The 144179-nt window shown below is 39.5% G+C and overlaps 1 non-coding gene across 1 annotated transcript; it reads right to left on the bottom strand.

Moving 5' to 3' along the window:
* Positions 1 to 75895: 75895 nt before the first annotated feature.
* Positions 75896 to 76002, bottom strand: LOC119998037. The gene has a single exon (XR_005468163.1). It is a non-coding gene; the product is annotated as a small nucleolar RNA R71 (small nucleolar RNA).
* Positions 76003 to 144179: the final 68177 nt, after the last annotated feature.

A 144179-nucleotide genomic window follows, 5' to 3' on the forward strand; every position in this document is an offset into this window, starting at 1 on the left:
TGTACTCTATTTAGTGTTCTTAGAAGTCTAACTTTCTTGTTTAGCCCTCGTGCAACGTTTCGTAAGGTAAAGATACGAATATACCAAGTTATGTTTGACATTGCACAAAAATGTGAAAAGCTCGTCTATTGAGAGTGTTGAGCAGTTCCCAAGCATCAATGTGGACCGTTGTTCTCTATTTAGTGTTCTTAGAGGTCTAACTTGCTAGTTTAGCCTTCGTGCAACGTTTCATACGGTAAAGAAGCGAAGAGACCAAGTTATGTTCGAAAATGCAGAAAAATGTGAAAAGCTCGTCTATGGAGAGAGTTGAGCAATTCCAAAAGCGTCAATGTGGACCGTTGCACTCTATTTAGTGTTCTTAGAAGTCTAACTTTCTTGTTTAGCCCTCGTGCAACGTTTCGAAAGGTAAAGATGCAAATAGACCAAGTTATGTTTGACATTGCACAAAAACGTGAAAAGCTCGTCTATGGAGAGAGTTGAGTAATTCCAAAGCATGAAAATGGACTGTTCTACTCTATTTAGTGTTCTTAGAAGTCTAACTTGCTTGCTTAGCGTTCGTGAAACATTTCGTATGGTAAAGACGCGAATAGACCAAGTTATGTTCGAAAGTGCACAAAAACGTGGAAAGCTCATCTATGGAGAGAGTTGAGCAGTTCCCAAGCATCAATGTGGACCGTTCTACTCTATTTAGTGTTCTTAGAAGTCTAACTTGTTAGTTTAGCCTTCGTGCAACGTTTCGTATGGTAAAGATGCGAATAGACCAAGTTATGTTGGAAATTACGCAAAAACGTGAAATGCTCGTCCATGGAGAGAGTTGAGCAATTCCAAAACATCAATGTGGACCATTGTACTCAATTTAGTGTTCTTAGAAGTCTAACTTGGTAGTTTAGCGTTCGTGAAACGTTTCGTTTGGTAAAGACGCGAATAGACCAAGTTATGTTCGAAATTGCACATAAACGTGAAAAGCTCATCTATGGAGAGAGTTGAGCAATTCCAAAGCATCAATGTGGACCGTTGTACTCTATTTAGTGTTCTTAGAAGTCTAACTTGCTAGTTTAGCCTTCGTGCAACGTTTCGTATGGTAAAGATGCGAATAGACCAAGTTATGTTCGAAATTGTAGAAAAACGTGAAAAGCTCGTCTATGGAGAGAGTTGAGCAATTCCAAAGCATCAATGTGGACCGTTGTACTCTATTTAGTGTTCTTAGAAGTCTAACTTGCTAGTTTAGCCTTCGTGCAACATTTAGTAAGTTAAAGATGTGAGTAGACCAAATTCTGTTCGAAATTGCACAAAAACGTGAAAAGCTCATCTATGGAGGGAGTTGAGCAATTCCGAAGCATCAATGTGGACCGTAGTCCTCTATTTAGTGTTCTTAGAAGTCTAACTTGCTAGTTCAGCCTTCGTGCAACGTTTCGTAAGGTAAAGATGCGAATGGACCAAGTTATGTTGGAAATTGCGCAAACACGTGAAATGCTCGTCCATGGAGAGAGTTGAGCAATTCCAAAGCATCAATGTGGACCGTTGTACTCTATTTAGTGTTCTTAGAAGTCTAACTTGCTAGTTTAGCGTTCGTGAAACGTTTCGTATGGTAAAGACGCGAATAGAGCAAGTTATGTTCGAAATTGCACAAAAACGTGAAAAGCGCGTCTATGGACAGAGTTGAGCAATTCCTAAGCATCAATGTGGACCGTTGTACTCTATTTAGTGTTCTTAGAAGTCTAACTTGCTAGTTTAGCTTTCGTGCAACGTTTCGTAAGATAAAGATGTGAATAGACCAAATTATGTTTGAAATTGCACAAAAACGTGAAAAGCTCGTCTAGGAAGAGAGTTGAGCAATTCCAAAGCATCAATGTGGACCGTAGTCCTCTATTTAGTGTTCTTAGAAGTCTAACTTGCTAGTTTAGCCTTCGTGCAACGTTTCGTAAGGTAAAGATGCGAATAGATCAAGTTATGTTTGACATTGCACAAAAACGTGAAAAGCTCTTCTATGGAGAGAGTTGAGTAATTTCAAAGCATCAATATGGACCGTTCTACTCTATTTAGTGTTCTTAGAAGTCTAACTTCCAAGTTTAGCCTTCGTGCAACGTTTCGTAAGATAAAGATGTGAATAGACCAAATTATGTTTGGAATTGCACAAAAACGTGAAAAGCTCGTCTATGAAGAGAGTTGAGCAATTCCAAAGCATCAATCTGGACCGTTGTACTCTATTTAGTGTTCTTAGAAGTCTAACTTGGTAGTTTAGCCTTCGTGCAACGTTTCGTATGGTAAAGATGCGAATAGACCAAGCTATGTTGGAAATTATGCAAGAACGTGAAATGCTCGTCCATGGAGAGAGTTGAGCAATTCCAAAGCATCAATGTGGGCCGTTGTACTCTATTTAGTGTTCTTAGAAGTCTAACTTGCTAGTTTAGCCTTCGTGCAACGTTTCGTCTGGTAAAGACGCGAATTGACCAAGTTATGTTCGAAAATGCTCAAAAACGTGAAAAGCTCGCCTATGGAGAGAGTTGAGCAATTCCAAAGCGTCAATGTGGACCGTTGTACTCTATTTAGTGTTCTTAGAAGTCTAACTTGCTAGTTTAGCCTTCGTGCAACGTTTCGTAAGGTAAAGACGCGAATAGACCAAGTTATGTTGGAAATTGCACAAAAACGTGAAAAGCTCATCTATGGAGTGAGTTGAGCAGTTCCCAAGCATCAATGTGGACCGTTGTACTCTATTTAGTGTTCTTAGAAGTCTAACTTGCTAGTTTAGCGTTCGTGAAATGTTTCGTATGGTAGAGACGCGAATAGACCAAGTTATGTTGGAAATTACGTAAAAACATGAAATGCTCGTCCATGGAGAGAGTTGAGCAATTCCAAAGCATCAATGTGGACCGTTGTACTCTATTTAGTGTTCTTAGAAGTCTAACTTGCTAGTTTAGCCTTCGTGCAACATTTCGTATGGTAAAGAAGCGAATAGACTAAGTTATGTTCGAAAATGCAGAAAAACGTGAAAAGCTCGTCTATGGAGAGAGTTGAGCAATTCCAAAGCATCAATGTGGACCATTGTACTCTATTTAGTGGTCTTAGAAGTCTAACTTTCTTGTTTAGCCCTCGTGCAACGTTTCGTAAGGTAAAGATACGAATACACCAAGTTATGTTTGACATTGCACAAAAATGTGAAAAGCTCGTCTATGGAGAGTGTTGAGCAGTTCCCAAGCATCAATGTGGACCGTTGTCCTCTATTTAGTGTTCTTAGAAGTTTAACTTGCTACTTTAGCGTTCGTGAAACGTTTCGTATAGTAAAGACGCGAATAGACCAAGTTATGTTCGAAATTGCACAAAAACGTTAAAAGCTCGTCTATGGAGAGAGTTGAGAAGTTCCCAAGCATCAATGTGGACCGTTGTACTCTATTTAGTGTTCTTAGAAGTCTAACTTGCTAGTTTAGCCTTCGTGCAACGTTTCGTATGGTAAAGATGCGAATAGACCAAGGTATGTTTGAAATTACACGAAAACGTAAAAAGCTCGTCTATGGAGAGAGTTGAACAATTCCAAAGCATCAATGTGGACCGTTGTACTCTAGTTAGTGTTCTTAGAAGTCTAACTTGCTAGTTTAGCCTTCCTGCATTGTTTCGCAAGGTAAAGATGCGAATGGACCAAGTTATGTTGGAAATTACGCAAACACGTGAAATGCTCGTCCATAGAGAGAGTTGAGCAATTCCAAAGCATCAATGTGGACCGTTGTACTCTATTTAGTGTTCTTAGAAGTCTAACTTGCTAGTTTAGCCTTCGTGAAACGTTTCGTTTGGTAAAGACGCGAATAGACCAAGTTATGTTCGAAATTGCACAAAAACGTGAAAAGCTCGTCTATGGAGAGAGTTGAGCAATTCCAAAGCATCAATCTGGACCATTGTACTCTATTTAGTGTTCTTAAAAATCTAACTTGCTAGTTTAGCCTTCGTGCAACGTTTCTTATGGTAAAGACGCGAATAGACCAAGTTATGTTCAAAATTGCACAAAAACGTGAAAAGCTCGTCTATGGAGAGAGTTGAGCAATTCCAAAATATCAATGTGGACCGTTGTGCTCTATTTAGTGTTCTTAGAAGTCTAACTTGCTAGTTTAGCCTTCGTGTAAAGTTTCGTATGGTAAAGATGCGAATAGACCAAGTTATGCTGGAAATTGCGCAAACACGTGAAATGCTCGTCCATGGAGAGAGTTGAGCAATTCCAAAGCATCAATGTGGACCGTTATACTCTATTTAGTGTTCTTAGAAGTCTAACTTGCTAGTTTAGCGTTCGTGAAACATTTCGTATGGTAAAGACGCGAATAGACCAAATTATGTTCGAAATTGCAAAAAAACGTGAAAAGCTCGTCTATGGAGAGAGTTGAGCAATTCCAAAGCATCAATGGGGACCGTTGTACTCTATTTAGTGTTCTTAGAAGTCTAACTTGCTAGTTTAGCCTTCGTGCAATGTTTCGTATGGTAAAGATGCGAATAGACCAAGTTATGTTCGAAATTGCACAAAAATGTGAAAAGCTCATCTATGGAGTGAGTTGCGCAGTTCCCAAGCATCAATGTGGACCGTTGTACTCTATTTAGTGTTCTTAGAAGTCTAACTTACTAGTTTAGCGTTCGTGAAACTTTTCGTATGGTAGAGACGCGAATAGACCAAGTTATGTTGGAAATTGCGCAAGAACATGAAATGCTCGTCCATGGAGAGAGTTGAGCAATTCCAAAGCATCAATGTGGACCGTTGTACTCTATTTAGTGTTCTTAGAAGTCTAACTTGCTAGTTTAGCCTTCGTGTAACATTTCGTATGGTAAAGAAGCGAATAGACCAAGTTATGTTCGAAAATGCAGAAAAATGTGAAAAGCTCGTCTATGGAGAGAGTTGAGCAATTCCAAAGCGTCAATGTGGACCGTTGTACTCTATTTAGTGTTCTTAGAAGTCTAACTTTCTTGTTTAGCCCTCGTGCAACGTTTCGTAAGGTAAAGATACGAATATACCAAGTTATGTTTGACATTGCACAAAAATGTGAAAAGCTCGTCTATGGAGAGTGTTGAGCAGTTCCCAAGCATCAATGTGGACCGTTGTTCTCTATTTAGTGTTCTTAGAAGTCTAACTTGCTAGTTTAGCATTCGTGAAACGTTTCGTATGGTAAAGACGCGAATAGACCAAGTTATGTTCGAAATTGCACAAAAACGTGGAAAGCTCGTCTATGGAGAGAGTTGAGAAGTTCCCAAGCATCAATGTGGACCATTGTACTCTATTTAGTGTTCTTAGAAGTCTAACTTGCTAGTTTAGCCTTCGTGCAACGTTTCGTATGGTAAAGATGCGAATAGACCAAGGTATGTTTGAAATTACACGAAAACGTACAAAGCTCGTCTATGGAGAGAGTTGAACAATTCCAAAGCATCAATGTGGACCGTTGTACTCTAGTTAGTGTTCTTAGAAGTCTAACTTGCTAGTTTAGCCTTCCTGCAACGTTTCGCAAGGTAAAGATGCGAATGGACCAAGTTATGTTGGAAATTACGCAAACACGTGAAATGCTCGTCCATGGAGAGAGTTGAGCAATTCCAAAGCATCAATGTGGACCGTTGTACTCTATTTAGTGTTCTTAGAAGTCTAACTTGCTAGTTTAGCCTTCGTGAAACGTTTCGTTTGGTAAAGACGCGAATAGACCAAGTTATGTTCGAAATTGCACAAAAACGTGAAAAGCTCGTCTATGGAGAGAGTTGAGCAATTCCAAAGCATCAATCTGGACCATTGTACTCTATTTAGTGTTCTTAAAAATCTAACTTGCAAGTTTAGCCTTCGTGCAACGTTTCTTATGGTAAAGACGCGAATAGACCAAGTTATGTTCAAAATTGCACAAAAACGTGAAAAGCTCGTCTATGGAGAGAGTTGAGCAATTCCAAAATATCAATGTGGACCGTTGTGCTCTATTTAGTGTTCTTAGAAGTCTAACTTGCTAGTTTAGCCTTCGTGTAAAGTTTCGTATGGTAAAGATGCGAATAGACCAAGTTATGCTGGAAATTGCGCAAACACGTGAAATGCTCGTCCATGGAGAGAGTTGAGCAATTCCAAAGCATCAATGTGGACCGTTATACTCTATTTAGTGTTCTTAGAAGTCTAACTTGCTAGTTTAGCGTTCGTGAAACATTTCGTATGGTAAAGACGCGAATAGACCAAATTATGTTCGAAATTGCAAAAAAACGTGAAAAGCTCGTCTATGGAGAGAGTTGAGCAATTCCAAAGCATCAATGTGGACCGTTGTACTCTATTTAGTGTTCTTAGAAGTCTAACTTGCTAGTTTAGCCTTCGTGCAACGTTTCGTATGGTAAAGATGCGAATAGACCAAGTTATGTTCGAAATTGCACAAAAATGTGAAAAGCTCATCTATGGAGTGAGTTGCGCAGTTCCCAAGCATCAATGTGGACCGTTGTACTCTATTTAGTGTTCTTAGAAGTCTAACTTACTAGTTTAGCGTTCGTGAAACTTTTCGTATGGTAGAGACGCGAATAGACCAAGTTATGTTGGAAATTGCGCAAGAACATGAAATGCTCGTCCATGGAGAGAGTTGAGCAATTCCAAAGCATCAATGTGGACCGTTGTACTCTATTTAGTGTTCTTAGAAGTCTAACTTGCTAGTTTAGCCTTCGTGCAACATTTCGTATGGTAAAGAAGCGAATAGACCAAGTTATGTTCGAAAATGCAGAAAAATGTGAAAAGCTCGTCTATGGAGAGAGTTGAGCAATTCCAAAGCGTCAATATGGACCGTTGTACTCTATTTAGTGTTCTTAGAAGTCTAACTTTCTTGTTTAGCCCTCGTGCAACGTTTCGTAAGGTAAAGATACGAATATACCAAGTTATGTTTGACATTGCACAAAAATGTGAAAAGCTCGTCTATGGAGAGTGTTGAGCAGTTCCCAAGCATCAATGTGGACCGTTGTTCTCTATTTAGTGTTCTTAGAAGTCTAACTTGCTAGTTTAGCATTCGTGAAACGTTTCGTATGGTAAAGACGCGAATAGACCAAGTTATGTTCGAAATTGCACAAAAACGTGGAAAGCTCGTCTATGGAGAGAGTTGAGTAGTTCCTAAGCATCAATGAGGACTGTTGTACTCTATTTAGTGTTCTTCGAAGTCTAACTTGCTAGTTTAGCCTTCGTGCAACGTTTCGTATGGTAAAGATGCGAATAGACCAAGTTATGTTTGGAATTACACAAAAACGTGAAAAGCTCGTCTATTGAAAGAGTTGAACAATTCCAAAGCATCAATGTGGACCATTGTACTCTATTTAGTGTTCTTAGAAGTCTAACTTGCTAGTTTAGCCTTCCTGCAACGTTTCGTATGGTAAAGATGCGAATAGACGATGTTATGTTCGAAATTGCACAAAAACGTGGAAAGCTCCTCTATGGAGAGAGTTGAGCAATTCCAAAGCATCAATGCGGACCGTAGTCATCTATTTAGTGTTCTTAGAAGTCTAACTTGCTAGTTTAGCCTTCGTGCAACGTTTCGTATGGTAAAGATGCGAATAGACCAAGTTATGTTGGAAATTGCGCAAAAACGTGAAATGCTCGTCCATGGAGAGAGTTGAGCAATTCCAAAACATCAATGTGGACCATTGTACTCAATTTAGTGTTCTTAGAAGTCTAACTTGCTAGTTTAGCGTTCGTGAAACGTTTTGTTTGGTAAAGACGCGAATAGACCAAGTTATGTTCGAAATTGCACAAAAACGTGAAAAGCTCGTCCATGGAGAGAGTTGAGCAATTCCAAAGCATCAATGTGGACCGTTGTACTCTATTTAGTGTTCTTAGAAGTCTAACTTGCTAGTTTAGCCTTCGTGCAACGTTTCGTAAGGTAAAGATGTGAGTAGACCAAATTCTGTTTGAAATTGCACAAAAACGTGAAAAGCTCGTCTATGAAGGGAGTTGAGCAATTCCGAAGCATCAATGTGGACCGTAGTCCTCTATTTAGTGTTCTTAGAAGTCTAACTTGCTAGTTTAGCCTTCGTGCAACGTTTCGTAAGGTAAAGATGCGAATGGACCAAGTTATGTTGGAAATTACGCAAACACGTGAAATGCTCGTCCATGGAGAGAGTTGAGCAATTCCAAAGCATCAATGTGGACCGTTGTACTCTATTTAGTGTTCTTAGAAGTCTAACTTGCTAGTTTAGCGTTCGTGAAACGTTTCGTATGGTAAAGACGCGAATAGAGCAAGTTATGTTCGAAATTGCACAAAAACGTGAAAAGCGCATCTATGGACAGAGTTGAGCAATTCCAAAGCATCAATGTGGACCGTTGTACTCTATTTAGTGTTCTTAGAAGTCTAACTTGCTAGTTTAGCCTTCGTGCAACGTTTCGTATGGTAAAGATGCGAATAGACCAAGTTATGTTCGAAATTGCACAAAAACGTGAAAAGCTCATCTATGGAGAGAGTTGAGCAATTCCAAAGCATCAATGTGGACCATAGTCATCTATTTAGTGTTCCTAGAAGTCTAACTTGCTAGTTTATCCTTCGTGCAACGTTTCGTACGGTAAAGATGCGAATAGACCAAGTTATGTTGGAAATTACGCAAAAACGTGAAATGCTCGTCCATGGAGAGAGTTGAGCAATTCCAAAGCATCAATGTGGACCGTTGTACTCTATTTAGTGTTCTTAGAAGTCTAACTTGCTAGTTTAGCGTTCGTGAAACGTTTCGTATGGTAAAGACGCGAATAGAGCAAGTTATGTTCGAAATTGCACAAAAACGTGAAAAGCGCGTCTATGGAGAGAGTTGAGCAATTCCAAAGCGTCAATGTGGACCGTTGTACTCTATTTAGTGTTCTTAGAAGTCTAACTTTCTTGTTTAGCGTTCGTGAAACATTTCGTATGGTAAAGACGCGAATAGACCAAATTATGTTCGAAATTGCAAAAAAACGTGAAAAGCTCGTCTATGGAGAGAGTTGAGCAATTCCAAAGCATCAATGTGGACCGTTGTACTCTATTTAGTGTTCTTAGAAGTCTAACTTGCTAGTTTAGCCTTCGTGCAACGTTTCGTATGGTAAAGATGCGAATAGACCAAGTTATGTTCGAAATTGCACAAAAATGTGAAAAGCTCATCTATGGAGTGAGTTGCGCAGTTCCCAAGCATCAATGTGGACCGTTGTACTCTATTTAGTGTTCTTAGAAGTCTAACTTACTAGTTTAGCGTTCGTGAAACTTTTCGTATGGTAGAGACGCGAATAGACCAAGTTATGTTGGAAATTGCGCAAGAACATGAAATGCTCGTCCATGGAGAGAGTTGAGCAATTCCAAAGCATCAATGTGGACCGTTGTACTCTATTTAGTGTTCTTAGAAGTCTAACTTGCTAGTTTAGCCTTCGTGTAACATTTCGTATGGTAAAGAAGCGAATAGACCAAGTTATGTTCGAAAATGCAGAAAAATGTGAAAAGCTCGTCTATGGAGAGAGTTGAGCAATTCCAAAGCGTCAATGTGGACCGTTGTACTCTATTTAGTGTTCTTAGAAGTCTAACTTTCTTGTTTAGCCCTCGTGCAACGTTTCGTAAGGTAAAGATACGAATATACCAAGTTATGTTTGACATTGCACAAAAATGTGAAAAGCTCGTCTATGGAGAGTGTTGAGCAGTTCCCAAGCATCAATGTGGACCGTTGTTCTCTATTTAGTGTTCTTAGAAGTCTAACTTGCTAGTTTAGCATTCGTGAAACGTTTCGTATGGTAAAGACGCGAATAGACCAAGTTATGTTCGAAATTGCACAAAAACGTGGAAAGCTCGTCTATGGAGAGAGTTGAGAAGTTCCCAAGCATCAATGTGGACCGTTGTACTCTATTTAGTGTTCTTAGAAGTCTAACTTGCTAGTTTAGCCTTCGTGCAACGTTTCGTATGGTAAAGATGCGAATAGACCAAGGTATGTTTGAAATTACACGAAAACGTACAAAGCTCGTCTATGGAGAGAGTTGAACAATTCCAAAGCATCAATGTGGACCGTTGTACTCTAGTTAGTGTTCTTAGAAGTCTAACTTGCTAGTTTAGCCTTCCTGCAACGTTTCGCAAGGTAAAGATGCGAATGGACCAAGTTATGTTGGAAATTACGCAAACACGTGAAATGCTCGTCCATGGAGAGAGTTGAGCAATTCCAAAGCATCAATGTGGACCGTTGTACTCTATTTAGTGTTCTTAGAAGTCTAACTTGCTAGTTTAGCCTTCGTGAAACGTTTCGTTTGGTAAAGACGCGAATAGACCAAGTTATGTTCGAAATTGCACAAAAACGTGAAAAGCTCGTCTATGGAGAGAGTTGAGCAATTCCAAAGCATCAATCTGGACCATTGTACTCTATTTAGTGTTCTTAAAAATCTAACTTGCAAGTTTAGCCTTCGTGCAACGTTTCTTATGGTAAAGACGCGAATAGACCAAGTTATGTTCAAAATTGCACAAAAACGTGAAAAGCTCGTCTATGGAGAGAGTTGAGCAATTCCAAAATATCAATGTGGACCGTTGTGCTCTATTTAGTGTTCTTAGAAGTCTAACTTGCTAGTTTAGCCTTCGTGTAAAGTTTCGTATGGTAAAGATGCGAATAGACCAAGTTATGCTGGAAATTGCGCAAACACGTGAAATGCTCGTCCATGGAGAGAGTTGAGCAATTCCAAAGCATCAATGTGGACCGTTATACTCTATTTAGTGTTCTTAGAAGTCTAACTTGCTAGTTTAGCGTTCGTGAAACATTTCGTATGGTAAAGACGCGAATAGACCAAATTATGTTCGAAATTGCAAAAAAACGTGAAAAGCTCGTCTATGGAGAGAGTTGAGCAATTCCAAAGCATCAATGTGGACCGTTGTACTCTATTTAGTGTTCTTAGAAGTCTAACTTGCTAGTTTAGCCTTCGTGCAACGTTTCGTATGGTAAAGATGCGAATAGACCAAGTTATGTTCGAAATTGCACAAAAATGTGAAAAGCTCATCTATGGAGTGAGTTGCGCAGTTCCCAAGCATCAATGTGGACCGTTGTACTCTATTTAGTGTTCTTAGAAGTCTAACTTACTAGTTTAGCGTTCGTGAAACTTTTCGTATGGTAGAGACGCGAATAGACCAAGTTATGTTGGAAATTGCGCAAGAACATGAAATGCTCGTCCATGGAGAGAGTTGAGCAATTCCAAAGCATCAATGTGGACCGTTGTACTCTATTTAGTGTTCTTAGAAGTCTAACTTGCTAGTTTAGCCTTCGTGCAACATTTCGTATGGTAAAGAAGCGAATAGACCAAGTTATGTTCGAAAATGCAGAAAAATGTGAAAAGCTCGTCTATGGAGAGAGTTGAGCAATTCCAAAGCGTCAATATGGACCGTTGTACTCTATTTAGTGTTCTTAGAAGTCTAACTTTCTTGTTTAGCCCTCGTGCAACGTTTCGTAAGGTAAAGATACGAATATACCAAGTTATGTTTGACATTGCACAAAAATGTGAAAAGCTCGTCTATGGAGAGTGTTGAGCAGTTCCCAAGCATCAATGTGGACCGTTGTTTGAATAGACCAAATTATGTTTGAAATTGCACAAAAACGTGAAAAGCTCGTCGATGGAGGGAGTTGAGCAATTCCGAAGCATCAATGTGGACCGTAGTCTTCTATGAAGTGTTCTTAGAAGTCTAACTTGCTATTTTAGCTCTCGTGCAACGTTTCGTATGGTAAAGATGCGAATAGAGCAAGTTATGTTGGAAATTGCACAAAAACGTGAAATGCTCGTCCATGGAGAGAGTTGAGCAATTCCAAAGCATCAATGTGGACCGTTGTACTCTATTTAGTGTTCTTAGAAGTCTAACTTGCTAGTTTAGCGTTCGTGAAACGTTTCGTATGGTAAAGACGTGAATAGACCAAGTTATGTTGGAAATTGCGCAAAAACATGAAATGCTCGTCCATGGAGAGAGTTGAGCAATTCCAAAGCATCAATGTGGACCGTTGTACTCTATTTAGTGTTCTTAGAGGTCTAACTTGCTAGTTTAGCCTTCGTGCAACGTTTCATATGGTAAAGAAGCGAATAGACCAAGTTATGTTCGAAAATGCAGAAAAACGTGAAAAGCTCGTCTATGGAGAGAGTTGAGTAATTCCAAAGCATGAAAATGGACTGTTCTACTCTATTTAGTGTTCTTAGAAGTCTAACTTGCTTGCTTAGCGTTCGTGAAACGTTTCGTATGGTAAAGACGCGAATAGACCAAGTTATGTTCGAAAGTGCACAAAAACGTGGAAAGCTCATATATGGAGAGAGTTGAGCAGTTCCCAAGCATCAATGTGGACCGTTCTACTCTATTTAGTGTTATTAGAAGTCTAACTTGTTACTTTAGCCTTCGTGCAACGTTTCGTATGGTAAAGATGCGAATAGACCAAGTTATGTTTGAAATTACACAAAAACGTGAAAAGCTCGTCTATGGAGAGAGTTGAACAATTCCAAAGCATCAATGTGGACCGTTGTACTCTATTTAGTGTTCTTAGAAGTCTAACTTGCTAGTTTAGCCTTCGTGCAACGTTTCGTATGGTAAAGATGCGAATAGACCAAGTTATGTTGGAAATTGCGTAAAAACGTGAAATGCTCGTCCATGGAGAGAGTTGAGCAATTCCAAAGCATCAATGTGGACCGTTGTACTCTATTTAGTTTTCTTAGAAGTCTAACTTGCTAGTTTAGCGTTCGTGAAACGTTTCGTATGGTAAAGACGACCAAGTTATGTTCGAAATTGCACAAAAACGTGAAAAGCTCCTCTATGGAGAGAGTTGAGCAATTCCAAAGCATCAATGTGGACCGTAGTCATCTATTTAGTGTTCTTAGAAGTCTAACTTGCTAGTTTAGCCTTCGTGCAACGTTTCGTATGGTAAAGATGCGAATAGACCAAGTTATGTTCGAAATTACACAAAAACGTGAAAAGCTCGTCTATGGAGAGAGTTGAGCAATTGCAAAGCAGCAATGTGGACCGTAGTCCTCTATTTAGTGTTCATAGAAGTCTAACTTGCTAGTTTAGCCTTTGTGCAACGTTTCGTATGGTAAAGATGCGAATAGACCAAGTTATGTTGGAAATTGCGCAAAAACGTGAGATGCTGTTCCATGGAGAGAGTTGAGCAATTCCAAAGCATCAATTTGGACCGTTGTACTCTATTTAGTGTTCTTAAAAGTCTAACTTGTTAGTTTAGCGTTCGTGAAACGTTTCGTATGGTAAAGACGTGAATAGACCAAGTTATGTTTGAAATTGCACAAAAACGTGAAAAGCTCGTCTATGGAGAGAGTTGAGCAATTCCAAAGCATCAATGTGGACCGTTGTACTCTATTTAGTGTTCTTGGAAGTCTAACTTGCTAGTTTAGCCTTCGTGCAACGTTTCGTAAGGTAAAGATGTGAATAGACCAAATTATGTTTGAAATTGCACAAAAACGTGAAAAGCTCGTCGATGGAGGGAGTTGAGCAATTCCGAAGCATCAATGTGGACCATAGTCTTCTATTAAGTGTTCTTAGAAGTCTAACTTGCTAGTTTAGCTCTCGTGCAACGTTTCGTATGGTAAAGATGCGAATAGAGCAAGTTATGTTGGAAATTGCACAAAAACGTGAAATGCTCGTCCATGGAGAGAGTTGAGCAATTCCAAAGCATCAATGTGGACCGTTGTACTCTATTTAGTGTTCTTAGAAGTCTAACTTGCTAGTTTAGCGTTCGTGAAACGTTTCGTATGGTAAAGACGACCAAGTTATGTTCGAAATTGCACAAAAACGTGAAAAGCTCCTCTATGGAGAGAGTTGAGCAATTCCAAAGCATCAATGTGGACCGTAGTCATCTATTTAGTGTTCTTAGAAGTCTAACTTGCTAGTTTAGCCTTCGTGCAACGTTTCGTTTGGTAAAGATGCGAATAGACCAAGTTATGTTCGAAATTACACAAAAAAGTGAAAAGCTCGTCTATGGAGAGAGTTGAGCAATTGCAAAGCAGCAATGTGGACCGTAGTCCTCTATTTAGTGTTCATAGAAGTCTAACTTGCTAGTTTAGCCTTTGTGCAACGTTTCGTATGGTAAAGATGCGAATAGACCAAGTTATGTTGGAAATTGCGCAAAAACGTGAGATGCTGTTCCATGGAGAGAGTTGAGCAATTCCAAAGCATCAATTTGGACCGTTGTACTCTATTTAGTGTTCTTAAAAGTCTAACTTGTTAGTTTAGCGTTCGTGAAACGTTTCGTATGGTAAAGACGTGAATAGACCAAGTTATGTTTGAAATTGCAAAAAAACGTGAAAAGCTCGTCCATGGAGAGAGTTGAGTAATTCCAAAGCATCAATGTGGACCATTGTACTCTATTTAGTGTTCTTGGAAGTCTAACTTGCTAGTTTAGCCTTCGTGCAACGTTTCGTAAGGTAAAGATTTGAATAGACCAAATTATGTTTGAAATTGCACAAAAACGTGAAAAGCTCGTCGATGGAGGGAGTTGAGCAATTCCGAAGCATCAATGTGGACCGTAGTCTTCTATTAAGTGTTCTTAGAAGTCTAACTTGCTAGTTTAGCTCTCGTGCAACGTTTCGTATGGTAAAGATGCGAATAGAGCAAGTTATGTTGGAAATTGCACAAAAACGTGAAATGCTCGTCCATGGAGAGAGTTGAGCAATTCCAAAGCATCAATGTGGACCGTTGTACTCTATTTAGTTTTCTTAGAAGTCTAACTTGCTAGTTTAGCGTTCGTGAAACGTTTCGTATGGTAAAGACGCGAATAGACCAAGTTATGTTGGAAATTGCGCAAAAACATGAAATGCTCGTCCATGGAGAGAGTTGAGCAATTCCAAAGCATCAATGTGGACCGTTGTACTCTATTTAGTGTTCTTAGAGGTCTAACTTGCTAGTTTAGCCTTCGTGCAACGTTTCATATGGTAAAGAAGCGAATAGACCAAGTTATGTTCGAAAATGCAGAAAAATGTGAAAAGCTCGTCTATGGAGAGAGTTGAGCAATTCCAAAGCGTCAATGTGGACCGTTGCACTCTATTTAGTGTTCTTAGAAGTCTAACTTTCTTGTTTAGCCCTCGTGCAACGTTTCGAAAGGTAAAGATGCAAATAGACCAAGTTATGTTTGACATTGCACAAAAACGTGAAAAGCTCGTCTATGGAGAGAGTTGAGTAATTCCAAAGCATGAAAATGGACTGTTCTACTCTATTTAGTGTTTTTAGAAGTCTAACTTGCTTGCTTAGCGTTCGTGAAACGTTTCGTATGGTAAAGACGCGAATAGACCAAGTTATGTTCGAAAGTGCACAAAAACGTGGAAAGCTCATCTATGGAGAGAGTTGAGCAGTTCCCAAGCATCAATGTGGACCGTTCTACTCTATTTAGTGTTCTTAGAAGTCTAACTTGTTAGTTTGGCCTTCGTGCAACGTTTCGTATGGTAAAGATGCGAATAGACCAAGTTATGTTTGAAATTACACAAAAACGTGAAAAGCTCGTCTATGGAGAGAGTTGAACAATTCCAAAGCATCAATGTGGACCGTTGTACTCTATTTAGTGTTCTTAGAAGTCTAACTTGCTAGTTTAGCCTTCGTGCAACGTTTCGTATGGTAAAGATACGAATAGACCAAGTTATGTTGGAAATTGCGTAAAAACGTGAAATGCTCGTCCATGGAGAGAGTTGAGCAATTCCAAAGCATCAATGTGGACCGTTGTACTCTATTTAGTGTTCTTAGCAGTCTAACTTGCTAGTTTAGCGTTCGTGAAACGTTTCGTATGGTAAAGACGCGAATAGACCAAGTTATGTTGGTAATTGCGCAAAAACATGAAATGCTCGTCCATGGAGAGAGTTGAGCAATTCCAAAGCATCAATGTGGACCGTTGCACTCTATTTAGTGTTCTTAGAGGTCTAACTTGCTAGTTTAGCCTTCGTGCAACGTTTCATATGGTAAAGAAGCGAATAGACCAAGTTATGTTCGAAAATGCAGAAAAATGTGAAAAGCTCGTCTATGGAGAGAGTTGAGCAATTCCAAAGCGTCAATGTGGACCGTTGCACTCTATTTAGTGTTCTTAGAAGTCTAACTTTCTTGTTTAGCCCTCGTGCAACGTTTCGTAAGGTAAAGATGCGAATAGACCAAGTTATATTTGACATTGCACAAAAACGTGAAAAGCTCGTCTATGGAGAGAGTTGAGTAATTCCAAAGCATGAAAATGGACTGTTCTACTCTATTTAGTGTTCTTAGAAGTCTAACTTGCTTGCTTAGCGTTCGTGAAACGTTTCGTATGGTAAAGACGCGAATAGACCAAGTTATGTTCGAAATGCACAAAAACGTGGAAAGCTCATCTATGGAGAGAGTTGAACAGTTCCCAAGCATCAATGTGGACCGTTCTACTCTATTTAGTGTTCTTAGAAGTCTAACTTGTTAGTTTAGCCTTCGTGCAACGTTTCGTATGGTAAAGATGCGAATAGACCAAGTTATGTTTGAAATTACACAAAAACGTGAAAAGCTCGTCTATGGAGAGAGTTGAACAATTCCAAAGCATCAATGTGGACCGTTGGACTCTATTTAGTGTTCTTAGAAGTCTAACTTGCTAGTTTAGCCTTCGTGCAACGTTTCGTATGGTAAAGATGCGAATAGACCAAGTTATGTTTGAAATTACACAAAAACGTGAAAAGCTCATCTATGGAGAGAGTTGAACAATTCCAAAGCATCAATGTGGACCGTTGTACTCTATTTAGTGTTCTTAGAAGTCTAACTTGCTAGTTTAGCCTTCGTGCAACGTTTCGTATGGTAAAGATGCAAATAGACCATGTTATGTTGGAAATTGCGTAAAAACGTGAAATGCTCGTCCATGGAGAGAGTTGAGCAATTCCAAAGCATCAATGTGGACCGTTGTACTCTATTTAGTGTTCTTAGAAGTCTAACTTGCTAGTTTAGCGTTCGTGAAACGTTTCGTATGGTAAAGACGCGAATAGACCAAGTTATGTTCGAAATTGCACAAAAACGTGAAAAGCTCCTCTATGGAGAGAGTTGCGCAATTCCAAAGCATCAATGTGGACCGTAGTCATCTATTTAGTGTTCTTAGAAGTCTAACTTGCTAGTTTAGCCTTCGTGCAACGTTTCGTACGGTAAAGATGCGAATAGACCAAGTTATGTTCGTAATAGCACAAAAACGTGAAAAGCTCGTCTATGGAGAGAGTTGAGCAGTTCCCAAGCATCAATGTGGACCGTAGTCATCTATTTAGTATTCTTTGAAGTCTAACTTGCTAGTTTAGCGTTCGTGCAACGTTTCGTACGGTAAAGATGCGAATAGACCAAGTTATGTTCGAAATAGCACAAAAACGTGAAAAGCTCGACTATGGAGAGAGTTGAGCAGTTCCCAAGCATCAATGTGGACCGTAGTCATCTATTTAGTATTCTTAGAAGTCTAACTTGCTAGTTTAGCGTTCGTGAAACGTTTCCTATGGTAAAGACGCGAATAGACCAAGTTATGTTCAAAATTACTCAAAGACGTGAAAAGCGCGTCTGTAGAGAGAGCTGAGCAATTCCAAAGCATCAATGTGTACCGTTGTACTCTATTTAGTGTTCTTAGAAGTCTAACTTGCTAGTTTAGCGTTCGTGAAATGTTTCGTATGGTAAAGACGCGAATAGACCTAGTTATGTTAGAAATTGCACAAAAACGTGAAAAGCTCGTCTATGGAGAGAGTTGAGCAATTCCAAAGCAGCAATGTGGACCGTAGTCCTCTATTTAGTGTTCTTAGAAGTCTAACTTGCTAGTTTAGCCTTTGTGCAACGTTTCGTATGGTAAAGATGCGAATAGACCAAGTTATGTTGGAAATTGCGCAAAAACGTGAAATGCTCGTCCATGGAGAGAGTTGAGCAATTCCAAAGCATGAACTGTTGAATATATGTTTGAGTGATTACAACGGCATGTTTTGATTGAACTTTGATCTATTGATTGTATTGAGAAACCTAGGTGCATATGACTACTTGATTAGTTTAGGAATTCAAGACTTATATTAAACTAGTTCAATTGTGCTTATTTGATGTCTTGATTATTGAACTAACATGGACTTACATTGCAAGAAACCCTAACAAGGCTTACATAGCATGTCTTGAGTTTAATTGTGTGTAGGATGATCAAGTTGACCAAGTATCAACATGGTGACCTTAACCGAACTATAATGAAGACTTAATCATGGTCAAACATGATTAAGAAAGTCATTTTCGTGCTTAACCATGGTCAGAATATGTAAAGAATATATTGGAGCTTAAATGGAGCCAATTGAAGAAAAGTTGATTTTATGGTCAAAATCAAAGTCAGAATCGACGGACGTGACGTGGCAGCTGACATGGCATTAATGACATGGCATTGATGACATGGCAAAGAAGACAAGTTAACCATAGTTACATCTTAACTAGAAGAGTTGGAGCCAAAAAGAGAAGAGAAGGAAAAGTTAATTTGAAAGGAGGAGACAAGAGGTACAACAAGTCTTATGACAAGTTTTTCTCTTCACATGTGTGGGAAGTTTTATTTCAAAACCATTTCTCTTTCCCACCAAGACACTCCACATCCAATGGATCATATTCTCTCTACATCAAAATCACATTTTAATCCAATGGCCAAAGATTCAAGCTTTATTCTTATCTCTCCTACTTTACATCCTATGGCCAAAATTGAATCTTCATTTGATCCAAAGGCCATGATTTACTCCACCTAAGAGACAAACCTTTCTCTAAAGTCAATTAGTGTGTCTCTAACGTCTATATTCATCTGAAGGCCATGATTTTATTTTCCAAATCCAATGGCTGAAATTTCAAGAAACCATCACTTCATTTTTACTATAAAGCAAACACTAGTTTCTTGGTTCTCTACACTTGGCCGAAAATTACACTCTCTCTCTCTAGTGTTCTTCATCTTCTAAGCTTTCATTCTCTCACTCATTCATTCCTTGATTACATACTTGATTTTGAAGAGAGATCATATACACTAGCCAAGCAAAGCTTTATTGTTACTCTTGAGCCGTTCAAATCTGATTTTCATCATATTCTCAAGAGTCATTTCCTTTGTGATATAATCTGGTTTCCAGAACTTCTAAGGCTACATTCATCATCTCCATTTCATCATTCAAGCCTTGTGATAACTGATTTTCGTTGGTTGTTACACTACTCAAAGTTTTACAAACCCTAACAACCAAAAAATCTCAAATCTGAGTTTTGTGCTTACCATTCCCATTCCAGCTTTTCAAGAGCTTCATTTGAGCCCTAGACACTTACAAATCCAGCTACTCAAAGAGCCATACCTTGAGCTTAAACTACTTCTCTACCCGGCTGCCATAAAGAGCCTATTTGAGAATTCAACTTGTTGATTTGTGTTCTCGGTGAGACCGAGGTGTATTGTTGATAAGAGTTTGTGTGGTGAGCTATAAACCACACGGTGTGTAAAGTTTGGTGTTTGAGCTACAAAAACACTGGTTGTATGAGTTCCGCTTGACTCGGTTGAACAAGCTATAGTGGAGTGTTTGAAATTCCCAAGTGGGACTTGGGGAGTGGAGTAGGCTTGGGTTAAGCCGAACCACTATAAATCTCTTTGCCCTCTTTACTTTACAGCAATTTCATTTTAGCATATCATACTTGCATTGCATACTTGAAATTGGACATCTAGGGTGATAGAATCAAGCTTGTGCATACATTTGTTGAATCTGATTTTGTGCTTCATTACAACTTTTTTTGGTGTGTGATATTCATTTTGATCATTTGACTTGATTCTTGTTGTTAAGTTTGATGTATGTGATTATCTTTGTATACATTTATATTCAACTTATTTAAATTGCTTCCGCTTAGAGTGAAACTCAATTGAAACAAAAAAAAGGTGACTTAGTCTAAATTTGATTAAGATCACAATTCACCCCCCCTCTTGTGGTGCCATCCGATCCAACAAGTGGTATCGGAGCTTGTGTTCCCTTGCATATAGAAGTAATTTTCTTGTGCATTATTAGTGATTTATATGATGGCATCTACTAGTGGTAGACATGATCATGTGTTAGAGGGTCAATCTAGTGGTAGACCTCCATTCTTTAATAGAGAAGACTATGACCATTGGAAGATGAGAATGAAACTTTATTTCATGTCTCTTGATATTGATTTGTGGTATGTCATAGAGGATGAACCTTATGAGCCTACCATCACCACCAAGATCGGTGATGTCGAAAAAGAGATTTCAAAACCTAGGGATAAATGGGATGATAATGATAAGAAAAAGATTTCTTTGAATGCTAAAGCTATGTCTATTTTATTTAATGCATTGAATTCAATTGAAGCTAAACATATTTCTACATGCATTTCGGCTCAAGATATGTGGACTAGGTTAGAGATGAAGCATGAGGGAACTAATCAAGTAAAGGAGTCTAAGATTAACATGCTCATGCATTCATATGAATTGTTCACTATGTTTCCACATGAGTCTATTACCGATATGGATATTAGACTAACCAAAATTCTGAATTCTCTTGAATCTTTAGGGAAGACATTCTCCAATCAAGAAAAGGTGCAAAAGTACTTGAGAAGTCTTCCGGAAGCATGGGATGCCAAAGTGACTGCCATCCAAGAAGCTAAAGATCTAAAAACTTTGAAGTTGGATGAGCTTGTAGGATCACTTCTAGTATATGAGACAAACTTGAAGGCAAGAGAAGCTCAAAAAGAGGACACCAAAAAGAGGAGCATTGCCTTTGCCTCCAAGGTTGATAGTGGAGATGATTTGAGTGATGAGGAAGTAGCCTTAATGAAAAGGAGGTTCAAGAGATACTTGATAAACAAGAAGAAGCAAGGTGGTAGACCTTTTGGCCACTCAAAGAGGGACAACTTCAAATCTGGCCGTGGGGATCAAAGCGACACCAAAGGGAACCATGAGGAGCAAGACAAAGATTTGAGGTGCTTTGAGTGTGGCAAGAAGGGGCACATGAAGTATGAGTGTCCAAAGAAGAAAGATAAGAGCAAGGAGCAATCCAAGAGAGCCTTCAAAGCTACTTGGAGTGATTCGGACTCCGAAAGCTCTTCAAGTGAGGATGAGTTTGCTAGATTTTGCTTGATGGCCAAAGGAAACTCATCCGATCTGGATGAGGAGGTAAATTCTTTTGATCATGATGATGATGATGTGTCTATTGATGATTTGCTTTCCTTACTCAATGACATGAATACTAAGAATAGGAAAATGCGTAAGGAAAAGAAACAATTGAAAAATGAGATTGATTGTTTAAATGCTAAGGTAGAAGAGCATGAAAAGACCATTGATGATCTAAATGCTAAATGTGATGAAAAGTGCGATATGCTTGCTGCCATGTGTGCTAATAACATATCTAAGTGTGATCATGAACCCTTGATTGAAGATTTACAATTTAAACTTAGTACCTTGCAAGAAGAGTATGATGATTTGAAATTGATTGCTATTGTGCCTAATGAGAACCAAGAGTCACATGATGACTCTATTGTTCAAAATGAATTAGATGCTTTGAAATTAAGATATGAGGATCTAGAGAAATCTTTCTCAAAGTTTAGTGTGGGATCTTCTAGACTTGATTCACTCTTATCATGCTTTAGACAATCTTTGGACAAATCGGGTTTAGGTTATGTTGGTGATGATGTAAAATTGAAGAAATGTTATATGCATGATATTTCTACATTTTTTGTATCACATGGATATTTGCATTCCTTGAATGACATGAAGGAGGATTGTTTTCCTAAGAAAATGATTTTTTCACCTCCTAACTACAATGCTTTGAATGATATGCATGCTAGTACTTCGAAATCACATCATGAACATGTATCATTTGTCCAATCCGTGAGACATAGGCCTATTCCCATTAGGGGTGTGCCAAATCAGCCTTGGAAGAAGGATATCAAATCTGGTCCCAAGAGACCCGTAGGGTTTCCTAAGAAATTAGGGCAACCCATAAGGTATTCTAGGGCTCCTAGAGCTCCACAAGGCTCTATGTATGCTAGCACTTCATTTCATTCTTCAAATGATGCATATATGCATAACTTGAATGCCAAAGTTTTTCCAAAGTTTCAATATGTATTTGGCAAGAAAGTTAAGCAAATGTGGGTTCCAAAGGGAACCAAGATTCTTGATGCTAACCTCCTAGGACCCAAAAGAGATTGGGTACCTAAAGCGAATTGAACTAATGTAGGTGTTCTTGAAAATCAAAAGTTCTAAGGCTTCCAAGTGGTACTTGGATAGTGGTTGCTCAAGACACATGACCGGGAACTCAAGTTCTTTTTCTTCTCTCAAGAAGTTCTCTAATGGTGGTCATGTGACTTTTGGTGACAACAAGAAGGGTAGGATCCTTGGTCAAGGATCCATAGGTGATGTATCCTCTTTCTCTATCTCTAATGTGCAATTAGTTGATGGATTGTCTTTTAACCTTCTTAGTATTTCTCAATTGTGTGATGGTGGCTTGCGCATATGTTTTGATGATTCAAAGTGTGAGCTTTTAAATGCCATGAACGAATGTGTGCTTGTAGGAAAAAGAGATGGTAATGTGTATTCTATTAATTTGAAAGACTTGAATGATTGCAAGCTTAAATGTTTGATTTCCAATGTTAATGATGTGAATATATGGCATAGAAGATTAGGACATATAGGAATTTCTACAATTGAAAAATTGGTTAGAAATAATCTTGTTAGAGGCATACATTCTTTGAACTTTGACATGTATGATGCTTGTGAGCCTTGCATTAAAGGAAAGCATGCTAGGGAGTCTTTTAAATCTAAAAACCAGATTTCAACTACTAGGGTTTTAGAACTTTTGCATCTTGATTTGTTTGGTCCAAGTCGAGTAAAAAGTCTAGGTGGTAGATCCTATGCCTTTGTGATTGTTGATGACTATTCTAAATATACTTGGGTGATTTTCCTTGCACATAAACATGAGACCATTCATGAGTTTTCAAAACTAATCAAGAGGCTTCAAAATGAAAAGAACATAAGCATTAGCAAGATTAGAAGTGATCATGGAGGAGAATTTGATAATCATGCATTTATTGATCTATGTGATGAATATGGCATTAGACATGATTTCTCTTCACCTAGAACACCCCAACAAAATGGGGTAGTAGAAAGGAAAAATAGAACTTTGCAAGAAATTGCTAGGACTATGCTTTGTGAACATGATTTGCCTAAGTTCTTGTGGGCCGAGGCCATTAATTGTGCATGCTATGTTACAAATAGGTTGTCTATTAGAAAGAAGATAAATAAGACACCTTATGAGATTTGGAATGATAGAAAACCTAAGGTTGACTATTTTAGAGTTTTTGGTTGCAAATGTTATGTATTAAACACTAAGGATGACTTAGATAAATTTGATGCAAAATCTACTCCTTGTGTATTTGTTGGGTATGCTTTAACTTCTAGAGCTTATAGAGTTTACAATCCAAAGTCTAGGAGAATAGAAGAGTCCATTCATGTTAAATTTATTGAAACTTTTGCATTTGACCCTTTGCTTGAGAATGATGAGATTGAGTTAGGTTTGGAGAAGTTGAGCTTAAAAGATGATAAAGATGACTCTCCTACACCTAAAGATGATGATCCAAGCAAAGAGGGAGAACATGAGCACAAGGAGATACAAAATAGTGATGCACCCGTGGGCTTGGAAGAAAGTGACGTTGCACCCGTGGCCTCCAATAGTGAAACTACAGCTCCTACATCATGGCTGCAAGTGAAGGACAAACACAAGCATCCTAAACAACTCATAATTGGCGATTTGCGTCAAGGGGTAAGGACTCATAGATCTCACTTAGCTCCTAATAATGGTGATATGCATGCTAATGTGGTAGATAATGTGACTGTAGATTTAATGAATACTGCTTTGATTGTTGATGTGCATGGTTCTTATGCCTTAATTTCTCAAGTAGAACCTAGAAGCATTGATGATGCTTTGCTTGATGATAAATGGATTATTGCTATGCAAGATGAGTTGAATCAATTCACTAGGAATGAAGTTTGGCATCTAGTTCCAAGACCTAAAGACCAAACCATAATTGGAACTAAATGGGTGTTTAAGAACAAAATGAATGAAGATGGTGAAGTTATTAGAAACAAGGCTAGATTGGTTGCACAAGGGTACAACCAAGAAGAAGGGATTGACTATGAAGAAACATTTGCCCCCGTAGCTAGGTTAGAAGCTATTAGGTTGCTTATGGCATTTGCATGTTTCAAAAGTTTTAAACTTTATCAAATGGATGTCAAAAGTGCATTTTTGAATGGTTTTATCAATGAGAATGTGTATGTAAAGCAACCACCCGGATTTGAAGATCCTAACTTTCCAAACCATGTTTATAAATTGACAAAAGCCTTGTATGGTTTGAAACAAGCACCTAGGGCATGGTATGATAGACTTTCCTCATTCTTAATTCAAAATGGTTTTAAAAGAGGAAGAATTGATAGCACTTTGTTCTTAAAGGAAAACGGTCATGACATGCTTATTGTTCAAATATATGTAGATGACATTATATTTGGTGCTACTAATGAGGCTATGTGCAAAGAGTTTGAGTCTTGCATGAAAAATGAATTTGAGATGTCTATGATGGGTGAACTTACATTCTTTTTAGGGCTGCAAGTTAAACAAACTAAGAAAGGTATACATATTAGTCAAACTAAATATATTCATGATATGCTTAAAAAGTTTGGTTTTGATTCCTTGAATCCTTCTCCTACTCCCATGAGTGTGTCTACTAAGCTTGACAAAGATGAAAATGGACAGCCTTATGATTCTAAAATGTATAGGTCCATGATTGGTTCACTTTTGTATTTAACCTCTAGTAGACCCGACATTATGTTTAGTGTATGCATGTGTGCTAGATTTCAAAGTCAGCGTATGCATTCTCATTTCCTAGCGGTTAAGAGAATATTTAGGTATCTTAGGCATACATCAACTCTTGGCTTATGGTATGACAAAAATTCATTGTTTGATTTACATGCATATAGTGATGCCGACTTTGCTGGATGTAAGATAAATAGGAAGAGTACTTCGGGTACATGCCAATTCCTAGGGAGTATGCTTATCTCCTGGTTCTCCAAGAAACAACCTTGTGTTGCCCTATCTACCACCGAAACCGAATATATGGCTATAGGAAGTTGTTGTGCTCAACTCTTATGGATTAGACAACAATTATATGACTTTGGACTTAAATTGAAAGATATTCCTATATATTGTGATAATACTAGTGCCATTAGCCTTTCTAAAAATCCAGTGCATCATTCAAAGGCTAAACATATTGAAATTAGGCATCATTTTATTAGAGACCATGTGACTCAAGGGACAATTAAATTAGATTATGTGGACACAATGAACCAACTTGCGGACATACTAACGAAACCTCTAAACCAAGAGAGATTTGAATTTTTAAGAGGTAATCCTGGCATGAGAATGATTCCTTGATATGTGTATGAATTTTATGCATTGCTTATATTGAACACCTTTTGGATGCATTTACAAAATAAAGGGGGAGAAATATACTTTGAACTTTAAAGTTTGGTACGCATAGGTTAAGGGGGAGGAACTTGAATGTCATATTGTATAGACCTTGCCTATTGATACTTTACTTGTCTTGAATTGCAATTCCCTTGTATTTATTGAAACATATGCTTATAGGAAGTTTATTTGTGTGAAGCATAATGTGAGGGGGAGAGTTTCTCATGTGAATTAAAGAAAATAGCTCAAAGTTACATAAGTTATTTTGTAATCATCAAAAGGGGGAGAATGTTGAATATATGTTTGAGTGATTACAACGGCATGTTTTGATTGAACTTTGATCTATTGATTGTATTGAGAAACCTAGGTGCATATGACTACTTGATTAGTTTAGGAATTCAAGACTTATATTAAACTAGTTCAATTGTGCTTATTTGATGATTTGATTATTGAACTAACATGGACTTACATTGCAAGAAGCCCTAACAAGGCTTACATAGCATGTCTTGAGTTTAATTGTGTGTAGGATGATCAAGTTGACCAAGTATCAACATGGTGACCTTAACCGAACTATAATGAAGACTTAATCATGGTCAAACATGATTAAGAAAGTCATTTTCGTGCTTAACCATGGTCAGAATATGTAAAGAATATATTGGAGCTTACATGGAGCCAATTGAAGAAAAGTTGATTTTCTGGTCAAAATCAAAGTCAGAATCGACGGACGTGACGTGGCAGCTGACATGGCATTAATGACATGGCATTGATGACATGGCAAAGAAGACAAGTTAACCATAGTTACATCTTAACTAGAAGACTTGGAGCCAAAAAGAGAAGAGAAGGAAAAGTTAATTTGAAAGGAGGAGACAAGAGGTACAACAAGTCTTATGACAAGTTTTTCTCTTCACATGTGTGGGAAGCTTTATTTCAAAACCATTTCTCTTTCCCACCAAGACACTCCACATCCAATGGATCATATTCTCTCTACATCAAAATCACATTTTAATCCAATGGCCAAAGATTCAAGCTTTATTCTTATCTCTCCTACTTTACATCCTATGGCCAAAATTGAATCTTCATTTGATCCAAAGGCCATGATTTACTCCACCTAAGAGACAAAATTTTCTCAAGTCAATGGTTGTATCTTTCAAGATGCCTCTAAAGTCTATATCCATCCAAAAGCCATGATTTACTCCACCTAAAAGACAAACTTTTCTCAAGTCAATTGTTGTATCTTTCAAGGTGGCCTCTAAAGTCTATATCCATCCAAAAGCCATGATTTACTCCACCTAAAGGACAAACCTTTCTCTAAAGTCAATTAGTGTGTCTCTAACGTCTATATTCATCTAAAGGCCATGATTTTATTTTCCAAATCCAATGGCTGAAATTTCAAGAGACCATCACTTCATTTTTACTATAAAGCAAACACTAGTTTCTTGGTTCTCTACACTTGGCCGAAAATTACACTCTCTCTCTCTAGTGTTCTTCATCTTCTAAGCTTTCATTCTCTCACTCATTCATTCCTTGATTACATACTTGATTTTGAAGAGAGATCATATACACTAGCCAAGCAAAGCTTTATTGTTACTCTTGAGCCGTTCAAATCTGATTTTCATCATATTCTCAAGAGTCATTTCCTTTGTGATATAATCTGGTTTCCAGAACTTCTAAGGCTACATTCATCATCTCCATTTCATCATTCAAGCCCTGTGATAACTGATTTTCGTTGGTTGTTACACTACTCAAAGTTTTACAAACCCTAACAGCCAAAAAATCTCAAATCTGAGTTTTGTGCTTACCATTCCCATTCCAGCTTTTCAAGAGCTTCATTTGAGCCCTAGACATTTACAAATCCAGCTACTCAAAGAGCCATACCTTGAGCTTAAACTACTTCTCTACCCGGCTGCCATAAAGAGCCTATTTGAGAATTCAACTTGTTGATTTGTGTTCTCGGTGAGACCGAGGTGTATTGTTGATAAGAGTTTGTGTGGTGAGCTATAAACCACACGGTGTGTAAAGTTTGGTGTTTGAGCTACAAAAACACTGGTTGTATGAGTTCCGCTTGACTCGGTTGAACAAGCTATAGTGGAGTGTTTGAAATTCCCAAGTGGGACTTGGGGAGTGGAGTAGGCTTGGGTTAAGCCGAACCACTATAAATCTCTTTGCCCTCTTTACTTTACAGCAATTTCATTTTAGCATATCATACTTGCATTGCATACTTGAAATTGGAAATCTAGGGTGATAGAATCAAGCTTGTGCATACATTTGTTGAATCTGATTTTGTGCTTCATTACAACTTTTTTTGGTGTGTGATATTCATTTTGATCATTTGACTTGATTCTTGTTGTTAAGTTTGATGTATGTGATTATCTTTGTATACATTTATATTCAACTTATTTAAATTGCTTCCGCTTAGAGTGAAACTCAATTGAAACAAAAAAGAGGTGACTTAGTCTAAATTTGATTAAGATCACAATTCACCCCCCCTCTTGTGGTGCCATCCGATCCAACATCAATGTGGACCGTTGTACTCTATTTAGTGTTCTTCAAAGTCTAACTTGCTAGTTTAGCGTTCGTGAAGCGTTTCGTATGGTAAAGACGCGAATAGACCAAGTTATGTTTGAAATTGCACAAAAACGTGAAAAGCTCATCTATGGAGAGAGTTGAGCAATTCCAAAGCATCAATGTGGACCGTTGTCATCTATTTAGTGTTCTTAGAAGTCTCACTTGCTAGTTTAGCCTTCGTGCAACGTTTCGTATGGTGAAGATGCGAATAGACCAAGTTATGTTGGAAATTATGCAAAATCGTGAAATGCTCGTCCATGGAGAGAGTTGAGCAATTCCAAAGCATCAATGTGGACCATTGTACTCTATTTAGTGTTCTTAGAAGTCTAACTTGCTAGTTTAGCGTTCGTGAAACGTTTCGTATGGTAAAGACGCGAATAGACCAAGTTATGTTCGAAATTACACAAAAACGTGAAAAGCGCGTCTATAGAGAGAGCTGAGAAATTCCAAAGCATCAATGTGGACCGTTGTACTCTATTTAGTGTTCTTAGAAGTCTAACATGCTAGTTTAGCGTTCTGAAACGTTTCGTATGGTAAAGACGCGAATAGACCTAGTTATGTTCGAAATTGCACAAAAACGTGAAAAGCTCGTCTATGGAGAGAGTTGAGCAATTCCAAAGCAGCAATGTGGACCGTAGTCCTCTATTTAGTGTTCTTAGAAGTCTAACTTGCTAGTTTAGCGTTCGTGCAACGTTTCATATGGTAAAGATGCGAATAGACCAAGTTATGTTAGAAATTGCGCAAAAACGTGAAATGCTTGTCCATGGAGAGAGTTGAGCAATTCCAAAGCATCAATGTGGACCGTTGTACTCTATTTAGTGTTCTTAGGAGTCTAACTTTCTAGTTTAGCGTTTGTGAAACGTTTCGTATGGTAAAGACGCGAATAGACCAAGTCATGTTCGAAATTGCACAGAAACGTGAAAAGCTCGTCTATGGAGAGAGTTGAGCAATTCCAAAGCATCAATGTGGACGGTTGTACTCTATTTAGTGTTCTTAGAAGTCTAACTTGCTAGTTTAGCCTTCGTGCAACGTTTCGTATGGTAAAGATGCGAATAGACCAAGTTATGTTCGAAATTGCACAAAAACGTGAAAAGCTCATCTATGGAGAGAGTTGAGCAGTTCCCAAGCATCAATGTGGACTGTTGTGCTCTATTTAGTGTTCTTAGAAGTCTAACTTGCTAGTTTAGCATTCGTGAAACGTTTCTTATGGTAAAGACGCGAGTAGACCAAGTTATGTTCGAAATTACACAAAAACGTGAAAAGCGCGTCTATGGAGAGAGCTGAGCAATTCCAAAGCATCAATGTGGACCGTTGTACTCTATTTACTGTTCTTAGAATTCTAACTTTCTAATTTATCCTTCCTGCAACGTTTCGTAAGGTAAAGATGTGAATAGACCAAATTATGTTTGAAATTGCACAAAAACGTGAAAAGCTCGTCTATAGAGAGAGTTGAGCAATTGCAAAGCATCAATGTGGACCGTTGTACTCTATTTAGTGTTCTCAGAAGTCTAACTTTCTAGTTTAGCGTTCGTGGAACGTTTCGTATGGTAAAGACGCGAATAGACCAATTTATGTTTGAAATTGCACAAAAACGTGAAAAGCTCGTCTATGGAGAGAGTTGGGCAGTTCCCAAGCATCAATGTGGACCGTTGTACTCTATTTAGTGTTCTTAGAAGTCTAACTTGTTAGTTTAGCGTTCGTGAAACGTTTCGTATGGTAAAGACGTGAATAGACCAAGTTATGTTCGAAATTACACAAAAACGTGAAAAGCGCGTGTATGGAGAGAGCTGAGCAATTCCAAAGCATCAATGTGGACCGTTGTACTCTATTTACTGTTCTTAGAATTCTAACTTTCTAATTTATCCTTCCTGCAACGTTTCGTAAGGTAAAGATGTGAATAGACCAAATTATGTTTGAAATTGCACAAAAACGTGAAAAGCTCGTCTATAGAGAGAGTTGAGCAATTGCAAAGCATCAATGTGGACCGTTGTACTCTATTTAGTGTTCTCAGAAGTCTAACTTTCTAGTTTAGCGTTCGTGGAACGTTTCGTATGGTAAAGACGCGAATAGACCAATTTATGTTTGAAATTGCACAAAAACGTGAAAAGCTCGTCTATGGAGAGAGTTGAGCAGTTCCCAAGCATCAATGTGGACCGTTGTACTCTATTTAGTGTTCTTAGAAGTCTAACTTGTTAGTTTAGCGTTCGTGAAACGTTTCGTATGGTAAAGACGCGAAAAGACCTAGTTATGTTCGAAATTGCACAAAAACGTGAAATGCTCGTCTATGGAGAGAGTTGAGCAATTCCCAAGCAGCAATGTGGACCGTAGTCCTCTATTTAGTGTTCTTAGAAGTCTAACTTGCTAGTTTCGCCTTTGTGCAACGTTTCGTATGGTAAAGATGCGAATAGACCAAGTTATGTTGGAAATTACGCAAAAACGTGAAATGCTCGTCCATGGAGAGAGTTGAGCAATTCCAAAGCATCAATGCGGACCGTTGTACTCTATTTAGTGTTCTTAAAAGTCTAACTTGCTAGTTTAGCGTTCGTGAAGCGTTTCGTATGGTAAAGACGCGAATAGACCAAGTTATGTTTGAAATTGCACAAAAACGTGAAAAGCTCGTCTATGGAGAGAGTTGAGTAGTTCCCAAGCATCAATGTGGACCGTTGTACTCTATTTAGTGTTCTTAAAAGTCTAACATGATAGTTTAACGTTCGTGAAGCGTTTCGTATGGTAAAGACGCGAATAGACCAAGTTATGTTTGAAATTGCACAAAAACGTGAAAAGCTCGTCTATGGAGAGAGTTGAGCAATTCCAAAGCATCAATGTGGACCGTTTTACTCTATTTAGTGTTCTTAGGAGTCTAACTTTCTAGTTTAGCATTCGTGAAACGTTTCGTATGGTAAAGACGCGAATAGACCAAGTTATGTTCGAAATTGTACAAAAACGTGAAAAGCTCGTCTATGGAGAGAGTTGAGCAATTCCAAAGCATCAATGTGGACCGTTGTACTCTATTTAGTGTTCTTAGGAGTCTAACTTGCTAGTTTAGCCTTCGTGCAACGTTTCGTATGGTAAAGATGCGAATAGACCAAGTTATGTTCGAAATTGCACAAAAACGTGAAAAGCTCGTCTATGGAGAGAGTTGAGCAGTTCCCAAGCATCAATGTGGACCGTTGTCCTCTATTTAGTGTTCTTAGAAGTCTAACTTGCTAGTTTAGCGTTCGTGAAACGTTTCGTATGGTAAAGACGCGAATAGACCAAGTTATGTTCGAAATTACACAAAAACGTGAAAAGCGCGTCTATGGAGAGAGGTGAGCAATTCCAAAGCATCAATGTGGACCGTTGTACTCTATTTACCGTTCTTAGAAGTCTAACTTTCTAATTTATGCTTCGTGCAACATTTCGTAAGGTAAAGATGTGAATAGACCAAATTATGTTTGAAATTGCATAAAAACGGGAGAAGCTCGTCTATGGAGGGAGTTGAGCAATTCCGAAGCATCAATGTGGACCGTATTCCTCTATTTAGTGTTCTTAGAAGTCTAACTTGCTAGTTTAGCGTTCGTGAAGCGTTTCGTATGGTAAAGACGCGAATAGACCAAGTTATGTTTGAAATTGCACAAAAACGAGAAAAGCTCGTCTATGGAGAGAGTTGAGCAATTCCAAAGCATCAATGTGGTCCGTTGTACTCTATTTAGTGTTCTTAGAAGTCTAACTTTCTAGTTTAGCGTTCGTGGAACGTTTCGTATGGTAAAGACGCGAATAGACCAAGTTATGTTTGAAATTGCACAAAAACGTGAAAAGCTCCTCTATGGAGAGAGTTGAGCAATTCCAAAGTATCAATGTAGACCGTTGCACTCTATTTAGTATTCTTAGAAGTCTAACTTGCTAGTTTAGCCTTCGTGCAACGTTTCGTAAGGTAAAGATGTGAATAGACCAAATTATGTTTGAAATTGCACAAAAACGTGAAAAGCTCGTCTATGGAGGGAGTTGAGCAATTCCGAAGCATCAATGTGGACCGTAGTCCTCTATTTAGTGTTCTTAGAAGTCTAACTTGCTAGTTTAGCCTTCGTGCAACGTTTCGTATGGTAAAGATGCGAATAGACCAAGTTATGTTCGAAATTGCACAAAAACGTGAAAAGCTCGTCTATGGATAGAGTTGAGCAATTCCAAAGAATCAATGTGGACCGTTGTACTCTATTTAGTGTTCTGAAAAGTCTAACTTGCTAGTTTAGCGTTCGTGAAGTGTTTCATATGGTAAAGACGCGAATAGACCAAGTTATGTTTGAAATTGCACAAAAACGTGAAAAGCTCGTCTATGGAGAGAGTTGAGCAATTCCAAAGCATCAATGTGGACCGTTGTACTCTATTTACTGTTTTTAGAAGTCTAACTTGCTAGTTTAGCCTTCGTACAACGTTTCGTAAGGTAAAGATGTGAATAGACCAAATTATGTTTGAAATTGCATAAAAACGTGAAAAGCTCGTCTATGGAGGGAGTTGAGCAATTCCGAAGCATCAATGTGGACCGTAGTCCTCTATTTAGTGCTCTTAGAAGTCTAACTTGCTAGTTTAGCGTTCGTGCAACGTTTCATATGGTAAAGATGCGAATAGACCAAGTTATGTTGGAAATTGCGCAAAAACGTGAAATGCTTGTCCATGGAGAGAGTTGAGCAATTCCAAAGCATCAATGTGGACCGTTGTACTCTATTTAGTGTTCTTAAAAGTCTAACATGCTAGTTTAACGTTCGTGAAGCGTTTCGTATGGTAAAGACGCGAATAGACCAAGTTATGTTTGAAATTGTACAAAAACGTGAAAAGCTCGTCTATGGAGAGAGTTGAGCAATTCCGAAGTATCAATATGGACCGTTGTACTCTATTTAGTGTTCTTAGGAGTCTAACTTTCTAGTTTAGCATTCGTGAAACGTTTCGTATGGTAAAGACGCGAATAGACCAAGTTATGTTCGAAATTGCACAAAAACGTGAAAAGCTCGTCTATGGAGAGTGTTGAGCAATTCCAAAGCATCAATGTGGACCGTTGTACTCTATTTAGTGTTCTTAGAAGTCTAACTTGCTAGTTTAGCGTTCGTGAAACGTTTCGTATGGTAAAGACGCGAAAAGACCTAGTTATGTTCGAAATTGCACAAAAACGTGAAATGCTCGTCTATGGAGAGAGTTGAGCAATTCCCAAGCAGCAATGTGGACCGTAGTCCTCTATTTAGTGTTCTTAGAAATCTAACTTGCTAGTTTAGCCTTTGTGCAACGTTTCGTATGGTAAAGATGCGAATAGACCAAGTTATGTTGGAAATTGCGCAAAAACGTGAAATGCTTGTCCATGGAGAGAGTTGAGCAATTCCAAAGCATCAATGTGGACCGTTGTACTCTATTTAGTGTTCTTAAAAGTCTAACATGCTAGTTTAACGTTCGTGAAGCGTTTCGTATGGTAAAGACGCGAATAGACCAAGTTATGTTTGAAATTGTACAAAAACGTGAAAAGCTCGTCTATGGAGAGAGTTGAGCAATTCCGAAGTATCAATATGGACCGTTGTACTCTATTTAGTGTTCTTAGGAGTCTAACTTTCTAGTTTAGCATTCGTGAAACGTTTCGTATGGTAAAGACGCGAATAGACCAAGTTATGTTCGAAATTGCACAAAAACGTGAAAAGCTCGTCTATGGAGAGTGTTGAGCAATTCCAAAGCATCAATGTGGACCGTTGTACTCTATTTAGTGTTCTTAGAAGTCTAACTTGCTAGTTTAGCGTTCGTGAAACGTTTCGTATGGTAAAGACGCGAAAAGACCTAGTTATGTTCGAAATTGCACAAAAACGTGAAATGCTCGTCTATGGAGAGAGTTGAGCAATTCCCAAGCAGCAATGTGGACCGTAGTCCTCTATTTAGTGTTCTTAGAAGTCTAACTTGCTAGTTTAGCCTTTGTGCAACGTTTCGTATGGTAAAGATGCGAATAGACCAAGTTATGTTGGAAATTACGCAAAAATGTGAAATGCTCGTCCATGGAGAGAGTTGAGCAATTCCAAAGCATCAATGCGGACCGTTGTACTCTATTTAGTGTTCTTAAAAGTCTAACTTGCTAGTTTAGCGTTCATGAAGCGTTTCGTATGGTAAAGACGCGAATAGACCAAGTTATGTTTGAAATTGCACAAAAACGTGAAAAGCTCGTCTATGGAGAGAGCTGAGCAGTTCCCAAGCATCAATGTGGACCGTTGTACTCTATTTAGTGTTCTTAAAAGTCTAACATGATAGTTTAACGTTCGTGAAGCGTTTCGTATGGTAAAGACGCGAATAGACCAAGTTATGTTTGAAATTGCACAAAAACGTGAAAAGCTCGTCTATGGAGAGAGTTGAGCAATTCCAAAGCATCAATGTGGACCGTTGTACTCTATTTAGTGTTCTTAGGAGTCTAACTTTCTAGTTTAGCATTCGTGAAACGTTTCGTATGGTAAAGACGCGAATAGACCAAGTTATGTTCGAAATTGTACAAAAACGTGAAAAGCTCGTCTATGGAGAGAGTTGAGCAATTCCAAAGCATCAATATGGACCGTTGTACTCTATTTAATGTTCTTAGAAGTCTAACTTGCTAGTTTAGCCTTCGTGCAACGTTTCGTATGGTAAAGATGCGAATAGACCAAGTTATGTTCGAAATTGCACAAAAACGTGAAAAGCTCGTCTATGGAGAGAGTTGAGCAGTTCCCAAGCATCAATGTGGACCGTTGTCCTCTATTTAGTGTTCTTAGAAGTCTAACTTGCTAGTTTAGCGTTCGTGAAACGTTTCGTATGGTAAAGACGCGAATAGACCAAGTTATGTTCGAAATTACAGAAAAACGTGAAAAGCGCGTCTATGGAGAGAGGTGAGCAATTCCAAAGCATCAATGTGGACCGTTGTACTCTATTTACCGTTCTTAGAAGTCTAACTTTCTAATTTATGCTTCGTGCAACATTTCGTAAGGTAAAGATGTGAATAGACCAAATTATGTTTGAAATTGCATAAAAACAGGAGAAGCTCGTCTATGGAGGGAGTTGAGCAATTCCGAAGCATCAATGTGGACCGTATTCCTCTATTTAGTGTTCTTAGAAGTCTAACTTGCTAGTTTAGCGTTCGTGAAGCGTTTCGTATGGTAAAGACGCGAATAGACCAAGTTATGTTTGAAATTGCACAAAAACGTGAAAAGCTCGTCTATGGAGAGAGTTGAGCAATTCCAAAGCATCAATGTGGTCCATTGTACTCTATTTAGTGTTCTTAGAAGTCTAACTTTCTAGTTTAGCGTTCGTGGAACGTTTCGTATGGTAAAGACGCGAATAGACCAAGTTATGTTTGAAATTGCACAAAAACGTGAAAAGCTCCTCTATGGAGAGAGTTGAGCAATTCCAAAGCATCAATGTAGACCGTTGCACTCTATTTAGTATTCTTAGAAGTCTAACTTGCTAGTTTAGCCTTCGTGCAACGTTTCGTAAGGTAAAGATGTGAATAGACCAAATTATGTTTGAAATTGCACAAAAACGTGAAAAGCTCGTCTATGGAGGGAGTTGAGCAATTCCGAAGCATCAATGTGGACCGTAGTCCTCTATTTAGTGTTCTTAGAAGTCTAACTTGCTAGTTTAGCCTTCGTGCAACGTTTCGTATGGTAAAGATGCGAATAGACCAAGTTATGTTCGAAATTGCACAAAAACGTGAAAAGCTCGTCTATGGATAGAGTTGAGCAATTCCAAAGAATCAATGTGGACCGTTGTACTCTATTTAGTGTTCTGAAAAGTCTAACTTGCTAGTTTAGCGTTCGTGAAGCGTTTCATATGGTAAAGACGCGAATAGACCAAGTTATGTTTGAAATTGCACAAAAATGTGAAAAGCTCGTCTATGGAGAGAGTTGAGCAATTCCAAAGCATCAATGTGGACCGTTGTACTCTATTTACTATTTTTAGAAGTCTAACTTGCTAGTTTAGCCTTCGTACAACGTTTCGTAAGGTAAAGATGTGAATAGACCAAATTATGTTTGAAATTGCATAAAAACGTGAAAAGCTCGTCTATGGAGGGAGTTGAGCAATTCCGAAGCATCAATGTGGACCGTAGTCCTCTATTTAGTGCTCTTAGAAGTCTAACTTGCTAGTTTAGCGTTCGTGCAACGTTTCATATGGTAAAGATGCGAATAGACCAAGTTATGTTGGAAATTGCGCAAAAACGTGAAATGCTTTTCCATGGAGAGAGTTGAGCAATTCCAAAGCATCAATGTGGACCGTTGTACTCTATTTAGTGTTCTTAAAAGTCTAACATGCTAGTTTAACGTTCGTGAAGCGTTTCGTATGGTAAAGACGAGAATAGACCAAGTTATGTTTGAAATTGTACAAAAACGTGAAAAGCTCGTCTATGGAGAGAGTTGAGCAATTCCGAAGTATCAATATGGACCGTTGTACTCTATTTAGTGTTCTTAGGAGTCTAACTTTCTAGTTTAGCATTCGTGAAACGTTTCGTATGGTAAAGACGCGAATAGACCAAGTTATGTTCGAAATTGCACAAAAACGTGAAAAGCTCGTCTATGGAGAGTGTTGAGAAATTCCAAAGCATCAATGTGGACCGTTGTACTCTATTTAGTGTTCTTAGAAGTCTAACTTGCTAGTTTAGCGTTCGTGAAACGTTTCGTATGGTAAAGACGCGAAAAGACCTAGTTATGTTCGAAATTGCACAAAAACGTGAAATGCTCGTCTATGGAGAGAGTTGAGCAATTCCCAAGCAGCAATGTGGACCGTAGTCCTCTATTTAGTGTTCTTAGAAGTCTAACTTGCTAGTTTAGCCTTTGTGCAACGTTTCGTATGGTAAAGATGCGAATAGACCAAGTTATGTTGGAAATTACGCAAAAACGTGAAATGCTCGTCCATGGAGAGAGTTGAGCAATTCCAAAGCATCAATGCGGACCGTTGTACTCTATTTAGTGTTCTTAAAAGTCTAACTTGCTAGTTTAGCGTTCGTGAAGCGTTTCGTATGGTAAAGACGCGAATAGACCAAGTTATGTTTGAAATTGCACAAAAACGTGAAAAGCTCGTCTATGGAGAGAGCTGAGCAGTTCCCAAGCATCAATGTGGACCGTTGTACTCTATTTAGTGTTCTTAAAAGTCTAACATGATAGTTTAACGTTCGTGAAGCGTTTCGTATGGTAAAGACGCGAATAGACCAAGTTATGTTTGAAATTACACAAAAACGTGAAAAGCTCGTCTATGGAGAGAGTTGAGCAATTCCAAAGCATCAATGTGGACCGTTGTACTCTATTTAGTGTTCTTAGGAGTCTAACTTTCTAGTTTAGCATTCGTGAAACGTTTCGTATGGTAAAGACGCGAATAGACCAAGTTATGTTCGAAATTGTACAAAAACGTGAAAAGCTCGTCTATGGAGAGAGTTGAGCAATTCCAAAGCATCAATATGGACCGTTTTACTCTATTTAATGTTCTTAGAAGTCTAACTTGCTAGTTTAGCCTTCGTGCAACGTTTCGTATGGTAAAGATGCGAATAGACCAAGTTATGTTCGAAATTGCACAAAAACGTGAAAAGCTCGTCTATGGAGAGAGTTGAGCAGTTCCCAAGCATCAATGTGGACCGTTGTCCTCTATTTAGTGTTCTTAGAAGTCTAACTTGCTAGTTTAGCGTTCGTGAAACGTTTCGTATGGTAAAGACGCGAATAGACCAAGTTATGTTCGAAATTACAGAAAAACGTGAAAAGCGCGTCTATGGAGAGAGGTGAGCAATTCCAAAGCATCAATGTGGACCGTTGTACTCTATTTACCGTTCTTAGAAGTCTAACTTTCTAATTTATGCTTCGTGCAACATTTCGTAAGGTAAAGATGTGAATAGACCAAATTATGTTTGAAATTGCATAAAAACGGGAGAAGCTCGTCTATGGAGGGAGTTGAGCAATTCCGAAGCATCAATGAGGACCGTATTCCTCTATTTAGTGTTCTTAGAAGTCTAACTTGCTAGTTTAGCGTTCGTGAAGCGTTTCGTATGGTAAAGACGCGAATAGACCATGTTATCTTTGAAAATGCACAAAAACGTGAAAAGCTCGTCTATGGAGAGAGTTGAGCAATTCCAAAGCATCAATGTGGTCCATTGTACTCTATTTAGTGTTCTTAGATGTCTAACTTTCTAGTTTAGCGTTCGTGGAACGTTTCGTATGGTAAAGACGCGAATAGACCAAGTTATGTTTGAAATTGCACAAAAACGTGAAAAGTTCCTCTATGAGAGAGTTGAGCAATTCCAAAGCATCAATGTAGACCGTTGCACTCTATTTAGTATTCTTAGAAGTCTAACTTGCTAGTTTAGCCTTCGTGCAACGTTTCGTAAGGTAAAGATATGAATAGACCAAATTATGTTTGAAATTGCACAAAAACGTGAAAAGCTCGTCTATGGAGGGAGTTGAGCAATTCCGAAGCATCAATGTGGACCGTAGTCCTCTATTTAGTGTTCTTAGAAGTCTAACTTGCTAGTTTAGCCTTCGTGCAACGTTTCGTATGGTAAAGATGCGAATAGACCAAGTTATGTTCGAAATTGCACAAAAACGTGAAAAGCTCGTCTATGGATAGAGTTGAGCAATTCCAAAGAATCAATGTGGACCGTTGTACTCTATTTAGTGTTCTGAAAAGTCTAACTTGCTAGTTTAGCGTTCGTGAAGCGTTTCATATGGTAAAGACGCGAATAGACCAAGTTATGTTTGAAATTGCACAAAAACGTGAAAAGCTCGTCTATGGAGAGAGTTGAGCAATTCCAAAGCATCAATGTGGACCGTTGTACTCTATTTACTGTTTTTAGAAGTCTAACTTGCTAGTTTAGCCTTCGTACAACGTTTCGTAAGGTAAAGATGTGAATAGACCAAATTATGTTTGAAATTGCATAAAAACGTGAAAAGCTCGTCTATGGTGGGAGTTGAGCAATTCCGAAGCATCAATGTGGACCGTAGTCCTCTATTTAGTGCTCTTAGAAGTCTAACTTGCTAGTTTAGCGTTCGTGCAACGTTTCATAAGGTAAAGATGCGAATAGACCAAGTTATGTTGGAAATTGCGCAAAAACGTGAAATGCTTGTCCATGGAGAGAGTTGAGCAATTCCAAAGCATCAATGTGGACCGTTGTACTCTATTTAGTGTTCTTAAAAGTCTAACATGCTAGTTTAACGTTCGTGAAGCGTTTCGTATGGTAAAGACGCGAATAGACCAAGTTATGTTTGAAATTGTACAAAAACGTGAAAAGCTCGTCTATGGAGAGAGTTGAGCAATTCCAAAGCATCAATGTGGACCGTTGTACTCTATTTAGTGTTCTTAGGAGTCTAACTTTCTAGTTTAGCATTCGTGAAACGTTTCGTATGGTAAAGACGCGAATAGACCAAGTTATGTTCAAAATTGCACAAAAACGTGAAAAGCTCGTCTATGGAGAGAGTTGAGCAATTCCAAAGCATCAATGTGGACCGTTGTACTCTATTTAGTGTTCTTAGAAGTCTAACTTGCTAGTTTAGCCTTCGTGCAACGTTTCGTATGGTAAAGATACGAATAGACCAAGTTATGTTCGAAATTGCACAAAAACGTGAAAAGCTCGTCTATGGAGAGAGTTGAGCTGTTCCCAAGCATCAATGTGGACCGTTGTCCTCTATTTAGTGTTCTTAGAAGTCTAACTTGCTAGTTTAGCGTTCGTGAAACGTTTCGTATGGTAAAGACGCGAATAGACCAAGTTATGTTCGAAATTACACAAAAACGTGAAAAGCGCGTCTATGGAGAGAGGTGAGCAATTCCAAAGCATCAATATGGACCGTTGTACTCTATTTACCGTTCTTAGAAGTCTAACTTTCTAATTTATGCTTCGTGCAACGTTTCGTAAGGTAAAGATGTGAATAGACCAAATTATGTTTGAAATTGCATAAAAACGGGAGAAGCTCGTCTATGGAGGGAGTTCAGCAATTCCGAAGCATCAATGTGGACTGTATTCCTCTATTTAGTGTTCTTAGAAGTCTAACTTGCTAGTTTAGCCTTTGTGCAACGTTTCGTATGGTAAAGATGCGAATAGACCAAGTTATGTTGGAAATTGCGCAAAAATGTGAAATGCTCGTCCATGGAGAGAGTTGAGCAATTCCAAAGCATCAATGTGGACCGTTGTACTCTATTTAGTGTTCTTAAAAGTCTAACATGCTAGTTTAACGTTCGGGAAGCGTTTCGTATGGTAAAGACGCGAATAGACCAAGTTATGTTTGAAATTGCACAAAAACGTGAAAAGCTCGTCTATGGAGAGAGTTGAGCAATTCCAAAGCATCAATGTGGACCGTTGTACTCTATTTAGTGTTCTTAGAAGTCTAACTTTCTAGTTTAGCGTTCGTGGAACGTTTCGTATGGTAAAGACGCGAATAGACCATGTTATGTTTGAAATTGCACAAAAACGTGAAAAGCTCGTCTATGGAGAGAGTTGAGCAATTCCAAAGAATCAATGTGGACCATTGTACTCTATTTAGTGTTCTTAGAAGTCTAACTTACTAGTTTAGCCTTCGTGCAACGTTTCGTAAGGTAAAGATGTGAATAGACCAAATTATGTTTGAAATTGCATAAAAACGTGAAAAGCTCGTCTATGGAGGGAGTTGAGCAATTCCGAAGCATCAATGTGGACCGTAGTCCTCTATTTAGTGTTCTTAGAAGTCTAACTTGCTAGTTTAGCCCTCGTGCAACGTTTCGTATGGTAAAGATGCGAATAGAGCAAGTTATGTTGGAAATTGCGCAAAAACGTGAAATGCTCGTCCATGGAGAGAGTTGAGCAATTCCAAAGCATCAATGTGGACCGTTGTACTCTATTTAGTGTTCTGAAAAGTCTAACTTGCTAGTTTAGCGTTCGTGGAACGTTTCGTATGGTAAAGACGCGAATAGACCAAGTTAAGTTTGAAATTGCACAAAAACGTGAAAAGCTCCTCTATGGAGAGAGTTGAGCAATTCCAAAGCTTCAATGTGGACCGTTGCACTCTATTTAGTATTCTTAGAAGTCTAACTTGCTAGTTTAGCCTTCGTGCAACGTTTCGTGAGGTAAAGATGTGAATAGACCAAATTATGTTTGAAATTGCACAAAAACGTGAAAAGCTCGTCTATGGAGGGAGTTGAGCAATTCCGAAGCATCAATGTGGACCGTAGTCCTCTATTTAGTGTTCTTAGAAGTGTAACTTGCTAGTTTAGCCTTCGTGCAACGTTTCGTATGGTAAAGATGCGAATAGACCAAGTTATGTTTGAAATTGCACAAAAACGTGAAAAGTTCGTCTATGGAGAGAGTTGAGCAATTCCAAAGAATCAATGTGGACCGTTGTACTCTATTTAGTGTTCTGAAAAGTCTAACTTGCTAGTTTAGCGTTCGTGAAGCGTTTCATATGGTAAAGACGCGAATAGACCAAGTTATGTTTGAAATTGCACAAAAACGTGAAAAGCTCGTCTATGGAGAGAGTTGAGCAATTCCAAAGAATCAATGTGGACCGTTGTACTCTATTTAGTGTTCTTAGAAGTCTAACTTACTAGTTTAGCCTTCGTGCAACGTTTCGTAAGGTAAAGATGTGAATAGACCAAATTATGTTTGAAATTGCATAAAAACGTGAAAAGCTCGTCTATGGACGGAGTTGAGCAGTTCCGAAGCATCAATGTGGACCGTAGTCCTCTATTTAGTGTTCTTAGAAGTCTAACTTGCTAGTTTAGCCCTCGTGCAACGTTTCGTATGGTAAAGATGCGAATAGAGCAAGTTATGTTGGAAATTGCGCAAAAACGTGAAATGCTCGTCCATGGAGAGAGTTGAGCAATTCCAAATCATCAATGTGGACCGTTGTACTCTATTTAGTGTTCTGAAAAGTCTAACTTGCTAGTTTAGCGTTCGTGAAGCGTTTCGTATGGTAAAGACGCGAATAGACCAAGTTATGTTTGAAATTGTACAAAAACGTGAAAAGCTCGTCTATGGAGAGAGTTGAGCAATTCCAAAGCATCAATGTGGACCGTTGTACTCTATTTAGTATTCTTAGAAGTCTAACTTTCTAGTTTAGCATTCGTGCAACGTTTTGTATGGTAAAGACGTGAATAGACCAAGTTATGTTTGAAATTGCACAAAAACGTGAAAAGCTCCTCTATGGAGAGAGTTGAGGAATTCCAAAGAATCAATGTGGACCGTTGTACTCTATTTAGTGTTCTTAAAAGTCTAACTTACTAGTTTAGCCTTCGTGCAACGTTTCGTAAGGTAAAGATGTGAATAGACCAAATTATGTTTGAAATTGCACAAAAACATGAAAAGCTCATCTATAGAGGGAGTTGAGCAATTCCGAAGGATCAATATGGACCGTAGTCCTCTATTTAGTGTTCTTAGAAGTCTAACTTGCTAGTTTAGCCCTCGTGCAACGTTTCGTATGGTAAAGATGCGAATAGATCAAGTTATGTTGGAAATTACGTGAAAACGTGAAATGCTCGTCCATGGAGAGAGTTGAGCAATTCCAAAGCATCAATAAGGACCGTTGTACTCTATATAGTGTTCTTAGAAGTCTAACTTTCTAGTTTAGCGTTCGTGAAACGTTTCGTATGGTAAAGACGGGAATAGACCAAGTTATGTTCGAAATTGCGCAAAAACGTGAAAAGCTCATCTATCGAGAGAGTTGAGCAATTCCAAAGCATCAATGTGGACCCTTGTACTCTATTTAGTGTTCTTAGAAGTCTAACTTGCTAGTTTAGACTTCGTGCAACGTTTCGTATGGTAAAGATGCGAATAGACCAAGTTATGTTCGAAATTGCACAAAAACGTGAAAAGCTCGTCCATGGAGAGAGTTGAGCTATTCCCAAACATCAATGTGGACCGTTGTACTCTATTTAGTGTTCTTAGAAGTCTAACATGCTAGTTTAGCGTTCGTAAAACGTTTCGTACGGTAAAGACACGAATAGACCAAGTTATGTTCGAAATTGCGAAAACGAGAAAAGCGCGTCTATGGAGAGAGCTGAGCAATTCCAAAGCATCAATGTGGACCGTTGTACTCTATTTAGTGTTCTTAGAAGTCTAACTTGCTAGTTTAGCGTTCGTGAAACGTTTCGTATGGTAAAGACGCGAATAGACCAAGTTATGTTCGAAATTGCACAAAAACGAGAAAAGCTCATCTACGGAGAGAGTTGAGCAATTCCAAAGCATCAATGTGGACCGTAGTCATGTATTTAGTGTTCTTGGAAGTCTAACTTGCTAGTTTAGCCTTCGTGCAACGTTTCGTATGGTAAAGATGCGAATAGACCAAGTTATGTTCAAAATTGCACAAAAACGTGAAAAGCTCGTCTATGGAGAGAGTTGAGCAATTCCAAAGCATCAATGTGGACCATAGTCATCTATTTAGTGTTCTCAGAAGTCTCACTTGCTAGTTTAGCCTTCGTGCAACGTTTCGTATGGTAAAGATGCGAATGGACCAAGTTATGTTGGAAATTATGCAAAAACGTGAAATGCTCGTCCATGGAGAGAGTTGAGCAATTCCAAAGCATCCATGTGGACCGTTGTACTCTATTTAGTGTTCTTAAAAGTCTAACTTGCTAGTTTATCGTTCGTGAAGCGTTTCGCATGGTAAAGACGCGAATAGACCAAGTTATGTTTGAAATTGCACAAAAACGTGAAAAGCTCGTCTATGGAGAGAGTTGAGCAATTCCAAAGCATCAATGTGGACCGTTGTACTCTATTTACTGTTCTTAGAAGTCTAACTTGCTAGTTTAGCCTTCGTGCAACGTTTCGTAAGGTAAAGATGTGAATAGACCAAATTATGTTTGAAATTGCATAAAAACGTGAAAAGCTCGTCTATGAAGGGAGTTGAGCAATTCCGAAGCATCAATGTGGACCGTAGTCCTCTATTTAGTGTTCTTAGAAGTCTAACTTGCTAGTTTAGCTTTCGTGCAACGTTTCATATGGTAAAGATGCGAATAGACCAAGTTATGTTGGAAATTGCGCAAAAACGTGAAATGCTTGTCCATGGAGAGAGTTGAGCAATTCCAAAGCATCAATGTGGCCCGTTGTACTCTATTTAGTGTTCTTAGAAGTCTAACTTTCTAGTTTAGCGTTCGTGAAACGTTTCGTATGGTAAAGACGCGAATAGACCAAGTTATGTTCGAAATTGCACAAAAACGTGACAAGCTCGTCTATGGAGAGAGTTGAGCAATTCCAAAGCATCAATGTGGACCGTTGTACTCTATTTAGTGTTCTTAGAAGTCTAACTTGCTAGTTTAGCCTTCGTGCAACGTTTCGTATGGTAAAGATGCGAATAGACCAAGTTATGTTCGAAATTGCACAAAAACGTGAAAAGCTCGTCTATGGAGAGAGTAGAGCAGTTCCCAAGCATCAATGTGGACCGTTGTACTCTATTTAGTGTTCTTAGAAGTCTAACTTGCTAGTTTAGCGTTCGTGAAACGTTTCGTATGGTAAAGACGTGAATAGACCAAGTTATGTTCGAAATTACACAAAAACGTGAAAAGCGCGTCTATGTAGAGAGCTGAGCAATTCCAAAGCATCAATGTGGACCGTTGTACTCTATTTACTGTTCTTAGAAGTCTAACTTTCTAATTTATCCTGCATGCAACATTTCGTAAGGTAAAGATGTGAATAGACCAAATTATGTTTGAAATTGCATAAAAACGGGAAAAGCTCGTCTATGGAGGGAGTTGAGCAATTCCGAAGCATCAATGTGGATTGTATTCCTCTATTTAGTGTTCTTAGAAGTCTAACTTGCTAGTTTAGCCTTTGTGCAACGTTTCGTATGGTAAAGATGCGAACAGACCAAGTTATGTTGGAAATTACGCAAAAACGTGAAATGCTCATCCATGGAGAGAGTTGAGCAATTCCAAAGCATCAATGTGGACCGTTGTACTCTATTTAGTGTTCTTAGAAGTCTAACTTGCTAGTTTAGCGTTCGTGAAACGTTTCGTATGGTAAAGATGCGAATAGACCAAGTTATGTTCGAAATTGCACAAAAACGTGAAAAGCTCGTCTATCGAGAGAGTTGAGCAATTCCAAAGCATCAATGCGGACCGTTGTACTCTATTTATTGTTCTTAGAAGTCTAACTTGCTAGTTTAGCCTTCGTGCAACGTTTCGTATGGTAAAGATGCGAATAGACCAAGTTATGTTGGAAATTGCATAAAAACGTGAAAAGCTCGTCCATGGAGAGAGTTGAGCTGTTCCCAAGCATCAATGTGGACCGTTGTACCCTATTTAGTGTTCTTAGAAGTCTAACTTGCTAGTTTAGCGTTCGTGAAACGTTTCGTATGGTAAAGACACGAATAGACCAAGTTATGTTCGAAATTGCACAAAAACGTGTAAAGCGCGTCTATGGAGAGAGCTGAGCAATTCCAAAGCATCAATGTGGACCGTTGTACTCTATCTACTGTTCTTAGAAGTCTAACTTGCTAGTTTAGCGTTCATGAAACGTTTCGTATGGTAAAGACACGAATAGACCAAGTTATGTTCGAACTTGCACAAAAACGTGAAAAGCTCGTCTACGGAGAGAGTTGAGCAATTCCAAAGCATCAATGTGGACCGTAGTCATCTATTTAGTGTTCTTGGAAGTCTAACTTGCTAGTTTAGCCTTCGTGCAACGTTTCGTATGGTAAAGATGCGAATAGACCAAGTTATGTTCGAAATTGCACAAAAACGTGAAAAGCTCGTCTACGGAGAGAGTTGAGCAATTCCAAAGCATCAATGTGGACCGTAGTCCTCTATTTAGTGTTCTTAGAAGTCTAACTTGCTAGTTTAGCCTTTGTGCAACGTTTCGCATGGTAAAGATGCGAATAGACCAAGTTATGTTGGAAATTGCGCAGAAATGTGAAATGCTCGTCCATGGAGAGAGTTGAGCAATTCCAAAGCATCAATGTGGACCGTTGTACTCTATTTAGTGTTCTGAAAAGTCTAACTTGCTAGTTTAGCGTTCGTGAAGCGTTTCGTATGGTAAAGACGCGAATAGACCAAGTTATGTTTGAAATTGCACAAAAACGTGAAAAGCTCGTCTATGGAGAGAGTTGAGCAATTCCAAAGCATCAATGTGGACCGTTGTACTCTATTTAGTGTTCTTTGAAGTCTAACTTTCTAGTTTAGCGTTCGTGCAACGTTTCGTATGGTAAAGACGCGAATAGACCAAGTTATGTTTGAAATTGCACAAAAACGTGAAAAGCTCCTCTATGGAGAGAGTTGAGCAATTCCAAAGCATCAATGTGGACCGTTGTACTCTATTTAGTGTTCTTAGAAGTCTAAGTTACTAGTTTAGCCTTCGTGCAACGTTTCGTAAGGTAAAGATGTGAATAGACCAAATTATGTTTGAAATTGCACAAAAACTTGAAAAGCCAATCTATAGAGGGAGTTGAGCAATTCCGAAGCATCAATGTGGACCGTAGTCCTCTTTTTAGTGCTCTTAGAAGTCTAACATGCTAGTTTAGCCCTCGTGCAACGTTTCGTATGGTAAAGATGCGAATAGAGCAAGTTATGTTGGAAATTGCGCAAAAACGTGAGATGGTCGTCCATGGAGAGAGTTGGGCAATTCCAAAGCATCAATGTGGACCGTTGTACTCTATATAGTGTTCTTAGAAGTCTAACTTTCTAGTTTAGCGTTCGTGAAACGTTTCGTATGGTAAAGACGCGAATAGACCAAGTTATGTTCGAAATTGCACAAAAACGTAAAAAGCTCGTCTATCGAGAGAGTTGAGCAATTCCAAAGCATCAATGTGGACCGTTGTACTCTATTTAATGTTCTTAGAATTCTAACTTGCTAGTTTAGCCTTCGTGCAACGTTTCGTATGGTAAAGATGCGAATAGACCAAGTTATGTTCGAAATTGCACAAAAACGTTAAAAGCTCGTCTATGGAGGGAGTTGAGCAATTCCGAAGCATCAATGTGGACCGTAGTCCTCTTTTTAGTGCTCTTAGAAGTCTAACATGCTAGTTTAGCCCTCGTGCAACGTTTCGTATGGTAAAGATGCGAATAGAGCAAGTTATGTTGGAAATTGCGCAAAAACGTGAGATGGTCGTCCATGGAGAGAGTTGGGCAATTCCAAAGCATCAATGTGGACCGTTGTACTCTATATAGTGTTCTTAGAAGTCTAACTTTCTAGTTTAGCGTTCGTGAAACGTTTCGTATGGTAAAGACGCGAATAGACCAAGTTATGTTCGAAATTGCACAAAAACGTGAAAAGCTCGTCTATCGAGAGAGTTGAGCAATTCCAAAGCATCAATGCGGACCGTTGTACTCTATTTATTGTTCTTAGAAGTCTAACTTGCTAGTTTAGCCTTCGTGCAACGTTTCGTATGGTAAAGATGCGAATAGACCAAGTTATGTTGGAAATTGCATAAAAACGTGAAAAGCTTGTATATGGAGAGAGTTGAGCTGTTCCCAAGCATCAATGTGGACCGTTGTACCCTATTTAGTGTTCTTAGAAGTCTAACTTGCTAGTTTAGCGTTCGTGAAACGTTTCGTATGGTAAAGACACGAATAGACCAAGTTATGTTCGAAATTGCACAAAAACATGTAAAGCGCGTCCATGGAGAGAGCTGAGCAATTCCAAAGCATCAATGTGGACCGTTGTACTCTATCTACTGTTCTTAGAAGTCTAACTTGCTAGTTTAGAGTTCATGAAACGTTTCGTATGGTAAAGACGCGAATAGACCAAGTTATGTTCGAAATTGCACAAAAACGTGAAAAGCTCGTCTACGGAGAGAGTTGAGCAATTCCAAAGCATCAATGTGGACCGTAGTCATCTATTTAGTGTTCTTGGAAGTCTAACTTGCTAGTTTAGCCTTCGTGCAACGTTTCGTATGGTAAAGATGCGAATAGACCAAGTTATGTTCGAAATTGCACAAAAACGTGAAAAGCTCGTCTACGGAGAGAGTTGAGCAATTCCAAAGCATCAATGTGGACCGTAGTCCTCTATTTAGTGTTCTTAGAAGTCTAACTTGCTAGTTTAGCCTTTGTGCAACGTTTCGCATGGTAAAGATGCGAATAGACCAAGTTATGTTGGAAATTGCGCAGAAATGTGAAATGCTCGTCCATGGAGAGAGTTGAGCAATTCCAAAGCATCAATGTGGATTGTTGTACTCTATTTAGTGTTCTGAAAAGTCTAACTTGCTAGTTTAGCGTTCGTGAAGCGTTTCGTATGGTAAAGACGCGAATAGACCAAGTTATGTTTGAAATTGCACAAAAACGTGAAAAGCTCGTCTATGGAGAGAGTTGAGCAATTCCAAAGCATTAATGTGGACCGTTGTACTCTATTTAGTGTTCTTAGAAGTCTAACTTTCTAGTTTAGCATTCGTGCAACGTTTCGTATGGTAAAGACGCGAATAGACCAAGTTATGTTTGAAATTGCACAAAAACGTGAAAAGCTCCTCTATGGAGAGAGTTGAGCAATTCCAAAGCATCAATGTGGACCGTTGTACTCTATTTAGTGTTCTTAGAAGTCTAAGTTACTAGTTTAGCCTTCGTGCAACGTTTCATAAGGTAAAGATGTGAATAGACCAAATTATGTTTGAAATTGCACAAAAACTTGAAAAGCCAATCTATAGAGGGAGTTGAGCAATTCCGAAGCATCAATGTGGACCGTAGTCCTCTTTTTAGTGCTCTTAGAAGTCTAACATGCTAGTTTAGCCCTCGTGCAACGTTTCGTATGGTAAAGATGCGAATAGAGCAAGTTATGTTGGAAATTGCGCAAAAACGTGAAATGGTCGTCCATGGAGAGAGTTGGGCAATTCCAAAGCATCAATGTGGACCGTTGTACTCTATATAGTGTTCTTAGAAGTCTAACTTTCTAGTTTAGCGTTCGTGAAATGTTTCGTATGGTAAAGACGCGAATACACCAAGTTATGTTCGAAATTGCACAAAAACGTAAAAAGCTCGTCTATCGAGAGAGTTGAGCAATTCCAAAGCATCAATGTGGACCGTTGTACTCTATTTAATGTTCTTAGAAGTCTAACTTGCTAGTTTAGCCTTCGTGCAACGTTTCGTATGGTAAAGATGCGAATAGACCAAGTTATGTTCGAAATTGCATAAAAACGTTAAAAGCTCGTCTATGGAGAGAGTTGAGCAGTTCCCAAGCATCAATGTGGACCGTTGTACTCTATTTAGTGTTCTTAGAAGTCTAACTTGCTAGTTTAGCGTTCGTGAAACGTTTCGTATGGTAAAGACACGAATAGACCAAGTTATGTTCGAAATTGCACAAAAACATGTAAAGCGCGTCTATGGAGAGAGCTGAGCAATTCCAAAGCATCAATGTGGACTGTTGTACTCTATCTACTGTTCTTAGAAGTCTAACTTGCTAGTTTAGCGTTCATGAAACGTTTCGTATGGTAAAGACGCGAATAGACCAAGTTATGTTCGAAATTGCACAAAAACGTGGAAAGCTCGTCTACGGAGAGAGTTGAGCAATTCCAAAGCATCAATGTGGACCGTAGTCATCTATTTAGTGTTCTTGGAAGTCTAACTTGCTAGTTTAGCCTTCGTGCAACGTTTCGTATGGTAAAGATGCGAATAGACCAAGTTATGTTCGAAATTGCACAAAAACGTGAAAAGCTCGTCTACGGAGAGAGTTGAGCAATTCCAAAGCATCAATGTGGACCGTAGTCCTCTATTTAGTGTTCTTAGAAGTCTAACTTGCTAGTTTAGCCTTTGTGCAACGTTCCGCATGGTAAAGATGCGAATAGACCAAGTTATGTTGGAAATTGCGCAGAAATGTGAAATGCTCGTCCATGGAGAGAGTTGAGCAATTCCAAAGCATCAATGTGGACCGTTGTACTCTATTTAGTGTTCTGAAAAGTCTAACTTGCTAGTTTAGCGTTCGTGAAGCGTTTCGTATGGTAAAGACGCGAATAGACCAAGTTATGTTTGAAATTGCACAAAAACGTGAAAAGCTCGTCTATGGAGAGAGTTGAGCAATTCCAAAGCATCAATGTGGACCGTTGTACTCTATTTAGTGTTCTTAGAAGTCTAACTTTCTAGTTTAGCATTCGTGCAACGTTTCGTATGGTAAAGACGCGAATAGACCAAGTTATGTTTGAAATTGCACAAAAACGTGAAAAGCTCCTCTATGGAGAGAGTTGAGCAATTCCAAAGCATCAATGTGGACCGTTGTACTCTATTTAGTGTTCTTAGAAGTCTAAGTTACTAGTTTAGCCTTCGTGCAACGTTTCGTAAGGTAAAGATGTGAATAGACCAAATTATGTTTGAAATTGCACAAAAACTTGAAAAGCCAATCTATAGAGGGAGTTGAGCAATTCCGAAGCATCAATGTGGACCGTAGTCCTCTTTTTAGTGCTCTTAGAAGTCTAACATGCTAGTTTAGCCCTCGTGCAACGTTTCGTATGGTAAAGATGCGAATAGAGCAAGTTATGTTGGAAATTGCGCAAAAACGTGAAATGGTCATCCATGGAGAGAGTTGGGCAATTCCAAAGCATCAATGTGGACCGTTGTACTCTATATAGTGTTCTTAGAAGTCTAACTTTCTAGTTTAGCGTTCGTGAAACGTTTCGTATGGTAAAGACGCGAATAGACCAAGTTATGTTCGAAATTGCACAAAAACGTAAAAAGCTCGTCTATCGAGAGAGTTGAGCAATTCCAAAGCATCAATGTGGACCGTTGTACTCTATTTAATGTTCTTAGAAGTCTAACTTGCTAGTTTAGCCTTCGTGCAACGTTTCGTATGGTAAAGATGCGAATAGACCAAGTTATGTTCGAAATTGCACAAAAACGTTAAAAGCTCGTCTATGGAGAGAGTTGAGCAGTTCCCAAGCATCAATGTGGACCGTTGTACTCTATTTAGTGTTCTTAGAAGTCTAACTTGCTAGTTTAGCGTTCGTGAAACGTTTCGTATGGTAAAGACGTGAATAGACCAAGTTATGTTCGAAATTACACAAAAACGTGAAAAGCGCGTCTATGGAGAGAGCTGAGCAATTCCAAAGCATCAATGTGGACCGTTGTACTCTATTTACTGTTCTTAGAAGTCTAACTTTCTAATTTATCCTTCATGCAACGTTTCGTAAGGTAAAGATGTGAATAGACCAAATTATGTTTGAAATTGCATAAAAACGGGAAAAGCTCATCTATGGAGGGAGTTGAGCAATTCCGAAGCATCAATGTGGACTGTATTCCTCTATTTAGTGTTCTTAGAAGTCTAACTTGCTAGTTTAGCCTTTGTGCAACGTTTCGTATGGTAAAGATGCGAACAGACCAAGTTATGTTGGAAATTGCGCAAAAACGTGAAATGGTCGTCCATGGAGAGAGTTAGGCAATTCCAAAGCATCAATGTGGACCGTTGTACTCTATTTAGTGTTCTTAGAAGTCTAACTTGCTAGTTTAGCCCTCGTGCAACGTTTCGTATGGTAAAGATGCGAATAGAGCAAGTTATGTTGGAAATTGCGCAAAAACGTGAAATGGTCGTCCATGGAGAGAGTTGGGCAATTCCAAAGCATCAATGTGGACCGTTGTACTCTATATGGTGTTCTTAGAAGTCTAACTTTCTAGTTTAGCATTCGTGAAACGTTTCGTATGGTAAAGACGCGAATAGACCAAGTTATGTTCGAAATTGCTCAAAAACGTAAAAAGCTCGTCTATCGAGAGAGTTGAGCAATTCCAAAGCATCAATGTGGACCGTTGCACTCTATTTAATGTTCTTAGAAGTCTAACTTGCTAGTTTAGCCTTCGTGCAACGTTTCGTATGGTAAAGATGCGAATAGACCAAGTTATGTTCGAAATTGCACAAAAACGTTAAAAGCTCGTCTATCGAGAGAGTTGAGCAATTCCAAAGCATCAATGTGGACCGTAGTCCTCTATTTAGTGTTCTTAGAAGTCTAACTTGCTAGTTTAGCCTTTGTGCAACGTTTCGCATGGTAAAGATGCGAATAGACCAAGTTATGTTGGAAATTGCGCAAAAACGTGAAATGCTCGTCCATGGAGAGAGTTGAGCAATTCCAAAGCATCAATGTGGACCGTAGTCATCTATTTAGTGTTCTTGGAAGTCTAACTTGCTAGTTTAGCCTTCGTGCAACGTTTCGTATGGTAAAGATGCGAATAGACCAAGTTATGTTCGAAATTGCACAAAAACGTGAAAAGCTCGTCTACGGAGAGAGTTGAGCAATTCCAAAGCATCAATGTGGACCGTAGTCCTCTATTTAGTGTTCTTAGAAGTCTAACTTGCTAGTTTAGCCTTTGTGCAACGTTTCGCATGGTAAAGATGCGAATAGACCAAGTTATGTTGGAAATTGCGCAAAAACGTGAAATGCTCGTCCATGGAGAGAGTTGAGCAATTCCAAAGCATCAATGTGGACCGTTGTACTCTATTTAGTGTTCTGAAAAGTCTAACTTGCTAGTTTAGCGTTCGTGAAGCGTTTCGTATGGTAAAGACGCGAATAGACCAAGTTATGTTTGAAATTGCACAAAAACGTGAAAAGCTCGTCTATGGAGAGAGTTGAGCAATTCCAAAGCATCAATGTGGACCGTTGTACTCTATTTAGTGTTCTTAGAAGTCTAACTTTCTAGTTTAGCGTTCGTGCAACGTTTCGTATGGTAAAGACGCGAATAGCCCAAGTTATGTTTGACATTGCACAAAAATGTGAAAAGCTCCTCTATGGAGAGAGTTGAGCAATTCCAAAGCATCAATGTGGACCGTTGTACTCTATTTAGTGTTCTTAGATGTCTAACTTACTAGTTTAGCCTTCGTGCAACGTTTCGTAAGGTAAAGATGTGAATAGACCAAATTATGTTTGAAATTGCACAAAAACTTGAAAAGCCAATCTATAGAGGGAGTTGAGCAATTCCGAAGCATCAATGTGGACCGTAGTCCTCTTTTTAGTGTTCTTAGAAGTCTAACTTGCTAGTTTAGCCCTCGTGCAACGTTTCGTATGGTAAAGTTGCGAATAGAGCAAGTTATGTTGGAAATTGCGCAAAAAGTGAAATGGTCGTCCATAGAGAGAGTTGGGCAATTCCAAAGCATCAATGTGGACCGTTGTACTCTATATGGTGTTCTTAGAAGTCTAACTTTCTAGTTTAGCGTTCGTGAAACGTTTCGTATGGTAAAGACGCGAATAGACCAAGTTATGTTCGAAATTGCACAAAAACGTAATAAGCTCGTCTAACGAGAGAGTTGAGCAATTCCAAAGCATCAATGTGGACCGTTGCACTCTATTTAATGTTCTTAGAAGTCTAACTTGCTAGTTTAGCCTTCGTGCAACGTTTCTTATGGTAAAGATGCGAATAGACCAAGTTATGTTCGAAATTGCACAAAAACGTTAAAAGCGCGTCTATCGAGAGAGTTGAGCAATTCCAAAGCATCAATGTGGACCGTTGTACTCTATTTAATGTTCTTAGAAGTCTAACTTGCTAGTTTAGCCTTCGTGCAACGTTTCGTATGGTAAGGATGCGAATAGACCAAGTTATGTTCGAAATTGCACAAAAACATGAAAAGCTCGTCTATGGAGAGAGTTGAGCTGTTCCCAAGCATCAATGTGGACCGTTGTACCCTATTTAGTGTTCTCAGAAGTCTAACTTGCTAGTTTAGCGTTCGTGAAGCGTTTCGTATGGTAAAGACGCGAATAGACTAAGTTATGTTTGAAATTGCACAAAAACGTGAAAAGCTCGTCTATGGAGAGAGTTGAGCAATTCCAAAGCATCAATGTGGACCGTTGTACTCTATTTAGTGTTCTTAGAAGTCTAACTCTCTAGTTTAGCGTTCGGGCAATGTTTCGTATGGTAAAGACGCGAATAGACCAAGTTATGTTTGAAATTGCACAAAAACGTGAAAAGCTCCTCTATGGAGAGAGTTGAGCAATTCCAAAGCATCAATGTGGACCGTTGTACTCTATTTAGTGTTCTTAGAAGTCTAACTTACTAGTTTAGCCTTAGTGCAACGTTTCGTAAGGTAAAGATGTGAATAAACCAAATTATGTTTGAAATTGCACAAAAACTTGAAAAGCCAATCTATAGAGGGAGTTGAGCAATTCCGAAGCATCAATGTGGACCGTAGTCCTCTTTTTAGTGTTCTTAGAAGTCTAACTTGCTAGTTTAGCCCTCGTGCAACGTTTCGTATGGTAAAGATGTGAATAGAGCAAGTTATGTTGGAAATTGCGCAAAAACGTGAAATGGTCGTCCATGGAGAGAGTTGGGCAATTCCAAAGCATCAATGTGGACCGTTGTACTCTATATAGTGTTCTTAGAAGTCTAACTTTCTAGTTTAGCGTTCGTGAAATGTTTCGTATGGTAAAGACGCGAATAGACCAAGTTATGTTCGAAATTGCACAAAAACGTAAAAAGCTCGTCTGTCGAGAGAGTTGAGCAACTCCAAAGCATCAATGTGGACCGTTGTACTCTATTTAATGGTCTTAGAAGTCTAACTTGCTAGTTTAGCCTTCGTGCAACGTTTCGTATGGTAAAGATGCGACTAGACCAAGTTATGTTCGAAATTGCACAAAAACGTTAAAAGCTCGTCTATCGAGAGAGTTGAGCAATTCCAAAGCATCAATGTGGACCGTTGTACTCTATTTAATGTTCTTAGAAGTCTAACTTGCTAGTTTAGCCTTCGTGCAACGTTTCGTATGGTAATGATGCGAATAGACCAAGTTATGTTCGAAATTGCACAAAAACATGAAAAGCTCGTCTATGGAGAGAGTTGAGCTGTTCCCAAGCATCAATGTGGACCGTTGTACCCTATTTAGTGTTCTTAGAAGTCTAACTTGCTAGTTTAGCGTTCGTGAAGCGTTTCGTATGGTAAAGACGCGAATAGACTAAGTTATGTTTGAAATTGCACAAAAACGTGAAAAGCTCGTCTATGGAGAGAGTTGAGCAATTCCAAAGCATCAATGTGGACCGTTGTACTCTATTTAGTGTTCTTAGAAGTCTAACTCTCTAGTTTAGCGTTCGGGCAATGTTTCGTATGGTAAAGACGCGAATAGACCAAGTTATGTTTGAAATTGCACAAAAACGTGAAAAGCTCCTCTATGGAGAGAGTTGAGCAATTCCAAAGCATCAATGTGGACCGTTGTACTCTATTTAGTGTTCTTAGAAGTCTAACTTACTAGTTTAGCCTTCGTGCAACGTTTCGTAAGGTAAAGATGTGAATAAACCAAATTATGTTTGAAATTGCACAAAAACTTGAAAAGCCAATCTATAGAGGGAGTTGAGCAATTCCGAAGCATCAATGTGGACCGTAGTCCTCTTTTTAGTGTTCTTAGAAGTCTAACTTGCTAGTTTAGCCCTCGTGCAACGTTTCGTATGGTAAAGATGTGAATAGAGCAAGTTATGTTGGAAATTGCGCAAAAACGTGAAATGGTCGTCCATGGAGAGAGTTGGGCAATTCCAAAGCATCAATGTGGACCGTTGTACTCTATATAGTGTTCTTAGAAGTCTAACTTTCTAGTTTAGCGTTCGTGAAATGTTTCGTATGGTAAAGACGCGAATAGACCAAGTTATGTTCGAAATTGCACAAAAACGTAAAAAGCTCGTCTGTCGAGAGAGTTGAGCAATTCCAAAGCATCAATGTGGACCGTTGTACTCTATTTAATGGTCTTAGAAGTCTAACTTGCTAGTTTAGCCTTCGTGAAACGTTTCGTATGGTAAAGATGCGACTAGACCAAGTTATGTTCGAAATTGCACAAAAACGTTAAAAGCTCGTCTATCGAGAGAGTTGAGCAATTCCAAAGCATCAATGTGGACCGTTGTACTCTATTTAATGTTCTTAGAAGTCTAACTTGCTAGTTTAGCCTTCGTGCAACGTTTCGTATGGTAATGATGCGAATAGACCAAGTTATGTTCGAAATTGCACAAAAACGTGAAAAGCTCGTCTATGGAGAGAGTTGAGCTGTTCCCAAGCATCAATGTGGACCGTTGTACCCTATTTAGTGTTCTTAGAAGTCTAACTTGCTAGTTTAGCGTTCGTGAAACGTTTCGTATGGTAAAGACACGAATAGACCAAGTTACGTTCGAAATTGCACAAAAACGTGAAATGCTCGTCCTTGGAGAGAGTTGAGCAATTCCAAAGCATCAATGTGGACCGTTGTACTCTATTTAGTGTTCTTAGAAGTCTAACTTGCTAGTTTAGCGTTCGTGAAACGTTTCGTATGGTAAAGACGCGAATAGACCAAGTTATGTTCGAAATTGCACAAAAACGTGAAAAGCTCGTCTATCGAGAGAGTTGAGCAATTCCAAAGCATCAATGTGGACCGTTGTATTCTATTTATTGTTCTTAGAAGTCTAACTTGCTAGTTTAGCCTTCGTGCAACGTTTCGTATGGTAAAGATGCGAATAGACCAAGTTATGTTCGAAATTGCACAAAAACGTGAAAAACTCGTCTATGGAGAGAGTTGAGCTGTTCCCAAGCATCAATGTGGACCGTTGTACCCTATTTAGTGTTCTTAGAAGTCTAACTTGCTAGTTTAGCGTTCGTGAAACGTTTCGTATGGTAAAGACACGAATAGACCAAGTTATGTTCGAAATTGCACAAAAACGTGTAAAGCGCGTCTATGGAGAGAGCTGAGCAATTCCAAAGCATCAATGTGGACCGTTATACTCTATTTACTGTTCTTAGAAGTCTAACTTGCTAGTTTAGCGTTCATGAAACGTTTCGTATGGTAAAGACGCGAATAGACCAAGTTATGTTCGAAATTGCACAAAAACGTGAAAAGCTCGTCTACGGAGAGAGTTGAGCAATTCCAAAGCATCAATGTGGACCGTAGTCATCTATTTAGTGTTCTTGGAAGTCTAACTTGCTAGTTTAGCCTTCGTGCAACGTTTCGTATGGTAAAGATGCGAATAGACCAAGTTATGTTCGAAATTGCACAAAAACGTGAAAAGCTCGTCTACGGAGAGAGTTGAGCAATTCCAAAGCATCAATGTGGACCGTAGTCCTCTATTTAGTGTTCTTAGAAGTCTAACTTGCTAGTTTAGCCTTTGTGCAACGTTTCGCATGGTAAAGATGCGAATAGACCAAGTTATGTTGGAAATTGCGCAGAAATGTGAAATGCTCGTCCATGGAGAGAGTTGAGCAATTCCAAAGCATCTATGTGGACCGTTGTACTCTATTTAGTGTTCTGAAAAGTCTAACTTGCTAGTTTAGCGTTCGTGAAGCGTTTCGTATGGTAAAGACGCGAATAGACCAAGTTATGTTTGAAATTGCACAAAAATGTGAAAAGCTCGTCTATGGAGAGAGTTGAGCAATTCCAAAGCATCAATGTGGACCGTTGTACTCTATTTAGTGTTCTTAGAAGTCTAACTTTCTAGTTTAGCGTTCGTGCAACGTTTCGTATGGTAAAGACGCGAATAGACCAAGTTATGTTTGAAATTGCACAAAAACGTGAAAAGCTCCTCTATGGAGAGAGTTGAGCAATTCCAAAGCATCAATGTGAACCGTTGTACTCTATTTAGTGTTCTTAGAAGTCTAAGTTACTAGTTTAGCCTTCGTGCAACGTTTCGTAAGGTAAAGATGTGAATAGACCAAATTATGTTTGAAATTGCACAAAAACTTGAAAAGCCAATCTATAGAGGGAGTTGAGCAATTCCGAAGCATCAATGTGGACCGTAGTCCTCTTTTTAGTGCTCTTAGAAGTCTAACATGCTAGTTTAGCCCTCGTGCAATGTTTCGTATGGTAAAGATGCGAATAGAGCAAGTTATGTTGGAAATTGCGCAAAAACGTGAAATGGTCGTCCATGGAGAGAGTTGGGCAATTCCAAAGCATCAATGTGGACCGTTGTACTCTATATAGTGTTCTTAGAAGTCTAACTTTCTAGTTTAGCGTTCGTGAAACGTTTCGTATGGTAAAGACGCGAATAGACCAAGTTATGTTCGAAATTGCACAAAAACGTAAAAGGCTCGTCTATCGAGAGAGTTGAGCAATTCCAAAGCATCAATGTGGACCGTTGTACTCTATTTAATGTTCTTAGAAGTCTAACTTGCTAGTTTAGCCTTCGTGCAACGTTTCGTATGGTAAAGATGCGAATAGACCAAGTTATGTTCGAAATTGCACAAAAATGTTAAAAGCTCGTCTATGGAGAGAGTTGAGCAGTTCCCAAGCATCAATGTGGACCGTTGTACTCTATTTAGTGTTCTTAGAAGTCTAACTTGCTAGTTTAGCGTTCGTGAAACGTTTCGTATGGTAAAGACGTGAATAGACCAAGTTATGTTCGAAATTACACAAAAACGTGAAAAGCGCGTCTATGGAGAGAGCTGAGCAATTCCAAAGCATCAATGTGGACCGTTGTACTCTATTTACTGTTCTTAGAAGTCTAACTTTCTAATTTATCCTTCATGCAACGTTTCGTAAGGTAAAGATGTGAATAGACCAAATTATGTTTGAAATTGCATAAAAACGGGAAAAGCTCGTCTATGGAGGGAGTTGAGCAATTCCGAAGCATCAATGTGGACTGCATTCCTCTATTTAGTGTTCTTAGAAGTCTAACTTGCTAGTTTAGCCTTTGTGCAACGTTTCGTATGGTAAAGATGCGAACAGACCAAGTTATGTTGGAAATTGCGCAAAAACGTGAAATGGTCGTCCATGGAGAGAGTTGGGCAATTCCAAAGCATCAATGTGGACCGTTGTACTCTATATGGTGTTCTTAGAAGTCTAACTTTCTAGTTTAGCGTTCATGAAACGTTTCGTATGGTAAAGACGCGAATAGACCAAGTTATGTTCGAAATTGCACAAAAACGTAAAAAGCTCGTCTATCGAGAGAGTTGAGCAATTCCAAAGCATCAATGTGGACCGTTGCACTCTATTTAATGTTCTTAGAAGTCTAACTTGCTAGTTTAGCCTTCGTGCAACGTTTCGTATGGTAAAGATGCGAATAGACCAAGTTATGTTCGAAATTGCACAAAAACGTTAAAAGCTCGTCTATCGAGAGAGTTGAGCAATTCCAAAGCATCAATGTGGACCGTTGTACTCTATTTATTGTTCTTAGAAGTCTAACTTGCTAGTTTAGCCTTCGTGCAACGTTTCGTATGGTAAAGATGCGAATAGACCAAGTTATGTTCGAAATTGCACAAAAATGTGAAAAGCTCGTCTATGGAGAGAGTTGAGCTGTTCCCAAGCATCAATGTGGACCGTTGTACCCTATTTAGTGTTCTTAGAAGTCTAACTTGCTAGTTTAGCGTTCGTGAAACGTTTCGTATGGTAAAGACACGAATAGACCAAGTTATGTTCGAAATTGCACAAAAACGTGCAAAGCGCGTCTGTGGAGAGAGCTGAGCAATTCCAAAGCATCAATGTGGACCGTTGTACTCTATTTACTGTTCTTAGAAGTCTAACTTGCTAGTTTAGCGTTCATGAAACGTTTCGTATGGGAAAGACGCGAATAGACCAAGTTATGTTCGAAATTGCACAAAAACGTGAAAAGCTCGTCTACGGAGAGAGTTGAGCAATTCCAAAGCATCAATGTGGACCGTAGTCATCTATTTAGTGTTCTTGGAAGTCTAACTTGCTAGTTTAGCCTTCGTGCAACGTTTCGTATGGTAAAGATGCGAATAGACCAAGTTATGTTCGAAATTGCACAAAAACGTGAAAAGCTCGTCTACGGAGAGAGTTGAGCAATTCCAAAGCATCAATGTGGACCGTAGTCCTCTATTTAGTGTTCTTAGAAGTCTAACTTGCTAGTTTAGCCTTTGTGCAACGTTTCGCATGGTAAAGATGCGAATAGACCAAGTTATGTTGGAAATTGCGCAGAAACGTGAGATGCTCGTCCATGGAGAGAGTTGAGCAATTCCAAAGCATCAATGTGGACCGTTGTACTCTATTTAGTGTTCTGAAAAGTCTAACTTGCTAGTTTAGCGTTCGTGAAGCGTTTCGTATGGTAAAGACGCGAATAGACCAAGTTATGTTTGAAATTGCACAAAAACGTGAAAAGCTCGTCTATGGAGAGAGTTGAGCAATTCCAAAGCATCAATGTGGACCGTTGTACTCTATTTAGTGTTCTTAGAAGTCTAACTTGCTAGTTTAGCGTTCATGAAACGTTTCGTATGGTAAAGACGCGAATAGACCAAGTTATGTTCGAAATTGCACAAAAACGTGAAAAGCTCGTCTACGGAGAGAGTTGAGCAATTCCAAAGCATCAATGTGGACCGTAGTCATCTATTTAGTGTTCTTGGAAGTCTAACTTGCTAGTTTAGCCATCGTGCAACGTTTCGTATGGTAAAGATGCGAATAGACCAAGTTATGTTCGAAATTGCACAAAAACGTGAAAAGCTCGTCTACGGAGAGAGTTGAGCAATTCCAAAGCATCAATGTGGACCGTAGTCATCTATTTAGTGTTCTTAGAAGTCTAACTTGCTAGTTTAGCCTTTGTGCAACGTTTCGCATGGTAAAGATGCGAATAGACCAAGTTATGTTGGAAATTGCGCAGAAACGTGAAATGCTCGTCCATGGAGAGAGTTGAGCAATTCCAAAGCATAAATGTGGACCGTTGTACTCTATTTAGTGTTCTGAAAAGTCTAACTTGCTAGTTTAGCGTTCGTGAAGCGTTTCGTATGGTAAAGACGCGAATAGACCAAGTTATGTTTGAAATTGCACAAAAACGTGAAAAGCTCGTCTATGGAGAGAGTTGAGCAATTCTAAAGCATCAATGTGGACCGTTGTACTCTATTTAGTGTTCTTAGAAGTCTAACTTTCTAGTTTAGCGTTCGTGCAACGTTTCGTATGGTAAAGACGCGAATAGCCCAAGTTATGTTTGACATTGCACAAAAATGTGAAAAGCTCCTCTATGGAGAGAGTTGAGCAATTCCAAAGCATCAATGTGGACCGTTGTACTCTATTTAGTGTTCTTAGATGTCTAACTTACTAGTTTAGCCTTCGTGCAACGTTTCGTAAGGTAAAGATGTGAATAGACCAAATTATGTTTGAAATTGCACAAAAACTTGAAAAGCCAATCTATAGAGGGAGTTGAGCAATTCCTAAGCATCAATGTGGACCGTAGTCCTCTTTTTAGTGTTCTTAGAAGTCTAACTTCCTAGTTTAGCCCTCGTGCAACGTTTCGTATGGTAAAGATGCGAATAGAGCAAGTTATGTTGGAAATTGCGCAAAAACGTGAAATGGTCGTCCATAGAGAGAGTTGGGCAATTCCAAAGCATCAATGTGGACCGTTGTACTCTATATGGTGTTCTTAGAAGTCTAACTTTCTAGTTTAGCGTTCGTGAAACGTTTCGTATGGTAAAGACGCGAATAGACCAAGTTATGTTCGAAATTGCACAAAAACGTAAAAAGCTCGTCTATCGAGAGAGTTGAGCAATTCCAAAGCATCAATGTGGACCGTTGCACTCTATTTAATGTTCTTAGAAGTCTAACTTGCTAGTTTAGCCTTCATGCAACGTTTCGTAAGGTAAAGATGCGAATAGACCAAGTTATGTTCGAAATTGCACAAAAACGTTAAAAGCTCGTCTATCGAGAGAGTTGAGCAATTCCAAAGCATCAATGTGGACCGTTGTACTCTATTTAATGTTCTTAGAAGTCTAACTTGCTAGTTTAGCCTTCGTGCAACGTTTCGTATGGTAAAGATGCGAATAGGCCAAGTTATGTTCGAAATTGCACAAAAACGTGAAAAGCTCATCTATGGAGAGAGTTGAGCTGTTCCCAAGCATCAATGTGGACCGTTGTACCCTATTTAGTGTTCTTAGAAGTCTAACTTGCTAGTTTAGCGTTCGTGAAACGTTTCGTATGGTAAAGACACGAATAGACCAAGTTATGTTCGAAATTGCACAAAAACGTGAAATGCTCGTCCTTGGAGAGAGTTGAGCAATTCCAAAGCATCAATGTGGACCGTTGTACTCTATTTAGTGTTCTTAGAAGTCTAACTTGCTAGTTTAGCGTTCGTGAAACGTTTCGTATGGTAAAGACGCGAATAGACCAAGTTATGTTCGAAATTGCACAAAAACGTGAAAAGCTCGTCTATCGAGAGAGTTGAGCAATTCCAAAGCATCAATGTGGACCGTAGTCATCTATTTTGTGTTCTTGGAAGTCTAACTTGTTAGTTTAGCCTTCGTGCAACGTTTCGTATGGTAAAGATGCGAATAGACCAAGTTATGTTCGAAATTGCACAAAAACGTGAAAAACTCGTCTATGGAGAGAGTTGAGCTGTTCCCAAGCATCAATGTGGACCGTTGTACCCTATTTAGTGTTCTTAGAAGTCTAACTTGCTAGTTTAGCGTTCGTGAAACGTTTCGTATGGTAAAGACACGAATAGACCAAGTTATGTTCGAAATTGCACAAAAACGTGTAAAGCGTGTCTATGGAGAGAGCTGAGCAATTCCAAAGCATCAATGTGGACCGTTATACTCTATTTACTGTTCTTAGAAGTCTAACTTGCTAGTTTAGCGTTCATGAAACGTTTCGTATGGTAAAGACGCGAATAGACCAAGTTATGTTCGAAATTGCACAAAAATGTGAAAAGCTCGTCTATGGAGAGAGTTGAGCTGTTCCCAAGCATCAATGTGGACCGTTGTACCCTATTTAGTGTTCTTAGAAGTCTAACTTGCTAGTTTAGCGTTCGTGAAACGTTTCGTATGGTAAAGACACGAATAGACCAAGTTATGTTCGAAATTGCACAAAAACGTGTAAAGCGCGTCTATGGAGAGAGCTGAGCAATTCCAAAGCATCAATGTGGACCGTTGTACTCTATTTACTGTTCTTAGAAGTCTAACTTGCTAGTTTAGCGTTCATGAAACGTTTCGTATGGTAAAGACGCGAATAGACCAAGTTATGTTCGAAATTGCACAAAAACGTGAAAAGCTCGTCTACGGAGAGAGTTGAGCAATTCCAAAGCATCAATGTGGACCGTAGTCATCTATTTAGTGTTCTTGGAAGTCTAACTTGCTAGTTTAGCCTTCGTGCAACGTTTCGTATGGTAAAGATGCGAATAGACCAAGTTATGTTCGAAATTGCACAAAAACGTGAAAAGCTCGTCTACGGAGAGAGTTGAGCAATTCCAAAGCATCAATGTGGACCGTAGTCCTCTATTTAGTGTTCTTAGAAGTCTAACTTGCTAGTTTAGCCTTTGTGCAACGTTTCGCATGGTAAAGATGCGAATAGACCAAGTTATGTTGGAAATTGCGCAGAAACGTGAGATGCTCGTCCATGGAGAGAGTTGAGCAATTCCAAAGCATCAATGTGGACCGTTGTACTCTATTTAGTGTTCTGAAAAGTCTAACTTGCTAGTTTAGCGTTCGTGAAGCGTTTCGTATGGTAAAGACGCGAATAGACCAAGTTATGTTTGAAATTGCACAAAAACGTGAAAAGCTCGTCTATGGAGAGAGTTGAGCAATTCCAAAGCATCAATGTGGACCGTTGTACTCTATTTAGTGTTCTTAGAAGTCTAACTTGCTAGTTTAGCGTTCATGAAACGTTTCGTATGGTAAAGACGCGAATAGACCAAGTTATGTTCGAAATTGCACAAAAACGTGAAAAGCTCGTCTACGGAGAGAGTTGAGCAATTCCAAAGCATCAATGTGGACCGTAGTCATCTATTTAGTGTTCTTGGAAGTCTAACTTGCTAGTTTAGCCTTCGTGCAACGTTTCGTATGGTAAAGATGCGAATAGACCAAGTTATGTTCGAAATTGCACAAAAACGTGAAAAGCTCGTCTACGGAGAGAGTTGAGCAATTCCAAAGCATCAATGTGGACCGTAGTCATCTATTTAGTGTTCTTAGAAGTCTAACTTGCTAGTTTAGCCTTTGTGCAACGTTTCGCATGGTAAAGATGCGAATAGACCAAGTTATGTTCGAAATTGCACAAAAACGTGAAAAGCTCGTCTACGGAGAGAGTTGAGCAATTCCAAAGCATCAATGTGGACCGTAGTCCTCTATTTAGTGTTCTTAGAAGTCTAACTTGCTAGTTTAGCCTTTGTGCAACGTTTCGCATGGTAAAGATGCGAATAGACCAAGTTATGTTGGAAATTGCGCAGAAACGTGAAATGCTCGTCCATGGAGAGAGTTGAGCAATTCCAAAGCATCAATGTGGACCGTAGTCATCTATTTAGTGTTCTTGCAAGTCTAACTTGCTAGTTTAGCCTTCGTGCAACGTTTCGTATGGTAAAGATGCGAATAGACCAAGTTATGTTCGAAATTGCACAAAAACGTGAAAAGCTCGTCTACGGAGAGAGTTGAGCAATTCCAAAGCATCAATGTGGACCGTTGTACTCTATTTAGTGTTCTTAGAAGTCTAACTTGCTAGTTTAGCGTTCATGAAACGTTTCGTATGGTAAAGACGCGAATAGACCAAGTTATGTTCGAAATTGCACAAAAACGTGAAAAGCTCGTCTACGGAGAGAGTTGAGCAATTCCAAAGCATCAATGTGGACCGTAGTCATCTATTTAGTGTTCTTGGAAGTCTAACTTGCTAGTTTAGCCTTCGTGCAACGTTTCGTATGGTAAAGATGCGAATAGACCAAGTTATGTTCGAAATTGCACAAAAACGTGAAAAGCTCGTCTACGGAGAGAGTTGAGCAATTCCAAAGCATCAATGTGGACCGTAGTCATCTATTTAGTGTTCTTGGAAGTCTAACTTGCTAGTTTAGCCTTCGTGCAACGTTTCGTATGGTAAAGATGCGAATAGACCAAGTTATGTTCGAAATTGCACAAAAACGTGAAAAGCTCATCTACGGAGAGAGTTGAGCAATTCCAAAGCATCAATGTGGACCGTAGTCCTCTATTTAGTGTTCTTAGAAGTCTAACTTGCTAGTTTAGCCTTTGTGCAACGTTTCGCATGGTAAAGATGCGAATAGACCAAGTTATGTTGGAAATTGCGCAGAAACGTGAAATGCTCGTCCATGGAGAGAGTTGAGCAATTCCAAAGCATCAATGTGGACCGTTGTACTCTATTTAGTGTTCTGAAAAGTCTAACTTGCTAGTTTAGCGTTCGTGAAGCGTTTCGTATGGTAAAGACGCGAATAGACCAAGTTATGTTTGAAATTGCACAAAAACGTGAAAAGCTCGTCTATCGAGAGAGTTGAGCAATTCCAAAGCATCAATGTGGACCGTTGCACTCTATTTAATGTTCTTAGAAGTCTAACTTGCTAGTTTAGCGTTCGTGCAACGTTTCGTATGGTAAAGATGCGAATAGACCAAGTTATGTTCGAAATTGCACAAAAACGTAAAAAGCTCGTCTATCGAGAGAGTTGAGCAATTCCAAAGCATCAATGTGGACCGTTGCACTCTATTTAATGTTCTTAGAAGTCTAACTTGCTAGTTTAGGCTTCGTGCAACGTTTCGTATGGTAAAGATGCGAATAGACCAAGTTATGTTTGAAATTGCACAAAAACGTTAAAAGCTCGTCTATCGAGAGAGTTGAGCAATTCCAAAGCATCAATGTGGACCGTTGTACTCTATTTAATGTTCTTAGAAGTCTAACTTGCTAGTTTAGCCTTCGTGCAACGTTTCGTATGGTAAAGATGCGAATAGACCAAGTTATGTTCGAAATTGCACAAAAACGTGAAAAGCTCGTCTATGGAGAGAGTTGAGCTGTTCCCAAGCATCAATGTGGACCGTTGTACCCTATTTAGTGTTCTTAGAAGTCTAACTTGCTAGTTTAGCGTTCGTGAAACGTTTCGTATGGTAAAGACACGAATAGACCAAGTTATGTTCGAAATTGCACAAAAACGTGAAATGCTCGTCCTTGGAGAGAGTTGAGCAATTCCAAAGCATCAATGTGGACCGTTGTACTCTATTTAGTGTTCTTAGAAGTCTAACTTGCTAGTTTAGCGTTCGTGAAACGTTTCGTATGGTAAAGACGCGAATAGACCAACTTATGTTCGAAATTGCACAAAAACGTGAAAAGCTCGTCTATCGAGAGAGTTGAGCAATTCCAAAGCATCAATGTGGACCGTAGTCATCTATTTAGTGTTCTTGGAAGTCTAACTTGCTAGTTTAGCATTCGTGCAACGTTTCGTATGGTAAAGATGCGAATAGACCAAGTTATGTTCGAAATTGCACAAAAACGTGAAAAACTCGTCTATGGAGAGAGTTGAGCTGTTCCCAAGCATCAATGTGGACCGTTGTACCCTATTTAGTGTTCTTAGAAGTCTAACTTGCTAGTTTAGCGTTCGTGAAACGTTTCGTATGGTAAAGACACGAATAGACCAAGTTATGTTCGAAATTGCACAAAAACGTGTAAAGCGCGTCTATGGAGAGAGCTGAGCAATTCCAAAGCATCAATGTGGACCGTTATACTCTATTTACTGTTCTTAGAAGTCTAACTTGCTAGTTTAGCGTTCATGAAACGTTTCGTATGGTAAAGACGCGAATAGACCAAGTTATGTTCGAAATTGCACAAAAACGTGAAAAGCTCGTCTACGGAGAGAGTTGAGCAATTCCAAAGCATCAATGTGGACCGTAGTCATCTATTTAGTGTTCTTGGAAGTCTAACTTGCTAGTTTAGCCTTCGTGCAACGTTTCGTATGGTAAAGATGTGAATAGACCAAGTTATGTTCGAAATTGCACAAAAACGTGAAAAGCTCGTCTGCGGAGAGAGTTGAGCAATTCCAAAGCATCAATGTGGACCGTAGTCCTCTATTTAGTGTTCTTAGAAGTCTAACTTGCTAGTTTAGCCTTTGTGCAACGTTTCGCATGGTAAAGATGCGAATAGACCAAGTTATGTTGGAAATTGCGCAGAAACGTGAAATGCTCGTCCATGGAGAGAGTTGAGCAATTCCAAAGCATCAATGTGGACCGTTGTACTCTATTTAGTGTTCTGAAAAGTCTAACTTGCTAGTTTAGCGTTCGTGAAGCGTTTCGTATGGTAAAGACGCGAATAGACAAAGTTATGTTTGAAATTGCATAAAAACGTGAAAAGCTCGTCAATGGAGAGAGTTGAGCAATTCCAAAGCATCAATGTGGATCGTTGTACTCTATTTAGTGTTCTTAGAAGTCTAACTTTCTAGTTTAGCGTTCGTGCAACGTTTCGTATGGTAAAGACGCGAATAGACCAAGTTATGTTTGAAATTGCACAAAAACGTGAAAAGCTCCTCTATGGAGAAAGTTGAGCAATTTCAAAGCATCAATGTGGACCATTGTACTCTATTTAGTGTTCTTAGAAGTCTAACTCACTAGTTTAGCCTTCGTGCAACGTTTCGTAAGGTAAAGATGTGAATAGACCAAATTCTGTTTGAAATTGCACAAAAACTTGAAAAGCCAATCTATAGAGGGAGTTGAGCAATTCCGAAGCATCAATGTGGACCGTAGTCCTCTTTTTAGTGTTCTTAGAAGTCTAACTTGCTAGTTTAGCCCTCGTGCAACGTTTCGTATGGTAAAGACGCGAATAGACCAAGTTATGTTCGAAATTGCACAAACACGTGAAAAGCTCGTCTACGGAGAGAGTTGAGCAATTCCAAAGCATCAATGTGGACCGTTGTACTCTATTTAGTCTTCTTAGAAGTCTAACCGGCTAGTTTAGCGTTCGTGAAACGTTTCGTATGGTAAAGACGCGAATAGGCCAAGTTATGTTAAAAATTGCGCAAAAACGTGAAAAGCGCGTCTATGGAGAGAGTTGAGCAATTCCAAAGCATCAATGTGGACCGTTGTACTCTATTTAGTGTTCTTAGAAGTCTAACTTTCTAGTTTATCGTTCGTGAAATGTTTCGTACGGTAAAGACACGAATAGACCAAGTTATGTTCGAAATTGCACAAAAACGTGAAAAGCTCATCTATGGAGAGAGTTGAGCAGTTCCCAAGCATCAATCTGGATTGTTGTACTCTATTTAGCGTTCTTTGAAGTCTAACTTGCTAGTTTAGCGTTCGTGAAACGTTTCGTATGGTAAAGACGCGGATAGACCAAGTTATGTTCAAAATTGCACAAAAACGTGAAAAGCTCATCTATCGAGAGAGTTGAGCAATTCCAAAGCATCAATGTGGACCGTTGTACTCTATTTAGTGTTCTTAGAAGTCTAACTTGCTAGTTTAGCCTTCGTGAAACGTTTCGTATGGTAAAGACGCGAATAGACCAAGTTATGTTCGAAATAACACAAAAACGTGAAAAGCTCATCTATCGAGAGAGTTGAGCAATTCCAAAGCATCAATGTGGACCGTTGTACTCTATTTAGTGTTCTTAGAAGTCTAACTTGCTAGTTTAGCCTTCGTGCAACGTTTCGTATGGTAAAGATGCGAATAGACCAAGTTATGTTGGAAATTGCGCAAAAACGTGAAATGCTCGTCCATGGAGAGAGTTCAGCAATTCCAAAGCATCAATGTGGACCGTTGTACTCTATTTAGTGTTCTTAAAAGTCTAACTTGCTAGGTTATCGTTCGTGAAGCGTGTCGTATGGTAAAGACGCGAATAGACCAAGTTATGTTTGAAATTGCACAAAAACGTGAAAAGCTCGTCTATGGAGAGAGTTGAGCAATTCCAAAGCATCAATGTGGACCGTTGTACTCTATTTAGTGTTCTCAGAAGTCTAACTTGCTAGTTCAGCCTTTGTGCAACGTTTCGTATGGTAAAGATGCGAATAGACCAAGTTATGTTGGAAATTACGCAAAAACGTGAAATGCTCGTCCATGGAGAGAGTTGAGCAATTCCGAAGCATCAATGTGGACCGTTGTACTCTATTTAGTGTTCTTAAAAGTCTAACTTGCTAGTTTATCGTTCGTGAAGCGTTTCATATGGTAAAGACGCGAATAGACCAAGTTATGTTTGAAATTGCACAAAAACGTGAAAAGCTCGTCTATGGAGAGAATTGAGCAATTCCGAAGCATCAATATGGACCGTAGTCCTCTATTTAGTGTTCTTAGAAGTCTAACTTGCTAGTTTAGCGTTCGTGCAACATTTCATATGGTAAAGATGCGAATAGACCAAGTTATGTTGGAAATTACGCAAAAACGTGAAATGCTTGTCCATGGAGAGAGTTGAGCAACTCGAAAGCATCAATGTGGACCGTTGTACTATATTTAGTGTTCTTAGAAGTCTAACTTTCTAGTTTAGCGTTCGTGAAACGTTTCGTATGGTAAAGACGCGAATAGACCAAGTTATGTTCGAAATTACACAAAAACGTGAAAAGCTCGTCTATGGAGAGAGTTGAGCAATTCCAAATCATCAATGTGGACCGTTGTACTCTATTTAGTGTTCTTAGAAGTCTAACTTGCTAGTTTAGCCTTCGTGCAACGTTTCGTATGGTAAAGATGCGAATAGACCAAGTTATGTTCGAAATTGCACAAAAACGTGTAAAGCTCGTCTATGGAGAGAGTTGAGCAGTTCCCAAGCATAAATGTGGACCGTTGTACTCTATTTAGTGTTCTTTGAAGTCTAAGTTGCTAGTTTAGCGTTCGTGAAACGTTTCGTATGGTAAAGACGCGAATAGACCAAGTTCTGTTCGAAATTACACAAAAACGTGAAAAGCGCGTCTATGGAGAGAGCTGAGCAATTCCAAAGCATCAATGTGGATCGTTGTACTCTATTTACTGTTCTTAGAAGTCTAACTTTCTAATTTATCCTTCGTGCAACGTTTTGTGAGGTAAAGATGTGAATAGATCAAATTATGTTTGAAATTGCATAAAAACGGGAAAAGCTCGTCTATGGAGGGAGTTGAGCAATTCCGAAGCATCAATGTGGACTGTATTCCTCTATTTAGTGTTCTTAGAAGTCTAACTTGCTAGTTTAGCCTTTGTGCAACGTTTCGTATGGTAAAGATGCGAATAGACCAAGTTATGTTGGAAATTGGACAAAAACGTGAAAAGCTCGTCTATGGAGAGAGTTGAGCAATTCCAAAGCATCAATGTGGACCGTTGTACTCTATTTAGTGTTCTTAGAAGTCTAACTTTCTAGTTTAGCATTCGTGAAACGTTTCGTAAGGTAAAGACGCGAATAGACCAAGTTATGTTTGAAATTGCACGAAAACGTGTAAAGCTCCTCTATGGAGAGAGTTGAGCAATTCCAAAGCATCAATGTGGACCGTTGTACTCTATTTAGTATTCTTAGAAGTCTAACTTGCTAGTTTAGCCTTCGTGCAACGTTTCGTAAGGTAAAGATGTGAATAGACCAAATTATGTTTGAAATTGCACAAAAACGTGAAAAGCTCGTCTATGGAGGGAGTTGAGCAATCCTGAAGCATCAATGTGGACCGTAGTCCTCTATTTAGTGTTCTTAAAAGTTTCACTTGCTAGTTTAGCCCTCGTGCAACATTTCGTAAGGTAAAGATGCGAATAGAGCAAGTTATGTTGGAAATTGCGCAAAAATGTGAAATGCTCGTCCATGGAGAGAGTTGAGCAATTCCAAAGCATCAATGTGGACCGTTGTACTCTATTTAGTGTTCTTAGAAGTCTAACTTGCTAGTTTAGCGTTCGTGAAACATTTCGTATGGTAAAGATGCGAATAGACCAAGTTATGTTCGAAATTGCACAAAAACGTGAAAAGCTCGTTTATTGAGAGAGTTGAGCAATTCCAAAGCATCAATGTGGACCGTTGTACTCTATTTATTGTTCTTAGAAGTCTAACTTGCTAGTTTAGCCTTCGTGCAACGTTTCGTACGGTAAAGATGCGAATAGACCAAGTTTTGTTCGAAATTGCACAAAAACGTGAAAAGCTCGTCTATGGAGAGAGTTGAGCTGTTCCCAAGCATCAATGTGGACCGTTGTACCCTATTTAGTGTTCTTAGAAGTCTAACTTGCTAGTTTAGCGTTCGTGAAACGTTTCGTTTGGTAAACACGCTAATAGACCAAGTTATGTTCGAAATTGCACAAAAACGTGAAAAGCTCGTCTACGGAGAGAGTTGAGCAATTCCAAAGCATCAATGCGGACCGTAGTCATCTATTTAGTGTTCTTGGAAGTCTAACTTGCTAGTTTAGCCTTCGTGCAACGTTTCGTATCGTAAAGATGCGAATAGACGAAGTCATGTTCGAAATTGCACAAAAACAAGAAAAGCTCGTCTATGGAGAGAGTTGAGCAATTCCAAAGAATCAATGTAGACCGTAGTCCTCTATTTAGTGTTCTTAGAAGTCTAACTTGCTAGTTTAGCCTTTGTGCAACGTTTCGCATGGTAAAGATGCGAATAGACCAAGTTATGTTGGAAATTACGAAAAAACGTGAAATGCTCGTCCACGGAGAGAGTTGAACAATTCCAAAGCATCAATGTGGACCGTTGTACTCTATTTAGTGTTCTGAAAAGTCTAACTTGCTAGTTTAGCGTTCGTGAAGCGTTTTGTATGGTAAAGACGCGAATAGAGCAAGTTATGTTTGAAATTGCACAAAAACGTGAAAAGCTCGTCTATGGAGAGAGTTGAGCAATTCCAAAGCATCAATGTGGACCGTTGTACTCTATTTAGTGTTCTTAGAAGTCTAACTTTCTAGTTTAGCGTTCGTGCAACGTTTCGTATGGTAAAGACGCGAATAGCCCAAGTTATGTTTGACATTGCACAAAAATGTGAAAAGCTCCTCTATGGAGAGAGTTGAGCAATTCCAAAGCATCAATGTGGACCGTTGTACTCTATTTAGTGTTCTTAGAAGTCTAACTTACTAGTTTAGCCTTCGTGCAACGTTTCGTAAGGTAAAGATGTGAATAGACCAAATTATGTTTGAAATTGCACAAAAACGTGAAAAGCTCGTCTATAGAGGGAGTTGAGCAATTTCGAAGCATCAATGTGGACCGTAGTCCTCTATTTAGTGTTCTTAGAAGTCTAACTTGCTAGTTTAGCCCTCGTGCAACGTTTCGTATGGTAAAGATGCGAATAGAGCAAGTTATGTTGAAAATTGTGCATAAACGTGAAATGCTCGTCCATGGAGAGAGTTGAGCTATTCCAAAGCATCAATGTGGGCCGTTGTACTCTATATAGTGTTCTTAGAAGCCTAACTTTCTAGTTTAGCGTTCGTGGAACGATTCGTATGGTAAAGACGCGAATAGACCAAGTTATGTTCGAAATTGCACAAAAACGTGAAAAGCTCGTCTATCGAGAGAGTTGAGCTGTTCTCAAGCATCAATGTGGACCGTTGTACTCTATTTAGTGTTCTTAGAAGTCTAACTTGCTAGTTTAGCGTTCGTGAAATGTTTCGTATGGTAAAGACACGAATAGACCAAGTTTTGTTCGAAATTGCACAAAAACGTGAAAAGCGCGTCTATGGAGAGAGCTGAGCAATTCGAAAGCATCAATGTGGACCGTTGTACTCTATTTAGTGTTCTTAGAAGTCTAACTAGCTAGTTTACCGTTCGTGAAACGTTTCGTATGGTAAAAACGCGAATAGACCAAGTTATGTTCGAAATTGCACAAAAACATGAAAAGCTCGTCTACGGAGAGAGTTGAGCAATTCCAAAGTATCAATGTGGACCGTAGTCATCTATTTACTGTTCTTGGAAGTCTAACTTGCTAGTTTAGTCTTCGTGCAACGTTTCGTATGGTAAAGATGCGAATAGACCAACTTATGTTCGAAATTGCATAAAAACGTGAAAAGCTCGTCTATGGAGAGAGTTGAGTAATTCCAAAGCATCAATGTGGACCGTAGTCATCTATTTAGTGTTCTTAGAAGTCTCACTTGCTAGTTTAGCCTTCGTGCAACGTTTCGCATGGTAAAGATGCGAATAGACCAAGTTATGTTGGAAATTACGCAAAAACGTGAAATGCTCGTCCATGGAGAGAGTTGAGCAATTCCAAAGCATCAATGTGGACCGTTGTAATCTATTTAGTCTTCTTAGAAGTCTAACCGGCTAGTTTGGCGTTCGTGAAACGTTTCGTATGGTAAAGACGCGAATAGACCAAGTTATGTTCGATATTTCACAAAAACGTGAAAAGCTCGTCTATCGAGAGAGTTGAGCAATTCCAAAGCATCAATGTGGACCGTTGTACTCTATTTAGTGTTCTTAGAAGTCTAACTTGCTAGTTTAGCCTTCGTGCAATGTTTCGTATGGTAAAGATGCGAATAGAGCAAGTTATGTTGGAAATTGTGCAAAAACGTGAAATGCTCGTCCATGGAGAGAGTTGAGCAATTCCAAAGCATCAATGTGGACCGTTGTACTCTATATAGTGTTCTTAGAAGTCTAACTTGCTAGTTTAGCGTTCGTGAAACGTTTCGTATGGTAAAGACACGAATAGACCTAGTTACGTTCGAAATTGCACAAAAACGTGAAAAGCTCGTCTATCGAGAGAGTTGAGCAATTCCAAAGCATCAATGTGGACCGTTGTACTCTATTTAGTGTTCTTAGAAGTCTAACTTGCTAGTTTAGCCTTCGTGCAACGTTTCGTATGGTAAAGATGCGAATAGACCAAGTTATGTTCGAAATTGCACAAAAACGTGAAAAGCTCGTCTATGGAGAGAGTTGAGCTGTTCCCAAGCATCAATGTGGACCATTGTACTCTATTTAGTGTTCTTAGAAGTCTAACTTGCTAGTTTAGCATTCGTGAAATGTTTCGTATGGTAAAGACACGAATAGACCAAGTTATGTTCGAAATTGCACAAAAACGTGAAAAGCGCGTCTATGGAGAGAGCTGAGCAATTCCAAAGCATGAATGTGGACCGTTGTACTCTATTTAGTGTTCTTAGAAGTCTAACTTGCTAGTTTTGTGCTCGTGAAACGTTTCGTATGGTAAAGACGCGAATAGACCAAGTTATGTTCGAAATTGCACAAAAACGTGAAAAGCTCGTCTACGGAGAGAGTTGAGCAATTCCAAAGCATCAATGTGGACCGTAGCCATCTATTTAGTGTTATATCTAGTGTTGCATATGCTAAATGCAATCGCGATTCCTGCGTTAGTGAGTTAGGATGTTAGTTGGTAGATGTACTTTGTTTAGTTTTACTTGAGGACAAGTAAGGTTTAAGTGTGGGGTGTTTGATAGGTATGATAATATCTAGTGTTTTGGTAGAAATATTCCCCTCTTAAGCTTCCTTTAAATAAATAATGAGTGTATTTATGTTTTGATTTGTATTTTTGATAGGTTGATTGCGGTTTGGATGAAAAGTGATGAAAAAAGGGCTGAACTGAAGAAAATGTCCACCGACCTTCGTGTGTTCAAATACTTGTAACTTTTTGTCACGTTATCGGAATCAAGCGAAATAAAAGGCATTGGAAACTAGACATCTCAAGCTTTCCGTAGACGCTAAAATCGTGCAAATCGGACGTCGTATGGAGATTTTGGAATCATTCCACGCCTAGGCGCAATATTTGTGCACGCCCAGTATCACTCCTGCACGCCCAGTCCAGCGAGTTGGGGCGTGAATTTGAAGTTGTGCACGCCTAGGATTGCGCCTAGGCGTGCGCCTAGGCGTGGTGCGCCTAGGCGTGAATACAACGCGCCTAGGCGCAAAAGACAGTTTTTGAGATGTTTTAATTCGCGAACTTGCTGAGCCGGACGACATTTTTAGACCTAGAACTGATTTTCTGGGGAGCGAAACCAGAGGGGGAAGGCGACTCCTGGAGCTAGGAGAAGAGATTCTTCAGCTCAACTTGGATCTACTCAACTAATTGGGTTTATTCATGATTTTCTCATCTCTCCTTTTGTGTTTTTCTCTCATTATGTGTAACTAAATCTCTTGTGCCAAGGCTAGGTTGAAGCCTTGGGTTTGATGACTTTGTTTATGACTTGATTTACATATATATGAGTTGATTTGGGTATAAATCTTGTGTTTCTATGTTTGATTGCAATTTCTTCATGCTTGTGGTGTTTGGCCAACACCTAGGTTTTTTTGGATGAAATTGTTTGGAGAATTTGCTTAGACAATAATATGTCAAGTAGATTATGCTTCTTGAAACACTTGATTATGAATGTGTCTCCCTTTAATTAGGTGATAATTTGTATGAATCCTAATCTCCATAGAACTTCATGAATTCCTATGCATGTTTAGACCAATAGGATGGCTAGAATGTATTTAGGAATATCCGACCTAGACCAATAAGATGGCTAGTAATCGATTTTAGGGAGATTCGGCTTAACTTAGGTACGGATTCGTTATGCCCGAATTAGCAAATATGTGTGTGAATTTATGTCATTCCAAGTCATTTCCCAAGGGGGATTCCGAAGCCTTGGTGTTCATCTCATATTCGTTAAATCATCTCATTTGCATTAGTTGCATCCTCATTCTAAGAAAATACCAAAAACACTTTGCTCTTTGCTTGTTTTAGTTTAATTACCAAACCAAACAATCTTGAGTTGAACTTTACTTTTGTTTGCATTGTCCATACGTACATACAAATATACATTTGGATTAGATATAACACCGTCCCTGTGGATTCGACCCTTGCTTATCATTGTGCTGTAGTCGCCGACTAGTACACTTGCTAGTAAGGTTAATTTAGACCCAACAAGTTTATGGCGCCGTTGCCGGGGACGGTTGCTTATATTTGATCCATTCTTGTTTATATACATAGATACTTACATACTTAGTTTAGCTCTTTCTTACTTGATAATTAGTGATCCTTATACTTTTCTTTCTTGTTTGTAGTTCATGCAAGGAAGGCGTTCTCAAGATACAGAAATTCTTCCTTTCGATCTAGACTTGGAACGTGCACGAAGGAACAAGAGAGACAAGGATTTTCTTGAGGAGAAATCTTCCACTCGTTCTATCTCTCCTCCTATATCCAGCTCTAGTTCATCTAGTGACAACATTTTGGGAGAACATTCTGAACAGGAGAGCATGGCTGAAAATCGTGAGGAAGTTGGCAATAATGCCAACAATGCAAATGCTCCGGTCACCATCATGGACTACTCTATGCCACAATTCTCTACTAGACAATCTTGCATCATATTACCAACCATTCCGCCAAATCTATCTTATGAGCTTAAATGTCATGTGATTAACATGCTCCCATCATTCTCAGGAGCGGAAAATCAAGATGCTAGTGATCACATTGATAATTTTCTGGAAATTTGTGGCACTCAAAAAATTCAAGGCATATCTGAAGAGTTCATACGGTTGAAGTTATTCCCTTTTTCTCTTAAGGAAAGTGCTAAGATCTGGTTCAAGACTTTGCCACCAAATTCTTTCACTTCTTGGGATCAACTTTCTGCTAAGTTTATTCAGAAGTTCTATACTCAGTCAAGTACACAGAGGCTTCGGGATCAGATTTTTCATTTCAGGCAGAACAAGGGAGAACCACTTTTTAAGGCTTGGGAGCGATATAAAACTTTATTGATTGGTTGCCCACATCATCAATTCTTGCCATGGCAGATTATATCATACTTTTACCAACATCTGGCTGATGAATGCCGCCATAGGTTAGATGCAGCTGCTGGAGGAAATATTATGGCTAAGGAACCGACTGAAGCCAATGAAATTATTGAGACTGTGGTGGCAAATTCCTCACAATGGGATAATCGTGATCTTGATGCTCCTAGACACATGGTTTATGAGGCTAGTGCTTCAAATTCAGAGATGACATCTGTGGCTAGGAAATTGGATGCGGTAGTGACTTTGCTGAGCAGAAATCTGGAGCCTTGTGGCATTTGTGGAGGCACCGATCATCCTACTCATGTATGTTCTAGAAGTGGGACATTTCTTGAAGCGGAAGTTAATGCAGTTCAACCTTTTCATAGGCAGCAGAATGATCCCTTTTCTCACACATATAACCCAGGATGGAAGAATCATCCCAATTTCTCCTATGCTTCACCCCAGAATTTCAATCAAGGGCGCAGACCTTGGCAAGCTCCACGACAAGAACCACCTTCTCAAGATGCAAGGAAGTTTACTATGGAGGACCTTATTTCCCAGCTTGCTCAATCACAAGTCACAATGCAACATTCCCAAGCAGAGATGAGCAAGTCAATGACTCAGTTGCAACAAACTGTTTCCAGTAATACTCAATCTATCGCAAAGCTTGAAATGCAAGTAGGACAACTTGCTCATGCCTTGAGTGAAAGACAGCCAGGAAAGCTGCCGAGTCAACCTGAGGTAAATCCTAAGCAGTATGAGGATGCTAATGCTATTACTGTTTTGCGAAGTGGGAAAAATGTGGATAACAAGATTGAGTATAAAAAGCTTGAAGGTGACAATCATGATGAGCCTATAGTGGTGGAGCCAAGTGCTTCCAAAATACCTCATGTTGAGAAGGAAAAGCCGGAAGTAGAAGAGTATGTTCCAAAAGTGCCTTTTCCATCTCGTCTTGCCCCAGCTAAGAAAAGCAAGTATAATCGGGATATTTTTGAAGTTTTGAAGAAAGTGGAGATTAATATTCCACTCATTGAGGCAATTAAGTCTATTCCCGCATATGCAAAATTTTTGAAGGAGTTGTGCACTAACAAAAGGAAGATAGGTGATCATGAAGAAGTATTTCTCTCCGAAGAAACGAGTGCTATTTTACAAAAGAAGCTCCCGCCCAAATTAAAAGATCCGGGTAGCTTTACCATTCCTTGTATTATTGGAGAGAAAGAAATTGAAAAGGCCTTGATGGATCTTGGTGCAAGTGTAAATATCATGCCTTATTCTGTTTACACTACTTTGAAGATAGGTGAGTTGAAACCAACTTCAGTCACTCTCCAACTAGCTGATCGCTCTTTAGTGCATCCTTTTGGGTTAGTTGAAGATGTTTTAGTAAAGGTGGATGATTTTGTTATTCCGGTGGATTTTCTGGTGCTTGATATGGAGGGTGAACCTAATCCGACAAGAGATGTACCACTCATTCTAGGCCGCGGTTTTATGGCTACCACAAAGACCATTATAGATGTGGAAAATGGCATGCTCACAATGACAGTCTTTGACAAGACCATTGAGTTCAAAATCTTTAAGGCTATGAAGAGTCCGGATGTCATTAGAGAATGCCTTCATGTTGATATGGTAGGCCATGAGAGAGTGAATTTATTGACAAAAACGGCTTCAAGTGATGAGGTTGTGGAATATGTGGTTGGTGATAGCATTGAAAGCAAAAGGACCCCATCATCGCCAATATCCAACGAGCTCGTGGCTACTTCCCTTGTTACTAGCAAGCTATCTCCAACTTTCAAAGGCGTGCGGACAAGAGCAAGGAAGTTGAAAAAGGCACGGTCCAAAACAATGTTGAGAGGTAAAGCAAGTGCTCCTTTTGAGACATTGAAATTGTCTATCCATGGTACTTTCACGATAACGAATTCTAAGATAGAGAAAGGGTGGAAATTTGTGGCTCGCCAACTTGAATTCTGTGGGCCAAATGTTTCGCGGATTCTGAATGGAAAGTATCCTATGCACCATCCTCCTTGATTTGTTTTCCAAGAATTGTTGTGAAGGTGTTGAGGCTTGTGGTGATTTCTCCAAATCAGGTTGTCTCTCTCCTTATCTAAAACAAGTGTTGTGTTTAAGCTTTCTCCCTCCCTTTATTTATTTGCATTGACGACCATGCATGTTCTTAAAGTTTGGGGTGAGAGTTTGCTTAAATTGTTAAGTGTTGATGCATTCTTGATTGATTTTGTAGGTACAACTACGTCTGGCTGAAGACATTAAACTTAGCGCTACTTGGGAGGCAACCCAATGAAGAAAGTTTAAATTTCTGGGCATTATGTTTATAGTCAGACCACGCCTAGGCGCGTATTGTGCACGCCTAGGCGCACCTTATACACGCCTAGGCGTGTGTGTTTAAAAAAAAAAAAAAAAAAAAAAAAAAAAGGTTCATATGCAAAAGAGGGTGCGTGAAGATGTTGAAGAATTGTGGCCAGGCCAGTACCCCAATCCACTCGATGCATGACTCTAACCCCCAGGTTGTATTGTTTCAGCTTGTCCTCTTTTTAGTGCATTATTACATTGTTATGTTTTGCATTGAGGACAATGCATTCTTTAAAGTGTGGGGTGGTGGACTGCATATGGATTATCTTGTGCGAAATTTCACATGATTTTTGTAGTAGCTGAATTTTAAAAAAAAAAAATGAAAAATTTGAAAATTTTCAGTGCTTGAATTTTGCATATTGATGGGAGTTTTCTATTGAATTGAGTGCTATACTGAAATGCAGCTGATCTTGGTTTGTGGAACCCATCTTATCCTTCTATATGCTTGTCGTCTACTCTATTGGATAATCACTTGAATTCACTTGCACGAGAATGTGTGCTTGTGGGGTATGACTTGGGTGAATAGATGTTAAATGTGGACTTTCTCTAAGATGATCTAGAACACCATGTTAGTGATATTCTTGGCATTAGTTAATTACATGCATGTTAAAAAAAAAAAAAAATAAATAAATAATAAAATGATGATGATTAAAAGCATGTTCCGCTCTTGTGATCTTGCTGAGTAACCGGGGCTCTTGTCTAACCAACTTGAGTTTCGTGTAAAAAGGTGAGGCAATCATGATGAACATACTAGGCTAGCTTAACTTCGAAGCCTTTTCAACTCGAGTGATTGATCCGAGGTGTGCTTTATCACATAATGCCCTAAACCAACTGGTTGGGAGTCATTGGTTGAGAACTCGTTACATGGGTTGACTAGAAAGCTTAAAGGAGTGAGCATTGCACAGTCCTAGTAAGATGAAAACAAAAAAAAAATATATATATATATATAAAAAAAAAAGAAGAAGAAGAAGAAGAGAAGTATGTATATAAATAAAAGTGCCTTGGTATTACTAATTGACTGTTCTTGGAATTCTTGGAATGTGACTATGTTTTGTGCCTATGAACTCTTGGAAGCCAAATATTTATACATTTCTTCTTTGCACGCACTTAATGTAGTTGAAGTAATAGAGTAGAAGGATAATCTTCACTGAGTATATGGTTTGGATGAAGTGTGGGGTCTCCACATCTTTTTGGTTGGATGGCATTGATGTATGTTGTTTCGATTCGAGAGATTTCCCTCCCATATGTTTGATTTGAGTTATCTTGAAATGTTTGTGGGTGTCGTTCTTGTAAGCCCTCAGGAGACAAAACTCCTCCACTAGGGACACCTAGGGGTTTAAAGGCTTGTTGCATATGCTAAATGCAATCGCGATTCCTGCGTTAGTGAGTTAGGATGTTAGTTGGTAGATGTACTTTGTTTAGTTTTACTTGAGGACAAGTAAGGTTTAAGTGTGGGGTGTTTGATAGGTATGATAATATCTAGTGTTTTGGTAGAAATATTCCCCTCTTAAGCTTCCTTTAAATAAATAATGAGTGTATTTATGTTTTGATTTGTATTTTTGATAGGTTGATTGCGGTTTGGATGAAAAGTGATGAAAAAAGGGCTGAACTGAAGAAAATGTCCACCGACCTTCGTGTGTTCAAATACTTGTAACTTTTTGTCACGTTATCGGAATCAAGCGAAATAAAAGGCATTGGAAACTAGACATCTCAAGCTTTCCGTAGACGCTAAAATCGTGCAAATCGGACGTCGTATGGAGATTTTGGAATCATTCCACGCCTAGGCGCAATATTTGTGCACGCCCAGTATCACTCCTGCACGCCCAGTCCAGCGAGTTGGGGCGTGAATTTGAAGTTGTGCACGCCTAGGATTGCGCCTAGGCGTGCGCCTAGGCGTGCGCCTAGGCGTGGTGCGCCTAGGCGTGAATACAACGCGCCTAGGCGCAAAAGACAGTTTTTGAGATGTTTTAATTCGCGAACTTGCTGAGCCGGACGACATTTTTAGACCTAGAACTGATTTTCTGGGGAGCGAAACCAGAGGGGGAAGGCGACTCCTGGAGCTAGGAGAAGAGATTCTTCAGCTCAACTTGGATCTACTCAACTAATTGGGTTTATTCATGATTTTCTCATCTCTCCTTTTGTGTTTTTCTCTCATTATGTGTAACTAAATCTCTTGTGCCAAGGCTAGGTTGAAGCCTTGACCGACACCAAAGTGTGTATGTGTACTTACCCCAAGTGTAGGGTATCGTCAAGTAATAAACCGGTGAGTCCGGTATCGATCCACGAGGAAGCGATGCAAATTTGAAGTGAATGATATGCAAATGACTAGCTAACACTAATAAACACAATGAATATCAAATAAAAGCAAGTAAAAGAAATGGGCCGAATGACTCGGTAGCATGAGCGATTTTGTAATCAAAGTAAGCACAAATTGGATTTAAAACAATTAATTAAAAACCTAGTCTCTAATCCGTCCCGGTGGCTACTCAGTTCTCATACTCAAGGTATCATTGCAAACACACACAACCATACACAATGCATTGTGTGATACTATCAATCATGCATATGCAAAGAGAATTAGGATATAAGACTTCAATTCATACATGTAGGCCATCGGGTCTCTTAATCTACGATGAACACAAAGGGATAAGCACCTAATATTATGGATTAATGTTCCCCCTTGGGGCTCGGCTTGGCTAACACCCTAGTTTCACACTCAAAGATCAATTAACCATAACTCTCCCATGTACATTCCTAAATTAACCCAAAACCCCATCATCAATACACATAATTAATAGCTATGCAATGGAAAACTCAATTAATTAAGGAAATCATGCAATGGATTTAACAATTCTCAATCAAACACATTAGATGCAATCCCTAGACTAGACAATCCAAGAATACAATCAAATATGTCATTCTCATATATCCACTCACACAACTATCACAAAATTAAAAGAGAAGAATCGAAGCTACGATTCTTTGAACATACCTTGAGTAATCGAAACCTTGCATCCACCTTTCGGGATTAGAAACTAGAGAAGAGAACTACCCACTCATGATTGTTGCAATAAACATCCAATCTATTGTCATCTAAATCAGAGTTTATACAAAATCAAGAGAAATCGCCAAAAACAACAAAGAAAACTTAGAGAGAGAAACTAGATCTACACTACTCCTATGGTGGCTTCCTCTTGGAGAGGTCAATGAATCCTCCGGAAGCCCACCAAATCTTAGGGTTTTCTTCTCTTTTTTTTACAATAGAAAATAGCTAACTACCCTTATAAAATCGTTTCCCATTGGTTACATACATGATTTACCCCAAATGCCCTTGAAATTTCGGTGCAGAAAATTGCAGATTCGCCGTAGGTGTCCGGACGGGTGTCCGGACGCTTCATGCCTCCAACTTTGTCCGAACAAGGTCTGATTCCAAGCTCTTGTGATTTCCACCATTGGATCTTTTTTCCATCTTCAAATCTCGACCTTCAATTACATGTGCAAATCTTGGCATGTGCACTTGCAGCCATCTTTGACCATTTGATTAAACTTGCACCAAATCTTGACCTTGGTATCTCCAACAATTTTGTCATCTTTGACCATTTGATCAAACTTGCACCAAATCTTGGCATTGGTATCTCCAACAATTTCCTTTTAAATGTGTAGCAACTTGCAGCCATCTTTGACTCCAAAAATAAAGTAAGATCTTCTTTTAAGTCAAAAATTGCAAGCAAGAATGTTGTCTTATGCACAACCATTGGATTCACCTTTAATGATCATCTTAACCCTTCAAGTCTTGTTGTAATCTAATCCATTCATAATTCAAAACAATTCAATCTCGGCCATAGATTAGTGTACCGTTGGAGCTTGTAGTCTTCAAGAATATCTTCATAATCTAAGTCCCGACACCTCACAGCAAAAAGTGCCCAAAAAGTGCTCCAACTTGCCCAATTCAGTCATTTAAGCCCGATTTCCTGCAGAACCAACGGGAAACATGTATAAGGGTAAAATTACTTTATTTAAACACAAATGAATTACTATAAGCACTAGAACCTCCTAATTAGATAGTATTAGGACCTCAAAATAGAGGTCCGGTCACACCCCCCAACTTAGACGTTGCTAGTCCCTAGCAATGCAAACACTTCTAAAAATAAAATCCTAACTCACTGACGTAGGCATCACGGTTGCATTTAGCATATGCAACAAGCCTTTAAACCCCTAGGTCACCCTAGTGGACGAGTTGTAGTCTCGTGAGGGCTTATCAGAGCGATACCCACAAACACTTACCAAGGGATCCACTATTACTTTGAAAGCACCATAAATGATTCTTAAGTTCTCACATGCAAGAAATAGAGCTAATCCCCCAATTTCCCCGCTAGTTGAAGACATGCAAAATCTTTAGAAAATCAATCTCAAATCCCCTCAAAGATGACTAAGAACATTTTTATACTATGAAAAATATAAGTGCAATCAAGCAAGACAACTCAATACATTCACACAAGTAAAACCTTGTTACGGAACCTTTTGGTGTTCATAAATCCCCAATCCCAAATGTACACAAAAACATAAAAACATTGTGCTAAGTAAATGACTTACACAATTGAATTAAATATATGTGTTTATAAAAGATAATTTTGGATGGGCATAGCTTTGAGAAAGAAATCACCTACAAGAGCAACTAATGCATTCACCAACTCACTTGCTTACCTTGGATCAAATTCATCAAAAGGTTAACTGGGTTGTAATGTGGCCATGGGACAAGGTAGGAAGAATTTGGATCTAGGTAACAAGTTGCAAGGTTAAGTTCAAACATGTGAGCTAAATTCTCATTTTGTCACCCCTTCCATTGTACCACAAATTCAAACACTTCTCATCCTTTACACACAAAGGATTAACTTTATTGCATACACCTTCTTTTTTTTTTTTTTTTTTTTTTTTTTGATATTTTTCTTCTCTTCTCGAAAATGAACAACATTTATACAACAACCCTCAATTTTTTTCAACATAAGAAAGGGTATTATCACTACCAACTTATCTTTCTTTTTTTTTTTTTTTTTTTTTTTTTTTTTCAAGCTCCTACTCAACCTTGCAACCAAAGGTGGAAAGTATTTAAGGAAGTGGTGCACACAAGGCTTGTAAGTGAAATAAAAAGGCTTAAAGAAATTTAGGCTTATAATCACTCACAAAGGAATGGGCTAAGCTCAAATCTCTCAACCTAATGAATCATTCAATCCTAAGTTCACAGGCAAGTGGCAAAATACAAAAATCACACTTCTCAGTAATCAAATGTAATGGATGCAAAGCTATTGAAGAACACGTACATAAGATGTCAAATGAATATCAATGAATAGCATCACCCAGAACCCAATGTATATTAAGGAAGAATGGCTCAAAAGATTGAGAAGGGATAAAAGGTAGTTTTCCAGACAAAAGGATCCAAAAACGTAGTCATACAAATGCTTCAATGCCAAGATGCCCACTTAATCACAGTTTTGATATCAAACTAGGTCCCAATCATCCCAAGAAAGATTGATCATAGTCATCCTACTCAATCACATGCATCGACTTCACAAAAGAAATCAAGAAACCTACTCTACACTTGCATGTTCGAACAAGAATAATAAATTAATGTTGAAATTGGTAGTGAATCGCAAAAGCATCTACCCTTCCCTTCCTAAAGTCCATCTAGCATGTATGAACAACAAAGCACAACACAGTAGGATAGAGGGTAGGAAAATCATACCATACTCTTCAAAAGTGATCGGAATCATGAGAAACGAAGCATATCCTGAAAAAGTTAATACCAACCACACTATCCAAGCATGACACAACAAGATTTTATTTTATTTTATTTTTTTAATTTTAATTTTAATTTTTTTTTTTTTAATATTCACAAAAGCACATCAAAATAAAGCAAGTTTACAATGAATTCACAATATTCCCTCACCCCCCAACTTAAATGAGACATTGTCCCCAATGTCAAGAATGGAAAACAAGGCAAGAACAAATTGTGAAATGCATTGTGAACATACAAAAACACACCAAAATTAAAGGGTAAAAAAAAATCAAAACATAACACACAACCATTTCACAATTCTCACCCCCCAACTTGAATAAGTGCATAAGGAGCAAAAATTAGGAAATGGATTGTGAGCATACAAAACACACACAAAAATTGAAATCAAATCAAAACTAATCACAACCATACTATGGTACAAGGGTGAAATCTAACCATGACACACGGGAGAACTGGGATCCTTGAGATACCAAGAACATCCTCAAAATCACTACTCCCACTTTGAGGAACATGACGAACCACACATGATTCGGTCCCCTTTTCCCCAAACTCACCTAAAAAGAATTGTAATCGTGGTTTGGGATGCCACACTTTTCTAATTTTGGTAAATATTTTATGTGTGACATGATGTTTAGAGGATTCTTTAAATCCACTTGCAAAAGGTAACGTTGTCAATTCTTGAGGATGCACTTGGTAGGCACCGACTTTGATTGGGAAAGCCTCTAATGCTTCTAAATGAAGGGGCAAATGTTCTACACTATAAATAGTCAAGAACTTCAAAACTTTTTTCATAATATCTCCCTCAATCAAAAGTCGACTACCTTTCTTAATCAAAACTAGCACACCCTCAAATGAATTCTTTGCAAGTGTCATCTCTAATTTATCCTCAACATAAGACTGAATATAAAGCTTAGGGATGTACTCAATTGCCCTCCCAAGGTGTAACTCATTCCCTTTTGGTCTCACTTTGTTCTCCTCTTTCTCTTCATTTCTCTTCTCTTCGCTCTTTTCCTCAACCTTTTCAACTTGATAATTATCCTTGTCTCGACATGATCTATCTCCAACTACAACATTTTTCACCTCACCACCCACTTCTTCCACTAATTTCTCATCCTCACTTACCTTAGGAGTCATGGTATTGTCAATTACTATCCCACTCCTTGAGGTAATGATGGGTTGTTCTTGTTCTTGCACATTCAACCCCTCACTTGAAGTTTCGAATTGAAATTCTAATGTTTGAGTGATCTTTGTCAATTGGCTTCTTAAATCTTCCAAGGCTCTATTGGTTTGCTCACGAAATTCAAATCTCCTTTGATTAACCTCCAATTGAGCTTCCATGAATATTTGAAGCGTATCCTCAAGTGATCTCTCTTGGGGTGGGGTGCATGGTTGGTAAGATGGTGGAGCTATACATTGGTGTGAAGATTGTGCTTGCCTAAAGGGTTTGTACTCATGTGCATGAATGTAGTCAAAAGGAGGAGGTGCATGTAAATTTTGTCCGAAGGGAGCATATTGTGGCACTTGTGGCATTTGATAATACATAGGTGGGTAGACATTTTGTGGGGCAAATTGCGCCGTATTGTCTTGTTGAAGTGGTTGAGGTGCATTTTGCAAAGCATGCTCAACTTGAACATTTTGCAAATTTTGGGCATTGCCAATTTGGACATCTTGCCCTTGCACCGGATTCATCAACTCATCAATATTCACATGTTGCAAAAGACGACGCAATGCATCAAGATTCATATCACCCCCACGTACACTCCCCGCATCACTCACATTTATATCACCACCTATCCCATCTCTATTAGACCCATGCCCACTAACATTATCTCTAGGTTGAGACATGATGGCAAAGAACAATAGCAAGTAACACACAAAAGTAGCAATCAACCACGTCAAGTAACACAAGATTTTTTTTATTTTTTTTTATTTTTTTATTTTTTTTTCAATTAATGAACAACCAAGAACAATATTAAGCAAGAACAAGAGCAAGGATAGGAATAGAGCAACAATCAACCTTAGGAACAATAACACACCAAGATGTAGCAAGTAGTGATAAAAATAAAAATGCACAAAGCTCTCTCAAACAACGTATCACTACCAAGCAGCAAACAAGGTGGCATCCATCGCCCATAGGAATCTAAGTTAGCCCCATCCGCCAAGTTCTCCTCACAAAATTTTTTTTTTTTTTTTTTTCAGCAACTACACTAAATCGACTACACTACAAAGCAAGTAAAAGGGAGGAACGAAGTTACCCTTGAAGCGTGACAGTGCTCCTTCCTTATTTGATGGTGTTTAATAGCATAAAGCTAGCATCTACAAGCCACCCAACTCCGTCTTTGACACTCGCTTCCCCGGCAACGGCGCCAAAAACTTGACCGACACCAAAGTGTGTATGTGTACTTACCCCAAGTGTAGGGTATCGTCAAGTAATAAACCGGTGAGTCCGGTATCGATCCACGAGGAAGCGATGCAAATTTGAAGTGAATGATATGCAAATGACTAGCTAACACTAATAAACACAATGAATATCAAATAAAAGCAAGTAAAAGAAATGGGCCGAATGACTCGGTAGCATGAGCGATTTTGTAATCAAAGTAAGCACAAATTGGATTTAAAACAATTAATTAAAAACCTAGTCTCTAATCCGTCCCGGTGGCTACTCAGTTCTCATACTCAAGGTATCATTGCAAACACACACAACCATACACAATGCATTGTGTGATACTATCAATCATGCATATGCAAAGAGAATTAGGATATAAGACTTCAATTCATACATGTAGGCCATCGGGTCTCTTAATCTACGATGAACACAAAGGGATAAGCACCTAATATTATGGATTAATGTTCCCCCTTGGGGCTCGGCTTGGCTAACACCCTAGTTTCACACTCAAAGATCAATTAACCATAACTCTCCCATGTACATTCCTAAATTAACCCAAAACCCCATCATCAATACACATAATTAATAGCTATGCAATGGAAAACTCAATTAATTAAGGAAATCATGCAATGGATTTAACAATTCTCAATCAAACACATTAGATGCAATCCCTAGACTAGACAATCCAAGAATACAATCAAATATGTCATTCTCATATATCCACTCACACAACTATCACAAAATTAAAAGAGAAGAATCGAAGCTACGATTCTTTGAACATACCTTGAGTAATCGAAACCTTGCATCCACCTTTCGGGATTAGAAACTAGAGAAGAGAACTACCCACTCATGATTGTTGCAATAAACATCCAATCTATTGTCATCTAAATCAGAGTTTATACAAAATCAAGAGAAATCGCCAAAAACAACAAAGAAAACTTAGAGAGAGAAACTAGATCTACACTACTCCTATGGTGGCTTCCTCTTGGAGAGGTCAATGAATCCTCCGGAAGCCCACCAAATCTTAGGGTTTTCTTCTCTTTTTTTTACAATAGAAAATAGCTAACTACCCTTATAAAATCGTTTCCCATTGGTTACATACATGATTTACCCCAAATGCCCTTGAAATTTCGGTGCAGAAAATTGCAGATTCGCCGTAGGTGTCCGGACGGGTGTCCGGACGCTTCATGCCTCCAACTTTGTCCGAACAAGGTCTGATTCCAAGCTCTTGTGATTTCCACCATTGGATCTTTTTTCCATCTTCAAATCTCGACCTTCAATTACATGTGCAAATCTTGGCATGTGCACTTGCAGCCATCTTTGACCATTTGATTAAACTTGCACCAAATCTTGACCTTGGTATCTCCAACAATTTTGTCATCTTTGACCATTTGATCAAACTTGCACCAAATCTTGGCATTGGTATCTCCAACAATTTCCTTTTAAATGTGTAGCAACTTGCAGCCATCTTTGACTCCAAAAATAAAGTAAGATCTTCTTTTAAGTCAAAAATTGCAAGCAAGAATGTTGTCTTATGCACAACCATTGGATTCACCTTTAATGATCATCTTAACCCTTCAAGTCTTGTTGTAATCTAATCCATTCATAATTCAAAACAATTCAATCTCGGCCATAGATTAGTGTACCGTTGGAGCTTGTAGTCTTCAAGAATATCTTCATAATCTAAGTCCCGACACCTCACAGCAAAAAGTGCCCAAAAAGTGCTCCAACTTGCCCAATTCAGTCATTTAAGCCCGATTTCCTGCAGAACCAACGGGAAACATGTATAAGGGTAAAATTACTTTATTTAAACACAAATGAATTACTATAAGCACTAGAACCTCCTAATTAGATAGTATTAGGACCTCAAAATAGAGGTCCGGTCAGAAGGCGACTCCTGGAGCTAGGAGAAGAGATTCTTCAGCTCAACTTGGATCTACTCAACTAATTGGGTTTATTCATGATTTTCTCATCTCTCCTTTTGTGTTTTTCTCTCATTATGTGTAACTAAATCTCTTGTGCCAAGGCTAGGTTGAAGCCTTGGGTTTGATGACTTTGTTTATGACTTGATTTACATATATATGAGTTGATTTGGGTATAAATCTTGTGTTTCTATGTTTGATTGCAATTTCTTCATGCTTGTGGTGTTTGGCCAACACCTAGGTTTTTTTGGATGAAATTGTTTGGAGAATTTGCTTAGACAATAATATGTCAAGTAGATTATGCTTCTTGAAACACTTGATTATGAATGTGTCTCCCTTTAATTAGGTGATAATTTGTATGAATCCTAATCTCCATAGAACTTCATGAATTCCTATGCATGTTTAGACCAATAGGATGGCTAGAATGTATTTAGGAATATCCGACCTAGACCAATAAGATGGCTAGTAATCGATTTTAGGGAGATTCGGCTTAAGTGCGCTAAAACCGACTTAGGTACGGATTCGTTATGCCCGAATTAGCAAATATGTGTGTGAATTTATGTCATTCCAAGTCATTTCCCAAGGGGGATTCCGAAGCCTTGGTGTTCATCTCATATTCGTTAAATCATCTCATTTGCATTAGTTGCATCCTCATTCTAAGAAAATACCAAAAACACTTTGCTCTTTGCTTGTTTTAGTTTAATTACCAAACCAAACAATCTTGAGTTGAACTTTACTTTTGTTTGCATTGTCCATACGTACATACAAATATACATTTGGATTAGATATAACACCGTCCCTGTGGATTCGACCCTTGCTTATCATTGTGCTGTAGTCGCCGACTAGTACACTTGCTAGTAAGGTTAATTTAGACCCAACATCTAACTTGCTAGTTTAGCCTTCGTGCAACGTTTCGTATGGTAAAGATGCGAATAGACCAAGTTATGTTTGAAATTGCACAAAAATGTGAAAAGCTCGTCTATGGAGAGAGTTGAGCAAGTCCAAAGCATCAATGTGGACCGTAGTGATCTATTTAGTGTTCTCAGAAGTCTCACTTGCTAGTTTAGCCTTCGTGCAACGTTTCGTATGGTAAAGATGCGAATAGACCAAGTTATGCTGGAAATTACGCAAAAACGTGAAATGCTTGTCCATGGAGAGAGTTGAGCAATTCCAAAGCATCAATGTGGAACGTTGTACTCTATTTAGTCTTCTTAGAAGTCTAACCGGCTAGTTTAGCGTTCGTGAAACGTTTCGTATGGTAAAGACGCGAATAGACCAAGTTATGTTCGAAATTGCACATAAACGTGAAAAGCTCTTCTATGGAGAGAGTTGAGCAATTCCAAAGCATCAATGTGGACCGTTGTACTCTATTTAGTGTTCTTAGAAGTCTAACTTGCTAGTTTACCCTTCGTGCAACGTTTCGTATGGTAAAGATGCGAATAGACCAAGTTATGTTCGAAAATGCACAAAAATGTGAAAAGCTCGTATATGGAGAGAGTTGATCAATTCCAAAGCGTCAATGTGGACCGTTGTACTCTATTTAGTGTTCTTAGAAGTCTAACTTGCTAGTTTACCCTTCGTGCAATGTTTCGTATGGTAAAGACGCGAATAGACCAAGTTATGTTCGAAATTGCACATAAACGTGAAAAGCTCTTCTATGGAGAGAGTTGAGCAATTCCAAAGCATCAATGTGGACCGTTGTACTCTATTTAGTGTTCTTAGAAGTCTAACTTGCTAGTTTACCCTTCGTGCAACGTTTCATATGGTAAAGATGCGAATAGACCAAGTTATGTTGCAAATTGCGCAAAAACGTGAAATGCTCATCCATGGAGAGAGTTGAGCAATTCCAAAGCATCAATGTGGACCGTTGTACTCTATATAGTGTTCTTACAAGTATAACTTTCTAGTTTAGCATTCGTGAAACGTTTCGTATGGTAAAGACGCGAATAGACCAAGTTATGTTTGAAATTGCACAAAAACGTGAAAAGCTCGTCTATCGAGAGAGTTGAGCAATTCCAAAGCATCAATGTGGACCGTTGTACTCTATTTAGTGTTCTTAGAAGTCTAACTTGCTAGTTTAGCCTTCGTGCAACGTTTCGTATGGTAAAGACGCGAATAGACCAAGTTATGTTTGAAATTGCACAAAAACGTGAAAAGCTCCTCTATGGAGAGAGTTGAGCAATTCCAAAGCATCAATGTGGACCGTTGTACTCTATTTAGTGTTCTTAGAAGTCTAACTTGCTAGTTTAGCATTCGTGAAATGTTTCGTATGGTAAAGACACGAATAGACCAAGTTATGTTCGAAATTGCACAAAAACGTGAAAAGCGCGTCTATGGAGAGAGCTGAGCAATTCCAAAGCATGAATGTGGACCGTTGTACTCTATTTAGTGTTCTTAGAAGTCTAACTTGCTAGTTTTGTGCTCGTGAAACGTTTCGTATGGTAAAGACGCGAATAGACCAAGTTATGTTCGAAATTGCACAAAAACGTGAAAAGCTCGTCTACGGAGAGAGTTGAGCAATTCCAAAGCATCAATGTGGACCGTAGCCATCTATTTAGTGTTCTTGGAAGTCTAACTTGCTAGTTTAGCCTTCGTGCAACGTTTCGTATGGTAAAGATGCGAATAGACCAAGTTATGCTGTAAATTACGCAAAAACGTGAAATGCTTGTCCATGGAGAGAGTTGAGCAATTCCAAAGCATCAATGTGGACCGTTGTACTCTATTTAGTCTTCTTAGAAGTCTAACCGGCTTGTTTAGCGTTCGTGAAACGTTTCGTATGGTAAAGACGCGAATAGACCAAGTTATGTTCGAAATTGCACATAAACGTGAAAACTCTTCTATGGAGAGAGTTGAGCAATTCCAAAGCATCAATGTGGACCGTTGTACTCTATTTAGTGTTCTTAGAAGTCTAACTTGCTAGTTTACCCTTCGTGCAACGTTTCGTATGGTAAAGATGCGAATAGACCAAGTTATGTTCGAAAATGCACAAAAATGTGAAAAGCTCGTACATGGAGAGAGTTGATCAATTCCAAAGCATCAATGTGGACCGTTGTACTCTATTTAGTGTTCTTAGAAGTCTAACTTGCTAGTTTACCCTTCGTGCAATGTTTCGTATGGTAAAGACGCGAATAGACCAAGTTATGTTCGAAATTGCACATAAACGTGAAAAGCTCTTCTATGGAGAGAGTTGAGCAATTCCAAAGCATCAATGTGGACCGTTGTACTCTATTTAGTGTTCTTAGAAGTCTAACTTGCTAGTTTACCCTTCGTGCAACGTTTCTTATGGTAAAGATGCGAATAGACCAAGTTATGTTGGAAATTGCGCAAAAATGTGAAATGCTCATCCATGGAGAGAGTTGAGCAATTCCAAAGCATCAATGTGGACCGTTGTACTCTATATAGTGTTCTTAGAAGTATAACTTTCTAGTTTAGCATTCGTGAAACGTTTCGTATGGTAAAGACGCGAATAGACCAAGTTATGTTTGAAATTGCACAAAAACGTGAAAAGCTCGTCTATCGAGAGAGTTGAGCAATTCCAAAGCATCAATGTGGACCGTTGTACTCTATTTAGTGTTCTTAGAAGTCTAACTTGCTAGTTTAGCCTTCGTGCAACGTTTCGTATGGTAAAGACGCGAATAGACCAAGTTATGTTTGAAATTGCACAAAAACGTGAAAAGCTCCTCTATGGAGAGAGTTGAGCAATTCCAAAGCATCAATGTGGACCGTTGTACTCTATTTAGTGTTCTTAGAAGTCTAACTTGCTAGTTTAGCATTCGTGAAATGTTTCGTATGGTAAAGACACGAATAGACCAAGTTATGTTCGAAATTGCACAAAAACGTGAAAAGCGCGTCTATGGAGAGAGCTGAGCAATTCCAAAGCATGAATGTGGACCGTTGTACTCTATTTAGTGTTCTTAGAAGTCTAACTTGCTAGTTTCGTGCTCGTGAAACGTTTCGTATGGTAAAGACGCGAATAGACCAAGTTATGTTCGAAATTGCACAAAAACGTGAAAAGCTCGTCTACGGAGAGAGTTGAGCAATTCCAAAGCATCAATGTGGACCGTAGCCATCTATTTAGTGTTCTTGGAAGTCTAACTTGCTAGTTTAGCCTTCGTGCAACGTTTCGTATGGTAAAGATGCGAATAGACCAAGTTATGTTTGAAATTGCACAAAAACGTGAAAAGCTCGTCTATGGAGAGAGTTGAGCAAGTCCAAAGCATCAATGTGGACCGTAGTCATCTATTTAGTGTTCTCAGAAGTCTCACTTGCTAGTTTAGCCTTCGTGCAACGTTTCGTATGGTAAAGATGCGAATAGACCAAGTTATGTTGGAAATTACGCAAAAACGTGAAATGCTTGTCCATGGAGAGAGTTGAGCAATTCCAAAGCATCAATGTGGACCGTTGTACTCTATTTAGTCTTCTTAGAAGTCTAACCGGCTAGTTTAGCGTTCGTGAAACGTTTCGTATGGTAAAGACGCGAATAGACCAAGTTATGTTCGAAATTGCACATAAACGTGAAAAGCTCTTCGATGGAGAGAGTTGAGCAATTCCAAAGCATCAATGTGGACCGTTGTACTCTATTTAGTGTTCTTAGAAGTCTAACTTGCTAGTTTACCCTTCGTGCAACGTTTGGTATTGTAAAGATGCGAATAGACGAAGTTATTTTCGAAAATGCACAAAAATGTGAAAAGCTCGTATATGGAGAGAGTTGATCAATTCCAAAGCATCAATGTGGACCGTTGTACTCTATTTAGTGTTCATAGAAGTCTAACTTGCTAGTTTACCCTTCGTGCAATGTTTCGTATGGTAAAGACGCGAATAGATCAAGTTATGTTCGAAATTGCACATAAACGTGAAAAGCTCTTCTATGGAGAGAGTTGAGCAATTCCAAAGCATCAATGTGGACCGTTGTACTCTATTTAGTGTTCTTAGAAGTCTAACTTGCTAGTTTACCCTTCGTGCAACGTTTCATATGGTAAAGATGCGAATAGACCAAGTTATGTTGGAAATTGCGCAAAAACGTGAAATGCTCATCCATGGAGAGAGTTGAGCAATTCCAAAGCATCAATGTGGACCGTTGTACTCTATATAGTGTTCTTAGAAGTATAACTTTCTAGTTTAGCATTCGTGAAACGTTTCGTATGGTAAAGACGCGAATAGACCAAGTTATGTTTGAAATTGCACAAAAACGTGAAAAGCTCGTCTATCGAGAGAGTTGAGCAATTCCAAAGCATCAATGTGGACCGTTGTACTCTATTTAGTGTTCTTAGAAGTCTAACTTGCTAGTTTAGCCTTCGTGCAACGTTTCGTATGGTAAAGACGCGAATAGACCAAGTTATGTTTGAAATTGCACAAAAACGTGAAAAGCTCCTCTATGGAGAGAGTTGAGCAATTCCAAAGCATCAATGTGGACCGTTGTACTCTATTTAGTGTTCTTAGAAGTCTAACTTGCTAGTTTACCCTTCGTGCAACGTTTCATAAGGTAAAGATGTGAATAGACCAAATTATGTTTGAAATTGCACAAAAACGTGAAAAACTCGTCTATAGAGGGAGTTGAGCAAGTTCGAAGCATCAATGTGGACCGTAGTCCTCTATTTAGTGTTCTTAAAAGTCTAACTTGCTAGTTTAGCCCTTGTGCAAAGTTTCATATGGTAAAGACGCGAATAGACCAAGTTATGTTCGAAATTGCACATAAACGTGAAAAGCTCTTCTATGGAGAGAGTTGAGCAATTCCAAAGCATCAATGTGGACCGTTGTACTCTATTTAGTGTTCTTAGAAGTCTACCTTGCTAGTTTACCCTTCGTGCAACGTTTCATATGGTAAAGATGCGAATAGACCAAGTTATGTTGGAAATTGCGCAAAAACGTGAAATGCTCATCCATGGAGAGAGTTGAGCAATTCCAAAGCATCAATGTGGACCGTTGTACTCTATATAGTGTTCTTAGAAGTATAACTTTCTAGTTTAGCATTCGTGAAACGTTTCGTATGGTAAAGACGCGAATAGACCAAGTTATGTTTGAAATTGCACAAAAACGTGAAAAGCTCGTCTATCGAGAGAGTTGAGCAATTCCAAAGCATCAATGTGGACCGTTGTACTCTATTTAGTGTTCTTAGAAGTCTAACTTGCTAGTTTAGCCTTCGTGCAACGTTTCGTATGGTAAAGACGCGAATAGACCAAGTTATGTTTGAAATTACACAAAAACGTGAAAAGCTCCTCTATGGAGAGAGTTGAGCAATTCCAAAGCATCAATGTGGACCGTTGTACTCTATTTAGTGTTCATAGAAGTCTAACTTACTAGTTTAGCCTTCGTGCAACGTTTCATAAGGTAAAGATGTGAATAGACCAAATTATGTTTGAAATTGCACAAAAATGTGAAAAACTCGTCTATAGAGGGAGTTGAGCAATTTCGAAGCATCAATGTGGACCGTAGTCCTCTATTTAGTGTTCTTAGAAGTCTAACTTGCTAGTTTAGCCCTTGTGCAACGTTTCATATGGTAAAGATGCGAATAGAGCAAGTTATGTTGGAAATTGTGCAAAATTGTGAAATGCTCGTCCATGGAGAGAGTTGAGCAATTCCAAAACATCAATGTGGACCGTTGTACTCTATATAGTGTTCTTAGAAGTCTAACTTTCTAGTTTAGCATTCGTGAAACGTTTCGTGTGGTGAAGACGCGAATAGACCAAGTTATGTTCGAAATTGCACAAAAACGTGAAAAGCTCGTCTATCGAGAGAGTTGAGCAATTCCAAAGCATCAATGTGGACCGTAGTCATCTATTTAGTGTTCTCAGAAGTCTCACTTGCTAGTTTAGCCTTCGTGCAACGTTTCGTATGGTAAAGATGCGAATAGACCAAGTTATGCTGGAAATTACGCAAAAACGTGAAATGCTCGTCCATGGAGAGAGTTGAGCAATTCCAAAGCATCAATGTGGACCGTTGTACTCTATTTAGTCTTCTTAGAAGTCTAACCGGCTAGTTTAGCGTTCGTGAAACGTTTCGTATGGTAAAGACGCGAATAGACCAAGTTATGTTCGAAATTGCACATAAACGTGAAAAGCTCTTCTATGGAGAGAGTTGAGCAATTCCAAAGCATCAATGTGGACCGTTGTACTCTATTTAGTGTTCTTAGAAGTCTAACTTGCTAGTTTACCCTTCGTGCAACGTTTCGTATGGTAAAGATGCGAATAGACCAAGTTATGTTCGAAAATGCACAAAAATGTGAAAAACTCGTATATGAAGAGAGTTGATCAATTCCAAAGCATCAATGTGGACCGTTGTACTCTATTTAGTGTTCTTAGAAGTCTAACTTGCTAGTTTACCCTTCGTGCAACGTTTCGTATGGTAAAGACGCGAATAGACTAAGTTATGTTCGAAATTGCACATAAACGTGCAAAGCTCTTCTATGGAGAGAGTTGAGCAATTCCAAAGCATCAATGTGGACCGTTGTACTCTATTTAGTGTTCTTAGAAGTCTAACTTGCTAGTTTACCCTTCGTGCAACGTTTCATATGGTAAAGATGCGAATAGACCAAGTTATGTTGCAAATTGCGCAAAAACGTGAAATGCTCATCCATGGAGAGAGTTGAGCAATTCCAAAGCATCAATGTGGACCGTTGTACTCTATATAGTGTTCTTACAAGTATAACTTTCTAGTTTAGCATTCGTGAAACGTTTCGTATGGTAAAGACGCGAATAGACCAAGTTATGTTTGAAATTGCACAAAAACGTGAAAAGCTCGTCTATCGAGAGAGTTGAGCAATTCCAAAGCATCAATGTGGACCGTTGTACTCTATTTAGTGTTCTTAGAAGTCTAACTTGCTAGTTTAGCCTTCGTGCAACGTTTCGTATGGTAAAGACGCGAATAGACCAAGTTATGTTTGAAATTGCACAAAAACGTGAAAAGCTCCTCTATGGAGAGAGTTGAGCAATTCCAAAGCATCAATGTGGACCGTTGTACTCTATTTAGTGTTCTTAGAAGTCTAACTTGCTAGTTTAGCATTCGTGAAATGTTTCGTATGGTAAAGACACGAATAGACCAAGTTATGTTCGAAATTGCACAAAAACGTGAAAAGCGCGTCTATGGAGAGAGCTGAGCAATTCCAAAGCATGAATGTGGACCGTTGTACTCTATTTAGTGTTCTTAGAAGTCTAACTTGCTAGTTTTGTGCTCGTGAAACGTTTCGTATGGTAAAGACGCGAATAGACCAAGTTATGTTCGAAATTGCACAAAAACGTGAAAAGCTCGTCTACGGAGAGAGTTGAGCAATTCCAAAGCATCAATGTGGACCGTAGCCATCTATTTAGTGTTCTTGGAAGTCTAACTTGCTAGTTTAGCCTTCGTGCAACGTTTCGTATGGTAAAGATGCGAATAGACCAAGTTATGCTGTAAATTACGCAAAAACGTGAAATGCTTGTCCATGGAGAGAGTTGAGCAATTCCAAAGCATCAATGTGGACCGTTGTACTCTATTTAGTCTTCTTAGAAGTCTAACCGGCTTGTTTAGCGTTCGTGAAACGTTTCGTATGGTAAAGACGCGAATAGACCAAGTTATGTTCGAAATTGCACATAAACGTGAAAACTCTTCTATGGAGAGAGTTGAGCAATTCCAAAGCATCAATGTGGACCGTTGTACTCTATTTAGTGTTCTTAGAAGTCTAACTTGCTAGTTTACCCTTCGTGCAACGTTTCGTATGGTAAAGATGCGAATAGACCAAGTTATGTTCGAAAATGCACAAAAATGTGAAAAGCTCGTACATGGAGAGAGTTGATCAATTCCAAAGCATCAATGTGGACCGTTGTACTCTATTTAGTGTTCTTAGAAGTCTAACTTGCTAGTTTACCCTTCGTGCAATGTTTCGTATGGTAAAGACGCGAATAGACCAAGTTATGTTCGAAATTGCACATAAACGTGAAAAGCTCTTCTATGGAGAGAGTTGAGCAATTCCAAAGCATCAATGTGGACCGTTGTACTCTATTTAGTGTTCTTAGAAGTCTAACTTGCTAGTTTACCCTTCGTGCAACGTTTCTTATGGTAAAGATGCGAATAGACCAAGTTATGTTGGAAATTGCGCAAAAATGTGAAATGCTCATCCATGGAGAGAGTTGAGCAATTCCAAAGCATCAATGTGGACCGTTGTACTCTATATAGTGTTCTTAGAAGTATAACTTTCTAGTTTAGCATTCGTGAAACGTTTCGTATGGTAAAGACGCGAATAGACCAAGTTATGTTTGAAATTGCACAAAAACGTGAAAAGCTCGTCTATCGAGAGAGTTGAGCAATTCCAAAGCATCAATGTGGACCGTTGTACTCTATTTAGTGTTCTTAGAAGTCTAACTTGCTAGTTTAGCCTTCGTGCAACGTTTCGTATGGTAAAGACGCGAATAGACCAAGTTATGTTTGAAATTGCACAAAAACGTGAAAAGCTCCTCTATGGAGAGAGTTGAGCAATTCCAAAGCATCAATGTGGACCGTTGTACTCTATTTAGTGTTCTTAGAAGTCTAACTTGCTAGTTTAGCATTCGTGAAATGTTTCGTATGGTAAAGACACGAATAGACCAAGTTATGTTCGAAATTGCACAAAAACGTGAAAAGCGCGTCTATGGAGAGAGCTGAGCAATTCCAAAGCATGAATGTGGACCGTTGTACTCTATTTAGTGTTCTTAGAAGTCTAACTTGCTAGTTTCGTGCTCGTGAAACGTTTCGTATGGTAAAGACGCGAATAGACCAAGTTATGTTCGAAATTGCACAAAAACGTGAAAAGCTCGTCTACGGAGAGAGTTGAGCAATTCCAAAGCATCAATGTGGACCGTAGCCATCTATTTAGTGTTCTTGGAAGTCTAACTTGCTAGTTTAGCCTTCGTGCAACGTTTCGTATGGTAAAGATGCGAATAGACCAAGTTATGTTTGAAATTGCACAAAAACGTGAAAAGCTCGTCTATGGAGAGAGTTGAGCAAGTCCAAAGCATCAATGTGGACCGTAGTCATCTATTTAGTGTTCTCAGAAGTCTCACTTGCTAGTTTAGCCTTCGTGCAACGTTTCGTATGGTAAAGATGCGAATAGACCAAGTTATGTTGGAAATTACGCAAAAACGTGAAATGCTTGTCCATGGAGAGAGTTGAGCAATTCCAAAGCATCAATGTGGACCGTTGTACTCTATTTAGTCTTCTTAGAAGTCTAACCGGCTAGTTTAGCGTTCGTGAAACGTTTCGTATGGTAAAGACGCGAATAGACCAAGTTATGTTCGAAATTGCACATAAACGTGAAAAGCTCTTCGATGGAGAGAGTTGAGCAATTCCAAAGCATCAATGTGGACCGTTGTACTCTATTTAGTGTTCTTAGAAGTCTAACTTGCTAGTTTACCCTTCGTGCAACGTTTGGTATTGTAAAGATGCGAATAGACGAAGTTATTTTCGAAAATGCACAAAAATGTGAAAAGCTCGTATATGGAGAGAGTTGATCAATTCCAAAGCATCAATGTGGACCGTTGTACTCTATTTAGTGTTCATAGAAGTCTAACTTGCTAGTTTACCCTTCGTGCAATGTTTCGTATGGTAAAGACGCGAATAGATCAAGTTATGTTCGAAATTGCACATAAACGTGAAAAGCTCTTCTATGGAGAGAGTTGAGCAATTCCAAAGCATCAATGTGGACCGTTGTACTCTATTTAGTGTTCTTAGAAGTCTAACTTGCTAGTTTACCCTTCGTGCAACGTTTCATATGGTAAAGATGCGAATAGACCAAGTTATGTTGGAAATTGCGCAAAAACGTGAAATGCTCATCCATGGAGAGAGTTGAGCAATTCCAAAGCATCAATGTGGACCGTTGTACTCTATATAGTGTTCTTAGAAGTATAACTTTCTAGTTTAGCATTCGTGAAACGTTTCGTATGGTAAAGACGCGAATAGACCAAGTTATGTTTGAAATTGCACAAAAACGTGAAAAGCTCGTCTATCGAGAGAGTTGAGCAATTCCAAAGCATCAATGTGGACCGTTGTACTCTATTTAGTGTTCTTAGAAGTCTAACTTGCTAGTTTAGCCTTCGTGCAACGTTTCGTATGGTAAAGACGCGAATAGACCAAGTTATGTTTGAAATTGCACAAAAACGTGAAAAGCTCCTCTATGGAGAGAGTTGAGCAATTCCAAAGCATCAATGTGGACCGTTGTACTCTATTTAGTGTTCTTAGAAGTCTAACTTGCTAGTTTACCCTTCGTGCAACGTTTCATAAGGTAAAGATGTGAATAGACCAAATTATGTTTGAAATTGCACAAAAACGTGAAAAACTCGTCTATAGAGGGAGTTGAGCAAGTTCGAAGCATCAATGTGGACCGTAGTCCTCTATTTAGTGTTCTTAAAAGTCTAACTTGCTAGTTTAGCCCTTGTGCAAAGTTTCATATGGTAAAGACGCGAATAGACCAAGTTATGTTCGAAATTGCACATAAACGTGAAAAGCTCTTCTATGGAGAGAGTTGAGCAATTCCAAAGCATCAATGTGGACCGTTGTACTCTATTTAGTGTTCTTAGAAGTCTACCTTGCTAGTTTACCCTTCGTGCAACGTTTCATATGGTAAAGATGCGAATAGACCAAGTTATGTTGGAAATTGCGCAAAAACGTGAAATGCTCATCCATGGAGAGAGTTGAGCAATTCCAAAGCATCAATGTGGACCGTTGTACTCTATATAGTGTTCTTAGAAGTATAACTTTCTAGTTTAGCATTCGTGAAACGTTTCGTATGGTAAAGACGCGAATAGACCAAGTTATGTTTGAAATTGCACAAAAACGTGAAAAGCTCGTCTATCGAGAGAGTTGAGCAATTCCAAAGCATCAATGTGGACCGTTGTACTCTATTTAGTGTTCTTAGAAGTCTAACTTGCTAGTTTAGCCTTCGTGCAACGTTTCGTATGGTAAAGACGCGAATAGACCAAGTTATGTTTGAAATTACACAAAAACGTGAAAAGCTCCTCTATGGAGAGAGTTGAGCAATTCCAAAGCATCAATGTGGACCGTTGTACTCTATTTAGTGTTCATAGAAGTCTAACTTACTAGTTTAGCCTTCGTGCAACGTTTCATAAGGTAAAGATGTGAATAGACCAAATTATGTTTGAAATTGCACAAAAATGTGAAAAACTCGTCTATAGAGGGAGTTGAGCAATTTCGAAGCATCAATGTGGACCGTAGTCCTCTATTTAGTGTTCTTAGAAGTCTAACTTGCTAGTTTAGCCCTTGTGCAACGTTTCATATGGTAAAGATGCGAATAGAGCAAGTTATGTTGGAAATTGTGCAAAATTGTGAAATGCTCGTCCATGGAGAGAGTTGAGCAATTCCAAAACATCAATGTGGACCGTTGTACTCTATATAGTGTTCTTAGAAGTCTAACTTTCTAGTTTAGCATTCGTGAAACGTTTCGTGTGGTGAAGACGCGAATAGACCAAGTTATGTTCGAAATTGCACAAAAACGTGAAAAGCTCGTCTATCGAGAGAGTTGAGCAATTCCAAAGCATCAATGTGGACCGTAGTCATCTATTTAGTGTTCTCAGAAGTCTCACTTGCTAGTTTAGCCTTCGTGCAACGTTTCGTATGGTAAAGATGCGAATAGACCAAGTTATGCTGGAAATTACGCAAAAACGTGAAATGCTCGTCCATGGAGAGAGTTGAGCAATTCCAAAGCATCAATGTGGACCGTTGTACTCTATTTAGTCTTCTTAGAAGTCTAACCGGCTAGTTTAGCGTTCGTGAAACGTTTCGTATGGTAAAGACGCGAATAGACCAAGTTATGTTCGAAATTGCACATAAACGTGAAAAGCTCTTCTATGGAGAGAGTTGAGCAATTCCAAAGCATCAATGTGGACCGTTGTACTCTATTTAGTGTTCTTAGAAGTCTAACTTGCTAGTTTACCCTTCGTGCAACGTTTCGTATGGTAAAGATGCGAATAGACCAAGTTATGTTCGAAAATGCACAAAAATGTGAAAAACTCGTATATGAAGAGAGTTGATCAATTCCAAAGCATCAATGTGGACCGTTGTACTCTATTTAGTGTTCTTAGAAGTCTAACTTGCTAGTTTACCCTTCGTGCAACGTTTCGTATGGTAAAGACGCGAATAGACTAAGTTATGTTCGAAATTGCACATAAACGTGCAAAGCTCTTCTATGGAGAGAGTTGAGCAATTCCAAAGCATCAATGTGGACCGTTGTACTCTATTTAGTGTTCTTAGAAGTCTAACTTGCTAGTTTACCCTTCGTGCAACGTTTCATATGGTAAAGGTGCGAATAGACCAAGTTATGTTGGAAATTGCGCAAAAACGTGAAATGCTCATCCATGGAGAGAGTTGAGCAATTCCAAAGCATCAATGTGGACCGTTGTACTCTATATAGTGTTCTTAGAAGTATAACTTTCTAGTTTAGCATTCGTGAAACGTTTCGTATGGTAAAGACGCGAATAGACCAAGTTATGTTTGAAATTGCACAAAAACGTGAACAGCTCGTCTATCGAGAGAGTTGAGCAATTCCAAAGCATCAATGTGGACCGTGTATTCTATTTAGTGTTCTTAGAAGTCTAACTTGCTAGTTTAGCCTTCGTGCAACGTTTCGTATGGTAAAGACGCGAATAGACCAAGTTATGTTCGAAATTGCACATAAACGTGAAAAGCTCTTCTATGGAGAGAGTTGAGCAATTCCAAAGCATCAATGTGGACCGTTGTACTCTATTTAGTGTTCTTAGAAGTCTAACTTGCTAGTTTACCCTTCGTGCAACGTTTCGTATGGTAAAGATGCGAATAGACCAAGTTATGTTCGAAAATGCACAAAAATGTGAAAAGCTCGTATATGGAGAGAGTTGATCAATTCCAAAGCATCAATGTGGACCGTTGTACTCTATATAGTGTTCTTAGAAGTATAACTTTCTAGTTTAGCATTCGTGAAACGTTTCGTATGGTAAAGACGCGAATAGACCAAGTTATGTTTGAAATTGCACAAAAACGTGAAAAGCTCGTCTATCGAGAGAGTTGAGCAATTCCAAAGCATCAATGTGGACCGTTGTACTCTATTTAGTGTTCTTAGAAGTCTAACTTGCTAGTTTAGCCTTCGTGCAACGTTTCGTATGGTAAAGACGCGAATAGACCAAGTTATGTTTGAAATTACACAAAAACGTGAAAAGCTCCTCTATGGAGAGAGTTGAGCAATTCCAAAGCATCAATGTGGACCGTTGTACTCTATTTAGTGTTCTTAGAAGTCTAACTTACTAGTTTAGCCTTCGTGCAACGTTTCATAAGGTAAAGATGCGAATAGACCAAGTTATGCTGGAAATTACGCAAAAACGTGAAATGCTCGTCCATGGAGAGAGTTGAGCAATTCCAAAGCATCAATGTGGACCGTTGTACTCTATTTAGTCTTCTTAGAAGTCTAACCGGCTAGTTTAGCGTTCGTGAAACGTTTCGTATGGTAAAGACGCGAATAGACCAAGTTATGTTCGAAATTGCACATAAACGTGAAAAGCTCTTCCATGGAGAGAGTTGAGCAATTCCAAAGCATCAATGTGGACCGTTGTACTCTATTTAGTGTTCTTAGAAGTCTAACTTGCTAGTTTACCCTTCGTGCAACGTTTCGTATGGTAAAGATGCGAATAGACCAAGTTATGTTCGAAAATGCACAAAAATGTGAAAAACTCGTATATGAAGAGAGTTGATCAATTCCAAAGCATCAATGTGGACCGTTGTACTCTATTTAGTGTTCTTAGAAGTCTAACTTGCTAGTTTACCCTTCGTGCAACATTTCGTATGGTAAAGACGCGAATAGACCAAGTTATGTTCGAAATTGCACATAAACGTGCAAAGCTCTTCTATGGAGAGAGTTGAGCAATTCCAAAGCATCAATGTGGACCGTTGTACTCTATTTAGTGTTCTTAGAAGTCTAACTTGCTAGTTTACCCTTCGTGCAACGTTTCATATGGTAAAGATGCGAATAGACCAAGTTATGTTGGAAATTGCGTAAAAACGTGAAATGCTCATCCATGGAGAGAGTTGAGCAATTCCAAAGCATCAATGTGGACCGTTGTACTCTATATAGTGTTCTTAGAAGTATAACTTTCTAGTTTAGCATTCGTGAAACGTTTCGTATGGTAAAGACGCGAATAGACCAAGTTATGTTTGAAATTGCACAAAAACGTGAAAAGCTCGTCTATCGAGAGAGTTGAGCAATTCCAAAGCATCAATGTGGACCGTTGTACTCTATTTAGTGTTCTTAGAAGTCTAACTTGCTAGTTTAGCCTTCGTGCAACGTTTCGTATGGTAAAGACGCGAATAGACCAAGTTATGTTCGAAATTGCACATAAACGTGAAAAGCTCTTCTATGGAGAGAGTTGAGCAATTCCAAAGCATCAATGTGGACCGTTGTACTCTATTTAGTGTTCTTAGAAGTCTAACTTGCTAGTTTACCCTTCGTGCAACGTTTCGTATGGTAAAGATGCGAATAGACCAAGTTATGTTCGAAAATGCACAAAAATGTGAAAAGCTCGTATATGGAGAGAGTTGATCAATTCCAAAGCATCAATGTGGACCGTTGTACTCTATATAGTGTTCTTAGAAGTATAACTTTCTAGTTTATCATTCGTGAAACGTTTCGTATGGTAAAGACGCGAATAGACCAAGTTATGTTTGAAATTGCACAAAAACGTGAAAAGCTCGTCTATCGAGAGAGTTGAGCAATTCCAAAGCATCAATGTGGACCATTGTACTCTATTTAGTGTTCTTAGAAGTCTAACTTGCTAGTTTAGCCTTCGTGCAACGTTTCGTATGGTAAAGACGCGAATAGACCAAGTTATGTTTGAAATTACACAAAAAGTGAAAAGCTCCTCTATGGAGAGAGTTGAGCAATTCCAAAGCATCAATGTGGACCGTTGTACTCTATTTAGTGTTCTTAGAAGTCTAACTTACTAGTTTAGCCTTCGTGCAACGTTTCATAAGGTAAAGATGTGAATAGACCAAATTATGTTTGAAATTGCACAAAAATGTGAAAAACTCGTCTATAGAGGGAGTTGAGCAATTTCGAAGCATCAATGTGGACCGTAGTCCTCTATTTAGTGTTCTTAGAAGTCTAACTTGCTAGTTTAGCCCTTGTGCAACGTTTCATATGGTAAAGATGCGAATAGAGCAAGTTATGTTGGAAATTGTGCAAAAATGTGAAATGCTCGTCCATGGAGAGAGTTGAGCAATTCCAAAGCATCAATGTGGACCGTTGTACTCTATATAGTGTTCTTAGAAGTCTAACTTTCTAGTTTAGCATTTGTGAAACGTTTCGTATGGTGAAGACGCGAATAGACCAAGTTATGTTCGAAATTGCACAAAAACGTGAAAAGCTCGTCTATCGAGAGAGTTGAGCAATTCCAAAGCATCAATGTGGACCGTAGTCATCTATTTAGTGTTCTCAGAAGTCTCACTTGCTAGTTTAGCCTTCGTGCAACGTTTCGTATGGTAAAGATGCGAATAGACCAAGTTATGCTGGAAATTACGCAAAAACGTGAAATGCTCGTCCATGGAGAGAGTTGAGCAATTCCAAAGCATCAATGTGGACCGTTGTACTCTATATAGTGTTCTTAGAAGTATAACTTTCTAGTTTAGCATTCGTGAAACGTTTCGTATGGTAAAGACGCGAATAGACCAAGTTATGTTTGAAATTGCACAAAAACGTGAAAAGCTCGTCTATCGAGAGAGTTGAGCAATTCCAAAGCATCAATGTGGACCGTTGTACTCTATTTAGTGTTCTTAGAAGTCTAACTTGCTAGTTTAGCCTTCGTGCAACGTTTCGTATGGTAAAGACGCGAATAGACCAAGTTATGTTCGAAATTGCACATAAACGTGAAAAGCTCTTCTATAGAGAGAGTTGAGCAATTCCAAAGCATCAATGTGGACCGTTGTACTCTATTTAGTGTTCTTAGAAGTCTAACTTGCTAGTTTACCCTTCGTGCAACGTTTCGTATGGTAAAGATGCGAATAGACCAAGTTATGTTCAAAAATGCACAAAAATGTGAAAAGCTCGTATATGGAGAGAGTTGATCAATTCCAAAGCATCAATGTGGACCGTTGTACTCTATTTAGTGTTCTTAGAAGTCTAACTTGCTAGTTTACCCTTCGTGCAACGTTTCGTATGGTAAAGACGCGAATAGACCAAGTTATGTTCGAAATTGCACATAAACGTGAAAAGCTCTTCTATGGAGAGAGTTGAGCAATTCCAAAGCATCAATGTGGACCGTTGTACTCTATTTAGTGTTCTTAGAAGTCTAACTTGCTAGTTTACCCTTCGTGCAACGTTTCATAGGGTAAAGATGCGAATAGACCAAGTTATGTTGGAAATTGCGCAAAAACGTGAAATGCTCACCCATGGAGAGAGTTGAGCAATTCCAAAGCATCAATGTGGACCGTTGTACTCTATATAGTGTTCTTAGAAGTATAACTTTCTAGTTTAGCATTCGTGAAACGTTTCGTATGGTAAAGACGCGAATAGACCAAGTTATGTTTGAAATTGCACAAAAACGTGAAAAGCTCGTCTATCGAGAGAGTTGAGCAATTCCAAAGCATCAATGTGGACCGTTGTACTCTATTTAGTGTTCTTAGAAGTCTAACTTGCTAGTTTAGCCTTCGTGCAACGTTTCGTATGGTAAAGACGCGAATAGACCAAGTTATGTTTGAAATTACACAAAAACGTGAAAAGCTCCTCTATGGAGAGAGTTGAGCAATTCCAAAGCATCAATGTGGACCGTTGTACTCTATTTAGTGTTCTTAGAAGTCTAACTTACTAGTTTAGCCTTCGTGCAACGTTTCATAAGGTAAAGATGTGAATAGACCAAATTATGTTTGAAATTGCACAAAAACGTGAAAAACTCGTCCATAGAGGGAGTTGAGCAATTTCGAAGCATCAATGTGGACCGTAGTCCTCTATTTAGTGTTCTTAGAAGTCTAACTTGCTAGTTTAGCCCTTGTGCAACGTTTCATATGGTAAAGATGCGAATAGAGCAAGTTATGTTGGAAATTGTGTAAAAACGTGAAATGCTCGTCCATGGAGAGAGTTGAGCAATTCCAAAGCATCAATGTGGACCGTTGTACTCTATATAGTGTTCTTGGAAGTCTAACTTTCTAGTTTAGCATTCGTGAAACGTTTCGTATGGTGAAGACGCGAATAGACCAAGTTATGTTCGAAATTGCACAAAAACGTGAAAAGCTCGTCTATCGAGAGAGTTGAGCAATTCCAAAGCATCAATGTGGACCGTAGTCATCTATTTAGTGTTCTCAGAAGTCTCACTTGCTAGTTTAGCCTTCGTGCAACGTTTCGTATGGTAAAGATGCGAATAGACCAAGTTATGCTGGAAATTACGCAAAAACGTGAAATGCTTGTCCATGGAGAGAGTTGAGCAATTCCAAAGCATCAATGTGGACCGTTGTACTCTATTTAGTCTTCTTAGAAGTCTAACCGGCTAGTTTAGCGTTCGTGAAACGTTTCGTATGGTAAAGACGCGAATAGACCAAGTTATGTTCGAAATTGCACATAAACGTGAAAAGCTCTTCTATGGAGAGAGTTGAGCAATTCCAAAGCATCAATGTGGACCGTTGTAGTCTATTTAGTGTTCTTAGAAGTCTAACTTGCTAGTTTAGCCTTCGTGCAACGTTTCGTATGGTAAAGATGCGAATAGACCAAGCTATGTTCGAAATTGCACAAAAACGCGAAAAGCTCGTCTATGGAGAGAGTTGAGCTGTTCTCAAGCGTCAATGTGGACCGTTGTACTCTATTTAGTGTTCTTAGAAGTCTAACTTGCTAGTTTAGCGTTCGTGAAATGTTTCGTATGGTAAAGACACGAATAGACCAAGTTATGTTCGAAATTGCACAAAAACGTGAAAAGCGCGTCTATGGAGAGAGCTGAGCAATTCCAAAGCATCAATGTGGACCGTTGTACTCTATTTAGTGTTCTTAGAAGTCTAACTTGCTAGTTTAGCGTTCGTGAAACGTTTCGTATGGTAAAGACGCGAATAGACCAAGTTATGTTCGAAATTGCACAAAAACATGAAAGCTCGTCTACGGAGAGAGTTGAGCAATTCCAAAGCATCAATGTGGACCGTAGTCATCTATTTAGTGTTCTTGGAAGTCTAACTTGCTAGTTTAGCCTTCGTGCAACGTTTCGTATGGTAAAGATGCAAATAGACCAAGTTATGTTCGAAATTGCACAAAAATGTGAAAAGCTCGTCTATGGAGAGAGTTGAGTAATTCCAAAGCATCAATATGGACCGTAGTCATCTATTTAGTGTTCTTTGAAGTCTCACTTGCTAGTTTAGCCTTCGCGCAACGTTTCGTATGGTAAAGATGCGAATAGACCAAGTTATGTTGGAAATTACGCAAAAACGTGAAATGCTCGTCCATGGAGAGAGTTGAGCAATTCCAAAGCATCAATGTGGACCGTTGTACTCTATTTAGTCTTCTTAGAAGTCTAACCGGCTAGTTTGGCGTTCGTGAAACGTTTCGTATGGTAAAGACACGAATAGACCTAGTTATGTTCGAAATTGCACAAAAACGTGAAAAGCTCGTCTATGGAGAAAGTTGAGCAATTCCAAAGCATCAATGTGGACCGTTGTACTCTATTTAGTGTTCTTAGAAGTCTAACTTGCTAGTTTAGTCTTCGTGCAACGTTTCGTATGGTAAAGATGCGAATAGACCAAGTTATGTTAGAAATTGCACAAAAACGTGAAAAGCTCATCTATGGAGAGAGTTGAGCTGTTCCCAAGCATCAATGTGGACCGTTGTACTCTATTTATTGTTCTTAGAAGTCTAACTTGCTAGTTTAGCATTCATGAAATATTTCGTATGGTAAAGACACGAATAGACCAAGTTATGTTCGAAATTGCACAAAAACGTGAAAAACGCGTCTATGGAGAGAGCTGAGCAATTCGAAAGCCTGAATGTGGACCGTTGTACTTTATTTAGTGTTCTTAGAAGTCTAACTTGCTAGTTTTGCGTTCGTGAAACGTTTCGTATGGTAAAGACTCGGATAGACCAAGTTATGTTCGAAATTGCACAAAAACGTGAAAAGCTCGTCTACGGAGAGAGTTGAGCAATTCCAAAGCATCAATGTGGACCGTAGCCATCTATTTAGTGTTCTTGGAAGTCTAACTTGCTAGTTTAGCTTTCGTGCAACGTTTCATATGGTAAAGATGCGAATAGACCAAGTTATGTTCGAAATTGCACAAAAACGTGAAAAGCTCATCTATGGAGAGAGTTGAGCAATTCCAAAGCATCAATGTGGACCGTAGTCATCTATTTAGTGTTCTCAGAAGTCTCACTTGCTAGTTTAGCCTTCGTGCAACGTTTCTTATGGTAAAGATGCGAATAGACCAAGTTATGCTGGAAATTACGCAAAAACGTGAAATGCTCGTCCATGGAGAGAGTTGAGCAATTCCAAAGCATCAATGTGGACCGTTGTACTCTATTTAGTCTTCTTAGAAGTCTAACCGGCTAGTTTAGCGTTCGTGAAACGTTTCGTATGGTAAAGACGCGAATAGACCAAGTTATGTTCGAAATTGCACATATACGTGAAAAGCTCTTCTATGGAGAGAGTTGAGCAATTCCAAAGCATCAATGTGGACCATTGTACTCTATTTAGTGTTCTTAGAAGTCTAACTTGCTAGTTTACCCTTCGTGCAACGTTTCGTATGGTAAAGATGCGAATAGACCAAGTTATGTTCGAAAATGCACAAAAATGTGAAAAACTCATCTATGGAGAGAGTTGAGCAATTCCAAAGCAGCAATGTGGACCGTAGTCCTCTATTTAGTGTTCTTAGATATGTAACTTGCTAGTTTAGCGTTCGTGCAACGTTTCATATGGTAAAGATGCGAATAGACCAAGTTATGTTGGAAATTGCGCAAAAACGTGAAATGCTCATCCATGGAGAGAGTTGAGCAATTCCAAAGCATCAATGTGGACCGTTGTACTCTATATAGTGTTCTTAGAAGAATAACTTTCTAGTTTAGCATTCGTGAAACGTTTCGTATGGTAAAGACGCGAATAGACCAAGTTATGTTTGAAATTGCACAAAAACGTGAAAAGCTCGTCTATCGAGAGAGTTGAGCAATTCCAAAGCATCAATGTGGACCGTTGTACACTATTTAGTGTTCTTAGAAGTCTAACTTGCTAGTTTAGCCTTCGTGCAACGTTTCGTATGGTAAAGACGCGAATAGACCAAGTTATGTTTGAGATTGCACAAAAACGTGAAAAGCTCCTCTATGGAGAGAGTTGAGCAATTCCAAAGCATCAATGTGGACCGTTGTACTCTATTTAGTGTTCTTAGAAGTCTAACTTACTAGTTTAGCCTTCGTGCAACGTTTCGTAAGGTAAAGATGTGAATAGACCAAATTATGTTTGAAATTGCACAAAAACGTGAAAAACTCGTCCATAGAGGGAGTTGAGCAATTTAGAAGCATCAATGAGGACCGTAGCCCTCTATTTAGTGTTTTTAGAAGTCTAACTTGCTAGTTTAGCCCTCGTGCAACGTTTCATATGGTAAAGATGCGAATAGAGGAAGTTATGTTGGAAATTGTGCAAAAACGTGAAATGCTCGTCCATGGAGAGAGTTGAGCAATTCCAAAGCATCAATGTGGACCGTTGTACTCTATATAGTGTTCTTAGAAGTCTAACTTTCTAGTTTAGCGTTCGTGAAACGTTTCGTATGGTAAAGACGCGAATAGACCAAGTTATGTTCGAAATTGCACAAAAACGTGAAAATCTCGTCCATCGAGAGAGTTGAGCAATTCCAAAGCATCAATGTGGACCGTTGTAGTCTATTTAGTGTTCTTAGAAGTCTAACTTGCTAGTTTAGCCTTCGTGCAATGTTTCGTATGGTAAAGATGCGAATAGACCAAGCTATGTTCGAAATTGCACAAAAACGTGAAAAGCTCGTCTATGGAGAGAGTTGAGCTGTTCTCAAGCGTCAATGTGGACCGTTGTACTCTATTTAGTGTTCTTTGAAGTCTAACTTGCTAGTTTAGCGTTCGTGAAATGTTTCATATGGTAAAGACACGAATAGACCAAGTTATGTTCGAAATTGCACAAAAACGTGAAAAGCGCGTCTATGGAGAGAGCTGAGCAATTCCAAAGCATCAATGTGGACCGTTGTACTCTATTTAGTGTTCTTAGAAGTCTAACTTGCTAGTTTAGCGTTCGTGAAACGTTTCGTATGGTAAAGACGCGAATAGACCAAGTTATGTTCGAAATTGTACAAAAACATGAAAAGCTCGTCTACGGAGAGAGTTGAGCAATTCCAAAGCATCAATGTGGACCGTAGTCATCTATTTAGTGTTCTTGGAAGTCTAACTTGCTAGTTTAGCCTTCGTGCAACGTTTCGTATGGTAAAGATGCGAATAGACCAAGTTATGTTCGAAATTGCACAAAAATGTGAAAAGCTCGTCCATGGAGAGAGTTGAGTAATTCCAAAGCATCAATGTGGACCGTAGTCATCTATTTAGTGTTCTCAGAAGTCTCACTTGCTAGTTTAGCCTTCGTGCAACGTTTCATATGGTAAAGATGCGAATAGACCAAGTTATGTTGGAAATTACGCAAAAACGTGAAATGCTCGTCCATGGAGAGAGTTGAGCAATTCCAAAGCATCAATGTGGACCGTTGTACTCTATTTAGTCTTCTTAGAAGTCTAACCGGCTAGTTTGGCGTTCGTGAAACGTTTCGTATGGTAAAGACACGAATAGACCTAGTTATGTTCGAAATTGCACAAAAAAGTGAAAAGCTCATCTATCGAGAAATTTGAGCAATTCCAAAGCATCAATGTGGACCGTTGTACTCTATTTAGTGTTCTTAGAAGTCTAACTTGCTAGTTTAGTCTTCGTGCAACGTTTCATATGGTAAAGATGCGAATAGACCAAGTTATGTTTGAAATTGCACAAAAACGTGAAAAGCTCATCTATGGAGAGAGTTGAGCTGTTCCCAAGCATCAATGTGGACCGTTGTACTCTATTTATTGTTCTTAGAAGTCTAACTTGCTAGTTTAGCATTCGTGAAATGTTTCGTATGGTAAAGACACGAATAGACCAAGTTATGTTCGAAATTGCACAAAAACGTGAAAAGCGCGTCTATGGAGAGAGCTGAGCAATTCCAAAGCATGAATGTGGACCGTTGTACTCTATTTAGTGTTCTTAGAAGTCTAACTTGCTAGTTTTGCGTTCGTGAAACGTTTCGTATGGTAAAGACTCGAATAGACCAAGTTATGTTCGAAATTACACAAAAACGTGAAAAGCTCGTCTACGGAGAGAGTTGAGCAATTCCAAAGCATCAATGTGGACCGTAGCCATCTATTTAGTGTTCTTGGAAGTCTAACTTGCTAGTTTAGCTTTCTTGCAGTGTTTCGTATGGTAAAGATGCGAATAGACCAAGTTATGTTCGAAATTGCACAAAAACGTGAAAAGCTCGTCTATGGAGAGAGTTGAGCAATTCCAAAGCATCAATGTGGACCGTAGTCATCTATTTAGTGTTCTCAGAAGTCTCACTTGCTAGTTTAGCCTTCGTGCAACGTTTCGTATGGTAAAGATGCGAATAGACCAAGTTATGCTGGAAATTACGCAAAAACGTGAAATGCTCGTCCATGGAGAGAGTTGAGCAATTCCAAAGCATCAATGTGGACCGTTGTACTCTATTTAGTCTTCTTAGAAGTCTAACCGGCTAGTTTAGCGTTCATGAAACGTTTCGTATGGTAAAGACGCGAATAGACCAAGTTATGTACGAAATTGCACAAAAACGTGAAAAGCTCGTCGATGGAGAGAGTTGAGCAATTCCAAAGCATCAATGTGGACCGTAGTCATCTATTTAGTGTTCTCAGAAGTCTCACTTGCTAGTTTAGCCTTCGTGCAACGTTTCGTATGGTAAAGATGCGAATAGACCAAGTTATGCTGGAAATTACGCAAAAACGTGAAATGCTCGTCCATGGAGAGAGTTGAGCAATTCCAAAGCATCAATGTGGACCGTTGTACTCTATTTAGTCTTCTTAGAAGTCTAACCGGCTAGTTTAGCGTTCGTGAAACGTTTCGTATGGTAAAGACGCGAATAGACCAAGTTATGTTCGAAATTGCACATAAACGTAAAAAGCTCTTCTATGGAGAGAGTTGAGCGATTCCAAAGCATCAATGTGGACCATTGTACTCTATTTAGTGTTCTTAGAAGTCTAACTTGCTAGTTTACCCTTCGTGCAACGTTTCGTATGGTAAAGATGCGAATAGACCAAGTTATGTTCGAAAATGCACAAAAATGTGAAAAGCTTGTTTATGGAGAGAGTTGAGCAATTCCAAAGCAGCAATGTGGACCGTAGTCCTCTATTTAGTGTTCTTAGATATGTAACTTGCTAGTTTAGCGTTCGTGCAACGTTTCATATGGTAAAGATGCGAATAGACCAAGTTATGTTGGAAATTGCGCAAAAACGTGAAATGCTCATCCATGGAGAGAGTTGAGCAATTCCAAAGCATCAATGTGGACCGTTGTACTCTATATAGTGTTCTTAGAAGTATAACTTTCTAGTTTAGCATTCGTGAAACGTTTCGTATGGTAAAGACGCGAATAGACCAAGTTATGTTTAAAATTGCACAAAAACGTGAAAAGCTCGTCTATCGAGAGAGTTGAGCAATTCCAAAGCATCAATGTGGACCGTTGTACTCTATTTAGTGTTCTTAGAAGTCTAACTTGCTAGTTTAGCCTTCGTGCAACGTTTCGTATGGTAAAGACGCGAATAGACCAAGTTATGTTTGAGATTGCACAAAAACGTGAAAAGCTCCTCTATGGAGAGAGTTGAGCAATTCCAAAGTATCAATGTGGACCGTTGTACTCTATTTAGTGTTCTTAGAAGTCTAACTTACTAGTTTAGCCTTCGTGCAACGTTTCGTAAGGTAAAGATGTGAATAGACCAAATTATGTTTGAAATTGCATAAAAACGTGAAAAACTCGTCTATAGAGGGAGTTGAGCAATTTAGAAGCATCAATGAGGACCGTAGTCCTCTATTTAGTGTTTTTAGAAGTCTAACTTGCTAGTTTAGCCCTCGTGCAACGTTTCATATGGTAAAGATGCGAATAGAGCAAGTTATGTTGGAAATTGTGCAAAAACGTGAAATGCTCGTCCATGGAGAGAGTTGAGCAATTCCAAAGCATCAATGTGGATCGTTGTACTCTATATAGTGTTCTTAGAAGTCTAACTTTCTAGTTTAGCGTTCGTGAAACGTTTCGTATGGTAAAGACGCGAATAGACCAAGTTATGTTCGAAATTGCACAAAAACGTGAAAATCTCGTCTATCGAGAGAGTTGAGCAATTCCAAAGCATCAATGTGGACCGTTGTAGTCTATTTAGTGTTCTTAGAAGTCTAACTTGCTAGTTTAGCCTTCGTGCAACGTTTCGTATGGTAAAGATGCGAATAGACCAAGCTATGTTCGAAATTGCACAAAAACGTGAAAAGCTCGTCTATGGAGAGAGTTGAGCTGTTCTCAGGCGTCAATGTGGACCGTTGTACTCTATTTAGTGTTCTTAGAAGTCTAACTTGCTAGTTTAGCGTTCGTGAAATGTTTCGTATGGTAAAGACACGAATAGACCAAGTTATGTTCGAACTTGCACAAAAACGTGAAAAGCGCGTCTATGGAGAGAGCTGAGCAATTCCAAAGCATCAATGTGGACCGTTGTACTCTATTTAGTGTTCTTAGAAGTCTAACTTGCTAGTTTAGCGTTCGTGAAACGTTTCGTATGGTAAAGACGCGAATAGATCAAGTTATGTTCGAAATTGCACAAAAACATGAAAAGCTCGTCTACGGAGAGAGTTGAGCAATTCCAAAGCATCAATGTGGACCGTAGTCATCTATTTAGTGTTCTTGGAAGTCTAACTTGCTAGTTTAGCCTTCGTGCAACGTTTCGTATGGTAAAGATGCGAATAGACCAAGTTATGCTGGAAATTACGCAAAAACGTGAAATGCTCGTCCATGGAGAGAGTTGAGCAATTCCAAAGCATCAATGTGGACCGTTGTACTCTATTTAGTCTTCTTAGAAGTCTAACCGGCTAGTTTAGCGTTCGTGAAACGGAGAGAGTTGAGCACTTCCAAAGCATCAATGTGGACCGTTGTACTCTATTGAGTGCTCTTAATAGTCTAACTTGCTAGTTGAGCCTTCGTGCCACGTTTTTTAATGTAAAGACGCGAATAGACCAAGTTAAGTCTCAACTTGCACAAAAATGTGAAAAGCTCCTCTATGAAGAGAGTTGAGCAATTCCAAAGCATCAATGTGGACCGTTGTACTCTATTTAGTGCTCTTAAAAGTCTAACTTGCAAGTTGAGCCTTCGTGCCACGTTTCGTAAGGTAAAGATGCGAATAGACCAAGTTATGTTTGAAATTGCACAAAAACGTGAAATGCTCCATTATGGAGAGAGTTGAGCACTTCCAAAGCATCAATGTGGACCGTTGCACTCTATTGAGTGCTCTTAATAGTCTAACTTGCTAGTTGAGCCTTCGTGCCATGTTTTTTAAGGTAAAGACGCGAATAGACCAAGTTACATCTCAACTTGCAAAAAAATGTGAAAAACTCCTCTATGGAGAGAGTTGAGCACTTCCAAAGCATCAATGTGAACCGCTGTACTCTATTTAGTGCTCTTAAAAGTCTAACTTGCTAGTTGAGCCTTCGTGCCACGTTTCGTAAGGTAAAGACGCGAATAGACCAAGTTACGTCTCAACTTGCACAACAACGTGAAAAGCACCTCTATGGAGAGAGTTGAGCAATTCCAAAGCATCAATGTGGACCGTTGTACTCTATTGAGTGCTCTTAAAAGGCTAATTTGCTAGTTGAGCCTTCGTCCCACGTTTTTTAAGGTAAAGACGCGAATAGACCAAGGTACGTCTCAACTTGCACAAAAACGTGAAAAGCTCCTCTATGGAGTGAGTTGAGCACTGCCAAAGCATCAATGTGGACCGTTGTACTCTATTGAGTGCTCTTAATAGTCTAACTTGCTAGTTGAGCCTTCGTGCCACGTTTTTTAAGGTAAAGACGCGAATAGACCAAGTTACATCTCAACTTGCACAAAAACGTGAAAAACTCCTCCATGGAGAGAGTTGAGCACTTCCAAAGCGTCAATGTGGACCGTTGTACTCTATTTAGGGCTCTTAAAAGTCTAACTTGCTAGTTGAGCCTTCGTGCCACGTTTCGTAAGGTAAATATACGAATAGACCAAGTTACGTCTCAACTTGCACAAAAACGTGAAAAGCTCCTCTATGGAGAGAGTTGAGCAATTCCAAAGCATCAATGTGGACCGTTGTACTCTATTTAGTGCTCTTCAAAGTCTAACTTGCTAGTTGAGCCTTCGTGTCACGTTTCGTAAGGTAAAGACGCGAATAGACCAAGTTACGTCTCAACTTGCACAAAAACGTGAAAAGCACCTCTATGGAGAGAGTTGAGCACTTCCAAAGCATCAATGTGGACCGTTGTACTCTATTTAGTGCTTTTAAAAGTCTAACTTGCTCGTTGAGCCTTCGTGCCACGTTTCGTAACGTAAAGACGCGAATAGAGCAAGTTATGTCTCAAATTGCACAAAAACGTGAAAAGCTCTTCTATGGAGAGAGTTAAGCACTTCCAAAGCATCAATGTGGACCGTTGTACTCTATTGAGTGCTCTTAATAGTCTAACTTGCTAGTTGAGCCTTCGTGCCACGTTTTTTAAGGTAAAGACGCGAATAGACCAAGTTACATCTCAACTTGCACAAAAACGTGAAAAACTCCTCTATGGAGAGAGTTGAGCACTTCCAAAGCGTCAATGTGGACCGTTGTACTCTATTTAGTGCTCTTAAAAGTCTAATTTGCTAGTTGAGCCTTCGTGCCACGTTTCGTAAGGTAAAGATACGAATAGACCAAGTTACGTCTCAACTTGCACAAAAACGTGAAAAGCTCCTCTATGGAGAGAGTTGAGCAATTCCAAAGCATCAATGTGGACCGTTGTACTCTATTTAGTGCTCTTCAAAGTCTAACTTGCTAGTTGAGCCTTCGTGCCACGTTTCGTAAGGTACAGATGCGAATAGACCAAGTTATGTTTGAAATTGCACAAAAACGTGAAATGCTCCATTATGGAGAGAGTTGAGCAATTCCAAAGCATCTATGTGGACCGTTGTACTCTATTTAGTGCTCTTAAAAGTCTAACTTGCTAGTTGAGCCTTCGTGCCACGTTTCGTAAGGTGAAGATGCGAATAGACCAAGTTATGTTTGAAATTGCACAAAAACTTGAAATGCTCCATTATGGAGAGAGTTGAGCACTTCCAAAGCATCAATGTGGACCGTTGTACTCTATTGAGTGCTCTTAATAGTCTAACTTGCTAGTTGAGCCTTCGTGCCACGTTTTTTAAGGTAAAGACGCGAATAGACCAAGTTACCTCTCAACTTGCACAAAAACGTGAAAAACTCCTCTATGGAGAGAGTTGAGCACTTCCAAAGCATCAATGTGGACCGTTGTACTCTATTTAGTGCTCTAAAAAGTATAAATTGCTAGTTGAGCCTTCGTGCCACGTTTCGTAAGGTAAAGATACGAATAGACCAAGTTACGTCTCAACTTGCACAAAAACGTGAAAAACTCCTCTATGGAGAGAGTTGAGCACTTCCAAAGCATCAATGTGAACCGCTGTACTCTATTTAGTGCTCTTAAAAGTCTAACTTGCTAGTTGAGCCTTCGTGCCACGTTTCGTAAGGTAAAGACACGAATAGACCAAGTTACGTCTCAACTTGCACAAAAACGTGAAAAGCTCCTCTATGGAGAGAGTTGAGCACTTCCAAAGCATCAATGTGGACCGTTGTACTCCATTGAGTGCTCTTAATAGTCTAACTTGCTAGTTGAGCCTTCGTGCCACGTTTTGTAAGGTAAAGACGAGAATAGACCAAGTTACGTCTCAACTTGCACAAAAACGTGAAAAGCTCCTCCATGGAGAGAGTTGAACACTTCCAAAGCATCAATGTGGACCGTTGTACTCTATTTAGTGCTCTTAAAAGTCTAACTTGCTAGTTGAGCCATCGTGCCACGTTTCGTAAGGTAAAGACACGAATAGACCAAGTTACGTCTCAACTTGCACAAAAACGTGAAAAGCTCCTCTATGGAGAGAGTTGAGCACTTCCAAAGCATCAATGTGGACCGTTGTACTCTATTTAGTGCTCTTAAAAGTCTAACTTGCTAGTTGAGCCTTCGTGCCACGTTTCGTAAGGTAAAGATGCGAATAGACCAAGTTACGTCTCAACTTGCACAAAAACGTGAAAAACTCCTCTATGGAGAGAGTTGAGCACTTCCAAAGCATCAATGTGAACCGCTGTACTCTATTTAGTGCTCTTAAAAGTCTAACTTGCTAGTTGAGCCTTCGTGCCACGTTTCGTAAGGTAAAGACGCGAATAGACCAAGTTACGTCTCAACTTGCACAAAAACGTGAAAAGCACCTCTATGGAGAGAGTTGAGCAATTCCAAAGCATCAATGTGGACCGTTGTACTCTATTGAGTGCTCTTAAAAGGCTAATTTGCTAGTTGAGCCTTCGTCCCACGTTTTTTAAGGTAAAGACGCGAATAGACCAAGGTACGTCTCAACTTGCACAAAAACGTGAAAAGCTCCTCTATGGAGTGAGTTGAGCACTGCCAAAGCATCAATGTGGACCGTTGTACTCTATTGAGTGCTCTTAATAGTCTAACTTGCTAGTTGAGCCTTCGTGCCACGTTTCGTAAGGTAAAGACGCGAATAGACCAAGTTACGTCTCAACTTGCACAAAAACGTGAAAAGCTCCTCTATGGAGAGAGTTGAGCAATTCCAAAGCATCAATGTGGACCGTTGTACTCTATTTAGTGCTCTTCAAAGTCTAACTTGCTAGTTGAGCCTTCGTGTCACGTTTCGTAAGGTAAAGATGCGAATAGACCAAGTTACGTCTCAACTTGCACAAAAACGTGAAAAGCACCTCTATGGAGAGAGTTGAGCAATTCCAAAGCATCAATGTGGACCGTTGTACTCTATTGAGTGCTCTTAAAAGGCTAATTTGCTAGTTGAGCCTTCGTCCCACGTTTTTTAAGGTAAAGACGCGAATAGACCAAGTTACATCTCAACTTGCACAAAAACATGAAAAACTCCTCTATGGAGAGAGTTGAGCACTTCCAAAGCGTCAATGTGGACCGTTGTACTCTATTTAGTGCTCTTAAAAGTCTAACTTGCTAGTTGAGCCTTCGTGCCACGTTTCGTAAGGTAAATATACGAATAGACCAAGTTACGTCTCAACTTGCACAAAAACGTGAAAAGCTCCTCTATGGAGAGAGTTGAGCAATTCCAAAGCATCAATGTGGACCGTTGTACTCTATTTAGTGCTCTTCAAAGTCTAACTTGCTAGTTGAGCCTTCGTGTCACGTTTCGTAAGGTAAAGACGCGAATAGACCAAGTTACGTCTCAACTTGCACAAAAACGTGAAAAGCACCTCTATGGAGAGAGTTGAGCACTTCCAAAGCATCAATGTGGACCGTTGTACTCTATTTAGTGCTTTTAAAAGTCTAACTTGCTCGTTGAGCCTTCGTGCCACGTTTCGTAACGTAAAGACGCGAATAGAGCAAGTTATGTCTCAAATTGCACAAAAACGTGAAAAGCTCTTCTATGGAGAGAGTTAAGCACTTCCAAAGCATCAATGTGGACCGTTGTACTCTATTGAGTGCTCTTAATAGTCTAACTTGCTAGTTGAGCCTTCGTGCCACGTTTTTTAAGGTAAAGACGCGAATAGACCAAGTTACATCTCAACTTGCACAAAAACGTGAAAAACTCCTCTATGGAGAGAGTTGAGCACTTCCAAAGCGTCAATGTGGACCGTTGTACTCTATTTAGTGCTCTTAAAAGTCTAACTTGCTAGTTGAGCCTTCGTGCCACGTTTCGTAAGGTAAAGACGCGAATAGACCAAGTTACGTCTCAACTTGCACCAAAACGTGAAAAGCTCCTCTACGGAGAGAGTTGAGCACTTCCAAAGCATCAATGTGGACCGTTGTACTCTATTGAGTGCTCTTAATAGTCTAACTTGCTAGTTGAGCCTTCGTGCCACGTTTCGTAAGGTAAAGATACGAATAGACCAAGTTACGTCTCAACTTGCACAAAAACGTGAAAAGCTCCTCTATGGAGAGAGTTGAGCAATTCCAAAGCATCAATGTGGACCGTTGTACTCTATTTAGTGCTCTTCAAAGTCTAACTTGCTAGTTGAGCCTTCGTGCCACGTTTCGTAAGGTACAGATGCGAATAGACCAAGTTATGTTTGAAATTGCACAAAAACGTGAAATGCTCCATTATGGAGAGAGTTGAGCAATTCCAAAGCATCAATGTGGACCGTTGTACTCTATTTAGTGCTCTTAAAAGTCTAACTTGCTAGTTGAGCCTTCGTGCCACGTTTCGTAAGGTGAAGATGCGAATAGACCAAGTTATGTTTGAAATTGCACAAAAACTTGAAATGCTCCATTATGGAGAGAGTTGAGCACTTCCAAAGCATCAATGTGGACCGTTGTACTCTATTGAGTGCTCTTAATAGTCTAACTTGCTAGTTGAGCCTTCGTGCCACGTTTTTTAAGGTAAAGACGCGAATAGACCAAGTTACCTCTCAACTTGCACAAAAACGTGAAAAACTCCTCTATGGAGAGAGTTGAGCACTTCCAAAGCATCAATGTGGACCGTTGTACTCTATTTAGTGCTCTAAAAAGTATAAATTGCTAGTTGAGCCTTCGTGCCACGTTTCGTAAGGTAAAGATACGAATAGACCAAGTTACGTCTCAACTTGCACAAAAACGTGAAAAGCTCCTCTATGGAGAGAGTTGAGCAATTCCAAAGCATCAATGTGGACCGTTGTACTCTATTTAGTGCTCTTCAAAGTCTAACTTGCTAGTTGAGCCTTCGTGCCACGTTTCGTAAGGTAAAGATGCGAATAGACCAAGTTATGTTTGAAATTGCACAAAAACGTGAAATGCTCCATTATGGAGAGAGTTGAGCAATTCCAAAGCATCAATGTGGACCGTTGTACTCTATTTAGTGCTCTTAAAAGTCTAACTTGCTAGTTGAGCCTTCGTGCCACGTTTCGTAAGGTGAAGATGCGAATAGACCAAGTTATGTTTGAAATTGCACAAAAACTTGAAATGCTCCATTATGGAGAGAGTTGAGCACTTCCAAAGCATCAATGTGGACCGTTGTACTCCATTGAGTGCTCTTAATAGTCTAACTTGCTAGTTGAGCCTTCGTGCCACGTTTTTTAAGGTAAAGACGAGAATAGACCAAGTTACGTCTCAACTTGCACAAAAACGTGAAAAGCTCCTCCATGGAGAGAGTTGAACACTTCCAAAGCATCAATGTGGACCGTTGTACTCTATTTAGTGCTCTTAAAAGTCTAACTTGCTAGTTGAGCCTTCGTGCCACGTTTCGTAAGGTAAAGACACGAATAGACCAAGTTACGTCTCAACTTGCACAAAAACGTGAAAAGCTCCTCTATGGAGAGAGTTGAGCACTTCCAAAGCATCAATGTGGACCGTTGTACTCTATTTAGTGCTCTTAAAAGTCTAACTTGCTAGTTGAGCCTTCGTGCCACGTTTCGTAAGGTAAAGACGCGAATTGACCAAGTTATGTCCCAAACTGCACAAAAACGTGAAAAGCTCCTCTATGGAGAGAGTTGAGCACTTCCAAAGCATCAATGTGGACCGTTGTACTCTATTTAGTGCTCTTAAAAGTCTAACTTGCTAGTTGAGCCTTCGTGCCACGTTTCGTAAGGTAAAGATACGAATAGCCCAAGTTACGTCTCAACTTGCACAAAAACGTGAAAAGCTCCTCTATGGAGAGAGTTGAGCAATTCCAAAGCATCAATGTGGACCGTTGTACTCTATTTAGTGCTCTTCAAAGTCTAACTTGCTAGTTGAGCCTTCGTGCCACGTTTCGTAAGGTAAAGATACGAATAGACCAAGTTACGTCTCAATTTGCACAAAAACGTGAAAAGCTTCTCTATGGAGAGAGTTGAGCAATTCCAAAGCATCAATGTGGACCGTTGTACTCTATTTAGTGCTCTTCAAAGTCTAACTTGCTAGTTGAGCCTTCGTGCCACGTTTCGTAAGGTAAAGACGCGAATAGACCAAGTTACGTCTCAACTTGCACAAAAACGTGAAAAGCTCCTCTATGGAGAGAGTTGAGCAATTCCAAAGCATCAATGTGGACCGTTGTACTCTATTTAGTGCTCTTAAAAGTCTAACTTGCTAGTTGAGCCTTCGTGCCACGTTTCGTAAGGTAAAGACGCGAATAGACCAAGTTATGTCCCAAATTGCACAAAAACGTGAAAAGCTCCCCTATGGAGAGAGTTGAGCACTTCCAAAGCATCAATGTGGACCGTTGTACTCTATTTAGTGCTCCTAAAAGTCTAACTTGCTAGTTGAGCCTTCGTGCCACGTTTCGTAACGTAAAGATGCTAATAGAGCAAGTTATGTCTCAAATTGCACAAAAACGTGAAAAACTCCTCCATGGAGAGAGTTGAGCACTTCCAAAGCATCAATGTGGACCGGTGTACTCTATTTAGTGCTCTTAAAAGTCTAACTTGCTAGTTGAGCCTTCGTGCCACGTTTCGTAAGGTAAAGACGCGAATAGACCAAGTTACGTCTCAACTTGCACCAAAACGTGAAAAGCTCCTCTATGGAGAGAGTTGAGCACTTCCAAAGCATCAATGTGGACCGTTGTACTCTATTGAGTGCTCTTAATAGTCTAACTTGCTAGTTGAGCCTTCGTGCCACGTTTTTTAAGGTAAAGACGCGAATAGACCAAGTTACATCTCAACTTGCACAAAAACGTGAAAAACTCCTCTATGGAGAGAGTTGAGCACTTCCAAAGCATCAATGTAGACCGTTGTACTCTATTTAGTGCTCTTAAAAGTCTAACTTGCTAGTTGAGCCTTCGTGCCACGTTTCGTAAGGTAAAGATACGAATAGACCAAGTTACGTCTCAACTTGCACAAAAACGTGAAAAGCTCCTCTATGGAGAGAGTTGAGCAATTCCAAAGCATCAATGTGGACCGTTGTACTCTATTTAGTGCTCTTAAAAGTCTAACTTGCTAGTTGAGCCTTCGTGCCACGTTTCGTAAGGTGAAGATGCGAATAGACCAAGTTATGTTTGAAATTGCACAAAAACTTGAAATGCTCCATTATGGAGAGAGTTGAGCACTTCCAAAGCATCAATGTGGACCGTTGTACTCTATTGAGTGCTCTTAATAGTCTAACTTGCTAGTTGAGCCTTCGTGCCACGTTTTTTAAGGTAAAGACGCGAATAGACCAAGTTACGTCTCAACTTGCACAAAAACGTGAAAAGCTCCTCTATGGAGAGAGTTGAGCACTTCCAAAGGATCGATGTGGACCGTTGTACTCTATTTACTGCTCTTAAAAGTCTAACTTGCTAGTTGAGCCTTCGTGCCACGTTTCGTAAGGTAAAGACGCGAATAGACTAAGTTATGTCCCAAATTGCACAAAAACGTGAAAAGCTCCTCTATGGAGAGAGTTGAGCAATTCCAAAGCATCAATGTGGACCGTTGTACTCTATTTAATGCTCTTCAAAGTCTAACTTGCTAGTTGAGCCTTCGTGCCACGTTTCGTAAGGTAAAGATACGAATAGACCAAGTTACGTCTCAACTTGCACAAAAACGTGAAAAGCTTCTCTATGGAGAGAGTTGAGCAATTCCAAAGCATCAATGTGGACCGTTGTACTCTATTTAGTGCTCTTCAAAGTCTAACTTGCTAGTTGAGCCTTCGTGCCACGTTTCGTAAGGTAAAGACGCGAATAGACCAAGTTACGTCTCAACTTGCACAAAAACGTGAAAAGCTCTTCTATGGAGAGAGTTGAGCAATTCCAAAGCATCAATGTGGACCGTTGTACTCTATTTAATGCTCTTCAAAGTCTAACTTGCTAGTTGAGCCTTCGTGCCACGTTTCGTAAGGTAAAGATACGAATAGACCAAGTTACGTCTCAACTTGCACAAAAACGTGAAAAGCTTCTCTATGGAGAGAGTTGAGCAATTCCAAAGCATCAATGTGGACCGTTGTACTCTATTTAGTGCTCTTCAAAGTCTAACTTGCTAGTTGAGCCTTCGTGCCACGTTTCGTAAGGTAAAGACGCGAATAGACCAAGTTACGTCTCAACTTGCACAAAAACGTGAAAAGCTCCTCTATGGAGAGAGTTGAGCAATTCCAAAGCATCAATGTGGACCGTTGTACTCTATTTAGTGCTCTTAAAAGTCTAACTTGCTAGTTGAGCCTTCATGCCACGTTTCGTAAGGTAAAGACGCGAATAGACCAAGTTATGTCCCAAATTGCACAAAAACGTGAAAAGCTCCTCTATGGAGAGAGTTGAGCACTTCCAAAGCATCAACGTGGACCGTTGTACTCTATTTAGTGCTCCTAAAAGTCTAACTTGCTAGTTGAGCCTTCGTGCCACGTTTCGTAACGTAAAGATGCTAATAGAGCAAGTTATGTCTCAAATTGCACAAAAACGTGAAAAACTCCTCTATGGAGAGAGTTGAGCACTTCCAAAGCATCAATGTGGACCGGTGTACTCTATTTAGTGCTCTTAAAAGTCTAACTTGCTAGTTGAGCCTTCGTGCCACGTTTCGTAAGGTAAAGACGCGAATAGACCAAGTTACGTCTCAACTTGCACCAAAACGTGAAAAGCTCCTCTATGGAGAGAGTTGAGCACTTCCAAAGGATCAATGTGGACCGTTGTACTCTATTGAGTGCTCTTAATAGTCTAACTTGCTAGTTGAGCCTTCGTGCCACGTTTTTTAAGGTAAAGACGCGAATAGACCAAGTTACATCTCAACTTGCACAGAAACGTGAAAAACTCCTCTATGGAGAGAGTTGAGCACTTCCAAAGCATCAATGTAGACCGTTGTACTCTATTTAGTGCTCTTAAAAGTCTAACTTGCTAGTTGAGCCTTCGTGCCACGTTTCGTAAGGTAAAGATACGAATAGACCAAGTTACGTCTCAACTTGCACAAAAACGTGAAAAGCTCCTCTATGGAGAGAGTTGAGCAATTCCAAAGCATCAATGTGGACCGTTGTACTCTATTTAGTGCTCTTCAAAGTCTAACTCGCTAGTTGAGCCTTCGTGCCACGTTTCGTAAGGTAAAGATGCGAATAGACCAAGTTATGTTTGAAATTGCACAAAAACATGAAATGCTCCATTATGGAGAGAGTTGAGCAATTCCAAAGCATCAATGTGGACCGTTGTACTCTATTTAGTGCTCTTAAAAGTCTAACTTGCTAGTTGAGCCTTCGTGCCCCGTTTCGTAAGGTAAAGACGCGAATAGACCAAGTTACGTCTCAACTTGCACAAAAACGTGAAAAGCTTCTCTATGGAGAGAGTTGAGCAATTCCAAAGCATCAATGTGGACCGTTGTACTCTATTTAGTGCTCTTCAAAGTCTAACTTGCTAGTTGAGCCTTCGTGCCACGTTTCGTAAGGTAAAGACGCGAATAGACCAAGTTACGTCTCAACTTGCACCAAAACGTGAAAAGCTCCTCTACGGAGAGAGTTGAGCACTTCCAAAGCATCAATGTGGACCGTTGTACTCTATTGAGTGCTCTTAATAGTCTAACTTGCTAGTTGAGCCTTCGTGCCACGTTTTTTAAGGTAAAGACGCGAATAGACCAAGTTACATCTCAACTTGCACAAAAACGTGAAAAACTCCTCTATGGAGAGAGTTGAGCACTTCCAAAGCATCAATGTGGACCGTTGTACTCTATTTAGTGCTCTTAAAAGTCTAACTTGCTAGTTGAGCCTTCGTGCCACGTTTCGTAAGGTAAAGATACGAATAGACCAAGTTACGTCTCAACTTGCACAAAAACGTGAAAAGCTCCTCTATGGAGAGAGTTGAGCAATTCCAAAGCATCAATGTGGACCGTTGGACTCTATTTAGTGCTCTTCAAAGTCTAACTCGCTAGTTGAGCCTTCGTGCCACGTTTCGTAAGGTAAAGATGCGAATAGACCAAGTTATGTTTGAAATTGCACAAAAGCATGAAATGCTCCATTATGGAGAGAGTTGAGCAATTCCAAAGCATCAATGTGGACCGTTGTACTCTATTTAGTGCTCTTAAAAGTCTAACTTGCTAGTTGAGCCTTCGTGCCACGTTTCGTAAGGTGAAGATGCGAATAGACCAAGTTATGTTTGAAATTGCACAAAAGCTTGAAATGCTCCATTATGGAGAGAGTTGAGCACTTCCAAAGCATCAATGTGGACCGTTGTACTCTATTGAGTGCTCTTAATAGTCTAACTTGCTAGTTAAGCCTTCGTGCCACGTTTTTTAAGGTAAAGACGCGAATAGACCAAGTTACGTCTCAACTTGCACAAAAACGTGAAAAGCTCCTCTATGGAGAGAGTTGAGCACTTCCAAAGCATCAATGTGGACCGTTGTACTCTATTTAGTGCTCTTAAAAGTCTAACTTGCTAGTTGAGCCTTCGTGTCACGTTTCGTAAGGTAAAGACGCGAATAGACGAAGTTATGTCCCAAATTGCACAAAAACGTGAAAAGCTCCTCTATGGAGAGAGTTGAGCACTTCCAAAGCATCAATGTGGACCGTTGTACTCTATTTAGTGCTCTTAAAAGTCTAACTTGCTAGTTGAGCCTTCGTGCCACGTTTCGTAAGGTAAAGATACGAATAGCCCAAGTTACGTCTCAACTTGCACAAAAACGTGAAAAGCTCCTCTATGGAGAGAGTTGAGCAATTCCAAAGCATCAATGTGGACCGTTGTACTCTATTTAGTGCTCTTCAAAGTCTAACTTGCTAATTGAGCCTTCGTGCCACGTTTCGTAAGGTAAAGATACGAATAGACCAAGTTACGTCTCAACTTGCACAAAAACGTGAAAAGCTTCTCTATGGAGAGAGTTGAGCAATTCCAAAGCATCAATGTGGACCGTTGTACTCTATTTAGTGCTCTTCAAAGTCTAACTTGCTAGTTGAGCCTTCGTGCCACGTTTCGTAAGGTAAAGACGCGAATAGACCATGTTACGTCTCAACTTGCACAAAAACGTGAAAAGCTCCTCTATGGAGAGAGTTGAGCAATTCCAAAGCATCAATGTGGACCGTTGTACTCTATTTAGTCTTAAAAGTCTAACTTGCTAGTTGAGCCTTCGTGCCACGTTTCGTAAGGTAAAGACGCGAATAGACCAAGTTATGTCCCAAATTGCACAAAAACGTGAAAAGCTCCTCTATGGAGAGAGTTGAGCACTTCCAAAGCATCAATGTGGACCGTTGTACTCTATTTAGTGCTCTTAAAAGTCTAACTTGCTAGTTGAGCCTTCGTGCCACGTTTCGTAAGGTAAAGATGCGAATAGACCAAGTTATGTTTGAAATTGCACAAAAACATGAAATGCTCCATTATGGAGAGAGTTGAGCAATTCCAAAGCATCAATGTGGACCGTTGTACTCTATTTAGTGCTCTTAAAAGTCTAACTTGCTAGTTGAGCCTTCGTGCCACGTTTCGTAAGGTGAAGATGCGAATAGACCAAGTTATGTTTGAAATTGCACAAAAACTTGAAATGCTCCATTATGGAGAGAGTTGAGCACTTCCAAAGCATCAATGTGGACCGTTGTACTCTATTGAGTGCTCTTAATAGTCTAACTTGCTAGTTGAGCCTTCGTGCCACGTTTTTTAAGGTAAAGACGCGAATAGACCAAGTTACGTCTCAACTTGCACAAAAACGTGAAAAGCTCCTCTATGGAGAGAGTTGAGCACTTCCAAAGCATCAATGTGGACCGTTGTACTCTATTTAGTGCTCTTAAAAGTCTAACTTGCTAGTTGAGCCTTCGTGTCACGTTTCGTAAGGTAAAGACGCGAATAGACCAAGTTATGTCCCAAATTGCACAAAAACGTGAAAAGCTCCTCTATGGAGAGAGTTGAGCACTTCCAAAGCATCAATGTGGACCGTTGTACTCTATTTAGTGCTCTTAAAAGTCTAACTTGCTAGTTGAGCCTTCGTGCCACGTTTCGTAAGGTAAAGACGCGAATAGACCATGTTACGTCTCAACTTGCACAAAAACGTGAAAAGCTCCTCTATGGAGAGAGTTGAGCAATTCCAAAGCATCAATGTGGACCGTTGTACTCTATTTAGTCTTAAAAGTCTAACTTGCTAGTTGAGCCTTCGTGCCACGTTTCGTAAGGTAAAGACGCGAATAGACCAAGTTATGTCCCAAATTGCACAAAAACGTGAAAAGCTCCTCTATGGAGAGAGTTGAGCACTTCCAAAGCATCAATGTGGACCGTTGTACTCTATTTAGTGCTCTTAAAAGTCTAACTTGCTAGTTGAGCCTTCGTGCCACGTTTCGTAAGGTAAAGATGCGAATAGACCAAGTTATGTTTGAAATTGCACAAAAACATGAAATGCTCCATTATGGAGAGAGTTGAGCAATTCCAAAGCATCAATGTGGACCGTTGTACTCTATTTAGTGCTCTTAAAAGTCTAACTTGCTAGTTGAGCCTTCGTGCCACGTTTCGTAAGGTGAAGATGCGAATAGACCAAGTTATGTTTGAAATTGCACAAAAACTTGAAATGCTCCATTATGGAGAGAGTTGAGCACTTCCAAAGCATCAATGTGGACCGTTGTACTCTATTGAGTGCTCTTAATAGTCTAACTTGCTAGTTGAGCCTTCGTGCCACGTTTTTTAAGGTAAAGACGCGAATAGACCAAGTTACGTCTCAACTTGCACAAAAACGTGAAAAGCTCCTCTATGGAGAGAGTTGAGCACTTCCAAAGCATCAATGTGGACCGTTGTACTCTATTTAGTGCTCTTAAAAGTCTAACTTGCTAGTTGAGCCTTCGTGTCACGTTTCGTAAGGTAAAGACGCGAATAGACCAAGTTATGTCCCAAATTGCACAAAAACGTGAAAAGCTCCTCTATGGAGAGAGTTGAGCACTTCCAAAGCATCAATGTGGACCGTTGTACTCTATTTAGTGCTCTTAAAAGTCTAACTTGCTAGTTGAGCCTTCGTGCCACGTTTCGTAAGGTAAAGATACGAATAGCCCAAGTTACGTCTCAACTTGCACAAAAACGTGAAAAGCTCCTCTACGGAGAGAGTTGAGCAATTCCAAAGCATCAATGTGGACCGTTGTACTCTATTTAGTGCTCTTCAAAGTCTAACTTGCTAATTGAGCCTTCGTGCCACGTTTCGTAAGGTAAAGATACGAATAGACCAAGTTACGTCTCAACTTGCACAAAAACGTGAAAAGCTTCTCTATGGAGAGAGTTGAGCAATTCCAAAGCATCAATGTGGACCGTTGTACACTATTTAGTGCTCTTCAAAGTCTAACTTGCTAGTTGAGCCTTCGTGCCACGTTTCGTAAGGTAAAGACGCGAATAGACCAAGTTACGTCTCAACTTGCACAAAAACGTGAAAAGCTTCTCTATGGAGAGAGTTGAGCAATTCCAAAGCATCAATGTGGACCGTTGTACTCTATTTAGTGCTCTTCAAAGTCTAACTTGCTAGTTGAGCCTTCGTGCCACGTTTCGTAAGGTAAAGACGCGAATAGACCAAGTTACGTCTCAACTTGCACCAAAACGTGAAAAGCTCCTCTATGGAGAGAGTTGAGCACTTCCAAAGCATCAATGTGGACCGTTGTACTCTATTGAGTGCTCTTAATAGTCTAACTTGCTAGTTGAGCCTTAGTGCCACGTTTTTTAAGGTAAAGACGCGAATAGACCAAGTTACATCTCAACTTGCACAAAAACGTGAAAAACTCCTCTATGGAGAGAGTTGAGCACTTCCAAAGCATCAATGTGGACCGTTGTACTCTATTTAGTGCTCTTAAAAGTCTAACTTGCTAGTTGAGCCTTCGTGCCACGTTTCGTAAGGTAAAGATACGAATAGACCAAGTTACGTCTCAACTTGCACAAAAACGTGAAAAGCTCCTCTATGGAGAGAGTTGAGCAATTCCAAAGCATCAATGTGGACCGTTGTACTCTATTTAGTGCTCTGAAAAGGCTAATTTGCTAGTTAAGCCTTCGTCTCACGTTTTTTAAGGTAAAGACGCGAATACACCAAGTTACGTCTCAACTTGCACAAAAACCTGAAAAGCTCCTCTATGGAGAGAGTTGAGCACTTCCAAAGCATCAATGTGGACCGTTGTACTCTATTGAGTGCTCTTAATAGTCTAACTTGCTAGTTGAGCCTTCGTGCCACGTTTTTTAAGGTAAAGACGCGAATAGACCAAGTTACGTCTCAACTTGCACAAAAACGTGAAAAGCTCCTCTATGGAGAGAGTTGAGCACTTCCAAAGCATCAATGTGGACCGTTGTACTCTATTTAGTGCTCTTAAAAGTCTAACTTGCTAGTTGAGCCTTCGTGTCACGTTTCGTAAGGTAAAGACGCGAATAGACCAAGTTATGTCCCAAATTGCACAAAAACGTGAAAAGCTCCTCTATGGAGAGAGTTGAGCACTTCCAAAGCATCAATGTGGACCGTTGTACTCTATTTAGTGCTCTTAAAAGTCTAACTTGCTAGTTGAGCCTTCGTGCCACGTTTCGTAAGGTAAAGATACGAATAGCCCAAGTTACGTCTCAACTTGCACAAAAACGTGAAAAGCTCCTCTATGGAGAGAGTTGAGCAATTCCAAAGCATCAATGTCGACCGTTGTACTCTATTTAGTGCTCTTCAAAGTCAAACTTGCTAATTGAGCCTTCGTGCCACGTTTCGTAAGGTAAAGATACGAATAGACCAAGTTACGTCTCAACTTGCACAAAAACGTGAAAAGCTTCTCTATGGAGAGAGTTGAGCAATTCCAAAGCATCAATGTGGACCGTTGTACTCTATTTAGTGCTCTTCAAAGTCTAACTTGCTAGTTGAGCCTTCGTGCCACGTTTCGTAAGGTAAAGACGCGAATAGACCATGTTACGTCTCAACTTGCACAAAAACGTGAAAAGCTCCTCTACGGAGAGAGTTGAGCAATTCCAAAGCATCAATGTGGACCGTTGTACTCTATTTAGTCTTAAAAGTCTAACTTGCTAGTTGAGCCTTCGTGCCACGTTTCGTAAGGTAAAGACGCGAATAGACCAAGTTATGTCCCAAATTGCACAAAAACGTGAAAAGCTCCTCTATGGAGAGAGTTGAGCACTTCCAAAGCATCAATGTGGACCGTTGTACTCTATTTAGTGCTCTTAAAAGTCTAACTTGCTAGTTGAGCCTTCGTGCCACGTTTCGTAACGTAAAGATGCTAATAGAGCAAGTTATGTCTCAAATTGCACAAAAACGTGAAAAACTCCTCTATGGAGAGAGTTGAGCACTTCCAAAGAATCAATGTGGACCGTTGTACTCTATTTAGTGCTCTTAAAAGTCTAACTTGCTAGTTGAGCCTTCGTGCCACGTTTCGTAAGGTAAAGACGTGAATAGACCAAGTTACGTCTCAACTTGCACCAAAACGTGAAAAGCTCCTCCATGGAGAGAGTTGAGCACTTCCAAAGCATCAATGTGGACCGTTGTACTCTATTGAGTGCTCTTAATAGTCTAACTTGCTAGTTGAGCCTTCGTGCCACGTTTTTTAAGGTAAAGACGCGAATAGACCAAGTTACATCTCAACTTGCACAAAAACGTGAAAAACTCCTCTATGGAGAGAGTTGAGCACTTCCAAAGCATCAATGTGGACCGTTGTACTCTATTTAGTGCTCTTAAAAGTCTAACTTGCTAGTTGAGCCTTCGTGCCACGTTTCGTAAGGTAAAGATACGAATAGACCAAGTTACGTCTCAACTTGCACAAAAACGTGAAAAGCTCCTCTATGGAGAGAGTTGAGCAATTCCAAAGCATCAATGTGAACCGTTGTACTCTATTTAGTGCTCTTCAAAGTCTAACTTGCTAGTTGAGCCTTCGTGCCACGTTTCGTAAGGTAAAGATGCGAATAGACCAAGTTATGTTTGAAATTGCACAAAAACATGAAATGCTCCATTATGGAGAGAGTTGAGCAATTCCAAAGCATCAATGTGGACCGTTGTACTCTATTTAGTGCTCTTGAAAGTCTAACTTGCTAGTTGAGCCTTCGTGCCACGTTTCGTAAGGTGAAGATGCGAATAGACCAAGTTATGTTTGAAATTGCACAAAAACTTGAAATGCTCCATTATGGAGAGAGTTGAGCACTTCCAAAGCATCAATGTGGACCGTTGTACTCTATTGAGTGCTCTTAATAGTCTAACTTGCTAGTTGAGCCTTCGTGCCACGTTTTTTAAGGTAAAGATGCGAATAGACCAAGTTACGTCTCAACTTGCACAAAAACGTGAAAAGCTCCTCTATGGAGAGAGTTGAGCACTTCCAAAGCATCAATGTGGACCGTTGTACTCTATTTAGTGCTCTTAAAAGTCTAACTTGCTAGTTGAGCCTTCGTGCCACGTTTCGTAAGGTAAAGACGCGAATAGACCAAGTTATGTCCCAAATTGCACAAAAACGTGAAAAGCTCCTCTATGGAGAGAGTTGAGCACTTCCAAAGCATCAATGTGGACCGTTGTACTCTATTTAGTGCTCTTAAAAGTCTAACTTGCTAGTTGAGCCTTCGTGCCACGTTTCGTAACGTAAAGACGCTAATAGAGCAAGTTATGTCACAAATTGCACAAAAACGTGAAAAACTCCTCTATGGAGAGAGTTGAGCACTTCCAAAGCATCAATGTGGACCGTTGTACTCTATTTAGTGCTCTTAAAAGTCTAACTTGTTAGTTGAGCCTTCGTGCCACGTTTCGTAAGGTAAAGACGCGAATAGACCAAGTTACGTCTCAACTTGTACCAAAACGTGAAAAGCTCCTCTATGAAGAGAGTTGAGCACTTCCAAAGCATCAATGTGGACCGTTGTACTCTATTTAGTGCTCTTAAAAGTCTAACTTGCTAGTTGAGCCTTCGTGCCACGTTTCGTAAGGTAAAGACGCGAATAGACCAAGTTACGTCTCAACTTGCACAAAAACGTGAAAAGCTCCTCTATGGAGAGAGTTGAGCAATTCCAAAGCATCAATGTGGACCGTTGTACTCTATTTAGTGCTCTTAAAAGTCTAACTTGCTAGTTGAGCCTTCGTGCCACGTTTCGTAACGTAAAGACGCGAATAGACCAAGTTATGTCCCAAATTGCACAAAAACGTGAAAAGCTCCTCTATGGAGAGAGTTGAGCACTTCCAAAGCATCAATATGGACCGTTGTACTCTATTTAGTAATCTTAAAAGTCTAACTTGCTAGTTGAGCCTTCGTGCCACGTTTCGTAACGTAAAGATGCTAATTGAGCAAGTTTATGTCTCAAATTGCACAAAAACGTGAAAAACTCCTCTATGGAGAGAGTTGAGCACTTCCAAAGCATCAATGTGGACCGTTGTACTCTATTTAGTGCTCTTAAAAGTCTAACTTGCTAGTGGAGCCTTCGTGCCACGTTTCGTAAGGTAAAGACGCGAATAGACCAAGTTACGTCTCAACTTGCACCAAAACGTGAAAAGCTCCTCTATGGAGAGAGTTGAGCACTTCCAGAGCATCAATGTGGACCGTTGTACTCTATTTAGTGCTCTTAAAAGTCTAACTTGCTAGTTGAGCCTTCGTGCCACGTTTCGTAAGGTAAAGACGGGAATAGACCAAGTTACGTCTCAACTTGCACAAAAACGTGAAAAGCTCCTCCATGGAGAGAGTTGAGCAATTCCAAAGCATCAATGTGGACCGTTGTACTCTATTTAGTGCTCCTAAAAGTCTAACTTGCTAGTTGAGCCTTTGTGCCACGTTTCGTAAGGTAAAGATGCGAATAGACCAAGTTATGTTTGAAATTGCACAAAAACGTGAAATGCTCTATTATGGAGAGAGTTGAGCACTTCCAAAGCATCAATGTGGACCGTTGTTCTCTTTTGAGTGCCCTTAATAGTCTAACTTGCTAGTTGAGCCTTCGTGCCACGTTTTTTAAGGTAAAGACGCGAATAGACCAAGTTACATCTCAGCTTGCACAAAAACGTGAAAAACTCCTCTATGGAGAGAGTTGAGCACTTCCAAAGCATCAATGTGGACCGTTGTACTCTATTTAGTGCTCTTAAAAGTCTAACTTGCTAGTTGAGCCTTCGTGCCACGTTTCGTAAGGTAAAGACGCGAATAGACCAAGTTACGTCTCAACTTGCACAAAAACGTGAAAAGCTCCTCTATGGAGAGAGTTGAGCAATTCCAAAGCATCAATGTGGACCGTTGTACTCTATTTAGTGCTCTTAAAAGTCTAACTTGCTAGTTGAGCCTTCGTGCCACGTTTCGTAAGGTGAAGATGCGAATAGACCAAGTTATGTTTGAAATTGCACAAAAACTTGAAAAGCTCCTCTATGGAGAGAGTTGAGCAATTCCAAAGCATCAATGTGGACCGTTGTACTCTATTTAGTGCTCTTAAAAGTCTAACTTGCTAGTTGAGCCTTCGTGCCACGTTTCGTAAGGTAAAGACGCGAATAGACCAAGTTATGTCCCAAATTGCACAAAAACGTGAAAAGCTCCTCCATGGAGAGAGTTGAGCACTTCCAAAGCATCAATGTGGACCGTTGTACTCTATTTAGTGCTCTTAAAAGTCTAACTTGCTAGTTGAGCCTTCGTGCCACGTTTCGTAACGTAAAGACGCTAATAGAGCAAGTTATGTCACAAATTGCACAAAAACGTGAAAAACTCCTCTATGGAGAGAGTTGAGCACTTCCAAAGCATCAATGTGGACCGTTGTACTCTATTTAGTGCTCTTAAAAGTCTAACTTGTTAGTTGAGCCTTCGTGCCACGTTTCGTAAGGTAAAGACGCGAATAGACCAAGTTACGTCTCAACTTGTACCAAAACGTGAAAAGCTCCTCTATGAAGAGAGTTGAGCACTTCCAAAGCATCAATGTGGACCGTTGTACTCTATTTAGTGCTCTTAAAAGTCTAACTTGCTAGTTGAGCCTTCGTGCCACGTTTCGTAAGGTAAAGACGCGAATAGACCAAGTTACGTCTCAACTTGCACAAAAACGTGAAAAGCTCCTCTATGGAGAGAGTTGAGCAATTCCAAAGCATCAATGTGGACCGTTGTACTCTATTTAGTGCTCTTAAAAGTCTAACTTGCTAGTTGAGCCTTCGTGCCACGTTTCGTAACGTAAAGACGCGAATAGACCAAGTTATGTCCCAAATTGCACAAAAACGTGAAAAGCTCCTCTATGGAGAGAGTTGAGCACTTCCAAAGCATCAATGTGGACCGTTGTACTCTATTTAGTAATCTTAAAAGTCTAACTTGCTAGTTGAGCCTTCGTGCCACGTTTCGTAACGTAAAGATGCTAATTGAGCAAGTTTATGTCTCAAATTGCACAAAAACGTGAAAAACTCCTCTATGGAGAGAGTTGAGCACTTCCAAAGCATCAATGTGGACCGTTGTACTCTATTTAGTGCTCTTAAAAGTCTAACTTGCTAGTGGAGCCTTCGTGCCACGTTTCGTAAGGTAAAGACGCGAATAGACCAAGTTACGTCTCAACTTGCACCAAAACGTGAAAAGCTCCTCTATGGAGAGAGTTGAGCACTTCCAGAGCATCAATGTGGACCGTTGTACTCTATTTAGTGCTCTTAAAAGTCTAACTTGCTAGTTGAGCCTTCGTGCCACGTTTCGTAAGGTAAAGACGGGAATAGACCAAGTTACGTCTCAACTTGCACAAAAACGTGAAAAGCTCCTCCATGGAGAGAGTTGAGCAATTCCAAAGCATCAATGTGGACCGTTGTACTCTATTTAGTGCTCCTAAAAGTCTAACTTGCTAGTTGAGCCTTTGTGCCACGTTTCGTAAGGTAAAGATGCGAATAGACCAAGTTATGTTTGAAATTGCACAAAAACGTGAAATGCTCTATTATGGAGAGAGTTGAGCACTTCCAAAGCATCAATGTGGACCGTTGTTCTCTTTTGAGTGCCCTTAATAGTCTAACTTGCTAGTTGAGCCTTCGTGCCACGTTTTTTAAGGTAAAGACGCGAATAGACCAAGTTACATCTCAGCTTGCACAAAAACGTGAAAAACTCCTCTATGGAGAGAGTTGAGCACTTCCAAAGCATCAATGTGGACCGTTGTACTCTATTTAGTGCTCTTAAAAGTCTAACTTGCTAGTTGAGCCTTCGTGCCACGTTTCGTAAGGTAAAGACGCGAATAGACCAAGTTACGTCTCAACTTGCACAAAAAGTGAAAAGCTCCTCTATGGAGAGAGTTGAGCAATTCCAAAGCATCAATGTGGACCGTTGTACTCTATTTAGTGCTCTTAAAAGTCTAACTTGCTAGTTGAGCCTTCGTGCCACGTTTCGTAAGGTAAAGATGCGAATAGACCAAGTTATGTTTGAAATTGCACAAAAACGTGAAATGCTCCATTATGGAGAGAGTTGAGCAATTCCAAAGCATGAATGTGGACCGTTGTACTCTATTTAGTGCTCTTAAATTTCTAACTTGCTAGTTGAGCCTTCGTGCCACGTTTCGTAAGGTAAAGACGCGAATACACCAAGTTATGTCTCAAATTGCATAAAAACGTGAAAAGCTCCTCTATGGAGAGAGTTGAGCACTTCCAAAGCATCAATGTGGACCGTTGTACTCTATTGAGTGCTCTTAAAAGTGTAACTTGCTTGTTGAGCCTTTGTCCCACGTTTTTTAAAGTAAAGACGCGAATAGACCAAGTTACGTCTCAACTTGCACAAAAACGTGAAAAGCTTCTCTATGGAGAGAGTTGAGCACTTCCAAAGCATCAATGTGGACCGTTGTACTCTATTTAGTGCTCTTAAAAGTCTAACTTGCTAGTTGAGCCTTCGTGCCACGTTTCGTAAGGTAAAGACGCGAATAGACCAAGTTATGTCTGAAATTGCACAAAAACGTGAAAAGCTCCTCTATGGAGAGAGTTGAGCACTTCCAAAGCATCAATGTGGACCGTTGCACTCTATTTAGTGCTCTTAAAAGTCTAACTTGCTAGTTGACCCTTCGTGCCACGTTTCGTAACGTAAAGATGCTAATTGAGCAAGTTTATGTCTCAAATTGCACAAAAACGTGAAAAACTCCTCTATGGAGAGAGTTGAGCACTTCCAAAGCATCAATGTGGACCGTTGTACTCTATTTAGTGCTCTTAAAAGTCTAACTTGCTAGTGGAGCCTTCGTGCCACGTTTCGTAAGGTAAAGACGCGAATAGACCAAGTTACGTCTCAACTTGCACCAAAACGTGAAAAGCTCCTCTATGGAGAGAGTTGAGCACTTCCAGAGCATCAATGTGGACCGTTGTACTCTATTTAGTGCTCTTAAAAGTCTAACTTGCTAGTTGAGCCTTCGTGCCACGTTTCGTAAGGTAAAGACGGGAATAGACCAAGTTACGTCTCAACTTGCACAAAAACGTGAAAAGCTCCTCCATGGAGAGAGTTGAGCAATTCCAAAGCATCAATGTGGACCGTTGTACTCTATTTAGTGCTCTTAAAAGTCTAACTTGCTAGTTGAGCCTTTGTGCCACGTTTCGTAAGGTAAAGATGCGAATAGACCAAGTTATGTTTGAAATTGCACAAAAACGTGAAATGCTCTATTATGGAGAGAGTTGAGCACTTCCAAAGCATCAATGTGGACCGTTGTTCTCTTTTGAGTGCCCTTAATAGTCTAACTTGCTAGTTGAGCCTTCGTGCCACGTTTTTTAAGGTAAAGACGCGAATAGACCAAGTTACATCTCAGCTTGCACAAAAACGTGAAAAACTCCTCTATGGAGAGAGTTGAGCACTTCCAAAGCATCAATGTGGACCGTTGTACTCTATTTAGTGCTCTTAAAAGTCTAACTTGCTAGTTGAGCCTTCGTGCCACGTTTCGTAAGGTAAAGACGCGAATAGACCAAGTTACGTCTCAACTTGCAGAAAAAGTGAAAAGCTCCTCTATGGAGAGAGTTGAGCAATTCCAAAGCATCAATGTGGACCGTTGTACTCTATTTAGTGCTCTTAAAAGTCTAACTTGCTAGTTGAGCCTTCGTGCCACGTTTCGTAAGGTAAAGATGCGAATAGACCAAGTTATGTTTGAAATTGCACAAAAACGTGAAATGCTCCATTATGGAGAGAGTTGAGCAATTCCAAAGCATGAATGTGGACCGTTGTACTCTATTTAGTGCTCTTAAATTTCTAACTTGCTAGTTGAGCCTTCGTGCCACGTTTCGTAAGGTAAAGACGCGAATACACCAAGTTATGTCTCAAATTGCATAAAAACGTGAAAAGCTCCTCTATGGAGAGAGTTGAGCACTTCCAAAGCATCAATGTGGACCGTTGTACTCTATTGAGTGCTCTTAAAAGTGTAACTTGCTTGTTGAGCCTTTGTCCCACGTTTTTTAAAGTAAAGACGCGAATAGACCAAGTTACGTCTCAACTTGCACAAAAACGTGAAAAGCTTCTCTATGGAGAGAGTTGAGCACTTCCAAAGCATCAATGTGGACCGTTGTACTCTATTTAGTGCTCTTAAAAGTCTAACTTGCTAGTTGAGCCTTCGTGCCACGTTTCGTAAGGTAAAGACGCGAATAGACCAAGTTATGTCTGAAATTGCACAAAAACGTGAAAAGCTCCTCTATGGAGAGAGTTGAGCACTTCCAAAGCATCAATGTGGACCGTTGTACTCTATTTAGTGCTCTTAAAAGTCTAACTTGCTAGTGGAGCCTTCGTGCCACGTTTCGTAAGGTAAAGACGCGAATACACCAAGTTATGTCTGAAATTGCACAAAAACGTGAAAAGCTCCTCTATGGAGAGAGTTGAGCACTTCCAAAGCATCAATGTGGACCGTTGTACTCTATTGAGTGCTCTTAAAAGTGTAACTTGCTTGTTGAGCCTTTGTCCCACGTTTTTTAAAGTAAAGACGCGAATAGACCAAGTTACGTCTCAACTTGCACAAAAACGTGAAAAGCTTCTCTATGGAGAGAGTTGAGCACTTCCAAAGCATCAATGTGGACCGTTGTACTCTATTTAGTGCTCTTAAAAGTCTAACTTGCTAGTTGAGCCTTCGTGCCACGTTTCGTAAGGTAAAGACGCGAATAGACCAAGTTATGTCCCAAATTGCACAAAAACGTGAAAAGCTCCTCTATGGAGAGAGTTGAGCACTTCCAAAGCATCAATGTGGACCGTTGTACTCTATTTAGTGCTCTTAAAAGTCTAACTTGCTAGTTGAGCCTTCGTGCCACGTTTCGTAAGGTAAAGACGCGAATAGACCAAGTTACGTCTCAACTTGCACAAAAACGTGAAAAGCTCCTCTATGGAGAGAGTTGAGCAATTCCAAAGCATCAATGTGGACCATTGTACTCTATTTAGTGCTCTTAAAAGTCTAACTTGCTAGTTGAGCCTTCGTGCCACGTTTCGTAACGTAAAGACGCGAATAGACCAAGTTATGTCCCAAATTGCACAAAAACGTGAAAAACTCCTCTATGGAGAGAGTTGAGCACTTCCAAAGCATCAATGTGGACCGTTGTACTCTATTTAGTGCTCTTAAAAGTCTAACTTGCTAGTTGAGCCTTCGTGCCACGTTTCGTAACGTAAAGATGCTAATAGAGCAAGTTATGTCTCAAATTGCACAAAAACGTGAAAAACTCCTCTATGGAGAGAGTTGAGCACTTCCAAAGCATCAATGTGGACCGTTGTACTCTATTTAGTGCTCTTAAAAGTCTAACTTGCTAGTGGAGCCTTCGTGCCACGTTTCGTAAGGTAAAGACGCGAATAGACCAAGTTACGTCTCAACTTGCACCAAAACGTGAAAAGCTCCTCTATGGAGAGAGTTGAGCACTTCTAGAGCATCAATGTGGACCGTTGTACTCTATTTAGTGCTCTTAAAAGTCTAACTTGCTAGTTGAGCCTTCGTGCCACGTTTCGTAAGGGAAAGACGGGAATAGACCAAGTTACGTCTCAACTTGCACAAAAACGTGAAAAGCTCCTCCATGGAGAGAGTTGAGCAATTCCAAAGCATCAATGTGGACCGTTGTACTCTATTTAGTGCTCTTAAAAGTCTAACTTGCTAGTTGAGCCTTTGTGCCACGTTTCGTAAGGTAAAGATGCGAATAGACCAAGTTATGTTTGAAATTGCACAAAAACGTGAAATGCTCTATTATGGAGAGAGTTGAGCACTTCCAAAGCATCAATGTGGACCGTTGTTCTCTATTGAGTGCCCTTAATAGTCTAACTTGCTAGTTGAGCCTTCGTGCCACGTTTTTTAAGGTAAAGACGCGAATAGACCAAGTTACATCTCAGCTTGCACAAAAACGTGAAAAACTCCTCTATGGAGAGAGTTGAGCAATTCCAAAGCATGAATGTGGACCGTTGTACTCTATTTAGTGCTCTTAAATTTCTAACTTGCTAGTTGAGCCTTCGTGCCACGTTTCGTAAGGTAAAGACGCGAATACACCAAGTTATGTCTCAAATTGCATAAAAACGTGAAAAGCTCCTCTATGGAGAGAGTTGAGCACTTCCAAAGCATCAATGTGGACCGTTGTACTCTATTGAGTGCTCTTAAAAGTGTAACTTGCTTTTTGAGCCTTTGTCCCACGTTTTTTAAAGTAAAGACGCGAATAGACCAAGTTACGTCTCAACTTGCACAAAAACGTGAAAAGCTTCTCTATGGAGAGAGTTGAGCACTTCCAAAGCATCAATGTGGACCGTTGTACTCTATTTAGTGCTCTTAAAAGTCTAACTTGCTAGTTGAGCCTTCGTGCCACGTTTCGTAAGGTAAAGACGCGAATAGACCAAGTTATGTCCCAAATTGCACAAAAACGTGAAAAGCTCCTCTATGGAGAGAGTTGAGCACTTCCAAAGCATCAATGTGGACCGTTGTACTCTATTTAGTGCTCTTAAAAGTCTAACTTGCTAGTTGAGCCTTCGTGCCACGTTTCGTAACGTAAAGATGCTAATAGAGCAAGTTATGTCTCAAATTGCACAAAAACGTGAAAAACTCCTCTATGGAGAGAGTTGAGCACTTCCAAAGCATCAATGTGGACCGTTGTACTCTATTTAGTGCTCTTAAAAGTCTAACTTGCTAGTTGAGCCTTCGTGCCACGTTTCGTAAGGTAAAGACGCGAATTGACCAAGTTACGTCTCAACTTGCACCAAAACGTGAAAAGCTCCTCTATGGAGAGAGTTGAGCACTTCCAAAGCATCAATGTGGACCGTTGTACTCTATTTAGTGCTCTTCAAAGTCTAACTTGCTAGTTGAGCCTTCGTGCCACGTTTCGTAAGGTAAAGACGCGAATAGACCAAGTTACGTCTCAACTTGCACAAAAACGTGGAAAGCTCCTCTATGGAGAGAGTTGAGCAATTCCAAAGCATCAATGTGGACCGTTGTACTCTATTTAGTGCTCTTAAAAGTCTAACTTGCTAGTTGAGCCCTCGTGCCACGTTTCGTAAGGTAAAGATGCGAATAGACCAAGTTATGTTTGAAATTGCACAAAAACGTGAAATGCTCCATTATGGAGAGAGTTTAGCACTTCCAAAGCATCAATGTGGACCGTTGTTCTCTATTGAGTTCTCTTAATAGTCTAACTTGCTAGTTGAGCCTTCGTGCCACGTTTTTTAAGGTAAAGACGCGAATAGACCAAGTTACATCTCAGCTTGCACAAAAACGTGAAAAACTCCTCTATGGACAGAGTTGAGCACTTCCAAAGCATCAATGTGGACCGTTGTACTCTATTTAGTGCTCTTAAAAGTCTAACTTGCTAGTTGAGCCTTCGTGCCACGTTTCGTAAGGTAAAGACGCGAATAGACCAAGTTACGTCTCAACTTGCACAAAAAGTGAAAAGCTCCTCTATGGAGAGAGTTGAGCAATTCCAAAGCATCAATGTGGACCGTTGTACTCTATTTAGTGCTCTTAAAAGTCTAACTTGCTAGTTGAGCCTTCGTGCCACGTTTCGTAAGGTAAAGACGCGAATAGATCAAGTTATGTCCCAAATTGCACAAAAACGTGAAAAGCTCCTCTATGGAGAGAGTTGAGCACTTCCAAAGCATCAATGTGGACCGTTGTACTCTATTTAGTGCTCTTAAAAGTCTAACTTGCTAGTTGAGCCTTCGTGTCACGTTTCGTAACGTAAAGATGCTAATAGAGCAAGTTATGTCTCAAATTGCACAAAAACGTGAAAAACTCCTCTATGGAGAGAGTTGAGCACTTCCAAAGCATCAATGTGGACCGTTGTACTCTATTTAGTGCTCTTAAAAGTCTAACTTGCTAGTTGAGCCTTCGTGCCACGTTTCGTAAGGTAAAGACACGAATAGACCAAGTTACGTCTCAACTTGCACCAAAACGTGAAAAGCTCCTCTATGGAGAGAGTTGAGCACTTCCAAAGCATCAATGTGGACCGTTGTACTCTATTTAGTGCTCTTAAAAGTCTAACTTGCTAGTTAGCCTTCGTGCCACGTTTCGTAAGGTAAAGACGCGAATAGACCAAGTTACGTCTCAACTTGCACAAAAACGTGAAAAGCTCCTCTATGGAGAGAGTTGAGCAATTCCAAAGCATCAATGTGGACCGTTGTACTCTATTTAGTGCTCTTAAAAGTCTAACTTGCTAGTTGAGCCTTCGTGCCACGTTTCGTAAGGTAAAGATGCGAATAGACCAAGTTATGTTTGAAATTGCACAAAAACGTGAAATGCTCCATTATGGAGAGAGTTTAGCACTTCCAAAGCATCAATGTGGACCGTTGTTCTCTATTGAGTTCTCTTAATAGTCTAACTTGCTAGTTGAGCCTTCGTGCCACGTTTTTTAAGGTAAAGACGCGAATAGACCAAGTTACATCTCAGCTTGCACAAAAACGTGAAAAACTCCTCTATGGAGAGAGTTGAGCACTTCCAAAGCATCAATGTGGACCGTTGTACTCTATTTAGTGCTCTTAAAAGTCTAACTTGCTAGTTGAGCCTTCGTGCCACGTTTCGTAAGCTAAAGACGCGAATAGACCAAGTTACGTCTCAACTTGCACAAAAAGTGAAAAGCTCCTCTATGGAGATAGTTGAGCAATTCCAAGGCATCAATGTGGACCGTTGTACTCTATTTAGTGCTCTTAAAAGTCTAACTTGCTAGTTGAGCCTTCGTGCCACGTTTCATAAGGTAAAGATGCGAATAGACCAAGTTATGTTTGAAATTGCACAAAAACGTGAAATGCTCCATTATGGAGAGAGTTGAGCAATTCCAAAGCATGAATGTGGACCGTTGTACTCTATTTAGTGCTCTTAAATTTCTAACTTGCTAGTTCAGCATTCGTGCCACGTTTCGTAAGGTAAAGACGCGAATACACCAAGTTATGTCTGAAATTGCACAAAAACGTGAAAAGCTCCTCTATGGAGAGAGTTGAGCACTTCCAAAGCATCAATGTGGACCGTTGTACTCTATTGAGTGCTCTTAAAAGTGTAACTTGCTTGTTGAGCCTTCGTCCCACGTTTTTTAAAGTAAAGACGCGAATAGACCAAGTTATGTCCCAAATTGCACAAAAACGTGAAAAGCTCCTCTATGGAGAGAGTTGAGCACTTCCAAAGCATCAATGTGGACCGTTGTACTCTATTTAGTGCTCTTAAAAGTCTAACTTGCTAGTTGAGCCTTCGTGCCACGTTTCGTAAGGTAAAGACGCGAATAGACCAAGTTACGTCTCAACTTGCACAAAAACGTGAAAAGCTCCTCTATGGAGAGAGTTGAGCAATTCCAAAGCATCAATGTGGACCGTTGTACTCTATTTAGTGCTCTTAAAAGTCTAACTTGCTAGTTGAGCCTTCGTGCCACGTTTCGTAAGGTAAAGACGCGAATAGACCAAGTTATGTCCCAAATTGCACAAAAACGTGAAAAGCTCCTCTATGGAGAGAGTTGAGCACTTCCAAAGCATCAATGTGGACCGTTGTACTCTATTTAGTGCTCTTAAAAGTCTAACTTGCTAGTTGAGCCTTCGTGCCACGTTTCGTAACGTAAAGACGCTAATAGAGCAAGTTATGTCTCAAATTGCACAAAACGTGAAAAACTCCTCTATGGAGAGAGTTGAGCACTTCCAAAGCATCAATGTGGACCGTTGTACTCTATTTAGTGCTCTTAAAAGTCTAACTTGCTAGTTGAGCCTTTGTGCCACGTTTCGTAAGGTAAAGACGCGAATAGACCAAGTTACGTCTCAACTTGCACCAAAACGTGAAAAGCTCCTCTATGGAGAGAGTTGAGCACTTCCAAAGCATCAATGTGGACCGTTGTACTCTATTTAGTGCTCTTAAAAGTCTAACTTGCTAGTTGAGCCTTCGTGCCACGTTTCGTAAGGTAAAGACGCGAATAGACCAAGTTACGTCTCAACTTGCACAAAAACGTGAAAAGCTCCTCTATGGAGAGAGTTGAGCAATTACAAAGCATCAATGTGGACCGTTGTACTCTATTTAGTGCTCTTAAAAGTCTAACTTGCTAGTTGAGCCTTCGTGCCACGTTTCGTAACGTAAAGATGCGAATAGACCAAGTTATGTTTGAAATTGCACAAAAACGTGAAATGCTCCATTATGGAGAGAGTTTAGCACTTCCAAAGCATCAATGTGGACCGTTGTTCTCTATTGAGTTCTCTTAATAGTCTAACTTGCTAGTTGATCCTTCGTGCCACGTTTTTTAAGGTAAAGACGCGAATAGACCAAGTTACATCTCAGCTTGCACCAAAACGTGAAAAACTCCTCTATGGAGAGAGTTGAGCACTTCCAAAGCATCAATGTGGACCGTTGTACTCTATTTAGTGCTCTTAAAAGTCTAACT

Source organism: Tripterygium wilfordii, chromosome 4 (genome assembly GCF_013401445.1).
Source record: "Tripterygium wilfordii isolate XIE 37 chromosome 4, ASM1340144v1, whole genome shotgun sequence".
Lineage (NCBI taxonomy): Eukaryota > Viridiplantae > Streptophyta > Magnoliopsida > Celastrales > Celastraceae > Tripterygium > Tripterygium wilfordii.